Source organism: Lytechinus pictus, chromosome 7, assembly GCF_037042905.1.
Source record: "Lytechinus pictus isolate F3 Inbred chromosome 7, Lp3.0, whole genome shotgun sequence".
In the NCBI taxonomy this organism is placed as follows: Eukaryota; Metazoa; Echinodermata; class Echinoidea; order Temnopleuroida; family Toxopneustidae; genus Lytechinus; species Lytechinus pictus.
In genome coordinates, this window is record NC_087251.1 from 42,263,306 (window position 1) to 42,401,017 (window position 137,712).

General features: G+C 38.4%; 3 protein-coding genes and 1 long non-coding RNA gene across 6 annotated transcripts; 2 read left to right on the top strand and 2 right to left on the bottom strand.

Annotated features, from left to right (window-relative positions):
* Positions 1-3,259: 3,259 nt before the first annotated feature.
* On the bottom strand, positions 3,260-9,744 carry LOC129266899 (uncharacterized). Its single transcript, XM_064102725.1, has 3 exons — positions 5,882-9,744; positions 4,328-4,444; positions 3,260-3,647 (listed from the first exon to the last, which is right to left on the bottom strand). The coding sequence occupies exons 1-2, from the start codon at positions 6,241-6,243 to the stop codon at positions 4,441-4,443; spliced, it is 366 nt and encodes a 121-aa protein (XP_063958795.1). The 5' UTR covers positions 6,244-9,744; the 3' UTR covers positions 3,260-3,647; positions 4,328-4,440.
* A 26,977-nt stretch (positions 9,745-36,721) lies between these two features.
* LOC135154640 (uncharacterized) lies at positions 36,722-39,473 on the top strand. Its single transcript, XR_010294013.1, has 3 exons — positions 36,722-36,983; positions 37,932-38,051; positions 38,539-39,473. It is a non-coding gene; the product is annotated as an uncharacterized LOC135154640 (long non-coding RNA).
* Positions 39,474-44,914: 5,441 nt separating this feature from the next.
* On the top strand, positions 44,915-61,897 carry LOC129264394 (intraflagellar transport protein 43 homolog). 3 transcript variants are annotated; one of them, XM_054902267.2, is made up of 7 exons: positions 44,915-45,223; positions 53,011-53,133; positions 55,315-55,397; positions 56,207-56,242; positions 57,713-57,762; positions 58,437-58,585; positions 59,769-61,897. In XM_054902267.2, the coding sequence occupies exons 1-7, from the start codon at positions 45,188-45,190 to the stop codon at positions 59,949-59,951; spliced, it is 660 nt and encodes a 219-aa protein (XP_054758242.2). In that variant the 5' UTR covers positions 44,915-45,187; the 3' UTR covers positions 59,952-61,897. The 3 variants fall into 3 exon arrangements, with proteins under 3 accessions (XP_054758242.2, XP_054758243.2, XP_054758244.2); XM_054902268.2 differs by lacking the exon at positions 56,207-56,242 and having other exon boundaries at positions 44,929-45,223; XM_054902269.2 differs by lacking the exons at positions 44,915-45,223; positions 53,011-53,133 and adding an exon at positions 54,530-54,841.
* Positions 61,898-62,555: 658 nt separating this feature from the next.
* On the bottom strand, positions 62,556-113,971 carry LOC129264393 (F-box only protein 11-like). The gene is made up of 20 exons (XM_064102726.1): positions 113,588-113,971; positions 105,173-105,285; positions 95,735-95,816; positions 94,506-94,653; positions 90,667-90,796; positions 89,057-89,267; positions 88,197-88,303; positions 86,647-86,758; positions 80,645-80,751; positions 78,869-79,006; positions 77,336-77,553; positions 76,084-76,264; positions 75,687-75,809; positions 74,705-74,867; positions 73,519-73,662; positions 72,542-72,760; positions 71,627-71,735; positions 70,723-70,821; positions 67,978-70,221; positions 62,556-66,859 (listed from the first exon to the last, which is right to left on the bottom strand). Exons 1-19 carry the CDS (start codon positions 113,622-113,624, stop codon positions 70,092-70,094), a joined length of 2,571 nt encoding a protein of 856 aa, XP_063958796.1. The 5' UTR covers positions 113,625-113,971; the 3' UTR covers positions 62,556-66,859; positions 67,978-70,091.
* Positions 113,972-137,712: the final 23,741 nt, after the last annotated feature.

Consider the following 137,712-nt stretch of genomic DNA (forward strand, 5'->3'; position numbering starts at 1 on the left):
CTTATATTTCACCAGGAGTTGCTTAATGAGTGTAAAAAACCACCTACGGAATATCATATCTAAAAATAATTCCGTTCAAAAGTTACAGCAATTTGATTTAGGGAGGACTTACTTTTTTTTGTTGTGTATAGATATAGATAGGCCTAGGGGCCTAGATGGATGGATTGATAGATAGATAGATAGTTAGATAGATTTTTTATTTATTTAGGAGCCTCCCAAGAAGCAAAAATCAGGGGTTAATGACCGGGCCGGGGGAGGGGGGGGGGGGGGGGCAAGAACCCTAAATTTCCCGGTCATAATTAATGATAATAATTATGTGAACATGATTTTTTTATAATCTGCGAGAGTGCTAGCGCAAAGCTCTCTGCGGCAGGAGCGTGATGAGTAAAAAAAAGAGGGGCACAGCATATGGCGCGTGTGGCAAAATTTGTAGATGAAAGAGTCACGAGTGAGAGAGCAAACATTTCACCTTTTCATAATAATCTAACCTTGTGAAGATTAACATTTAATCTTACACTTTTTCCTTTCCTTTTCAGTCTTTTCTCCGTTTTCTGTTCTTGGTCGTAGAACCCTGGACCTATACTGCATATAAAACCATGCTAGTCAGTATGACCAAACTGAGTTTAGGAGTGTAGAATACCTCCAAAGTAAACCCTTCCTTACGCAAGTTATTGCTTGAAATTTTGCAAGCCCATATAGGCCTAGACATCATCCATAATTACGCCTTCACATTTTCTTCCCGTTCTTTATTTTTAATTATTGACATCCCAACCGTTATTTTGTCCCTTATTAATTTTCCCTTTAGTTTCCTAACTTCATTTCCCAATACAGCCCCCTTTCCCTTTTAGACTTTTACCATAATATATTACCAGTGGCGTAACAGGTATTGGTGGCCAGGGGGGGGGGGGGGGGGCAAGAGAAAAAAATCATTCCCGGTCATATCATGGTATGAACAGGTATAATGGTGTAAAAAGGCGAAAAAGGCCAGATATTGCGTATCGGGCAGAATTATTTATTTTTTGATAAAAAGTTGCAAGCGAGCGAAAATCATATATCCTACACTTTTCTTTTGCTTTTCTTTCCTCTTTTTTTTTGTTATTGGCCCTTGTAGACCTTTTGGGGGCCATGGCCCAACCCTTCCATAATCATATACGGTTGTGCTATGCGGTTGGGGTCGGGGGAGGAGCCCCTGGAACTTCTTGTTATCAAAGCCATTTTAAATCTCGCAGATTGCCGTTATTTTACTTAGCGGGTATATAGCTTTTACATAAAACACATTTATTTAACCCAGTCATTGGCGGCGGAAGCCAAAAATTTTAGGGGGGCCACAAAATTTTTTGACAAGCAAAAAAAAAAAAAGGTTATCAACCCTAAATTTTAGGGGGGGACGCAGGAAACTAAATTGATAACCAGAAAAAAAAAGAAAAGGTTATCAACAAAAAATTTGGGGGGGATCGTCCCCCCACCTCAAATTTAGGGGGGACACATCCCCCGTCCCCTCCGCTTCCGCTGCCTATGTGTGGAACCAATATCCCCCCTCCTGTATGCCAGTGATAGAACGTAAAGCTAGGAAGGGTACCTATACAGGGGGCGTAAAATACCAATTTGAAGGTTGAAGATGTAGAGCCCCTACTGCGAGGGGTCTGGGGCAGAGCCCCGGTAGCTTATATAATTGCATAAAATTTAGCAAGCATTATTATAACATCATGTTGTATGCAGTCCATCTTTCTTCCCGCTCTTTATTTTCAATCCTCAGCAGCCCGGTCGTGTAATAAGTTCTTTTTTTTTCCTTGTCCCTTTTTTTCGTTTTCCAATGTAGCTTTTGGCTAATTCCATTCTACATCAAGTTCATTTCCCGCTATTGTTGGCCATTTTGTCATCTTTTGATTTATTTCCCTTTCTTACTAATCATGCTATTGTATTACATAGGCCTATTTCGGAATGATTTGTTCTTTCTTAAATGTTCTTCTTTCGTTCATTTTCCCGCTTTCGTTTCTTTTTCCATTTTTATAAATATTTTTTTATTCGTTTTCTTTTCACTTTTCCCTTTCCCTTTCCTCTTTACTCCCCCTTTCTTTCTCACTCCCTTCCCCTATTCCTGTTTTTCAGTTATTTTCCCGTCCGTGATATCCGCAGTTTCCCCCTTGCCCCCACCCACGCCTGTTACGCCACTGCTCAATTACTTTCCCTTTCTTTTTGGCTCCCCCATCTCTCCATTTTGCCATGCTTTAATTCAGTTCCCCTGTCTCACTCATTTATTATTATTTCGGGATGAATAATTTTGTTCTTGATTGTCACAATTTTTCCCCCTATTTCCTCCCGTTCTCCCTAAGTTATTCTTTTCTTGATCTTTCTTTCATCCTTACCCCCTTGGAGTCCCTTTATTCCACGTACCCTCTTATACTTTACTTTTACTTACCTTTCGCTCTCTTAATTATTTTTCCTCGGTTCCCTTTTCCCGATTTTGTTTTAATTTTGCGAAATCTCGGGGGGGGGGGGGGGGGGGGCGCCTGTGTACGCCACTCGAAGGTGGGGCCGGCGTGGGGGAGGGCGGTGTGGGGAAGATGGGAACGTGAAGGACTTGTGTGTGGCATGTGCGGGTGTGTTTATTCTTCTTTTTCCCCCTCTTTTTCTGACATCAATTCAGTGAATTGTAAAAATGAATGGATCAATAATTAATGTATGTGTTTATGAATTACATATTTTACTGGTACCTTGATGTATGAAGTTATTATGATGTATTATTTATGAAGTTGGTCCAATTCACTAGCTGAAAGCAGCAATAGGAGAATAAAAAAAACACAAAATCTCTGGCCTTTATATATGCTTGGTTCCAACATGATTTCATATATTCTTTTGTATATTGTCTCTGGCAGGGCCCGTTTCATAAAACATTTGCCGCAGCGGCAACTCCCATTTTCTGCGGCAAATCTGTGTTTCTGCGGCAAATCTTAAAACAGCGTCAAGTTTCCGTTTCATAAAACTTTGCCGCAGATACTTTCTGCGGCAAATGACAATTTCAGCGGCAATATTTGACGCAGCTCAAGGAGCTGCGGCAAATGACAATTTCTGCGGCAATATTGCCGCAGAAACAGCTTTTTCATCAAAATACCAACAATTTTGAGGGCCTAAGAGCCATATTGGTCAATTTTTTGATGATTTTGATTTGATAAATTGCTTTTTGTCATTCTAAATAGAAAATACATGTATTTTTACTCATTGACAAATAAAAAGTAGATATTTATTGAATCATCATTCATTCTTTTTAAAGTCAAATTTATTTCAATAAATAGATACAGAGGGAACATACATTGCGTTCCTGCAAATTTACACTTTCAAAAAAGCTTTCCTTTATCCTGTAAAAGAATGAACAAATGATGTCTCATTTTGTAAAAGATGTTTCCTCATTGGCTTTTGAGTTTTAATTAAATTCATTTCATAAGTGCTGTTGTTGCTGCTGCTGTTGGTTTTTGCTGATGTGTTTGTTGAAACTCTTGCTGAAGTTGTGGTTGCTGTTAATGTTCCCGGAGTGGTTGTTGGACATCTTGATGTTGTTGAGGTTGCCGGTGTGGTTTTTGCACCTCCTGCAGAAATTGTTTATGCTGCTGTTGTTGTTGCTCCTGCTGCTGTTCATGTGATTGAAGTACCTGAAATAGAAATTAATTCATAATGCATATAAGCAAGATACCAAAGTTATTCCTAATTTCATTTTCATTGTTAACCCTTAATAGACTGGGGGGGGGGGGGGGTGGAGGCACCTTTCGATACTTTGCAAGATTTCTCAAAATGGACAAGATCCTCAGGCGCCCCCGGGATGATCTACCAGAATAGCCTCACCTAGTAAGGTTTATTAACAGGATTTTGTACTCCTTACATTCAGTTGATTTTGCATCAACTCAATTCATCAAATGAATGTAAAGGGTCTACCAGTAAAAAAAATTATGTGAGCTTCTTCGGGTAATCTACCTGAGTCCTATTACTCCTTTACTGACAAATTAATGATTAAAAATATGATGAAGTGAATAACTAGCATCTATGTCTTTGCAGTAATTTGACATGTTGCATCTTAGGTGGTAGTGGTGGGGGTCAATAATTATAGAAATGCAGAATATTCATGTACCACTTTGGCAAGAGAAAGCAAGTCACATTATCTACCAATGATTGATATTGGTTTGTTGTTTTTGCAGCTGTAAAAGAAATATCATATATCAATTTAACACTTGACGAAGAGCAAATCAAGAAGACAAAAATCATTCAAATTGTTATCATGTGACATACTTCCTATGCCAAAGTGAATCAGAATTATAATCAAGAGTGTTTAACTTACAGGTGATATCACATTTCTAGGCTCTTTGAATGGCTCTCCGAACCCTTCAGTCGTTGATTTTGGCATGGCTTTCTGATACTATCTTGTGTCTTTCTGGAAATGTGGACAAAGCCTCACCTGAAGGAATAAATTAAATTGAAATTTTCAAAAAATGTTTGGCACTTTTTTCTCTCACATGTATACATTGCATGTATATCAAAAGAAAATAAGAGGAAACGTCATTTGACTACTAAGTTTTTATCATGGGGGGGGGGGGGGGGTAAAGGGATCAAGATGGGTTAATATGATGAACAAAAATGCAAACATGCAACAATAGATAATATATAAGGAATATCTGGTTGAGAAACATCACTTCATATGCTATGCAATTGTTCCTCATAATTTATCTTGCACACACATGTACACGTAGTGAGGATGGGTGAGGGAGAGAGAGCGAGCGTTGTCATCGTACATGCAAAAAGTATTAAATCCATCACTGGTGTATAGATGAGGGGGCAATGCCTCCCCCCCCCCCAATGTTTCATGACCAAGAAAAAAAAAAGGGAATGGGAAAGGGTGAAATAGTCTATTATTTTCTGATTACGTCAAAATCTTTCTAAAAATTTGATTTCTGTATTTAAAAGTTCAACAATTTTGCTCACTCCCTTCGCTCTCTTGCATCTTTGGAGAACTTTTGTTCCATCCACCATATTTAGCCCTCTCAAAATATTTGGCTCATTACGCCACTGAAATCCATTGTAAGAATTTTATATTTTAATGTAAACCTAATCTAACCCTAATAAGACTGCCAGGGTATTTTGGAGGCAGGAAAGATGGGCGGAAGGGGGGTGGGGGCCCTCAAGATCTTGACCGTTAATTGCGCAATTGTGAAAAAATGCAACATGCCTGTCACAGATGAAAAAATTGTATATTTGATCGTTCTAAAATTATTTAAATTTATTTGTAATTAATAAATTTTACTTATTCATGCATGAAATTAGAATTTGGCTGGAAATCTATAAACAAAGCCCTTGAAGTGTTTTTTTTTTTGTTCAGACACATAAACGTTAAATGATATCAAATTCCATTTATCTGTTTTTTTTTTTTCTGAAGTATTTCTTTGTTGTTTTTTTTTACTTTTTTTTTATATTGTTGACAAAATTTTCTGATCATAAGCAACTTGAAAGTAATTGATTTTAATCAGTAAAAATAAAAATTACCGGTATGATACAATTATGAATTTTGGCTAGAAACAGAATTTGCATTGGATTTGTTCATGAAATCACATCTTAAAGTAATTCTGACATGTACTTACACAACGTTGCGTAATTACAGAACCGGGTACCCACGTGTCACAAATTTTGTCTGAAAACTCATGAATCTTTAAAAAAAAAGGCATATAATGACGCGGCACCATCTTTCACGTTGTGGATTTATCGCGAAAATTTTTGAGCCCCCCCCCCCCACCGCCTTTTTACGGTTAAATCAGATTGCACATCATGATGGGTTTTACTGATATTCATTCTGCAACCCATATTTCAAAGACTATCCATCATATCTGACATTGATTTTTACCTGTGGCTGCATGTTAGTCTCTGCTTTTCTACAACTGTGGCCAAATATTCTGCAACAAGTTCATTAGATGGGCCCTTGGCATTTTTCTTATTGTAGGAGACCGGCAAGCCCTGGCTTTGAAGTTCCTTGTCTATCCTTCTCCAGCTGAAATATCTGGTCAGTTGAGGACTTGGGGGCTTAGTGTCAGGAGTGGTCTTGGTAGTGGCGGTGGCAATGGTGATGGCAGTGGCAGAAGCAGACTTGGTGGTGGTGGCATTAGTAGCACTGATGGTGGTGGCAGCAGTGGTGGTGGTGACTGCAATTGCAGCATTGTTGATGGTGGTATACGCCTCATCACGACCAACATTTGCTCCTGCTGCCATCGATTATGTTTTAAGTAGAATAAACATTAAAACATTTGATTATTAAAGGTATAGTGTATGATTGGTTGATCTCAGACAAGGGCAATGAATCAATTTTGAAATTATTACATTCATTAAATACCTATATTATTGCTCTATTTTATCACGGAAAAGAAACTTGCATAACTTTTATATTCTCATGATATTGAGGGGTGAAACATATATTATAACAAATCTCGGTTAAACGATAAAAGTTTGAACTTTCTTATTGACGCCCTCTCGGGTTAAAAAATAAATTGATATTAGAACACCGTTCGAATCATGCATATTCATTACGACTCATGCATATTGATGAAATACGTCATGGCGCATGCGCAGTATCAAGAAATCCCCGTATCAACAAAGTGCAGTACTCTGTGTGTGTAGCTGAGTAGAAAGCAAACATCGAACGGTGCGTGCAAGCTCAATGAGCCGATGCTAGGCGGCTAGCGACATGCTTGCGCTCTGCATTAGTTTCAGATATAATCCACTATTTGCGATAGCACACACAGGATAAGAATACTATATTGAGCTATATCCATAAATGTATCGTACGCGTGAAAAAGGATTCAGACACGTTGATTATCTGACGTGAATGACGAAGCAAAGGATTGCCCAATACGGCTTACTTTCGGACTCTCATGTCATGAATCTGAAAGTATTCCAAGACTAAAAGAGATACGAGAATCCCAGAGATGGGCAAGGGCCGAGTTCCGAGTTTGATCTTTATTCATGTGGATTGTAGCTCTTTTATGCACCTTTCCCTTCATGTATAGCTTGGCGTGATACATATACGGGAACTACAGCGAGGCGCTATAGCGCAGCTCACTGTATGTATACTCTGTATACTGACTCCTTGGCCCTCCCCAAAGGAAAGGGGGAGGGAGGAGAGAGAAGAAAGAAAGAAGTGGATTGGTGAAAGAGAATCAGGAGAGCCATCATAAAGGGATATGGATACAACATACCCTAATTTGATATTTTGGTGTTTTTTTTATCTTTCCTGAATGTTTCAGTCAGTTTCAGATTATTTAGATCCACTCGCAAAGTACAGAGGAGAAATTGGAAAAAAAAGTTAGCCCAAAAATATTTAAAACTCTAAACAGACGGCCACCACCATTCTGTCTACAGCCAAGCATGAAGGGAAAGGGCGAAGAGAAAAACGATTACTTTCAGAGCAGGTTCTACGATATAAAACAGGGTTTGTTTAATACGGGGTTAAATATAGGCCTATAGTAAAACATAACGAAGATGCAATCATATATGCCTATAGTAAAACATAACGAATATGCAACCCCAATGCGGGGTTAAATATAGGCCTATAGTAAAACATAATGAAGATGCAACCCCAATGCGGGGTTAAATATAGGCCTGTAGTAAAACATAACGAAGATACAATCCCAATGCAACACTTGACTACTCTTCGTTTGTTTAGATTGAACTCGCGAGGTCAAAAGGTGAGCTGAGAAACCTGTTGATGCGAAGTACGTACGTGTAGTCTACATTGTGTAGACCGTGATAGCATGAATGTGACCAACGTACGCATCAAGTTGCTAATTTCTGTTATTTCTGTGCCGAGGTTTTTACCTGACTGCTAAGAAAGCACGAATGCCTGTGAGCAAGCAACCAGGGGACCAACGGCTCAAGGTCGAACAAGCAGAGTAAAGGCGTCATGAGTCAAAAAATGAGGGGGGGCAGACATGACGTCAGGGACAAGATTTCTGGGAAAACTCTTATTTTTGCATCCACACAAGAAAGCTTGCATCGAGATATGGAAAAATGAGAAGTTGAGTATTGCGCGGTGCACGTGCTTCAGAGTTGTGATTTCCAGGGCCGACCAGCATGTAGAGTCTTACAACAGAACTTTACAAGGCACGCCGTGGGGCAAAGTGCAACAACGTATGTGAAAGAAGACTAAGCAAACCTGGAGAAGCAGCAAGGTGCAACATGTACAAGGGAATTGTGCATGTACATTACGTCTGCTTTGAAATGTGTACATGGGTCGCCGAGTTTTTATGTAGTATGGGGAGGGGGTGGGGGTAGCCTATAATGATATAGTAGGGCGCTTTATACTTTATACAATCATGGACCTATTACGTCCATGCTATAATCAAACCATCAGCACGACCGGTGGATGGATGACTGAAAGAATTGATGGATAGGCATATATAAATGGATCATCCAATTGATGTATTTTCCCAAGAAATGGATGGTCAAAGAGAAATGGATACAAATGATGCAGCAATAGATAGGGGCACCCCATGGGAGATCAACTTGCTACCCCTTCATAGACAGTAAACAAGTAGAAAGAATTGATAAAAAGATGAAATTTTATAACAAATGAGAGGAAGAAAGGCCTCCGGGAAAGGCCTATACGCATACAGAGTGTGCACGAGCAGTTCAACCGTTGAAAAAATGTGAATGACTGCAACATGAGCAGGACAAAGACATTACTTGCATCCGGGACTTGCATCTTGATTGGCATAACATTTTAGACTTATTTATCAATGGAATTGTAACTCCCATTTCCCTGCTATAACTATAGGAAAAACGAATGATAACTGTTGTTTTATAGACGTGGAAATTTATGCTTCATATTAGGACCAAAGAGATTCTGGCGTACGTGTCAATATTTCAAAACTCATGCGGGAAAATAATATAATCATTTTTTATGATTGAAAAAAAAGTGCCAAGTTCACACTGTCACGATTTTTTTTTTTGGTGGCGGTGCTGAGGAAAATTTGACAAAGCAAAAGAAAAACATTAAAAAAGGTTCCAATACAAAATGTTGGTAATTTTCCTACATTTATCAAATTCGACACCTATACCAGAATCCCAGGGGGAGCTGCCTACATGGAAAATAATGCACGCCGCACCCCATTGTAAAATCTTGGGGGTGCTTTGCACCCCCGGTTCCAAGGGCCTTAATTATAATCGCGGAATAATTAATCGTATCAGATCAGTCGAGGCGATCGTATTGATCGTATAAATAGTTGGAATGGTTCAACTATGTGGTGATGTGGCTTTTTTTGCAGGATTTTTTTGCATTTATTGGAATAATATACAAAACAAATTTACAATGCTTGAGACATGATCATAATACAAGTGACAATCGTATATGTAGTGACTGGAGAAATACAATATATAAAAAAATATATATATAATGAGTAAAATGCATAGGCAAACTATATACAGTAAGCAAATATGTGCTTGAAGCATATAGCAGCCAAAATAAAAATGAAATTTCGAAACGAGACAAAAATAAAATTTTTATTTTGGGACAAGCCCCATCTGGCGAGGTTTAATGGGTATACGCTTTTTCTGATCATGGACCCTGATGTACTTAATTTATGATGATGTAATTAATGCACATGTGCTGCCGATGAAAATATAATATTTTGCCTTTATGGGTTTTTTACAACTCCAGGGGGATCAATGAGAATACAGTAATAGTTCTGAATACGCACTGAGAGAAGTGAAGGCCGGGGGGGGGGGGGGGCACTTCCATTGACGAGTGGATACCATGCGCGACCATGGGGTCTCGAAAAGCACCCAAACACGTATTTTCCATATTCTCAAACTGCACCCCTTAACAAGTATTGGCGTCTCAAACCGACCCTTAACAAGTATTGGAAACAAAACGATACTCTTGGCAAGTATTCCCGAAATGAACCCCTAAACAAGTACAGCGATATTTTATTGTTATGTCGGGTCCGTCGGTCGTTGGTTTTACCTTTACACATCATTATTTTGGTTTAGTACGGCCCCATGCACCTTCCACAACTCGCGCAAGTCGGACTTTAAACACGTAGTGTTGGGGCAAAAAGGACATCCTTTATAAAACATTTTAATTTTGTTTCATCATCCCCGAAAATATTACCCTAAACACGTAGCTTTCCTAGCAACATAGATACCCTTTTTTTAATATTTTTGTGTTTTTGGGGTCGCGCATGGTATCCACTCGTCAATGTAAGTGCCCCCCCCCCCCCCGGAGTGAAGGCAAAGCGGTCATGGAGCATGCAAGCAAACGAGTAATTATAATTCCTTGAATAGTCATACCATAATAAAGTTGGAGAGGATAATATTGAAATAAATAGAAAAATAACATTAAAAAATGCGAACATAAGGAATACACACAACCCCCAACCCAAGGCTAGGAATTGTGTAAACATCGAAAAATACAGAAAGATGTTAGGAACCTTGCTTGAACTATTGGCGTAAATAATAAACGTAAAATATATGAATTAAGGGGCCAGATATATGTGTCGGGCACAAATCATTTTTTATCGGTGATAGATTTTGACATAATATTCAGATATTAGTTCCCCTTCTCGCTTTCTTTTTGTATTGGCCGTGACAAATTTGGGAATCCATATAGCCCCAATCCTTCCCCATTATTTTGAACGCCACTGATTTCAACTGGATATCGTCAAAAAATATTGATTGATTGATTTTATTTCGCAAGTCACCATAATATATATACAGTAGCATTAAAAACAACAGGCTTACACAGGATGACCCACGGAAGCTCTAAAGCTATTTTCCAGTGGGGAAATAGGCTTTACCTTGTAAATAAATATTACCTTGGAAATAAGCTTTACCTTGTAAATAAATATTTACAAGGTAGTCAAACTGACAGCAGATGCAGCGTGTAAACACAGTATGAATTTCATTACATGATAATAATAAAATGATAATTACGTAATGTCATGGGTGGTGAAACAAGGATGGGACGTTTTGTAATTCGCTACGCAGGCTTTTGATAGTAAAGCTGATGAAATACAGGGTTGAAAGTAAAATAATGTGAAAGACTGAAATGAAACGATCTATTCAAAATATAAATTCCATGAAAGAGAAGCGATTCAAACAGAGTATGATATTGCGTTTACATTCCCTTTGATTCATATTATTTTGATTCCCTTTCAACAATCTACTTCTTTCTTTATTGCTTCTCTCTCCTCCATGCCCCCCTTCCCTTTCTTGGGGCGGCGGGGATGGGGGGGGGGTATCGGATATGAGAAAGCCTGCAGTTTAGGTGTTATGGCACACTCGGACAAGTTCAATTTAGTGGCCTAGTAGGTCCATTGGTAAATTGCCAAGTCGTCGACTGCCAAGTGCCAACTTGCACTCACCACATGGTCTGATTTAATTTAGTCCATATCCATTCCGTCCATCAATATTTCGTCGAACAACTATTTGGTCCAGTATCCAATTCATTTTCATTCATTTTGCACAATAGCACGTTGTCCAATTAGACCAAATGGTATATGGACTGAATGGCTATTGGACCAACTGGTTACTAGACGATAGTGGATGAACATAATTATGGTAGACTTTAATGATAGTAGGCGAGTTGGCAATTTGACGATTTGGCATCAGACGAAATGGAAGTAAACTGATCCATGGACTTATATAGTATCACACCGGTATAGATAAAGAGGTACAAAAGTGGAAACGATGCCCGACGGACATGCGCATATCCAGGATTTTGCACCACGAGGGGGTCACTATTTTTGCGCCCCTGTGAACTTTTCGGAAAATTGCACCCCGACCCGACCACTCAGGCAATCCCAAAGTGCCTAAATGCATTTTGAATTGTCTTATTCCACAACCACGTGAAAAAGGCAATCGAAGACCATTTTTTTTAATGTGTCCATAGTGTGTCCATGTAAAAAAAGATCAAAGTTGTATCCACTTCTTGAAAAGAATGAATGCGACCAGAAAGCATAGAATTTTTAAGCGTTTTGGGGTTTCAATTTAGTTCAACTTTTCATCAGAGTGGTAGACCATACTAAAATTATGTGCGGGAGCTGTAATTTCTTAACCGGGGCTAGATCCAGCTTTCGCCAATAGGGGAGGGGGATATTTTCATCTGTTTTCCGATCAAACATTCTACGCTTTTTGCAACCGTGAACATGATATGTATATGAATTATTTAAACAATTATTATTGATACGAGCGCGAAACGTGAGCTGAATTTTTTTTATATTCTGACCTAAAATTTGAGGGGAAAAAAATCTATGAGCACTTTTGGCAATCAAGAACAGGATGAGTATCTATCAACATTTTATGCGATCACGAAGTGCGAACTGACAATTTTTGAATTCCCAATCCAACACTGGACATCATAAGCACTTTTTATAACCATGAACAGGATGGGTATATAGCTAAATAATTAATGCGAGCGCTAAGCGCGAGTTCAAATTTTTTGATATTCTGACCTCGTAAATTTGTGCGAGTGCGAAGCGCGAGCTTAAAAAGTGATTGATATTTTGACCTAAAATGTGGACATTCTAAGCACTTTTGGTAATCATGAACAGGATTGTCATCTAACTAAACATTGATGCGTCCGCAAAGAGCGAGATGAAATTTTTTTCATATTCTTACCTAAAATTTGGACATTTGAGTAAGCATTTTCGGTTATCATGAAAAGGATGATCAGTAACAAAACATTTTATGCGATCACGAAGTGCGAACTGACAATTTTTGAATTCCCAATCCAACACTGGACATCATAAGCACTTTTTATAACCATGAACAGGATGGGTATATAGCTAAATAATTAATGCGAGCGCTAAGCGCGAGTTCAAATTTTTTTATATTCTGACCTCGTAAATTTGTGCGAGTGCGAAGCGCGAGCTTAAAAAGTGATTGATATTTTGACCTAAAATGTGGACATTCTAAGCACTTTTGGTAATCATGAACAGGATTGTCATCTAACTAAACATTGATGCGTCCGCAAAGAGCGAGATGAAATTTTTTTCATATTCTTACCTAAAATTTGGACATTTGAGTAAGCATTTTCGGTTATCATGAAAAGGATGATCAGTAACAAAACAGTTTATGCGAGCGCGAAGCGCGAGCTGAATAAAAATCTATATATTTTGATACAAAGTCAGACATTCTAAGCACTTATCTTACCATGAACAGGATCGCCACCTTACTAAACAATTAATGCGAAGAGTAGGATGAATTTGTTTTTATATTCTGATCTAAAATTAGGACTTTCTAGGCACTTTTGGTAATCATGAACATGATTGGTAATTGATGGGAGCAAACATGAGTTTGGCACCCCCTCCCCTCCCTAGGTAAATTGAACCTGAATTTGATGCACCGAGACAAATATCAAATTGGCGTGTGGTGAATATCCATTCGGCACCCCCTAGGTTGAACATCAATTCGGCGCCCCTATATGTCAAACAGCAACTCGACAACCGTATATAGAAAAAAATTATTCGGCGCCCCATCCCCAAGGTTAAACATCATTTCGGTGCCCTTCGGTGCCCCTATGTCGAACATCTATACGGCGCCCCGAGGTAAAACATTAATTCGCCCCCCCCCTAGGATGAAGATCAATTTGGCACATCCTAGGTCGAACATCAATTCGGCGCCCCTAAGCAAAACATAAATTCGGCACCCGCTATATACATACTCTAGGTTGAACATCAATTCGGCGCATCCACCCCCCCCCCCCATGTCAAACAGCAATTCGTCAACCCCTTTTCTTTCCTTCCCTTTTCTCCCTATTTTGGCGCCCCCGAATACGCACATGGTAGAGCTACGGATATAGAGAAATAAGGACAAAGATGTAATGAAAATATAAAAACTCTTGAAATACTTTACGTTTTCTAGGCAAACAAGAATCCAAACTCCAAAGCGTATAATAACGTCCGGCTGAATAGACCTCCATTTGCATCCTGTTTGATATGCTTTCCTGTAAGTTCCATTGTGGGCAAAATAAAGGGCAAAAGTAAGTCTGCTTTCTTTGAGAGGGTGTAAATGATGATATATTCAAATACCAGCGAGTGCCATAGGTGACGGAATCATAGGCGACGGAACGTATTTTCAATTTTTTTTTTTTTGGGGGGGGGGGGGACAAAGCGAAAAAAGGCACTTATATGCAAAAAATTGCATTTTTTATGCAAACTTATATTTTCACCATGAGATTATCATCTGTGTTAAGTAGTTGTGCGTTTTGTAGTAATTAAATTGAGCAAAACCTTTTTAAAGTCTTTTCTGATTGATAAAATATCTATTTAGGCTTTATTTTTCCGGGAGCGAGCGTAGCAAGCAAACAGTTTGAACATTTTCAAATCTGAAGTTGTGAAACTCGCCGCTTTTTGGTCAAATCGCGCAAATTATTGTTAAAAGAGCATTCTTGCGAGGTGTTAAGAGCGCAAATCGCGAGCTATAAATTCTAGACATTGCTTGTACTAACATGACTAATAAGACATGAAAATCAAACATTCCGAGCAATTTTGTTATGAAAAAGATGTGCATCTAATTGAAGAATGGACGCGAGCGCGATATTCCAACCAGAAAACTGGACATTCTAAGCACTTTTTTAACCCAAGAACTTAATTGTGTGTCTTAATAAATAATAATTGATGCGAAGCGCGGCGAGCCGAAAATTTGTAATATTTCAACCTGAAAACTGGATATTCTAAGCAGTTTGAAACCAAGAACATAATGTGTACCTTTGATGCGAGCGGAAAGCGCGAGCTGAAGATTTTTGACATTTAAACCTGAAAATTGAACATTATAAGCACAAGTTGTAACCAAAACAAAGTGAGTGCCTTCCTAAAAAATAAATGATGTGGGCGCGAAGCGCGAGCCAAAAATGTTGTGATTTCCAACCTAAAATGTATCGTTTGACTTCAAAAAGGGTATTTTATTTTGAAAAGGGACATTCATGTACATCATTTTGAAATAAGTGCACTCTCCATTTAAAAAAGGCATTTTTTCCTACTGGGATTTTTTTATGTAGGGGGTTAAGTGCCCCTGCCGCCCCCCGGTTCCGCCGCCCCTGCTGCTAATATAGCCTCGGGTTATAATTTTTATCTAAGTTCAAACTGGTATTAACAAAAATATGTTGGTATGACTGCATTTTATAACGATGGTTTTCTTTAAAATATATATTTTTTACCATTTCGATCCATCACATTTTTGCATTTTTTTGTCCGTCGATATGCCCAGCGCTGAGAGGTCATGCCAAAACGTGATTTTGCATGAAGTACATTCTCTGAACCATCATCGGAACTTCGGAATCACACAGAGATGGAAGACCCCTTCCCCCAAATAGTTCCGCCTAGCTGTATGTCCTCGAATATATATATATATATTTAATAAGACATCAGAAATGCGAAACACAAATTCACGAGTAATGCAGTTTTTGCAATAAAATTTGCAATTTTATTATATATATATCACCATGATAAGTACGTAATTTTATTATCCGAGCACATGCAGCAGACCGAGGAGGAGTGGGTGGAGGGAGAGGCACCTAGGAGACGTCATACTTGTTCTTGTTCAGTATACTACCATAACAAGTTGAAAAGAAAAATGCAAAGAGAAACTTGGAGGGGGATCGATGTTACATGGTTATAACATACAGACCTACGCACCGGTATCATAGGCGGATCCAGGAGGCCGACGTTACGCCCCCCCCCCCCCGATATTGGCGGCGCAAAGTAATATGAACGAAAGCAGAGGGGGGGGGGGATATAAGAGGAAGAATGAATAAAAAAAGGTGAGGGGAATTCAGACTTGGGGAGGGGTGGGAGCCAATCATGTCACTACACAAGTATAAAAACAATTTAGCCCGCGCTTTGTGTTCGCATTGCCTGTTCGATGGAACATATTTTCATCTATACCAATTCATTTATTGATTTATTCATTCAGTCATGGTTAAACAGGTTCACAAGTTCAGAGTTATTAGTATATAAAATCATAGTAACAAGTACAATGACAAGGTATAATTCATATCGAAATAGTATGAGACATAAAGAAATATTAACTGATCAATGTAATACAAAACACGGAAACATTGTTGAAGGGCTTATAGTAAAACGAACAAGGGAACTAAATAGGCCTTTACTTATTCAAATTTTTGAGCACCTTATCCGTCAGTGTGCATCTTAATTGTTTAATGATCATATTGCTCAGATCAATTTTCAGGACACAATACACAGTCCGAAAATAATACCTCACGCTCGCATTTTTTATAGGGTTTAGTACTGTTACGACTATAGATTCCAACAAAAACTAGCTTTGAGCTGCCGATCGATCGGGAAAAATGTGGATGAAAATATTGTTCACCCCGGCCCCGTTATTAGTGAAAGCTGGATCCGCCCCAGAATATATTGTTTAAAAAAAAAGGCATAGGCCACGCGGTATTTGTCATTTTTTTGTGATAAATACATTGAGGCAGTATATTGACAAATAATCACTGGAAGAGAAAGAGCATCTTATAGGCCTATATAACGCACAAAGCAAAATAATGAAGAATGGCGGCAAAGCTAGTTCAATACAAAATGATTTCCTTTTCCTTTAAAAAAAATGTTACAACACGTTATAATAATGAACAAATCAAAATACAGAACCTGAAGAAATTGATAACGATTCAGTGAATCGGAATCGAAACAAAAATGCGTATGTAAATATAATTATAAAATAGAAATAAAAAACGGGAAAAAAAATAAGAATAGCCCTTTCACAAGCAACCATAATTCTCCCTCCCTTCATACCCTGGACAAGTAAAGAAAAAAAAATACAGCTAGAGAAACGAAGCAAAGATGAAAAGCAAGGAAAGGGAAGGAAGCCGTCTCTCGGTACCTGGTACTCTGCCCAGATATCAAGATGTACGTAGGACCTATTCTCCGCGATTTGAAAAACAACGTGCATAACATCACAATTATTATGATGGTCATTTAAAAAAGTTCCTTGGTTGTTTCCAAGTTATTTAATTTGCCGTCGAGGGACTGCGCGAATGCACACGCTCCTACAGGATATGAATGAAAAAGTCGCAAACAGACTCCGCCGTTCAATCCGATACTGTACTGTATAGCCGGTATACAGATCGGCACGTGAGACAAGCGCAGAGGCGATGGATATGAATATTCATGAGCAGGTATTGATGTCATTTGGTCTCAAGGTGGCGCTCTTCATTTTTTATATCAATTTCAAAATCTGCATCAAAAGAAAGCTCACTTGGCAAAATTTCTCTTCTTTATATATTTTTTTGAGAATAAAAACAGTTCTTTTGGCCAATGCAATACATTTTATGGACTCAGAACTTGTTTATGAGTATTTTGAAAAGCGAAGAGTGAAATCTAAAAGAAAGTTTTGAAATAAACCAATGTCACAATTTACCTTTAACACATCAACTTCAGAACACTAGTATATTGATAATAAAACTTGTAGATATAGCAGTCAAAGCATAAAATGAACTTCCACAGAAGAGTACATGTACCTTCTTCTAATAGAATTTCAGACCACCTTGAGGATGTTATGCTCAAAGCAAGGTTTTTATTTGACAACATTGGTCAAAGAGGAACATGGATTTAAATCTCAGAATACAACTCGTATCATTGGTTGATCAATAGTACTGTACAATACCCCATTCAGATATACGTTGACCAATTATTTCTTGTTGAAACACATATGTCTTTGTTAAAAATCTTGTAGGGTATAGAGAGCATGCTGATTCTATAGCTATCAGTGTTGTGTACCGAGGACGGCCTCGGGACCAGAATTTGCGTCCTCGGCCTCGAAGCCTGATGTCTCGACCTCGGTCGCTCTGTCTTGATGTCTCGGCTCCGAGGCCTGACAAATGCAGTCATTTCCAGCACATAAATTGTGTCCATCATCAACGCAATGTGAATTTCTAATGCACACACTATTATTAGATCTAGATTCCACCCCACCCCCCCCCCCCTCTCTATAGATTATACCGGTAATATATATATATTTTGCCTGTTTTTTTAATTTATTCTATTTATTTATTTTCAATTTTTTACATTCATTTATTCATTTATTTATTTTTCTTGAGGGGGGGTCAATGGTCAATTGAATTCAACAAAAAAACATGCAAATTTTTTTAGCGGTCTCTGTCTCGGCTGACCCAGCCTAGGATACAACACTAATAGTTATGCATTTAGATATGATTCACACATAGAAGTGTTGTATTGTCTAAATTAAAAAAAAAATGGTCTATTGAGAGACACATTCCTAACGTCGATGCATAAACTGTAAGCTCAAAAAAGCAAAAGTAGCCCCGGTATCGATCTGTCATTTTGTTTTCAATTTTGAAAGCAGGAGAACGAAAGCGACATAACTTTCGCCTTTTTTGAGCTTACACTTTATGCATCGACGATAGTATTGTGTCTCGATAGATCTTCATCAATGTAATAGAGGCAAGTGCATAATTTTCCCCCTTTAATTTGGGGTGATATGGTGACCACAATTCTACCCCATTTGTCTGCCAACTAGCGCTAGCCCAGGAGCTGTCCGTGTAATACACGGGCAGCTCCTGGGCTGCAGCCCGTACAGCGGGCCGCAGTTGCCTGGGTTACTCGAAATCTATCACAAAATCAGATTTTGTATAGAGTCTAGATCTAGAAGTACTTAGATCCTCTAAAAAAGGCCCAAATTTTTGCTAACTGACTCACAGCTTTCAAAAAAAAAAAATTTTGCCTTTTTTTTATTACTGTCTGGCCACCAAACTGTTTATACTCGCAAGCCACCCACCCCCCTGAAAACTAAAAGAAAAACAATCCCTCACAGTTACAGAGTACAATATTTGTGACAGTCACCCCCCCCCAAAAAAAAAAAAAAAAAAAAAAAACATGCCAAAGCCGAGGCCAAACATGAGCGTGAATACCAATCAACACCCATCAATGCTCCTCGATTCTTGACTGTATTTTTGTCGCCCACAACAACCCAAGCCACAAAAAAATAAAGGCTCACTCTCACACAGCTGTTCACATATCGCACTGAATTAGGTAATTAGTGGGTTTTCGCCCAGCGTCGTACGACGTAGAACGTACGTGTGCAAAAATCGCCAACTTTCATGGAAACAGAGGCCCGAGCGTTCTTGAGCTCAAATCACGGACGGTTCTTCCGCAAATTAGCGGGCGTCCGCATTAGAACGTAGGATTTGTCAACAGCCGTCAACAGCCAATCAGATCGCTTGTAGAGCGAGCAAGCTGAGCCGATCGATGTAAACACATTCGCCCATCGCGTGCATGCACATGTTGTACTCTACTCTGACTACACTGATAGCTGAAAGCTTCAAAACATGGACTCGAATGCGAGTTTTTCGGTGAGTACCATTTCAATTATACTAAAATCAAGCTAAGTATAATTTCAAAATGTTACAGTAGAAGTTTAAACGAGTATGATTATTGAAATATGATTGAAAAGCCGTTGCATGGCTCGGCCGGTCGACGACGCGACTGCAAGACACATGGCACTGCCAGTTGTGTGCACATAGTAGGAACATATACAATGCACATGTTGGCGTGTCAACATTACATGCCAACCATGCCAGCCGGTCGATCCGGCCGCGTTCAGCGATTTGCGAAACTGCTTACAAGCGAGAGTTGAGCGCGACGGACGCACTAACAAAGAGATCGTTCTACGTCGTAGATAGCGTCGTACGACGCTGGGCGAAAACCCACTAATAAAGACTAAAGTCAGAAAGAAAGACAGATGCAACTCAAGTCGCAACGCCGCTCATTCGAGCTCCACCCCGGCCCCACACACATCAACACTACTGCCGTGTACTACGCCGAAGCTCCGTGATAGCGACCACTCGGCATCTCGATGATGCCTCCACGATATCCCCGGGCAAAATGCATTTTTACCTCGTAGAAAACGATGGAAATATGATATGTATTATCAATGTCATTCTTTTGGAAGTGATTTATTTACTACTTTATCAAATGATGTAATAATTGAATAAATACAATAATTAGAAAGTACTTACATCTCCGATTCAAATTTTACTTCAATTCTGTCACCATCAACATTTTATCGCAGACGACGTGTGTGAAGAAAAAAACCGGCTGTTAGCTGCAAATCAGGCTCGTTCACGAACTATTTTTCATTTATTTATTTTTATTTACGATAACAATTTGTTATTGCTTTTATGAAACGGATATTTGCAACTATACAAGATTTGTCATAGATATGGGAGATGTTACAGTTGCAAGCAAAGACCTTATAATATATTACTAGACCGAAAGCTGCGTGCGCGTTCAGCACAAAACAAATGAGATTAGGCTCCGCCTACCGCGATCATTTGAAGACAAAAATAAGCCCTCATTGACATTCATGAGCATGAAGATATTCATAATCCGGCCTTTTCATTGGCTAAGAGCGTCATTAATACGCGATTTCCCCGATTCCTTGTCATCGATACTAGTGGTATCGTGTTACAGAAATAATTATTCATTTGACCTCATTACGTCATCTAATTTATTCATTCTGAAACTTTTCTTTCCACACACAAAATGGACCTACGAACACTCCGGTGAGTACGTATAAATTGATATAACCACATGAATTCAGTGGACTATTTACACATTTCACACTGTATTTTGTGATCTTAGGTTATTTCTTTAACAAATTAGAGAGTTTGCTATCATTCTTCTGTTAAAGGAAAGCAGAATTTGGTCTTTGAAATTGAAGTTAGATTGTCATCGTCGCACAGTGCAGCCAGTATGTTGCTTGCAGTGTATTTTGTACGGGCTCCTAGCCGGCTGGGAATCGAGAGATAATCGGGCTGGTTTGGTTCACCTCCAACAAGGACCAACCCACGATTGATTAAAACAAGAAGAATGAGGCTTCTTTTTGTACACTGTAACGTTAGATCTAGAGGGAGATCTGCATCTGTCTTCAGTAGATCGAGACTCAGTCAGGAATAAACTGTGAAGCGGAGTGTGGATGAAGATACGCCTGTCATGCCTGTCATTGACATTGTGTCAGTCCTCACTTTCAGATCTAGGCCTAGGCCTATATGTATATCAAATTTATTGTGCATAACTTCAGGCTTCTGCATTTAGCCCCCGCCATTTTAACTCTTATTGTTATTCATAAATATATAGACTCGGTCTTAGAAATAACATGCTGCTCTGCATGTTTGTTTTATTATCAATAGATCTATGACCTAGATCTTCTTAATCATAGGCCCTACTTACTTTATCATGTTTATACTTAGATCTAGGCTACTTTACTTTTATTTATTCATCGATGCTATCATTTTATCAAGAGCTAGGCCTACCTAATTAAAATCTAGTCTAACTTATACTTTCCCAACCCTCGATACTTACCCCCAGGGCTTATGATCTAGGTCTGTAATTTAGGCCTAGATCTAGGTCTTGGCCTAAACGACTCCATTTACATTGTTGTTCGAGTGCTCAGTTCGAACAATCTTAAAAGTGGAAATGTACTGCACAAAAGACGAAATACATGCATCACATATATTCAGTCAAAAGTATATTGACTCACCGTAAGTTCTGTCCCACGATGAATCCAGTAGAACAACTGAACAGGTAGAAAACAGCAATATAACTCAGCAATAACAACAGTATAACTTCTCAATAGGTTGGTTCCAGTACATCTCTCAGCAGTATCCAAAGATGGCGATGCCGTCCGCATCCTCCATCACGGGGTGTCGAATCCCTGCTTCTGATTGGTCACCTCTGGTGAAGTTGCACGCGGCACTACATCTTGGCTTGCCATGAGGTCTCCAGCAGCAGACGACGATGGTAGCAGACGACAAGGATCAGTAGCTGAAAACGCCAAATCGGCCTGGCCGTTTTCACTACACTGCTCCCTTCCCAATTTTTTGAGGATCGATACGGGGATCTCTGAAGAAGCACTCAAACTCTGGATGAGCAAGACCGTTGGAACCCGAAAGAAAGTCCCTCGGCCATGGCTACACCCATGAGGAATGCCAACAACCCCTATCTGAACCTAGCCAAAACACAGCAATCAGTAGTTCTGTTAACCACCTTCGGAAACTGCTCACTCGGCACCCCCGCTTGGACATTGGGTCCTCACTAGAGCTTCCGCAGAGCACAGAGTATCCATGACTCAACGGGATAAGAGCAAGGCTCCATTATCTAGACCGGAGTCATAGGCGAACCAAACCTAGTATTCACTTCCCATAAACTTCCCAGGGGCTGCAAATTATGCCATGCCAGCCCACTGGGTAAACCACTAACCCAGTGCTTGGATACAAATCCTACGCACTCTAACTCTTCGACAACATCCTGAACTATCTAGAGCAAGAATCTAAGTTATGCAAAACGCACTACATCAGACGGCAACAAGTCGCGAACATCCACCTGTATAAAATATACAACAGGGACGGCGCTCGTGTTCCAGATATTCTCGAAGAATTATCCCAGAAGAGGAGAATTCTCCATCTTCATGGCAAGTAATTACTGGCAAGTGGAACCGTAAGTTCCAGGCTTACACACTTCATTCTAGCATGATCGGACACAATCCGAGACTAGTCACCAAAAGAAACTCTTTCCATAGAGAAGCCCAGCCTACAACAAGCTCAGAGCAATGCTATTGACAATCCAGTACTGCACCACCAAAGCAGGGTTATCAGCATGTGGCAACTGCAATGCTCGGAGATCATTATGGAAAATTCTGAGTATCCATCTCGCCCTGGAAAGAACATCCTTTGTAAACCCATCTCGAACATGTTCATGGTACGGCTGCACAATCCAGCTGCCGACCATACCTCAAGAAGTATTCTCCTTAACTGTCGTGGCGTTGGCAAAGAAGAATTCTTCTTGCCAGCCACTGCCACAGTAAGAGAAGACGGAAGCGAAACATGAAATATAACACCCGGTGCCTCAGGGTATATACTTAAATCACTTCACGATCATCCACTTCTGACACAGTATGGAGCGTCGTTTTGGTGCTGATGACCCTTTGGAAATAGCACACAGAAGGATGCATCTCATCTTATAAGTACACCATCAGGGAAGAGTAGAAGCTTCATGCAGCTACTTAACATCACACCTGAAGTCAGGTAAAACGTTCCCTTACACTACTTCTTGTGATGTCAGCCAATCATCGGCGAGTAAAGCTACTATGAATAGACGGCTGCTACTCTGGCAGATCATACAGCCTCCGGGCGTTTGCATTCGCCACAGTGACCACCTCCGCAAAGGTCTCCCCCCTTCTCATGGCTATCTCCTGAGCGAGCTCACCTAAATACATCGGTGTATTCGCCACAAGGGATCGCTCCGGTTTAAAATAAGGAGCGTCCGTTTCCAGAAGCAACCTTTCGATAGGGGTGTCCCTCAGCGCCTCATCCTGGGGGCCAGTGAATTCTCTCACCTTCCCAGTGAAGCCGAAGTGCGCTTGGGGAAATGCTTCGGACCATGTTCTCCGCTCCTCTTTAACAAGTGTGCAGCAATGGAGGTGAATCCTCTGTTGGCGGGAACAATGTTCAACCAGCAATCGTCGGACATCTCGACTGATAGCAGTAGCACATGGATCCCCGGATGACCCACATAGATGTAGGATTAACACCTTATTCCCTATGGGCATTCCCAGAATCTGGACCAACATGTTGATCTGCTGCTCCCAAGTCGTGTCCGGGATAGAGAAGTCCAGGCCCAGCTCAGAGACACCACAAATCCGCTGGCTGGCCAATAGCGATCGCAGTCTACTCATCGTCTTCATAGTCACATTAGTGGCCTTCTTTGGATGAATACCAACTGCCACCTTCCAACGGGGGTCCTCTGGATACCAGATTCTTCCCCACCGTTGGGGGTCACAATAGTTAAGTATCCCTCCGGTCACACGCACCGGTTTCAATGGTAACCGCCCGGGACAAGCTCGAAGAGCAGAAACCCCTCGCATTCCCAGGTATTGCTCCATTCTGTCCAGGTGTAAGTGACTATCAATGACGATTGGAAGTCTATCCCCCTCATACTCCACCGGTGCTAGGCTAATTCGCCCCGCACGGCTAATGCCTGTCTCGACAGATTCGGATGACCTTGGTCTAACCACAGGAGAAGGTGACGCAACAGGAGACTCGTCTCTCTGCCATTCACCAACCTGGCCCCGCGGTGTAGCCGATGTAGCAATTGCCCCCTCAGCTCCCAACGGAACCTCTGATACCCCTGGGGTTATTAACTCGGCAGCCTCAACCTGACTCACTGAAGGAGCCTGGGAGTCCTCGAGTTCCTCAACAGAGATTATCCGAACTACTTCCACCCTCTGGAAAGACTCGACAACTTCAGTTTGTGTATTAGGCTTGGGCGAGACAGCTCCAAACCTTGGGAAACCTTCGGCCAAACTCAACCTAGGTTTCCGCTCCGGGGATGGTTGGGCAATTGTGGGCACTGCCATTCTTTGAGGGAGGAAGTTGCCCAGCCCTCGTAACACAGCAGGCGGCCTCACCACCCCAGAAGTACCTGGTTGAAACGGAATACCAGCTCTAATGAACCCCTGTTCAAATGCAGAACGATGGAAGCCTAATGACGGGTTAACTAATAACTCCCTCCAATGTTCTTCTGGTGTTGGGTCTGACAAACCTTGTGCAGACACATCGCCCAATTTAGATCCAGCGGAAGGGAAGTTCATTCGGGAGTTGATAAGCAACTCCTCAGAACATTCACCTGGCTTTAGATCTGGAACAGGTGACTCACTCTGCACCTCCATGGGAATCTCTGACAACTCCTCAGAGAATGCCTCTACCAACGGAGGAATAGAGCTGGTCTCATCTGCAGCATCCGCTTCTTCCGACTTACTCATGGCAGCGTTCGCCTTGTCGGGCCGACTGGCTGTCGCGGAAATCTCATGTGTAACTGGTCTACCAGCTGCCGCGGGAATCTCTCGCGTATCTGGTCTACCGGCAGCCGCGGGAATCTCACGCGTCTCTTGCCTACCAGCTGCCGCAGGAACTTCGCGTGTATCTGGCCTACCAGCTGCCGCAGGAACTTCGCGCCGGTCCAGACGAATAGCTGCTTCAGGAACTTCACTTGTGCTTAAGCTTCCCAGCCTCTGTATACGGTCGTGGTCCTCGCGTCCCAGCCTTCCAACAAGAAAACCCAGGACTCTCCAATGAAGGAGTGCTACCCAGGAACTCAAGGGACGTAGGCCTATTGGGACCGAGCATACCCAGCCCCGATTCCTCGCAAAGGCGACCATCTCGGCCTGCCCTCGCTGCGCGAGTATCCCCACAGGGTCCGGACGTTCTAGGTCGACAAACCGACACAGAGCATCCAATGACCTCGTACCGATTAAACAAAGGGAGATCTCCCTCAGCACTTCCTCTCGCAACCCACTAAGCTCCGGGCGAGGATAGACGCTGCCCTTATGCTCCTGGAAGCACTCCGGCATATGAGAATAAACATGCCATTTCAGCTTCCCAGCGATCGCCCCACAACCTGGTATTAAACAGGGCTTCTTATAATAGCGGCCCCTCTTTTCCGGTATTTCATGGGTTGGGGCCTCTGAAGGCATGGAGGAAAACCCAGCGTGGGTCTTTCTTCCACCTGCAGGGGGCCCACCGCGGTTACGACTGCGGGAGCGGTTCCGCTTCCGGGACTCATCCCTACCCTGATGCGAACCTTGTGTGGTTGGGTGGACATTCCGGTCCGCCCCAACTGAAGACTGCCTGGGAGCCGGTCCGGGAGGCGGCCCGGCAAATTCGCCCCGCCTTTCCTCTCGAGGACGGCTCACTCTGGCAGCTGAAGCTAGATGCGGACGATCGCCCGGCCTGGCTTCGGATGTTCCGCTCCGAGTGGAGGCAGTGGGAGTTGGGCCATCACTTTCGCTCTGCCTCGCTCCTGCCGTGCCACTCTGAGTAGACGCATTTGGAGTTGGGCGAGCATCCTCGCTCTGCCTCCCTCCTGATCTTTCTGTCTGAGTGGGCGAACTAGGAGCCGGTTGGGCACCTTCGCCCTCCCTGGCTGCTGGCTCACCTCTCTGAGTAGATGCTCCGTAGGTGGAGCGAGCACTTCCGCTCTGCCCGGCACCTGAGCCACTACTCCGTGTAGAAGCTGGGGTCGAGCGAACATCATCGCTCCGCTCAGTTTCTCGCTGATTATTTCTGCTCTGCGGCTGGCCAGAGGTTGGGCGATTGGCATTAGCCTGCCCGCCTTGTGGCTTGTTACCAGGCGCGGGCCTCTTCTTACGTCTCCCACCACGGGGACGCCTCCCACGCCCAGATTGCCCAGAGCTAGAAGCACCAGTCGGCTGACGGAAAGTCCCGCTGGATGCCCTTCCAGCCGGCGGGTTGGCTGGGTGAACTCCACCTTGCCTTCCTGCCGCTGCATTAGCGGAACCTGCCGACTGGCCGCTTGCCGACGCGTTGGGTGATGCCGGCGGGCGAGGCACTCCACTCCGCCTGCCTGCCGCAACGTCCGCGTATGAGGCCGACTGGCGAAATCCCCCGCCCTGACTGCCTCGCTGGCCGCGGTTCTGATAGGGCCTGGGAGCCGGAATCTCCTCACCCGGGGTCCAGAACTCCTCGTCCCTATCCGGAGGGATGGACCACGCGTCCATTCCATTTTCAGGTACGTTGCGGTGCCCCTCAATGTTGGGGACATTTAACAATACCCATTCGCGGTCTTTGAAAGTGGTTCGTAACAACCAATACTGGAGGCAGGTTATCCACCTCCAGTCCCTACGCCTGAATGCAAAGCCATGTTGCTTTACGGCCAAGCATTCAAACGCCATTGGTGACATTTTTGTCGCCGAACGGCACACAAATGAAGGGTGGAGCAAAATGCCCGCATCTGTGGCCCCCCACACCCTTCTCCTCACTTGCTCCTCGTAATCTTCTCCCTCCTCCTCCGCACGTCTAGGTCGTCTTGGCCATCGGGGCATCTTCGGATCTGAAATACAAACAGAGGGGAAAACACCATTAGAATTTGGAAATAACTTCCCTCTGTCTTATCTCCCAGACCCCATAAATAATATACCAAGACCCACATGTCCATTAGAGGTTCTTGAGAAAAGGAGTGGATTTCCCTAGGTCCTAGATGCGCATCCCGGACAATGGTATTCTTCATCCAACCCCAGCATCTCGCCTTCCTCTTCGGACATTCCCACGCACTGACCGTGGAACCATTCTTCGCATTTATCACACTGGATCATAAATTTTCCTCCCCAGGGCTTCCTGCAAAGGCAATACACCTCCTCGTGCCTGTGCTTCTTCCCTTTCTTATTCGGAGGAATAGTCCGATCTCTGCATGGTTTCATGCGGTCATGGTTCACCGTCATCCTAACATTCTTATACTCGACCCGGTACAGGAATGGAGACAGTCTCTCCACAATCAATGCAGGACCTTTCCAGGGAGGGCAAAGTTTCTTGCACTTCCCTTTGGATTGAGCCGTGTCCAACAAGTATACTCGTTCACCTACCTCATACTTCCTCTGGAACACTTTCATGTCATAGTCCTTTTTCTGTCTTTTTTGGGTCTCTTTTAGATGAGACCTGGCCAGCGAGTGTACATCGGCTAATGTCTTACGCAGATTCGCACAGTACTCCTCGCTTTCTACTGGTTGTGCTGCTTGCGGCATCGGGAACAGTAAGTCCACCGGTTGGGTCACTTCCCTTCCAAGCATTAGCCGGTTGGGAGTAAATCCGGTGCTTCTATTCACTGTTGATCGTATGGCCCCTGCGATTTGAGGAACAAACTCGTCCCAACTTCGCTGGTTCTTGCCTACGAAACAACGCACTGCATCCATCAGCGTCCGGTTAAATCGCTCCACCTGACCATTGGCCGAAGGACGATAAGCCGTTGTTCTCGCCTTATGTATTTGCAACATCTTACACATGCTTGTAAACAAACGACTCTCGAAATTACGGCCTTGGTCGGTGAAGACCTGCAGGGGACACCCGAAACGGCTGAAGAAATGGTCCACCGCTGCTCGGGCTGTCACTTCTGCGGTCTGTGAAGGCAAAGGTATGCACTCCACCCATTTCGTGAATTGATCAACCATTACCAGGATATTCTCGTTCCCATTCGCCGTTTTTGGCAGGGGACCCAAGAAATCCAAGTGCACCCTTTCCATGGGGTAGCCAGCATGATAGCTGATCATAGGGTTCCTCCCGTGTCTGGCAGACTTCTTGCATTGGTTACAGGTTGGACATTTGCGGATAAAGTCACTCACATCCTTCCCCATACCATACCAGAAGAACCGCCTCTTCATCTTGGAGATCACCCTTACATTGCCAGCATGCCCTGCCAAGGGCAAATCATGGTTAAGTCTAACCAATTCTTCCCTCATAGAGTGAGGAATGAGAAGTAAATCCCCTTCGCCCTTGTTCTGGTAAATTACCCCATTTTCCAGGTGAAATGTATCCTTGTTGATCCACAGGTTCTTCTGCTCGGGACTCCATAACATCATAGTTCCCTCGCTAGGTTCTTCACCTGTGGCCAACCATTCCCGTAATGGAAGAAATTCTGGATCTTTGTCTTGTTCTTCTTTCAATCTCACGGCTGGGGGTGTTTCTGGCTCCTCGACCACCTGGGAGATATTCAGTTCCTCGGTGATCGGTCTGGAGCTCTCAACTACCTCGTCCGACCGTAAATCCGATCTCACGGCCGGGGGTGTTTCTGGCTCTTCGACCGCCTGGGAGATATTCTGTTCCTCGGCGATCAGCCTTGAGCTCTCAACTACCTCTTCCGACCGTAGATCAGGGTCCGATTTCACCACCATGTGGGTTGTCCAAAACCCTGACTCAAGGTTTTGGCCAATGGTGTTTTTCCGTTCTCCTGTGACTGATGCCAAGGGAACTACGTCATCCACCTCTTCTACAAAAGGAGCCCAGTTCCGGTGAGCCTTCTCACAGTAGGGGCACCCACCACAAGGAAGATCTTCTAACTTGAATCCTAGCCGGAATTCTTCGCAGAAGAGCTCAGTGTCAGGAACTCGAGACAATGCGTCCGCATTCCCATGCTGTTTCCCCGGGCGGTGTATCACCTTCATCTGATACTGACTTAGTTCTTCCAACCATCGGGCTATTTGCCCTTGAGGATGTTTGAAGTTCATCAGCCAGATGAGACTACTGTGATCTGTGCGCACCAAAAACGAGTTACCTAAAAGGTAGTGGCGGTACTGCCGTGTGAACTTCACCACTGCTAGGAGTTCTCTCCTTGTCACACAGTACCTTCTCTGTTCGGGAGACAGTGATATGCTTCCGTAGGCCACTACTCTCTCTTGTCCATCCTGAACCTGGAGTAACTCCGCGCCGATAGCCTCATTCGAAGCATCGGTGTCCAGGATGAATGGATCCTGCAAGTTGGGCATGGTCAACACTGGGGCTGAGGTAAGCAGCTCCTTTATAGAGTCAAACGCCTCCTGTTGTTCAGGTCCCCAGCAGAACATGTTTTTCCCAGTGATCTTGTACAGAGGAACAGCCGCCGCTGCATAATTCTTGATGAAGGTCCTGTGATAGTTCACTAACCCCAAGAATCTCTCCACTTGTTTCGTGTTGCGCGGCGCTGGCCAATTCCTCACTGCTTCAATCTGATCTGGTTTCAGAGAGATCTTGTTTTCTCCTACATTCCGGCCCAGGAACTCTACCTCGCGCCGGAACAATTCACACTTCTTTGGTTTCAGCTTCAACTTGAAGCTTCTAAACCTTTCTAAGACCTCCCTCAAGTTATTCATGTGATCCTCAAAAGACTTTCCCAGAACTACTACATCATCGAGGAATGCTAGGACTATGTCCCAATTCAAACCTCTTAAGATTAAGTCCATGGCTCGTGAGAAAGTCGCGGGAGCGTTGCACAATCCAAAACCCATCCTCACAAATTCGTACAATCCGTACTTTGTGGTGAAAGCAGTCTTCTTGCGATCCTCTTCCGCTATTTGGACTTGCCAATACGCAGAGTTCGCATCCAGCTTGGAAAACCAACGCGTCCCGGAAAGGGTATCCAGACACTCCTCGATATTCGGGAGGGGATATACATCTTTCTGAGTGATCTGATTGAGTCCTCGGTAATCTACACACCAGCGGACTCCCCCATCTCTCTTCCGTACCAGTACAGGTGCAGACGCCCACTCCGATTGTGAAGGCTGAATAACCCCAGCCTCCTTCATTCGTTTCAGCACTGCCTTTTCTTCTTCTGCGAAACGCATCGGCGTTCTTCGCATCTTGTGCTTTACTGGGGCTGATGTACCTGTCTCTATCTTGTGCTCAATAGCTGTAAATTCTCCTAAGTCGAAGTCGTGACGGGCAAACGCGTCTCCGAACTCCCCCAGGATACGCCTAAGTTCAGCTTCCTGTTCAGAGTTCAAGAGTTCCGAAGATCGGTCATACAAATCCTGTAAATGTTCTGGCACCTCTTCCGCCACGTCCTCTGTTAAGCAGTTGACTTTAGGTTCCAGCTCTTGAGGCGCCGAATGTGACCTGGTTTCCTCATCTCTTTCTGGAAGAGAAGATGGCACCTGAGCCACAGCCACTGCCTCGAAGACCCGGCCTATTATCTTGTTGCCCTCCAGATGGACTACTCTGTCGGTTGGGTTCAAAACATACAGTTGAATGAGCGTACCTCCGTCATGTAGCGACCTAGGTGCTAGAGCGGGTAATACGGATGATGGCTCAAAAACACAAGCGTTCATCCTCTGGTCTATTACCCCGGTGACACGCTTCAGTGTGTTGGGTGGGATGGTGGTCCGGTGTGAGGTGCTAACTCTGGCTACTCGTCCACCATTCCGACCAACTCCGAACTTCATGGGTATCCGTTCATCCCCCATAAGCAGCTCCTTACTACTTATAAGGATATCGATTGAATGCTGCTCAAGAAAATCTAGCCCCAACAGCATGTCATCCGCTATCGATGCTGTGTAAATGTTACCGGGAAAACACTTTCTTCCAATTCCTACCTCCACTGGGCCGATCACTGCTCCTTGCAAGCGTGTATCTCGGCCAGCGGTGCTCAAAACAACTTCCTTCACCAGGGGCGGGGCAGGGTCAAGTAGTTTCATCACTCGATCCGAGATAATGGTCACTTCTGCAGCAGAATCTACCACTGCGTCAAGTGTAACGCCATTCACCTTTACCTCTACTCTCAGCATCGAGGACGAACGAAGTTGACAGACCACTACCTCCTGCGGAGATTCCAACTCCGGTTCTTCCCATTGGGTAGGGAGGACGTTGCTCTCTTCTTCACCAGCTGATAATTCTACCTCTGAGGAATGCGGATCCTCGTCTTCCAGTTCCAGTTGGTTTACATATTCCGCTAACACCTTCATAAACTCTGGAAGACCGGCTACACCTTCCTCAGGTTTGTCTGTAGTTGGGTGACCTATTGTTGCTCGAGCCAGGGTGTGGCCTCCCTCTCCTCCTCTGACTCGCTCGAGTTTGACGCCTCCTCTTCCCTGAGGACCGAAGCGGAAGCCACGGGGCTTTTATCAGGACAATCTTTCCTAAAATGTCCCGGCTTACCACACTTGAAACAGCCCTCAGTCCTGGGTGCAGGGGATGGCGATCTCCCTCGTCTTCCTATTTGTGACATTCTTCTATTAAGATTATCCATGGAGGACTGCAGTTTCTCGAATTTCTCATCCCAATCGGAAACCCTCTCCTCCAAAGCCCGCGTGCGATTATCCAACGCTGACACCAACTTGGTCAAGCTTTCACCCTCTGAAGATATCTTACTCGAAGTGCCAGGCACTGAGCTGTTCTTCTCCAGCCGGGGTTTATTAGCTGGCGGGGGGGCACCAATCTGTTGGATCACTGCCTCTTCAGATGACCAAGCATCTTGTGGCCAATGGACTATCTTGACCTCTGGTCTCCTCTGCCTGCCATACACAACCTTTTTCGAATGTATATACCAAGTCACATGATCCACAGCCTTCTCAACTGAGTCCGGCCGTAAGTTCAGGGCGTGCAAACCAGCTTCCCGTTCAGAACACCCCTGACAAAACTTCAATACCCCTTGTCTCTGTACTTGAGACTCCGGAACCCCTGGGAAAGTTTTAACAGCCAGGCTGACCACACGGTCAGCCCACTCCATGATTCCTTCCTCAGCCAGCTGGTGCGCCCGCATGAACTCCATTTGAGCTACCTCTAGAGGATCATCCGCGCCAAACCGGCGCTCCATCCTCCTCACCAGATCTTCAAAAGACATGTCTCTGTCACGCGACATCAGTAATGAGAAATAGTCACTTCCAATACCTTTCATGCACCACCACATCTGATATTTCCTTTGAATGGAGGACCAGCCCTGCTCATCCGCATAGGCCATGAACTTGAGGTAAAACCCTCTCCAGCTCCCTCGACCATCATAGTTAATGGTCTTGGGGAGCGAACCCATGTGGCTCAATGACTGTGAACCCATTTGCCTGGAGCGGCCAGTAGTCTTGTGTGTAGAGATATTCCCCGAAGACTGGCTAGTGGTGGGGCTCTGGGGTAGCTGATGTGTTGCGGCCTGGTGCGGCTGGAACGCCCTTGACTGTGGTGGTGCCGGCTGGCAAGCTGTTGTTTGGACTTGCATCTGATTAGTCTGTGCATGTCGAGATGATGGGACTTGTGATACCGGCGTTGTTGTCATCTGATAGGATCCAACCGCTGCCGGTTGCACTGGCGGTGCCGCCTGCGGCTGCGGCAGTGGAGCCGCTGGTAGCTGTGGCGGCGCCTGTGGCGGTACCTGTGACGTTGCGGGCGCCTGCGCGCACCTCAGCGGTACACGCGTATACCATACAGTAGGCATGCGCGGCACTGGGGCCGCTGTTACTCTTGGCGGAGGGCCAGCCGATAACTGCGGCGGTGGACCCACTGGGTCTACAAGAGGTTGGGTCGTCGCACTTTGTGGTGATTCTGTCGCTAACAGCTGGGCCGGTGGAACCAATGGGGCTCGTGGTGTTGCCGGCACTGTGGGTGGGCCAGATAGCCGCCTGACTGAAACATCATACTCCGACAAGTTGGGACCTGGTCTGGTCTGATGTAAGATCTGATGGGGTTCTTGGCCCCCAGTGCCTGGTTGTGAAGTTGGAGCTTGCACCCTTTCCAGCTGGGCTGGGCGTAAGACCTGCTGTGAGGGATTAACTTGCAACCCCTCCTGTAAAACTCTACCACCAAAGCCTGGGTGGGACTCTGACTGCCACCACCTCTCGGATACTCCTGGAGGGGGCGGATACCTCTGCCACCGATAAAATGCTGGGCTAACCTCCTGCACCGGGCTGGGTGCATGGGAAGACTGAAACAACTCTCCATCCGCTCCTATAGGTTCACCCATGATACCTCTATCATGATCCAGCAACCCTTGTGCAAGCCCAGTAGACTGTTGTGATGCCGTACTAAAGGGCGTGAAGTCAAGCTGATCCAAAACCTCTTCCGGCAATGAAACCAATGACGAGAAATAATCCCTTGTGATACCACCTTTACGTTCCAACAGCAAGCCTGCCACAGCATGACTTACTCCTGGAATGCCCACGAGTTCGTCATATGAACACTCGTTCACCGGAAGTGGGCCTTCAATAACCTCAAAAGGGCTTACTATATCTGACAACATGATGTATCAATTAAAAATAACAACTTTCCAAAACACAAAATTACCTTAAAACCCAATTGGGTAACACCCCACTCCCCGTCAAACAAAAAGGCGAACCACCGGGGTGAGAAAAAACCCTAAAGACAGAAATCAGCACCTGCAAAGAAAAATATACCAACGCTTAGTCGGCCTAAACTAACAAGTACCAACTCTTCGGTGGTCTAAGAAAAAAACGAAGTCCAAACACAGCAGAATTAATCTCTAAATGTAGTAGAAAAAATAATCCAGGAAAGGTGTCCCTTTAAGTTCAGAAAACACAAGAATTAATTTCTAGATGTAGAAAAAATAATTCGAGAAAGGTGTCCCTTTAACTTCAAAAGACCCACGAATTAATATCTAGATGTAGAAAAAATAATTCGAAAAAGGTGTCCCTTTAACTTCAGAAAACCCCCGAATTAATATCTAAATGTAGAAAAAATAATTCAGGAAAGGTGTCCCGTTAAGTTTAGAAAACACAAGAATTAATTTCTAAATGCAGAAAAATAATTCTAAAACGGTGTCCCTTTAACTTCAAAAGACCCACGAATTAATATCTAGATGTAGAAAAAATAATTCGAGAAAGGTGTCCCTTTAACTTCAAAAGACCCACGAATTAATATCTAGATGTAGAAAAAATAATTCGAAAAAGATGTCCCTTTAACTTCAAACACCAAAGTCAAATGCTAGATTCTGAAGAAGAATTCAAGATCACGTAAAGGACCCTAGCCCGGTAAGCTAGGAAAGTGTGCATCAAACGTCCAAGTCAAGAAGGTAACAGAACCTTGTAGCTCTAATTGTAGTCCAAATGTAAACACACCAGAAAAATAAATACTAACACCTATCGTTAGTCTAAAAAAATATAACAACAACAGGGGGACTAAGACGGGAGACTTATCCCTTTAATCCAAAATTAATCCTTATAACAGTCACAAATAATCCGGAAATAACTAGACTAAACGGGGAGACTTATCCCTTTAATCTAAAAATATTTTTGTAAAGAGCCAAAAAATATTTTTATACCGCTAAACTAAACAGGGAGACTTATCCCTTTAATCCAGAAATATTTTTGTAAAGAGCCAAAAAATATTGTATACAGCTAGACCAAACAGGGAGACTTATCCCTTTATTCTAGAAATATGGTTGCAGAAAGCTGAAAAATATTTTATTACAGCTAAACTAAAGAGGGAGACTTATCCCTTTAATCTCAAAATATTTTTGTAAAGAGCCAAAAAATATTTTATACAGCTAAACTGAACAGGGAGACTTATCCCTTTAATCTAGAAAATATTTTTGTAAAGAGCCAATAAATATTTTATAACAGCTATACTAAAGAGGGAGACTTATCCCTTTAATCTCAAAATAGTTTTGTAAAAAGCTGAAAAATATTTTATCACAGCTAAACTAAAGAGGGAGACTTATCCCTTTAATCCACAGATATTTTTGTAAAAAATAATGTGAGTCAGGAACTATGTCCCTTTAATCCAACTCAGCGTATCACGCAAATATCTAGAAATAAGATAGACGAATAGGTCTCAGCGGAAAGTCTACCCCTGTTCTTACAAACAAGATATAAAATAAAATATAAAAGAAATCAAAAACTAGCCTAGAATATGTAGCACAGCCCAACTAGGAACTGCAACTACTCCGTCACTCTGACAGATCGATGCAGGCGCCAGACACACTCTCACTGCTAGATCTATGAAAACGCTATCGGTATGACGACAGGCACACTCTCACTGTTCGGGTCGGTCAAAACGAAACGATAGTGCTATACGCCGCAGGTCACAACGAAACGATATTGCTAGACGCCTTAAACGATACCCACACTCTACACGGCAGATCGTAAGCTCCGTGCCCAATGTGACCGCTGCGATACCAAAACGATATCCAAAGCCAACGGAAAATCCCCAAAACGCACGTGGAGAAATATTCACCTCGAGATGGTTGCGAGGGAGCGCGATAGATAATTGAACAACTTGAGCAAGTTCAATCACCACTCGAAAAGTTTGCAAATCACTAAAACGTGAATCTAAATAACACACAACACAAGCTCAGCACCCTGCAAAATATCACAAGCTCAGCCCCGGAAAGTTAACAGTCCCACTGTCACCCTCTCCCCCGCCAACGCAAGCAAATTTCACCCCGTACTGACGCATGTGCGATAGACACAATAAATCACTGCTGACCGCCACCGAGCAAGCAGCGGGCAGCTATAGGCCTAGCAGTCACCACGACTCCGCAAACGCGATTCGCACTGCTGACTACGCCAATGTTGTTCGAGTGCTCAGTTCGAACAATCTTAAAAGTGGAAATGTACTGCACAAAAGACGAAATACATGCATCACATATATTCAGTCAAAAGTATATTGACTCACCGTAAGTTCTGTCCCACGATGAATCCAGTAGAACAACTGAACAGGTAGAAAACAGCAATATAACTCAGCAATAACAACAGTATAACTTCTCAATAGGTTGGTTCCAGTACATCTCTCAGCAGTATCCAAAGATGGCGATGCCGTCCGCATCCTCCATCACGGGGTGTCGAATCCCTGCTTCTGATTGGTCACCTCTGGTGAAGTTGCACGCGGCACTACATCTTGGCTTGCCATGAGGTCTCCAGCAGCAGACGACGATGGTAGCAGACGACAAGGATCAGTAGCTGAAAACGCCAAATCGGCCTGGCCGTTTTCACTACAACATGTACGAGTATGACTGTCAGTGGACCAAGGAGTCGGACTAGATCTAGATCTACTCTCGGTCAATAATGGCAATGAAGTCTTAGCCAGGAATAAAAGTCATAGTCAGACATCAAAAATTTCTAAACCGATTTTAGGGTTTAGAACCGAAGCTTTACTTTCTAGGTCTAGATAGATCGAGAGTCCATCTTTAGTCTAGATCTAGACCTAATTTAGATACATGAATGCTGTCGCACAGCATTGAGTCTCGTTGGACTAGATCTATACTTTCTTACAAATAGATCTAGACCTAGTGCATGAGATTATGAAATTATGTTAAAATCTAATGAAATAAGATTCGGAAATAAAAAGATCCAGATTTTTTTTTTTTTTGGGGGGGGGGGGGGCAGACATGTGAAAAAATTTAGAGAAACCTAGAATTCAGAAAGCGAGGGCCAGAAGCGACCAATATTACCTAGGGCCGTTTTGTGCATTTTCTAAAGTAAAATTGAAGGATGTCATGCAATTCTCTTTTTGATGAAGGTTTTCACATTTCTGATTTCAGCTCTTACCCAAACCCCTCCCCCTATACATACGGCCATGAAAAAGATCACTTCTTATTATTGTTCTCTCTCTTTCACAAACAGGTTGAGTTTGAAGAACAAGAAAAACAGTAGAGGTCTATATATGGTTCAAGATGATGATCATAAGTGCATGCATCATTTTGCAGATTCTCATCCAGGTATAAAACTTAAACTAACCCATACAAAATTACAGATACATTGCATGCATTGAATGTTAACCATGTTTACATTAAATAAAAATAATCTGAGCTACAAAGAGGTAGGATCTGTAATGAATATACACTTCTTAAATATACAGGCTCTCGAGTCTAAAATAGAACCAATGCCAAAAGTTATGTACCTTGGACAAATTTATAAAATAAGGTCATGTCCTTGATCTACTAGTAATTAAATGGCCTTTTTATTTCCTATTTGTTTATAAACAAAGTGTAGGGATTGATTTTGTACTTATATTTCTTTCCACTCTTATCCAGGAATCATCCCCTTTTTCTAATAGAACATCCCTCATTTATATTCACCCTTTTCATCCTAACTTCCTATTCTTCATGTATAGCTCTCTCTTACACATTAACTGCTGTACACTCCGTACACAAGGTTCTTTGGTATCAATTCACTCCACCATCCTTCATACAGCTTTCTTCACTCCTCTCTCTCTCTCTCACTCTCCTTCCTTGGTTATAATGTTAAGTTGATGCACTCAAGCTTAGATAATAATTTGCATATAGTTTGAATGGTCAATATATATCCTTTGTTTGTATATTTGAATATTCAGTTATACTTTGTTAATTGATTTACATTTATATGAATATTGATGTGCCTTAATTAATTTGCATGGAATGTTACAAAGAATGCAACAAGGCTTTGAGTCATTAAAATCTGGGAGTTGGCCAGTAAGTTATCAACCTGACAACATGTCTGCTGGGCTGCCTCTGTGTTAAGAGTACTAGAAATGAGATATTGTCAGAACCCCGTACTACACAAAGCAATATTTATTTTTCATATTTTACAAAATTCATTTTATGCATTCTTTAGTGTGATATTCATATTTCATATTTGTAGATTTACGATTTTTTTTAAATCTTGTTATTTTACATTTTGTCCAATAGGATGATGCAGTTTTACAATTTCCATGGAGGTGATTGATGATGATAAACAATTGGTGAAGTAGGCCTAATAGAACAGTGATAGGACCACAAAGAGAAATACAACCTACAGCAGTTATATGAGTGAGTTAATAAGTGATTATTTTTAATAATGGGGGGTTTTCACAATATTTTTAGGCAACAAATAGACCTGCCTTTGAAAAAAACATTTCAATTCTGTTTTTAGGTTATAGATAGGTGTCGTTTTTATTCGCAGATCAAAATATTCTGTGCAACAAAACATCATCTTTAATTCTGACTATTATATATAATTTATATATGTTAATTCATATATTCATATTTATGGGAAATCTCTGACATTTTTTTTATATAGTACATGTAGTTATAATGGAGAGTGGTATGCAAACTGCATAGAACAGGTTTAAGTGATATGCTTTGTAGAAGTACAAGTTTATAATTAGTAGAAGTAAGATTTCCTATGTTATGTGATGAAGAAATTTATATACCGGTATGTATAGTCTTACTTTTCTTAAAACATTTATGTTTTACAAATCATGACAATTTTAATTTAAATTCATTGATTTTCTTTCTCTATTTTTTCAATCTGCAGGACTGGTGTAACAGATGTTTTCATTCAAGAAACCCAACAAATTGAAGAGTGACTTAGCTTAGGAAGCACTTGATAAAGATGGAAAAGGTTTTTTTTTTTCAAGTCCAATTTTTTTTTTTTAAATTATCATCACAACCCCAAATTCATGAAGTATGAAATTTCCTGTCGATTTTCATTAAAACTGGTTGCAAAAGGAAAAGCTATAAACATACAAATAGGAGCGGCGAAGTGAAGTTGAAAGTGGGGGGGGGGGCACAGGGAAAATGCTGTATTATGTGAAATTTTAAAGAAGTTGCGAGAGAGCAAAATTTTGACATTTTAAAAAAGAAAATCCAATTTTGTGATAGATTTCGACAAAATATTCAGAATGATATATTTCACCCTTTTTTTTTGGGGGGGGGGCAAGAGTCCTTCAGGCCCCCCCCCCCCTCCATCTGTAGTGTACGAAACTGCTTATCTACCCCCACTCACATGAATTATTAAACTTAATGCACAAAGGATTTCCTTATTGTTTTCTTGTTTCAAAGGGCACTCGTCATTCTTTAGGAGCACTTTTCTTGGATAAATGGGGGCAGTTATTCGAGAAAGGGCACTTACAAGAAGGCGAGGGGGTACTTTTTAACACTTAAAACGGGCCCTCAGATGAAAGGGCACAGAACACGTTCGGGGGGCATTTTTTGGTAAAAATTTGCATACAAGGAAGAGCACTTGGTAACACCTAAAACAGGTTCTCGTCCGGTGAAAGGTATACACGTTCGTGAGGGGGCATTTTTCTTACATAAAATTAAAGGCACTTTTCAGTGCTTCAAAAAGTAGGGGGAACTGTGCCCCCCAGGATCGCTGCCCCTGCATACAAAAAACATTTTCGTTCGATTCAAAGTATTAACATACGCTTAAGAAAAAAAGTAAGGCTAAATCCTCTGATAATGTGATATTTTTTTTGGCTATTAATAAAATTCACAACTAACCATAAAATGCCTTCATGTCTTTCATTTGTATAGTATTTGTACAGAGCTAAAATGAAAGGGATTTGGAATTGGCAAAATTCAAATGAGATGGAGATCGAGAGAGAGAAAGAGTGATGAGAAGGGGGTTGAAAAGAGATGAGAAAGAAATGGAGGGGCACATATGAAGAGATAATTTAGAGGGGGGGGGGTAAGAGAGCACGAATGGTGGGAAGTAGGAACAAAGGGGTGGAAGAGAAATAAGACGAGATTTATGGAAACCAGGAGACAGATAACAAGTGGGAAAAGAAGAAGGAAATATATGTAGGAGAAAGGCGGCACCAAAATAACGTGAGTGGGAAAATTATTAAATGGAAAAACAGAGCGAGAAATGCTGGAGAATAGAGGGGACAGGAAACGTATTAAACATGATAAACTGGGGCCCGTTTCATCATGAGTTACAAGTATGGTAATTATGATTGGTTATATATAGCCGTTACCATCATAGTTAACTACGATGGTAACTGCTATAACCAATCATAATCTAGGTTACCACGGTAATCACAATAACAGCGATGTTTAAATAGCTGTAATTCATTATGAAACGGACGCCAGATGAAGAAAACAGGCACGGGGATCAATGAGGGCCGGGGCCGGCCCCTTACGTATTATACCTTGAACAAAAGATTTTTTTTTTGCTTCTCGAAATTTGTAACAAGAAATGTACTCTATTAGTGGTGACAAGTTATTTTTTTCAGTAACCATACTCAACCAGTGAAAATTACCATCAAATTGTAATAACCATGTTCTGCCCCCACCCGCCCCCCCCCCCTAGAAAAAGAAAAGAAAACAAGACTTTGGGGTCAGTGCAACAGCCCCCTTTGATCCGTTCGGCGGCCTCTGCCGGCTATTTAGAGTCTAGATTCAATTCAATTATTTTATTTTCCACTTTCAATTTCATATGTACAATTATGATACAATTGACAAAGTAACATATAATCACAATTGAATTACATACAAAAATTGACAACATTATAAAATTACAATAGACAATTATCAAATCGAAATATAAATGATTGAAAGGGAGGGAGGGCCAACTGAAAAGCAGAGCTTGTATAATGTAGGCCCCCCTAATATTGATTAATTAATATTGATTCTTTACATTTGTTAAAAACTAAGATTGCTGTATATCTTAACATGCGACAATTTGGGGATGGCAAAAGCACTTGAGACCTCTTTAACTAATCACGACTTGAAGACTACTCTTTTCATCTTCCCTTTATAGGCCTATAAGACACAATACAAACAATGCTTTGTTTTTAAGTGATATCGATTGTGATATCGATACTTTATTGAGCGCAATGTATCGTCTCAGATTTGCGCTTGCTTGATTCGCTGAATCCTTCGCGTCACGAGCGCGTAACAAAATGAATACATTAATGAATTTGCCAAGTTGACCTTTGTCATTGCGCTGATGTGCGTATTGTCTATTACACGTACAAAACCACAGTCGACGAGGGAGCATCGTACGAAATTAATATTAATGAGGGCTTATTTTAGCTTCTAATGGATTAAACAAAATGGCGGTAGCTTCGGGGGCTTGGTTGCAAGTCAAAAGTTTTATGAAACGGGCCCCTGCTCTGTTTTCCTCCATATATGCGCTTGTCACGTATGTTCACGGCCTCAACTCAGTGGAGCGCGCCATTGAAAGGCCTTTTCGCCTAGCAATATTGTTAGCGACGTTTGTTAGCATCACTTTGCTCACTCTCCAAAATGTCTGCGACATTAAAATTCTAAAAACAATGGATTTGTTCAATTTTAGTGAGGCTATGAATGTTTATCATTTACATTGACTATCAGTGTACCAACATATACCGAATTTACAAGCAAGTGTGGGTAAGACTTTGAATTATCAGTCATTTCGATGCAATCCCAAAATTGATGAAAATATAACAGAAATTTGATATAGCAATGCAAAATCCTTATTTTCATATCCCCTTAATTTTTAATCATTTGCAAAAGCATCTTAGTACGTTTCCTAGAATTTTTCACAACTGATAACGGTGGTGGCTTATTGATTCTAGTTTTTTTAAAGAAATGGCAGGCATTTGAAATCAGGTAAATTGTTGTTATATTTTTAAAAGAAAATCGTTAGATTCGAACAACTTACTAATAGTTCTCCGAAAGAAGGGTTATATTCAATTATATGTGTGTAAATGATACATGACGACAAATTTTACGAGTATATCATTGCATGTTGGATAACCTTTTCCACGATGAGTTTCGTAATTGAGAGAAAAATCAAGTTCATTCCTAGCACGCGAGCCGCAGAATGATAAATTTTAGCGTGCGCACACGGGCTGATCGCCGTGTCTGCGGGGACGGATATCTAGTCCCATACTGGTGTAAGGTGGTATTTTCCACGTACCTTTTCCCCTTGTAATGACCACTTCGCACTTTAATACTTAATTTTGACACTTAATCTGTGAAATTAATGGTTTAACGACTTTGGAAAATGTTCGGAATATACCTAACACATAAATGATTTCATTTTCTAGAATTATTATTTCTTTCCTGAATTACCAAAAGGCAAATTTAGGTCAAGATTGCATATACTCACATTGACTGTTTAGCATATAGCGCATATCTATTACAATTTCTATTATGTGTGTCTATATTAGATAAATTGTCCTGATGTAAATATATGTTATAGAATCATATTGGATACAAAAATCATGACGGGTGTCATGGTCTGAGTTTTCTTTGTGTATAACAAACAAAATACTGCATGATTCCAATTTTATTTGAACATGTCATCGTATGCAACGGCAATTTCAATCAGTTTATAATTTTCTTTTGCTTAGTCAGCGTTTATTTTTCAGTGTGCAGAATTGGTTCGCAAGCGGTTTTTACACCAAAGAGCTTGCCAAAGAGCTCATTCCTGGCACTTCGACTAAAGATGGATATGATTATTTTGTTTCTCATGGTTATCCATTTTTAAAAACAATATTTATTTACTGCAGCCAACGAGTTCCTGACACAATTTATTTTTTGACTAAAAACTACATTATGAATGTCCCCCGAGCGGTCTTAAAATAAAAAAGAAATACCCTTTTTCGCAAATGAATCATAGTTGTAGCTGTAAAATTACTTTGTCTTAATTCCTTTCCTCTTAATTTAATATTTTAGTATTTCATTTACATAACCTAAATGAAGGAGGATTCGGAACGATTATTGTTTGATGATTATGGGTGTGAAAGGACCCCTCCCCAAAAATAATAATGAGTAAGAATAAATAAATAAATGAATAAATAAATTAAATTAAATTAAATTAAAATAAAAGTCAGTAATCTTTAACAGGAGTTCGAAAGCTTATTTTCAGTGGGGTCCTCAACACGTATAGAATTGTAATTATAAAAGGTAAAATCTGTTTACACTATAAATATGAATATGAAATATACTATTAAAAATAAATAAGATCTTGAGATGGTATGTACAAGAAATATATAAAAAAGAGAACGAAGAAGAAAGTTGAAGGTATAATGTTGTCTCAAGCGGATCGGGAGAAGGGGGTGCTCCTTTCCCTCTCTTTTCCAATACACCGGGTGAGTTATGTATATCTCATCAATATTGATTTTATAACAAACTACTTAAAATCCCCATTTCATGACAGATTATAAAAAAATTCGGCTTACGATTTGTGCTCGCATTGATTGTTGAAAATATATTAAATCGTGCATCATAATTACAAAAGTGCTTTAAATGTCTATTTTTCAAGCCATAATATTAACAGATTACGCGCTCTCATTAGGCTTATTAGACTAATAAATAAGATATTAATTTAGTAATCACTATGTCCTTGTTTTCAGAATGGAATATCGACAAGTTCTATTTCATGCTTAGGAAGAGAAATAGGAAGACAGTCATCATTTTCATTTGATGACATAATGTTCTTAGGATGTCCCGGTCCTATAAACTCAAAGGAATAATATTGAAACATATCGGCTTTTTTAAAACTGTGATCCAAATCCACCTCACAATTGTCCTACAAAGTGCTTGAAATACAGAGATTAAATTGTCCCTTTTTCAGATCGGAATATCAAATACTTTAAGCTCGCGCTTTTTGCGCTCGCTTTATTGATTTTCATGATGTAAAAGGTATTTAGAATGCCCAGATTCTAGGTCGCGCATGTTTATTCAGATACGCAGCTTGTTCACTATTTAAATCATCCAAATATCAAACATTTTGTGCTCGCATTATAAGATTTCCAATTATCATTTTCATGATTTACACAAAATGATCAGAGTGTCCCATTTTTGGGTGTAAATCTCGATTTTTTTTCCGCACGCGCTTCGCGCTCGCATCAATTGTTTATTCATTTACTTATTATTATCACGATTACAAAAAGTGCTTAGAATTTCCGTACTTCGTCTAGAAATGTCAAAATTTTCAGCCCACGCCTTTCGCTCGCATTATTTGATTGTTGAAAAATGTAAGGTAGTTGCGGTGGATACACATCTGTCTTAGGATCACAAACATTGCCCAGAATATTTAGATTTTAGGACAAAATACTTTGCACTCGCACTAATCAAATAAGGCTTATGAGATTATTATATATTTATGTTGATTTATAAGAATAAAGCTTAGACTATTATAATAAAAGACTACCCCTTCAAAGATACAAACGAAAATCAACTTCGAGTGGCCGATCGGGAAAATGTGGCTAAAAAAATTCGGCTCCCCCCCCATATTGGCAAAGGCTGGATCCGCCCCTGTCTACTGATAGCTCTTGAAGGGGGGGGGGGATGAGTTACCCTTGAATATTATTGTTGAATATTCAGCTCAATATATTGCTTTGACCCCCATCCCTTCACACACGTTTTGTATATCCCCGTCTACTAACAGCTCTGGGGGGACCATTTTTTTTTTAACTCAACATAATTATTGCTCTCACACCCCCCCCCCCCGATCAGATGAATTACGCCACTTGACGTGCGTGATTTCAATTGCAATATAGCCCCAAGATCCACTGACTATTTATTTAGCTTACACATTAAAAAAAACTGGAGAGTTGTCAAACTCAACACAAATATACAATAAAATAACAACAAAATAACATACTATAGAAAAAAAGTATTAAAAAAATTGAGAACTTAGTACAATAAAGATAATAAAATGTTGAAATTTTTTACCCCCGTCTCCCACACTCGATCTATTACGTATTAGACAATGATATGAAATTATGCTGATCTGCCTTTATTTGCGCACGACATTCTTAACTAAAGTCATGATATGACCATTGATATAATGGATTATAAATTTTCATAGTTTGATCACACCATATCCACTTTAAATCCCTGGAAATTCCAGCAACAATACATGTTGTCATGGTACGACACACATTTTCTTTATTGAAAAGTATCACGACACCAACGTTGAAACTGTGCAAAGGTCTTTAATGGCGAACTCCACTGGGTTGATACCATATATCTCTATGGTTGATACATAGCCTATGGGTGATGAACATACGTGTTGTATGCAATTGATGTTGTCTAGTTATTACAGAAGACACCATTGGTCAAAAACTCTATCTGTATGAAGTTTAGGCCAATCAGAAGAATTGATCCAAACCTTACAGATTTTCTCACATTTTTTGTATGGAGCTCGCCTTGACGAGATCTGAGCGGCAGATCTAGCCTTAGTTATGGATGAAAATCTGGATTTTACGTCTCAAAAAAGAGTGAGTTGTCAACTTTGTAATAGATTTAGGTTTATGATAACTACTTTTAGGTACAAGCAATGAATTGTTCAGTGCTGTCTCTGCTCAGAGTCGTTTCGTGATGGCTAAGCCTAACTTAACCCACACTTGGGCTGGCTACACCGACTAACCAGAAACCAGGGAGCTCCGCCGCCTGCGATGCCGGCGTCATTGAACCCTGTTCTCGATACGTATTCGCGGGTGCGGCGGAGCTCAAGTCAAGAGAAGCTGGGTGATTTATGATGGTGATTTCAAGTCCGGTGTAGAATCTGTAGGCCTAGTTCCCATTGTAAGTGGAGCCAACACAGTCCAGCGGAACAACCAAAATACATAGTCATAGAGTAAAAAAGGCAGCTTTTTTGCCTCTGGCTGACTAGACAGCTGGCAGTGCATAGACCAAAAGCTTCGGTCTCTGTTATGTTGGTTGTTCAGCTGAACTCCGTTGGCTTCACTCACCAAATACAGAGACCGAAGTTCTAGCGCGATCTGTACAGGGGACTCAATGGCCATATGTTTATGTAGGCCCCCTACTTAAGATCGGATAAAACGGGGAAGTGAATTTGCGCGACAGCCGAGGTAAGTCACTGTTTTTGTTCCTTTTAACTTGATTTTTCTCCGTTTTTTGGCAATTGATGCCAAGAGGGAATATTAATTTGCATTTTGGTCGCGTGAATTTTCAAAATTTTTACTCATTAAAGACAAAAATTGAAGAGCCCCGACGGGGGGATTTTGCATTGCAAGTCCCCTAATGGTGGCTGCACGCTAGCGAGCCGTCTGTGTATGAGGAGAAATTTAAAAAAAAAAAAAATGTTAAAAAACTCCTCGAAACAGACGGCTGCCAGCTGTCTAGCAGTGCAGTGCCAGTGGCAGCCATCTGTTTCATATTCAAGTTTCAACACTGACTGTCTAAAAAACAGTTAGGCCTAGAGGAATTTAAAAAAAATGTAACATCTTAATTTTTCTTTTAAATTCTCCTCGTACACAGACGGCTCACGTTCGTGCAGCCGCCATTAGGGGGTTAACAATGCAAAATCTCCCCGACGGGGCTCATCGATTTTTGTCTTTATTTCATCAGTAGATCGGGCGCACGGCCAATATGGGAGACTCTTCAATATGGGAGATAATCTCCCATATTACTATTAGAGACTTGCTTTGCAAAAGAACATAAGAAACAACACCAACAAAAGCGTAATAATTTCCACCCCAAATTTTGCCTCACTGAGGTCAGAAGCCCATTCGTTTTGTGTGTGGATGACAACAAAAATCCTTATCAAAACAAAAGTAGACAGTGAAAAGGGGTAATTTTTCATGAGGAATCTGTTTATCACATTTTTATTTGCCGCCAAGGTAGTTGTTGTTGTTGTTGTTCGTTTTGGGCCTGTTTCACGCCCTAGTAGGCCTAGTCCTTTTGAAGCAAATGTAAACAAAGGAAATTGGTCTCCCAAACTGGAGACTGTCTCTGAAATTGGATACCCAAATTCTTTACAAAAGTCTCTGATATTGGAAATAATCTTTCTCATGGGAGACAGTCTCCGATATTGGCCGTGCGCCTCTCCTGTTCATAAAAATATATAAAAGAACTGGACCAAAATAAAGTCCAAAGATTATTAATAATAATATTCCTTTTTGGCCTGAAATTAGGAAGACTAGAATCTATGTGAAATGAAAATTTTAGCTTGATTAATTCTTGGCAAATTTGATATCAACTGAAAGGTCTAGTCTATAGGAAAGACAAGTGCAGTAGTTTTTGAATTGTTAAAATCTGATGGTTATTACAGTATTTTAAAAATCGCAAAACATTGCTTTTTTGGTAAATGAAATTGCATTGTACAGTAGATCTAGATCTCTGGGACAGATCTACAAAAGGAAGATGGACATACCAACTCCAGCCCACAGTTGCCAGGAAGAATGCACACAGCTCTCTTCCAAGATCCACAGAAGTGACGTTGATGAGGATGCTCACAGGACATACCAAACTCAATGACAATATGCACAGAATTTTCCCTCACAACCACCCTTCACCTAACTGCAGTTGCAACAGAGACAGGGAAACTATAGAGCAGCCATTCTCAATTACTTTTTTTGGAAGCGCCACATTTCTTGTCGAGAATCTGTAATGCTCCACTATCCATTACGCAATCCAGCAATGTATCAGCGGAGGGGGTCCAGAGGCCCCTGGTGGGGGTCGAAGGGGCAGAGCCCCCAGAAGTTTTGGAATATGAGGCCTTTTAAATTGCCCAAATGGGCTCTAATTAATATCAACGGACGAAATACAAATGCCAACAAACTACACAATATTAATATTAAAAGAAAAATGACCAGTGACTTTTTCACAACATACCAATGATACCACTAGTTCAGACTGTTCTGCACCAGATCTATTGGCTGAAGCAAGTGGCATAATGAGTAAAAAAAAATGAGGGGGCTAGATATGGCAGCTGAAGCAAAACTATTGAACTTTTCAATATAAAAATCTATATTTTGACATATTAAGATAATATTTACAATATTCCACTCTTTCCCTTTCCTTTTCTTTCCTTTTCTCCTTTTTTCTTGGCCGTGAAACATTTGGCCCCCCAATTCCCACCCCCATCTGTACGCCAGTGGCTGAAGTTACATTCCCCGATTTGCAAGGGCTGGAAATTAGGCGTTGCACTGCACTATAGCGCTCCAAACTGCCCCCCCCCCCCTCTAGATCACGTGCAGTATCATTCGTGTGCATGTAGGTAATCACGGCAGGCAATACATCTGAGCATACATGTATTTCACTTTTACAACTTCGGATTTTAATAATAATAATAATAATACATAGGATTTATATAGCGTTTTTTCCATTTTGATTTGCTCAAGGCGCTTTAGGAGAGCAAAACATCGGCTCCGGAAACAAAGTTTCTGCTTGTTATGTCTCAAATTCATAATCTTTTATGATCAGGATGTTCTTTGAATATCACGTTATTTGATGTTTAACTCTTAACCAAAACGTATACTCTGGAAATGCAAAATTTCTCGCCGTTGAAATAGAAATCCTACAAACGGGGTTTTCAGATCACTTGTGTGGCATATAAACTTTGTACAGCATAGAATGAATAAAAAGGAGAACACCATCGATCCTCCATAATAGGCCGGGTTATCGAGTGCTAAATTTGAAGAAAAAAAATGAGGATATAAATTAGCAATTAAGTGTCAAGTAAAGAGTTTTTGTTTTTTCTTTGTATCAAAATGATCACCAAATCCTTATTTCCAGGTTACTGGTAGATACATTTTTTCTCCCCAATGTTTCTTTATTTTTACTATTTTTAATACCAGCTCCCAAGCGCCACTCCGCAAGGCTCGGTGCGCCACAAGTGGCGCGCGCGCCACCATTTGAGAATCCCTGCTATAGAGCATGTCCTTCTACTAGTGCTGCAAGTCAGGCGCCATGTTCGGGTTCGGTTCGGTTCGGCAAGGTTCGGCAGAAATTTGCCGAACATTGGTTCGGTTCGGGGTTCGGTAATGATAGACTGATAAAGCTATAGTTCATTCAGGTACGTAGCGTACCGGTAGCAATTTGTACTTGATTGACTGCATGTGCTCGCGTGTACCTCTGTCACATCAAACCATTTTATCTCTATCTTGTTGACATGAAACTATGAAAGTTATAGCGCTCAACGAATCAACTGTTATCTCGAATTTGATTATCTGATGACAGATTTATTGGGTAACTCACAGTTCTAAAATGGCGACTCTTCCTAGTCGTCCATACCTGGACCACACTTTGGATACTTGCCAAATTAACTACGCTCGCACTCGTACCAGCTTAGTCTAGTTCTAGACGATATTAAACGAATTTGTTTTCACCGATATATACGTTCTATTCCGTGCGTACGCCCAGCCGAGTGTGCGCGCAAAACCGAATATTTTTCTCGGAGTACAGGTTCTCGGTTTTGCGCGCACACTCGGCGGGGCGTACGCACGGAATAGAACGTATATATCGGTGAAAACAAATTCGTTTAATATCGTCTAGAACTAGACTAGTACCAGCTAGGCCATGCCAGCGCATGCAGTCCCCTTGTAGCGGGAATCTGAGCTCATGAATATTCATATATACAGTCCGTCCAAACGTGATTGGCAATTGCATCACATACGAGGCGGCCAGCGCCAGTGCACTGAACTGTAGGCATAGTCGGGCCAGGGGCGTGTCGAAGAAAGCGTGCTTATGTAATGCGCCTTTCGCTAATTGGCTCGATGGGTGAACTAAACCACCAATCGCATGTCGCTGATTGTCGCATCGGTACATACAGCCACGTGCTTTGTCTGCTCGCGAAACTCAGCTCACTGATTGAAGAGCAATTCCCGAGATTTCTATGATTTCATTGGTCAGATTTCATTCGACCATAAACATACAGACCAAGTGGGATGCAAAGTTTTACGACTGTAATGGGATAGGGGGAGTAGAGTGATCATCGAATTGTTTATGGTTAATTTGAGAAGTTGATAAGAAAGGGAAAAAAAGTAAAGAATGGGGGTCATTTTCCCCCAAGAGATGAATGTTTCCGCATGGCTTTATCTTCATTTAACTTGTCAACGAGGGGGAAGGGGATCTTGCTATATTCTATACCGTAATCATTCATGAGTGTTTGATTTTTATTTTCATCTGATTGTTTAATAATAAAAAAGATAACTTCACCTCATCTCATTTCTATATTATTTGTTTTGCGTCTCTCCTTTCCATCTCTAACAGTCACTCACTTTATTTCCCACTTTCACTGGATCTCTCGTTTTCAAAACTCTTTACTTCTCTCTAAAATCATGAAAACTAGACAGTAGCGAGCCGACACCTCAATAATAATGTAAATCACCTCAATCAGATCTTTATTCTCCGCCGCAACAATAAACGAGTTACGATCTTAATCACATCGTATCGTAATTCGTAATATTAATGGTACTTCATCTTTCACTTTCAGTTTATTGAGCTCGTTCATTCAAAATACTTTGAAGATTTTCAAACAAGAATCTTGTTCGCCACCTAAAAACAACAATATTTTAGATAATTAGATTTAACCAATGAACACTCAAACAGTTTTGGTTTTCTTTACCATGCTTCGGCGATTCGGCCACAGAGCGAGAGATGATGAAAGCCAGTAAAATGATTATAGCGCAAGCTCGCGCAACATCGTTCATCGGATCTCCTTTCTTAATCAGGGCCGTAAAAACCACAATGTCAACATGAAAATGAAAACAAAATCTAGTAACCGCAAAATAAGCGCATACTTCCAACATACAATTGCAAAGAAGATTAAATAGAGAATGCGCAAATATAATGATTAGAAAGGGTGTAAACTTATAAATTTATTAGCTGAAAGCCGTTTTTTTTTTTTTTTTGCCGAACTTCCGAACCAAGTCTTAGTGTTCGGTTCGGTTCTGTTCGGTTCGGAAGTGCCATGTTCGGCGAACTACCGTTCGGTTCGGCGGTTCGGCTACAGCACTACCTTCTACTCTGTCCACTCTATGATTCCAGTAGACTGAAGATGATACAGACCATAGAGATAGGATACAGCAAAACTAACGCTCCATACCATCTCAGAGAGATCTCAGTGGTCACCCTGTTAGGTTCCAACCCTGCAATGACCAAGCAAATGCAATCTATTATTAGAGCATCGGTGGTAGCATTTGTCTCATCCACCAGCGCTAACATCTAGCTACCTAACTAGCCAACAAAACAATTACCTAGCAGTTTTTCTACCTTTGAGTTCTCAACACCAAGTGTCTACCAAGGAGACTACTAGGACGTGAAATAGGCCCAAAACGAACAACAACAACAACAAATAGATCTCTATATCAATAGGACATATAAAAATGTGACTGTAGAATTGGTGAGTGGAGCCAACAGAGTTCAGCAGAAAAACCAATAACAGAGAACAAAGCGTTTAGGTCTAATCCAGATCACATTATTGACATCTGTCTGAACTACGTGTTGTTCTTGTAGAAACATGGCGGGCGATAATTTGTTAATGCACTTATACATGAGAACACAGGAGGCCCTATGGAAAACTTTGCTTAGAGAGGGCCAATTCAGTTCTTTAGATACAATTTTTAATTTGGACCGTGTCATCCATGCGCGATTTGATACCAAGTATACTGCCCTTTTATGTAATCTGTTCAGCATGTCATAATCAGGGTAGGAATTAATTTTTTTTTTTTAGGGGCTACTTTTTTTTTATATTGGGGCTACCACTGAATATCTTGGGGCTATTTTCTAATTCATGGGGCTACTTTTTTAATCGCATATCAGCAATTACCTTTTGACATTCCGAGACTCAATGTGATGCCTAAATAAGCTCAGAACATTTTTAACTGTAATTACTGTAGGCTACAGGCCTTACAATAAACAACAGTGATCCCACCAGAGCAGTGGCGTACCTAGGATTTTTCACAGGGGGGGCAAATTCGTCCGCCCAAAAATGTGACAAGCCCCCCCCAAAAAAGTCTTCAACCACAAATATAGGATTTCGTACCCATAAGCAAAAAAAAAAAAAAAAGTGCATGGGTTGTGACTCGTCAGGGGGGCAGACTGCCCCCCGCCCCCCCCCCCCCCCCCCCCCCGTAGGTACGCTAGTGCACCAGAGTTGCCTTCAGCTTCACACACTTCAGATTCGAGCCAATCGAGGCCCCAAGACTTTATTGTCGATTGTCTCTGTACAGTACTGTTTCTCTTTTGGCTTATCCTTCTCAACAGTATCTCGATTTGGAGAGGCTTCTGGCGCTGGCTCTGGCCGTTTGGCAGAGCCAGGTTGAACTCGAATTAGAAACTTATCAATCTCGCACTCCGACTCGACGATGTCGATAATCAGCGCTGTCACAATCACCAGCTGATAGCATACAATTCTGTGCATGCCTAAGTACACATAATATACTGTACGATGCACGTGGTCTCGTTACCAGCTGTGCAGTCTAATCGTGCACACGTACATGTACATAAGCCATGCGGCAAGTGCGTCAACAATTCTAAAAACCCCGTGCTAAAGACTATGCGTACTCCGCATCCCATATTGCATTGCGCGTTTATTTACAATCGCGAAGCTTCCGGTGTTACGAAAGGTTCGGATATTGCATCGACCGTTCAACTTAAAGCTGGCAAGGGCGATATAAAAGATGCGCTTGCTCCGCCGCCGGAGAACGTAATTATGTGAACTATTTTTTACATTGTCGATGGTATTTTATTGGGGCGATTCTGAAATAAATAGTCGCCCCAAAGCATTGGGTTTTGAGAATTTTTAGGGGCGTCGCCCCCGTGTAATTCCGACCCTGGTCATAATTTCCTTCTGATCTGCCATACCAAACATGATGAATAGAGGTGATTCAAGTTTCACAACAAAGAAGCAATAAAGGGGTATAATAGTCAATTGCTATACTTTTGTAAGGTTTCAATATGAGAATAATGTTTTAATATCGTTTACATTGAAGCTTTGCCAGAGCTTAACCTTATTATAAACAAACTTAGGGTTGCTATTGAAAAAAAAATAAATTGCGAACTATGGATCATGGACATTCATGAAGTAGATCGGTTGACGGAGGTGTCAGGAGTCACAGTTCAGTATAACATGTAATCAGAATCCCACATGATGGCACATCTACTATTTATGTTCATTTATTCAGAAGCAAGAAGGACTTTTCCAAAAAAAAAAATACAATTCACTGATTTTAAGGCTTGATATTAACTTTAGATTAAATAAGGTAAGACAAATATGTTGAAAGAAATGATTAATGTGCGTCTTTTGTAACTTTCACAGAGTGCCAAGCAGGGCCGCAGAGCACGCAAAGCAGCCCAAGAAGCAGCTCAATCTAATGGTGACATTGGAGGGGATGAATCGGCAGAAGATTTGGTAGGACATCCCCCTCCTCCACAGAATCAGGTAAACAGATTGGTCCTTACTCCCCCCACACCCATTTTAGGGGTTACTCCACTTTATTAATACACCAGTGTAACGAGAAAGTATGTTAAAGAGGTAGTCTTTGCTGGTTAGATGCAGCGCAGACATGACAAAATTAAAAAATGTTCGGATTATCTTATTATCAGAAGTAAAAATGAAATGTATCTGGAATTTGAGGGTTGAGTAATTCATTTTGTAGGTTATTCTTTTCTCCACACCAATGTGGATTTCCTTGCAACCTGAATTTCCTTGATTACCACAAGTGGTTTGTTCTATAAGCTTTACACACATTTTTTTTTTTTTTGGGGGGGGGGGGCTGAAATGTTCACAGAGAGCACAGGAAACATTTAACTATGCATGATGTGTGCATTTCTTTGTGTGCGTGCATGTGTGTTTCTGTATGTGTGGGTAATGTACAAACTTACACATCAATTCTCACTGACAGACTTTTATTGGATGTTGAGATTTAAGATCAATCTTGTTTTCATCTTACATCCTTCTGCTTTCTCACAAATGGATTTACGTACACATCAGGTAGCTGTATCACATACATGTAATTGCATAAAGCTGTTTGTAATATTTTAAGTATGCATGACATTGTTAACGACGAATATACCAAGCTAAAAAATGAATATCTATCCTAATTGCTGAGCCAATAAAGAACATCTGGGGAGTATTTCATGAAACAAATAGCGATTTTCACTGATTAAAAGCTAACAAAATCCTTGCATCTGATTGGCTGAGAGCAAAATTTGTAAGTGTAAATCACTATTTTGTTTTGTGAAACCCTCCCCATGTGTTGATAGACATATTTTGAATTACAAATAGTCTTGAAACAGCAAAAATTTGAGGGTTTAATGCATTCTATTAATTAGTAATAAAATATGTTTACTCTGTACATATTAATTTTTTTGTAAAACATCCCCTCTTTCCTTTCTTGTTCCTTCTACTACCTACAGTTAACAACATTTTTGCCTTATAGGCTCACAGTAATCACAGTTATTTGAGTACATGGAAGCATTCTGATTTTCACTGATACCTGTTATAAGCTACTGAAATCATTGAATCTGATTGGCTCAGAACAAACATGTCGGTGAAAATCACTGACTACAGTATTTGCTAATTTTGCTTTGTGAAACACTCCCCATAATTGTGTTCATGAAGCTTCACAAATGATCATGCAACCATTTTCACTTGATATTAAACAGCAAGGGGTCTCATGGCAGCAGAAGAATTTAACTCTAAAGCTATCTCATTAATCCTTTGAAGCAAGAACTTCTTTATGATATCCAGGAGCCATTGTATTTGCATGTCTTCTTTACATGTCTTATCTCATCAGTTTGATAAAGGGTAGGCGTGTGTGCTTGTGTGTGTGTGTGTATTGAGGTAGTGATACCAGGGTAATGTACATGTATGTAGATTTCCCTGGTTACACAATGCCAATCCTGTACTTGAAGTTCTCTATACTACAGTCTGGTAAAATGTAGGTACAATGTTCAATCCAGCTTCATTTTTGCTGTTGCCGTGGTTTGAGGAAGCTGTTTCTGTTCAAGAATGCTCATTTCGTGGTTGTGAAATGGAATGATTTCAGCATGTGGCCAGATTTTGAGACAGGTGGTGTTTCTGTTACAGGATGACATCAATCGACTTTTTCTTTCAGAAAGAATTTGCTAAACTCACCAGGAAAAATGTAAGATAACATTAATGAGGTTATTAACCTAATTGAGAAGATGTATGTACACTGTATGTGTACCCAAAGTAGAGACAAGCTTTTGTGTTAATCTAATGTAACAATGGATAAATGCTTGTAATTGTGATAAAATGCAATCTACTTTGCAACTGGTAGCTTACATGTACAGTATATATATTTTTTGCTTGAGTTCAGTTTATACAATTGGTATTGACATTTATATTCAGATGAATGTAAATGAGTTTGCTTTTTTATTTCAGCAGTCAAGTGATTTGCTGATACCGTGAAAATATTAAGGTTTTATACTTAGGTGACAGACCCTCCTTGAGCTGCTATAAATCAGTTTGAAAAAAATTCATGAATATTCATATATATATATATTGAATAAATTGTAGATTGTTTTGTATTTCCATTTTCTTCCCTCTTCCCCTATACCCTGATTTCCCCCCATGCCCCTCCCATCCCCATTACAGGTTACATCTGAAGATGGTCCAGCACGTCCTCCTAGAAGACAGATGGGATGGGGTGACGACACCGCCAAACCTGTAAGAAGCCGGTAAGTCACGCATGTTTTAACCCCCATCTTACTTGCAGTCGAACTTCCTTGCATGTATTATATTGGGTTGAATGTGAGATGGAAAAGGAAATGTACATGGATGTCTAATTCAGATATGTAATTGATGATTCCATTTTGTCTCCCCTTGCTCAAATGTAATGAAAAGATGTTTATTTTACTTTGCTTGCATGAGCCGAGTATGATATATCCTAGAGTTTATCCTGAAATTCAATCAGTTATGCAAGCCTTTGAAATGGCTGTTGACATTTAAGATTAATAAAGAATCCAATACAGAGCAATGCTGTGCACAGATTGTATGTGTTCAGGTCTGTGCATGTTCCCCTCGAAGATTATCTTCTTTTTCCCTGGTCATATTGACCAAAGCACACATTTTTAGGTGAATAATACTATCTTATTAACAGGATCTATTTGACCATTTGATTGTTTAATATCAAGCATGTCATCCGTTGTCTCGTGTCAGTTTGTCATATTTGTATACCAATTAAATATAAGACATGTAACTATATTTAGTTTGATTTATCAATTAGAGATAATGTATTTTTAATTACTTGGAGATATTTTAAAAATGCTGACACCCATGTTTAATTTTAACCATTCTGACATTTTGTGTTTGTACAGTGTATCCTAGTAAATGTGAATCCCTTTAAAGTTTACAAAGATAGTCTAGTGTAAATGATGTTTATTAAACCTAAGGAAACATGTTTGTGATATGCTCATTTTAGTATTAGTAAGCATGAATTTATTCTTTATCAAATGCTTGAATTTCACACACAAAAAAAAAAAATCAGTGGAAACGTTGATGAATTGGAAGCATTTTCAGCAAAGTAAGTTCATTCTTTAGACACGAGGACTACTGCTTCTGTTTTCCAAAATGCAATTTGTTGTGTGTGCTATAATTCTAAAAGTTATTTTTCCTATTCACTGGTTTTTAACATTTTGCTGATTTGCTGTTATTCTTTGTTTTCCTATTTCTTCCCTTCTCTGCTCTTATTTTTCAACGCATGAATTTAAATTCACACACTAATGGTTTTTACACTCATTAGTGCTTCCTTATGCACTCGTTTGTCCTACTTCACTGACTCAAATTTATGTTTCCATGGAAACGTGATATGAAAGACGTAAATATGTTTGAGAGCTTCAAGGATCTATGAGCTAGTCTCATAGATTTGACCTTTTTAAAATTGTTCAAACGATATTGACAATTTAAGAATTAGGTACAAATTGTACTCCATGTTTGCAACTATTTTGATGTGATGCAATATATTTGTTGTCTATCTTGTATCTTGCTACACATGATAGAATAGTGCTGTGTCGTGTGATAACTTTAATTTTTTCTGCAACTGGTGCGTTATGCATTGATTCACATTTGTTTTTTCTCATTTCTATCAACAAAAGTATTTTTTGTTTAACTGTGCAGGACAAAACTTTACATAAATCTTGTTGAATGAAAAGAAAAAAATTAGGTATCACATGAAATGTTCAGAAGATTGAGGTTGGCCTACTTTCTTTTCAACACTCTTGTAAAACATAACCTCATTCTTTTTTAGTGACGATATTAATATAAAATCCATTTTCTTATTTGACTTGAATACCAAATGACAAATACAAACGAATACCCTCTTTTTTAGGTGGGGGTATAAAGGGTGCTAAAAACAGTTGAAATTAATTGTTTGAAGAAAAAAATTGAGCACATCACTGAGTGAAACTATTCTATGTAATCCTGATATCCTCTTATGCATGTTTTTTTTCTTTTGAATTCTACTCATTTCCTATACACTTGTATGAGAAATAGCTTTCATGACTAACTTGATTCCCTAAATGATAGAAAGCCGTCTCCCTTTTTCCTATTTTTTTTCTTATTTTCTGGTTGCAAATGAGATATGGTCTTACTGAAGGAATAAGAGGATTGCATGTATTTTCTCTTTGTTATTCATCAGAAATTAGAAAGTCCCGAATGATTTGCAATTTTCATTACTTGCATTTTGAAGAGACATACTGTAGGCCTTCAAGAATATCATAGATGTTAAAACCTTTATTTTTTTCAAAATTAAGAAACCATTTTAGGACACCTGAGAAAAAACTGTACACATATTTTAGAATGATGACATCTATGACAATAGGGGCCACCTCATATTATCTGAAACGTTCTCCTCCAATGTAATTTACAGTAGACAACTATTTGTAGGTGAAAGAAGGTTGCCTATTACATCATAAATCTAAAAATAAGAGTTTTTCGCCTGGCTGTCCTCAAAATATGAAAATAAAATGTACATTGTGTATTGATTGTTTTGCAGTGATAGAGTAGAGCAAGAATCAAAGTCCAGGGCACAGGACTCAGACGATGGTGAGTATTGAAAATATCATCTTTTTTGGCTGAATAGTGATGTATAATGTATTAGAGTTGAGCTACATGTAGAACTTAACTCCCATATTTGGATTTTTCCTGTGTAAGCACTAAATCGGGTATCATTTGTGATGATAAAACAAACATAAATGGATAATGATGATCTATGATAACAATAATTAAATGGAGACAAACAGTAAAATACGAATATTGTGGATATGCAGAAAATGAATTACTTAAAACCTCTGTAATATTACTGAAAAAAGTGCAGTTGATAATTCTTCAACAAGGTAATTAATTCCATGTAAGAATTTTAGTATTTCCAGTTCCAGACGCTGAAAATTTATTCTTGAGAGTGGCATGGCCGATTAATCGCACGCTTTCCCTCAGCAAGAAATTTATCCTAGCACTCGATCAAGGTGTCTGAAATGAATGGGTACCTGGCAGGATTAAACTCCTCCATGCTCAGAGCGCTGGAAGCGGCAGCTCAAGCTTAAGCTGGGGTAATGATAGTTGCTTTTTGTATCCTCAGGAAAAGGCGCTACATAGGGTTAGGGTTTTATTAATGTTATATGATGTTTAACTGGTGTGATTATGGGGGTAAATATCAAATATAAATTAGACTCCTAGAAGATGATGAGAATCAATTATTTTATGCTGCGGTCAATTTTCAGACATGCCGGTCATCCCAGATCTTGATGACGTCCAGGAGGAGGATATGGCCACTCAGATAGCGGCCCCACCAAGTGTACCGGTCAACAGGGTTATCACCTATAGAGAGCTAGATAATGACCTCCTAAAACATTCACAGCTACTCACACTGGTTAGTAAGATATATATAAATATTGAGGATCAAATTAATTAGATATTGATGCACCTCAAGGGGGAAGATGCCTTGGAGGCTTGAAACATGGAGTTTTTGATGAGTGTGGTCAATACATGCAAATAATTCAGTGTATGGGTCACAGCTGCTCCTAATAATTTAGGCTTCAAAGGATTCAGTAAAAAAAAATGCCTGCCATAAACACCGAGTCCAATGGGATAACCTGCCATTGATGTGTGGAGTATAGTGGCTTCATTTTTTTTTGTGATTGATTTTTTGGATTCATATGAATAATTCCCTGGATTGATTTAATGTTTACTGCTTATGTCAATTTGTGTCCAATAATAATAGAGCACACTCTTTTTTATCTGAAATTTAGAGGTTATCTTTAATATGACCTTGACCCTCTCAATGACAAATCCATTGGGTATACAAGTCAAAATATCATTTTAACTTACAGTTTGACTTGAATGACTACGTGCAAGAAAGCCTGAATGTTGGTTCTTGTGATCTTGATGCTCTGATATTGACTTGAACTTCCAGGGCAATCTGCCATAAATTTGAGCTTTAAACTTCAAACTTCCCAACCCATCGATCCATCGCTCCTGTCCTGTATGACTACTGTGCAGATAGTGAAGCTGTACTGCTAGATAAGGCATTCCACCCACAACAAAACTTGATCCACCTGTTTAAGTTAGGTAGAGTGCGGTGGAGCCTGACAAGAGTGTATTCAATCTGAAATTCCCTGTGCATATAACAATAGGGGGTGTAGCATTGAGGGGAAGTTTAAATTCTTAACATACATAAACAACACTTAAAAAAGGCATTCTTCTTAATGAGATACTGAGCTAAGGTAACAAAAGGAGGATTAGCACTTCATAGATATTTTGATGAAGGGACTATCTAATCGTCCTGCAACCAGTCATGCACATCTTATTCATAAATTTGAAATTAGGAACATACCACATTCTGGTTGGTGGAGGTTAAATTTATAAGGTGATTTTTTTTCTTCGAATTTACCCCCAAGTTTAAAGAATCCAGTAATATATTTATAAAAAAATTGTAATCAATTAATATCTTCAGATTTCTGATGTGATTGTTCTGTTTTTATGGATGTGAATAGATGCAATTTTGTAAATTCATAGTAACATGGATATTTCTACTTTTTTTGTGTGATTGCCAGGACAATGAGATAGACCTGAAGCTGCTGAGTAAATCATTATCAGCTGAAAGTGAAGTGATGGAAGAAGATAAACCCTGGGATTGGGATCATCTCTTTACGGAGGTATCATCTGAACTGCAAACAGAGTGGGACCAGGCGCTCGCCTCACAGAAATCAGATACAAGTATTGTCAGCAAGTCATAATCACTAACACAGCTCTCTGAATAGGGCTAGCTCCCCTCCCCCCTCAAACTGAGATTATCAAACATATTGGCCTACGCTTTCAACTTGGCTGATACATTTCATAATCATTTTTGGTATGCGCAGAACTGCAAACAGAATGGGACCTGGCACTCGCCTAACAGAAAACAGATACAAGTGTTGTCAGCATGTCATAATCACACCTTGAAAGAAATGGAGCTAGTACAGATGTTTTTTTTTAATGAAAAGAAATGCTTTAATGTATGATAAAAGGGCAGTACATATGCATCCCCTGAGATGCCGAAGCTGGGAATCGATCCTCGGGATTTCCAGGTGCCTTAGACCACAGCAACTTCATCTGACGGTTGCAGCTATTTAATGTTCTACCTACACCAACTGCCCCCCCCCCCCTCTCTCAAATTCATATCAAAGATACAAGCCCCTTACTATCAACTTGGCTTATACATTTCATAGTTATTTTGGGGGTCATTCTCCTGTCCTTGCTTTCAGGATAGTGGTTTGACTCAACCAATTAGAGAATGATGTTCAGGAGCCTGTGGCATAAAACTGAAGGATTGATCATATAGTTGGTCTGTTTGCTTGAGTGTACATAATGTTCATGGAAATCAAGCATACAAATCAGCCCTAGAATCGATCGATTAGCTTTGGATTGCAGGTCCCTGAGGCAACTACTGTGGTAATTAGGGCTCAGCAGCCAATCAAAATCAAGTTTTCCATGGTAGTTGCCATAACGGCACAGTTACTATGATTGCAAGTCTTTATGAAACGGGACCGAGAATTATTCTTTCTGCCAAACTTTACATTTCATTGCTACAACTTTTATCATATCGATTTAACATGCAGTAAGTTTTTCCCTTTTCATGGTGTTTTTTTTTTTTTCATGGGGTGCAAGTTCGATTCAAATTTTTTTTGTGTGTCTTCGTAATTTTTTCAGGAACAATCATAAAATTGCAGTTGATATAAGATTGAGGCTATTATAAATCATATTTTGAGATCTATGCAGGAAATATCATTGCACTTGCTTCACCCCAGTCAGACAATTTACCCATATTTCGGATTGCTATTGTAATTGAAATCGCCTTGTTCATTGATGATCGATAAACTTTCACTCGTGCTGAGTTTCGTCTCGTTTACTTTTTGAAAGATTCAAAGAAACAGATTATCATTAATCTGGAAGAAAACTTTGAACATTCCTCTTTATTTGAAGATGACATTATGTTCATTCTTGATTCCACTATCGTGCGATCCTTCATGAATGCCACGATTGACCTTTTGTAACTGATAGCAAAAATTGTTGAACTGTTCAACAATTTTTTTTAAATGATATGATCTTATACTATCTGATAGGATTCACTACAATTACTCCATGATTAAGATCAATGTTTAAATTGTGGCACAAATCGTGACAGTAGAAACTAGGTATTGGCAAAATGTTGAGGGATATCCATAATTTAACAGAACTGGGGTGTTGAAGATATTTATACGATAGTCATGACTTGCACAACTGGTCGCTGGTCATCCCAGTGCATTTTTGGCAAACTATGATGATGGTTACAAGATCCAGACCCACTTCTTTTTAAGACCACATATTATTTTTTTTTTGGTGAACTTGGACTAAAAGAAATCATACATCTAGAAATTTGCTAACTTTTTTCTTTTTTTATGTGGTAGTTTGTTTTATTGTTTGACAATTGAACCCCTAAAACCAATTATTTATAAAATATAAAGAAACAACTATGAATTGAATTTTCTATTTGTGATCTTAGAATGAAGAGAGAAGAAACGGACTTAATTTGTAAGTCCGTTTGATGTAAATATTGTATGTTCTATTTCAAGCTTTGTATATATAGATCTGTATATGTATTCAGATTTTCCATATTTAATGTACAATTGTGTGAAATAAGAGAAATATATTGAGTAACCCACAACATTTAAGTACTTTGTGTTTTCCTTTTCTCTAGTTGCAATTTTCTGAGTGACAAAACATGATTTTTCTTCCATTTAGACATTTCTACCACTGATTATATAGACAGTTCCCTTTCTCTTTCTATTTCTCTCCCTTTATTGTGTTTCTCACTGGCATTCAATGAGATTTTGGGTTGTGATTACATGATTGTACATATAAAAAGATTAATTACTCTTGTTTTTCAATTTACTTATAAAGTTATTCATTTATCTTTTGCAGAGGAAAATAATCAATCCTTAAAAATTAAAGGAATCGTACAGATCTATTGCATAATCTGGAAAAAAAGAAAAATCGAATTTTAGTGTATACGAATGCATGTAATCACAACTCTGCTCACACAGTACAGCATATTTTTGAAGCCTGCTAATTTGAGAATTTCTGAAGCAAGATATTCATCTTGCAAACAGTGAACATGCAGAAAACTTCATTGTTTCCTAACTTATTGGCTTTCGATAGTTGAGAATCCTCTTTTTTTACAGATCGATTTCACATAATAACACAATGACTTTTTTTTTTATATCACTCTTCGCCGCATTTTTTTCTCCCTTGCCTTCACCCCTTCTCTCTCTTTCCATTCAAACCATGCTGTACAAGCAACATAAACAACACAAAACCAATAGTTTGAAAGGCATGAGGCAACCAGATTTATTTGGTGCTTCTCTACACAATGAGTTCAACGACACCTGGTCGCCCACATTTTTGAATATTTTTTATGTTTTTTGTCATCAAATGATGTGTATAATACAATGGGAGTGAATCTGATCTTTTTTTCAGGTAGTATTACTATCACAATCTACAAATTAAAATAAAAAAAGAAAGATACTGAAATAACATGAAAAAAAAAAAAAAAAAATGAATGAATGGCCCATAAATAGTAACTATATTGCATATTGATCATAAACTTAGCCCAAGAAATAGAGCCTTCTACAACACCATTTACAAATTTCTTTGTACAACAGAGGGGGAAAAAGAGTACACATTTGGTATCTAAGAGCATTTCAGTTGTAAATGCAAATTAAATTCAAGAAGATATAAATCGCACATCTCTCAAATGTTAATTTTCATGAAGGAGTGAGGAATATGCAAGGTTCTTTACACCTTTCCTGCTAATTGCAAGTGCATGTCCATCATTGTATTGTTAAAAGCCGTAAAAAATGAATACTACATATCATGAAAAAACAAACTATCAACAAAAGACAACACAAGGAAGCAGATCCAAACTTATCTTTAAAAAAAATGTAAAAATATGAATTAAAACGGGTTTTCTTCCACAATGGGTCATGTTCATCAGGGTGTAATTAACAAAAGAAAATTAAAATCATTCTTCCAAAGAGAAACAAAAATATTATTGCTGGAATTATTTTGGAAAAAAATCACACCAGACAGAAGAAGGGGTTTAGTGAAGTAAAGTGATTAATTAATATCTGTGTCATTTCTTACAGTATTTATCGTAAGATCTTTCCCTGTACCATAATAGGATGTTGCCATCAAATCTTAAGTTCATGTCATCATTTCATAGAGAGTAAATTCATGAAAACTTCAATTCCTTATTGCATGTAAACATGCATAGGGGTACCAATAGGCAAAATGAAATGAAATAAGAAAACTATAATGTCTCCCAGATAATTGTGCCCACTGCATGCGCCCGGCACAGTGGGCAAAATTGTAATACATGTAATTAAGAAGTTATTATAGGACAAATCCACCCCAAAAATTGATTTGAATAAAAGGAGAAAATCCAACAAGCATAACACTGAAAATGTCATCAAAATTAGATGTAAAATAAGAAAGTTGTGACAAGTTTCACTAAATTTTGCAAAACGGTTCTATGCACATCCTGGTCGGCATGCAAATGAGGGGACTGATGACGTCACCCACTCACCGTTTCTTTTGTATTTCATTATATGAAATATTTGAATTATCTTCTCATTGTAGTGTTAAAACAAATAATTATTCCTTCCTAAACATGTGGAATTACCATTGTAGTTCAGTCATGTTGGTCGTTGTAGTCGAATCTGTAAAAATTGAAATATTGTCTAATTTAAACAGTAATACCAAAAATAGTGAGGGACCTCATCGACTGTTGCATATCACTGAATTGTGCTTACAACTGTTTTGTGAAAAATAAGCAAAACTTCGAAATGTAATGAATTTCCTATATTAGCGTTGTGCTCGTTTGATTGATCGCGATTCAGATCAAATCAACAGTTTTCTGGGGTGGACTTCACCCTTCGGAAGTAATTACATTCATCTGGACTTCAAGAAAATTTTCAGCACGGACAATATCCTCGGCAGACAATTAGAGTGAAAACCTAGGTTTTGATCGGCCGAGGTGCACTGGGCCCAGAGACATAAAGCTCAGGGATCAATCATGGGGCCGATTTCTATGATTGCTTGCATTGATTACTGCATTTGATCAATCGCAAAAATCAATCACTGTGCCTTATGCTTATCGGTGCAGGCCGATTCCTGAACCTATAGCCTGGTTATATGATGAGTTGTTTGGTTCAGCTCATGAGAATAAAATAATTTACTATTAGAATCATATTTACTCGGAGAACAGAGACAGTGTTTAAGCTAATTACAGTACAAGACCATTGTGGTGACTGCAGGCAGTGCATTGTAATGTCATCAAGGAGTGTATGCTTATTATTAGCTGTCGTGTCAGTGTAAATCATATACAAAATATTTCATTTTTTATTTAAAAAAAAAATACAAAAAAAGACCATCTCAAATAACAATTCCAACACCAACACTAAAACCAACCAACCAATCTACTGACAATATTCAACTATAAAAAAAAAATACATTTCATGAATGTTAACAAAAGATTTCAATTCATGTCAAGATAAACTGTCAACAAGGCTTTTTTTTACACCGTTTTCACAATACATAAAAAAAAATGGGTTCGAAATAGTTGTAACAATAAAAAAGAACACAGAATAACAGACTCAATAATCTCTTGACGGTGAACATAACAAATAAAATGAACTGTACAAATTACTCATTCTCTTCTCTCCCCCATGGAATGCCACTATGTGCTGCCACCTTCTAAAATTAGCACCATAACAAATAGTTTCCACTATTCAAATAATAATAAATAACGATGGTAACAACAGAAGAAAAACAGCTACAAATCACAATCCTATCATTTTCACACTCTTCATGACTAATATATTAATAGAATATACGATGTGATCCGCTATCCTACCTGAAAAATGCCATGGGATTTGGCTGGGAAGCAGGCCCTAATCATCAAAATGCTTTATTTTCACCGTAAGTACAGGCATTAATAAATTTGACAGCTTCGGCAAAATTGGTCTTCATTATTCATTCATGATTATTTTTACTTCAATTATAAAGCAATATTAGTGTATTCAATCTTATTCTTCTCCTGACACACTTTTAAATGTTAATGAGAATTCTCAACTATATTTGTATAACTCTTTGTTTTCGGTTGCTCAAATGATTCGAGAAAAGAAAAATAAAGTTGTCATACATTTTCCACTTACAATAACAGCCAAGGAAACTCCAGTTCATTTGCGTTATTCCTTAAACTTGTCAAAAATAAATCACGAGTAATAAAACAACAGCCACGGAAACCCCAGTTCATTTGCTTTATTCCTTAAACTTGTAACAAATAAATCATGAGTAATGAAAATGAAGGTCATAAAAATTGTAGGGACATGAAAGAAAAGGATTGAGCTATACTCTAAAATACATGAAATACTAATAACCTGAGCTGGGGATCTGACAAAAATTGGCATTGGTCAGAGAATAATTTATCGAGTGTCTGGTCTGTGTAAAACAAGACACTAGGAATACTTGATAACTCCAATTTTTCCATAGAGTTGTATTAATTGCAATAAGCTAAACAAGAATATACAAATTACACTTAGCAAAAATATTTAGAAATCATTAAATCAGTCAGCTCAAGCAATGAGGCAAACCTTAACTAAAAACACCATCAGCTTTTGAGTTGAATAAGGGGAATTCTGCAGATCGTTTAGCTTAAACAAACAAAAAAACTCAATAATATAGTTTTGCAGCAATATTTCTTGAAGGACAGCAATGGGAATTCAATCTGATTATCATACAATGTATCAATATCTTAATAATGATAATAACAAGCATTTATGACCCACCACCTATGCCTATTCAAAGGCGCACTATATGTTACCCCGGCTTTTGAATTAGCATACAGCACTACAAGTATTCAGAAATGTGTATCAGTCTTATTCAAGTTTTGAACCCGTATGAAATAAGGTCAATCAGGGCCCCGTCTTACAAAGAGTTGCAATTGATCCAATCAATCACAACTATGGAAAGCCAGGAATGTCAACATCTGAAAATGCATGTTTTTTCAAAATATTTTCTAATTATGATGTATTCAAACATCCATGGTTTTCTTGAAAATTCAGTGTGCTTCTTTTTTGTTTACAAAGGACATTTTTTAAATTTCTTGTAGAAAATATTATGACAATACTGGATTTCCATAGAATTACGATTGATCGGATCAATCGTAACTCTTTGTAAGACGGATCTCTAGTCCTGATATCATTATCATCATGAGATGAAAATCTATCCTCTGACTGGAATGTCGCCCTTTTTTCATGTAAAAGAATCGTGTTCATTTACTAATGTTTTACTAATGATTCACTGATAATGGTGATCAATAAATTTGGGAAAGTGTTACAGCCAGGGGAGTCAAGATGAACATTTGCTGTGATTTTCATCGACAGATTTGCAATCGGCCAATCACATGCCAGGATTTCAATGGCTTATAACCAGTGTCAGGAGAGATCACTGATAAAAATAACACAAAACACCCCGCCCATTTGAATGTGTTACTATTAAAACAAAGAGGCAGCTAAACTTTGTCTTCTCAATGTTATATTGACCTGACATTACTTTAACCATGGACCTATCAGGGGCGGATCCAGCTTTTTATAAAGGGGGGGGTTGGGGTGGTATGCGAGGGAGCGTAGCGACCGAGTCCAAGCGAGCGGAGCGAGCGAGGGGGGAGGGTGTGGGAGGGGGGTGTCCCCCCTCCCACAGTAGGGAAAATTTTTGAAAATCTGTGTGTGAAAATGGCGTTTTCTTGCATCTAAAAAAGATAAGATTTTAAAAAATGGTCCCCGGATTTTTTTTTTGGGGGGGTTGCAACCCCCCCAACCCCCCCTCTAGATCCGCTTCTGCCTATTACGAATGGACATTCAACGAATCCCCTCCTTTGACCCAAAGACCGTCGCCGCTAATCCTTTTATAAACAGAGCGCTGGCAGCTGACACCCATCAAGCCGGTCGTAAAACACGCTCTCACTGATGGACAGCGGAAATCAATTGTACGCTGCTCCTACCCATTGCGATGTTGTTCGTTCACTTTATCAAAAGCAACGCGCAGCAGCGAACGTTAGCGCTATGAAAATGATAGCAGAAACAAGAAAACAGGCGTGCATAAACATATTTTTTACGTACATCGCTAACAACCGGAAATGAAATGCATTGACATCACCTTGCAGATCCGTATATCTACGGCAAAAAAAGCAGTTGAAATTTGACGAAAAAATCTGCGGAAAAACATTAAAATTTCATCTTTTTCGGACAGTACTGATGTCGATAGTAGCGCTTACCTTCGGTCAGAAGTTGATTTTCATTTGGGCATAAAATTCCACAGGATTGATGAAATTTAACAGGATTTTTTTTGATGGACAGACGACAATCGCACATTATAGACAGCCTAAAATAATGTACTGAAAAACCGGATATGAATTGCGCATTGCATTCTAGGTAATGTAGGGACTTTCCCTATTGGCAATCGGGGCTACAACATGACCGTCTTCGGTCGAAAGAGGGCCAGTGATCGATCGGTGACGATCATCGGCCGAAAGGAGCTTGTGTAAACAATCGCCCCGGGCGGTCGTCGTAAAAACCGCGTAAAGAGAAAGTTAAAGGTTAGACAGCAATTTTGACAGCTGGAAACAGGTGGTGGTCATAAAATGCTCTCGTTGAATGTCCATTCGTAATAGGTCCATGCTTTAACCTCCCACCCAAAGCAATCTAATTTTTTTTCAAAACTTTTTGGAAGACTCTTAAGTTGACTGAATGAATTTGGAGTCACGTGAAAGAGCAGGTTAGGCTGTATGATGCACTGAAACACTACTTTTCTTCCTTTAGAATAACTGAATCTGTAGTCTGTAGAAAACAAACACATTCATTTGCAGATAGAAGAATAAGACCAACATCAGATCTGATAGTAAGCCTAATAGTGTATGCTTTGCTGACTGTAACCATCGATATATAAAAACTGAATAGGGCTAGTTGTATGCTGTTGCACACATGACCTTGAAGCTACTAGAAAATTACTCCACGACACAACAGTATATGGGGCCACACAAACATGCATGCTTTGCTGACTGTGACAGGCCAGAGAAAGATGCATCATATTCAATATATCCAGTCTCATGCCACTGGAAAAAAGTATCCTTGAAATACCAAATGTACTCCGCTTTCATGTGAATAACTCTTCACACGGGGGAACAAGGTCCAAGAATTCGTAATTAACGTATTCCCCTAAAAAGCGTATACTGAAGTATCTCAAGAAAATCAGCATAATGGTAGATAATGAGGGCCTTTCTGCATTTTTTTTTTAAATCAAGTTTTACAGGGTGTTGGTCAATTACCAACCCTTTTCTGTGGTTTCATGATTGTGATTTTGGCAGTTCTAAACTCTGCAGCATAAATATGGATAAATATATATTAATAGAAATATAGAATCTTGACTTTGAAATAGCATTTTATCCTTTGTCATCGTATTCCGTTCGCTTTAACAAGAGAATACACATTTGGACGATGATACTCCTCCAATGGCGCTTAAATACATACTTGCAAATAAAGCAACAAAAAGGAAATGTTTAAAAGCCTTGCTTCGAACACGATATTAGTAGTCCAACCCCATGACAAAACTGTTAATGTTCTATTATAGTCTAAATGTCTAAATGGCAAATGAATGCATCATGCAAATATATGTAAAGATTCATTTAACAAATATTTCTACATTGAGAAAATGAAGAAATAACATAATCTGCAGGATAATTACTTCTGCTTTACTCCATCCATAAATCGACTCGGAGTAAGTATTTCACATCAAAATGAGACAATTGTGTATAAGAGATTAAACTCCTTTTAACAAGCACGAACTATACTCAACATAAACCATGGGTGCACACTTTCTATTCACTACTCAATGACACTTGACAAATTCAGACAAAACATCGTAGGCACCTCTGTGTCTTTTCTTTTTAAGCCATTCTTTTCTTTGATCACATTTAACCACCTAATAAACATTAACATGAGTTGCATGAAATCTACTAGTGTAACTGTACCACATACTTGGTGCAGTCGATTTTGGGTCCCTTGACTAAGACCCAAAGAATACATCTAATAATTAACCTGTCGTGGATAATAAGGTCATGTGAGGAAACCTTATCTGCATCATTCATTCTCAGGTCAGAGGTCACATCCAGATTGCATACTGTGAATGGATCCATATGTCTCTGGGCACTTTATCAAAAGAGGCCCTCTCCCCTCAACGTAACCTTCCTGTCATCATAACAAATTGTCCATGTGCTCATTTGAACATAACTGGCTTATGTAAAATAATACACAGAATTATGGTAACCAAAGGTCGATTGAGCTCCTTCAGATCGTGCTGATCAAGTGACTGACAGATAATCTTCACGATGGCCGTTTGACAGATCACAATGCATCCATATCCACATGGCAGTTTCATCCGCCCTTCAGGCAAGTTTTAATGATGAATTTTCAAACTCTACTCTCAAATAAGGTACCTCTCCTTCCCGGCTATTTGCTTCGCTCAGACGAGGAAATCTTCTCCAACTACATTGCATCGATCCAAGTGATCCGGTGCGGGCAACAACACCGATGCCTGGCTACATTCCGCTATGCACTCCGCGTTTTCCCTCCACGGTCAATTTACAAACAAAACTTTGGCATGGAACAAACACAGGAAACCAACGTCCAGTTAATCAACGTTTATCCTGGAAGAGTTCAGGGTTTCCAAGCACATCTCTCCTCCGAAACGAGTTCTCAGTTTGGTCTTGATTAAGTCATTTGTTCAGTTGTGCATAGGTCTTGTCAGTTGACCATGAGTGTGTGTGATTCGATGGGTGCCGCTGAGTCGTATAGGGTATCCGTGTCCTTGGTTGGTTCTCCCGCTAGTTGGCATTGCAATGACAATGTTCCAGCTCCGCAATCACAGAAAAACCTGATGGTAAACAAACACCATATCAAGATTTGGTAAGTAATGCAGTTTCAAAGTCTTGGTCAGGGCTGTAATTGTTCCATTAAGTGATGCTTTGGGATCTTGAATAGGAGACATCTATGACGATTTATTTGTATCAGTTGTTAGTAAGATGGTTTGAGAACTCATTAATGCAAGGGAATACACAATTACGGAAATCGTTCTGATTGCACCATCTAAACTCCTTTTATCGATCTTGAAAATTCTTGAAATATATATATATTTTCAAAAAGTAGTATTCTAACCTTTACAAGGAGATGCATTATTATCATTAATATGGACACTCCATGAAGGCTTGCCCCTTTATTCTCCAAAAAACAATGAAACCCATTTTCCCCCATATTTGTTTCAAATGTATGTTTAGGCACTTGTACTGTTAAAACAAATGGAACTTCAATGCAATGGCACTCTGTTTTCGTAACCTAGAACCGAGTTCATTGTAGCTTTGAAGAGCTGTGTTCTTACCTATCATGCGTGACAAATTCCACGTCATGACCAGCATGACACCTCCTAATACAGTTCACACAAATGGCATTCCTGTCTGTCGTGTTACACGTCTTACACCTGCAACAACAAACGTATATATATATAAACCTTGGTCATTAAAAGCTTTCCGAAGCTAACACACGCATCCATACAAGGCATTTGGGCCTCATAAGTGTTGCATGAAGCCAATCTGCAATTGATTGCAAATATCAATTACATATTTGAGATCGATAGATCAATCTTAACTGGAGCAAATCAAGGTTTATTTTCTGTTGTAAGAAGCAGACTAGCAATCATTTGTGATATTAAAAAAAAAAATGAATTGCCGTCAATTGCCGTCATTTTATTGCGATGCCCCCTTTTGACCAGCAAGGCTGGTAAAATATAATACTAGAAGCAAGGATTTACGGTACAGTTGTAAAGATATGGCAAACATATGTAAATCATTATAGCACTGGGATGAAAAAAAAAAGGTAATGAATAATTGATTTACATAACAAAATCATCTAAGAAATCATTTCAATTTTCAAATTTGTTGTTCATGTATTTAATCATGACTTTCTCTCTCTCGATTGGATGAATGAGAACGAGTTAACAAAAAGCATCAAAGTATACAATTACATATGGGCGCAATGGGTATTTTCCCTTTACACTTTCTTTCTCTCTCCCCCTCTCTCATTGTCTGTTGCCTTTTAGGCAAGATCAAATAAAATCAGAAGCGACTAAAAACTATAAAACGACAGAACACATCATAGCCAAGATGTGAAGAGAGTACAAAGTCATCAAGGAATATATTATTTTATAATCATAATCATTTTAATTGAAAGTTGTATCTTAAAATGAAATAATGAGATGGGATAAAGTATGAACATGGTAAATTTACCTGTAGAAGTCATGCATGGGATAGCTCGTATAGCTGGAGATTTTATATAGGCACCTTCCACACTTGACAGCTTTCTCAATGGCATTCTTATTACCGTGCACCTTGTTATCTGAGAAGGAAATCAAGAGAAAATTAATAGAAGAGAGATCATGCAATAATGATCATATCCGCTCAACACAACGGACCTGTTTACTAAATGATGGATATTTCATTTTTAGGGACCTAATGACCAGGTGGGTGTTTCAAAAGCTGTTCGTAAAGTTACGCATGACTTTACGCATGACTGGAACATTTTCTTAGATCATAAATCAATTGCATAGGGATATCACTGGCACAAGAAATGATCACCAGTCGTGCGTAAAGTCAGTCGTATCTTACGAATAGCTTTATGAAACACCCACCAGAACCAGCTGCACAGAAACATTGCTAGCACTAACAGAGACCCTGTTACAATTGTTGATGATGCAGTGATGCCTAATGTCACAACAACACGTTATCTACACCTTGAATCAATGTTTGGTATCACAATCCGAGAGATGTGACTGGGTCTATTGTTAGTGCTCTGTTAGCACCAACAATGTTTCTGTGCGGCTGTTACAGGCATTCCATCAACCTGTTTGAATGAATGAACTGCAATACTTGGAGAATCAATGTATATATATATATTACTTGTTGCTATGTCTGGCAAGTTCCTAGCAAGCTAATCAGGTTGCCGGGGACAACAAAATGTAATTCTTTTCTTTTTTAACACCAAATTTCGCCAAAATTTTCAGTGCTGTGCTTGCTGATTTCATCGATTTATTCAGATCAAATGAAAATCATCGAGTTCTGTGGACTTTGCTTTTGATAAATACTAGTACGCTTCGACAGGTGAGCCTATTCGCCTTGCATGACTGAGTAGGATTAATATTTCACCTTTCATTTCTGGATTGACACCTGTAGCAAGACAGATCCCGGCAAACTTATTGTTGAAGACAAGGTTTCCCTCAAGGTAGGCATTAGCATTGTTGGTAATCTCGATCCCCGCTGCCATGCCATCGAAGATCTTATTCCGCTTTAGTCTGGGATGACTCTGGGAGCTGATCAGGACACCTGCTTGCGTGTTGCGGAAGATCTCATTCTCTTCGAGGATGCCTACGTCGATTCAAACAAAATTCATTGCCAATTTATATTCATTAACATTCAATGAAAATTTAAAAATAATCTTATAATATTCAATTAAATGACATGATTTTCCCTTTAAGTTAGAGTGTAATAAACAAGTTTAAACAAAATGTTGAAAATGGGATTAAGTAGATCCTGTTACTTTTTAATAAAATGAATTTTATAAATGCTACATATTGTTACAAATTTTAGGCATTTCGTTTTTTTTTCTACCTGAAGGTAACCCTTAGGTTATAAAGCTTATTTTTGTATATTATGCCCATTTCATGTTTTCTTTTTAATAAAAAAATCTTATTTTCTAATATCATCTTGAAGTGATTCTGCCTGCTTTGTATACCTACCTGACAGATCATGAATCTGCTTCTAAAATAATACTACTTCGATATATGAAATGCATAAAAGTATCATACACACCAAATTATATGAGCCTAGGTTAAGTTAAACTGAAGTTATCGCATTTACAAAGAAAAGTTAATGGACGGACAGACGGACACCGAGCATGTGACCATAATACGTCCCATAGGACGGGCTTATAAAAAGTTTATGTAATTGAAAACACATACTGTATGTCCAGTACATTGGACAGTACCTACAATACATGGTAAATTCAAGATGGCGGCCAACGTGACTATAGTTCACATCTGCCGTTTCCCCTATGGTGGCCACTTTACACAGTTTTGACTGTACTTTGTGTGAACGTTCCCTCTTACGTCTACAATGTTTCTTACCTCGACCACCATTGAATATACAGATACCACCATCCCGACCGTCGTGTATCTTGTTGTAACGAAGATGAGGGTTGCTATCCGTCTTGATCCACACACCAGCCATTGCATTGTCAAAGATCTCATTACGCTCTAATACACCAAGACCTAGTATGGACAAACACATTCATACTCAACATCAATCAATGTAAATATGTTTTCATCATCAATACGAATCATGTACAACGGATAAATGTTGGAGCGTTGTGACCCAGTGGATTAGTCTTCTGGCTTTGAAACAGAGGGTCGTGGGTTCGATTCCCAGCCATGGCGTAATTTCCTCCACCAAGAAATTTATCCACATTGTGCTGCACTCAACCCAGGTGAGGTGAATGGTTACCCGGCAGGATGAATTCCTTTAATGCATGAGCGCTGAAAGGCAGCTCAAGCTGAAGCCGGGGCAATAATAATAACATCGCGCCTCGGAATAGAATATTTTGACATAGATGGCGCTATATAAATGCCTATTATTATTATTATCATGTACAACGGATAAATACACAGGGGTTGAAAATGAGAGGATGGTATCCAGTTCGTTATTTCACAAACTGATTTCTTTCTTTCTTTCAACTGAACTGATGAATTAATCACGTAAAAAATGAGTATTATCCCAATCAACAGTCACTTTGCATTCAATCATGAAGATATGTCATAGACTTCCTTCTTGGTTCAGGGAAGAATCGTTATTTGAGGTCATTGATAGATGGATGTCTTGTGATGATTCTGATAAGAGGATTTTTTTTTTTCAAAATAATTTTACGGAACTTCACAATGATGATAAGACCTCGTCTTATACAGAGCTCAAATAGATTGACATCGATTACGACTGTAATGTTGTAATTGATTTTGAATAGTTTACTTTTTACTATATACTCTACATAAAGGGCAAGAATGGAAATTTGGGTTAATGTTGTGAATGACTTAACTCAATCATAATTCAACCTTTTGTGAGAGTCTTGAATTATTACTATCTTCAGAATAAATTACTTGATTACCATTGACTTCAAAAGAATATCTAGTCTAATAAACATACTATTGCCTATGTGATTAAGATGTTTTTCTTAATTATTTTGTCAGGGGAAAAATTAAACATTTAAGTAATTATGTTTGCAGAGACCAAATCAAACTATGTTATATCTTTTATCTTTACCTCCATTGTAGACGAGGATACCACCATTCTGTCCTCCCCAGATCTTATTCCTCTTGATGATGGGATTACTACCGGTCCTGATCTGAACACCAGAGTACATGTGATTGAAGATATCATTGTCTTCCAGTGTACCGTGGCCGTTGTCATAGAAGTATACACCGACCTACAACAGATGGAGGGAGGGAGAGAGAGAGTGAGGCATGTTAGTCTTCCAATGCAACAACTGAAAATACAAGATGATTTTGAGAATACACAGGTCGATTCTCAATACCAAAGGCCAAAAGTCCCCGGAAAGAAAACTAATTTAACAGTGCTATATTATGACTTCACATAGAGAGAGGGAGAGAGAGAAAGATTAATGGATTCTCAATAGTTTCTCTGTGAGGGCTCACATGCTCGTTGGCAAAAGAAATTTGTTTCACTTTTGTGAGACCTGGCCCATGGATAACATTTGTTCTTTTACTCTCTTATTCTTTCCTTTTTTTTAAAACAATTTTATTCAATTATTCAAATTGTTAAAGATTTTTGTAAATTGATCAATTTCTCTCCGTTTTTTTTTAATCGTCTATGGCATCATAAATAATAGTAATAAAAAAATTAAAGAGAGAGAGGGTACGTGGAGAAGGTAGTGTAACATATTCAGTGATTAGCTTATTGTAATACTGTATTTTCTCAAGATCTGGAAAACTGAGATAATATAGAATAACATAGTTAACAAATTGAGCTACCATCAACTATACATGGGGATGTGAATGACAGCTGAAACTGTGAAAGCTCCTATACTTCTGTACAGACAAAGTAAACAAAAAGTTGGGAAAAAAGCTGAAATCAGCTGAATACACACCCCTAATTTACTGTTATACTGCATTTATACAGATTACAAGAAGAAAGAGCAATACAAATACCAAACTACAGAAGTAAATCTAGATATTTCAGAAAGAAAGGATTGAAATACTTCTAAGGTTAAGGAAGTTCTACTGACCTGTTTACCACTATGAATTCTGTTTCTCCTAAGCTCCGGACAGCTACCTGTTGTAACCCATACGCCAGCCAATGTGTTGCTGTAAACCTCGTTCTCTATGATCAACCCTTTACCTTTCTCATGCTATAAAGAAATTGAAGAAAACAAAATTAAATGATAAAAAATAATCAACATTCAATCATCAGATATTGCACAAGCCTTATTTCTTTTGGTTCATATTTCCAGTCATTCATTTAGGAGTGAAAAGTTCAGAATAAATCTATACAGCATTTTTCATGAAACTAGTAGTGTTTTCCTCTGATGATCGTAATAAGCTACTGCAAATCCAAGGATGTCCGGAAGATTTGTGCCAATACAGAACTACCATCATCACTATTAAAATCTCTGATGTACATACCACATAGATGCCGCCATGTTGACCGTCATGAATACGATTGTTCCTAATGATGGGATTGCTGTTAGTGCGAATCTGGATTCCCGCCAGCGCGTTACTGTGAATGTCGTTGTGCTCGATCAGGCCACGCCCCTCTCCAAATATGTACACACCTCCCTGGTGACCATTGAATATTTCATTGCCCCTAAAATAAAACATAGCAGTTTTTTGTTTCATTTTTATGTATTTTCAACGATCGGAATACAATGTGCAAAAAATTAATCATAATTCAAGGTAAACAATAAAAAATGATTAAAAAAATAGAAATTTTAAACATTATCCAATTTTAATCACATTTTTATTTCGGGGGGGGGGGGGATAGTTACTCTCAAATGAATGAAACATCACAGCCAGTAAACACACATTACATAAACATGTAATTGCCTCTAAACTGCATGGTAATAAAACAGATAGTGGCCTATATATTTAAGATTATCGAAAGTAGATGCAGTAAAGACTAATTCCACAAAAAAGTCTTTAAAACCAAGATTAACTGTCACTATATATTTAAGATTATCGAAAGTAGATGCAGTAAAGACTAATTCCACAAAAAAGTCTTTAAAACCAAGATTAACTGTCACTATATCATCATGGATCTAGATCTTGTACAGTTACACAAACTGAACTTTGTGAAATCACGAGACATAAGCAGCAAAACGATCACACTCTAGACAGCAAACACAGATAAGCACACGTGGGACAGTGTATTATTATTGCTTGGGACCATTTGAATAACCTATTCCCACGGTTCAATGTACCTTTCATGAATGGACTATTAGATCTTTACTAAAATGTTTGTTAGCTGTAATGAACAAAAAAAATTTGGATTGGTCAATACTTATTTACCTTGTTTTCAGGTTTGATATGAAAGAGCTACTTGATCTATCTTTACATGGAGATCGAGGGTTGCTTACGCACACAAGTGTCATTTGATTATGATGTACAATGTTCTACTGTCATTTCCTATCTTTATTTAATTATTTTCATTTTATTCAAATATATTGAGATAGGAAAACAATATCAGGACAGTGTTTCACATCGTGGTTCTTTATTTGTAAAAAAGTAGAAATATGAAGGAAAATTGGGGCCATCAAGCACATTTTTTTGGTGGTCAAATATGAATTTAAAATATTAGTGTGCAGGTTTCACTAGGGTCGGTTTGGTTACGCCAAACAAAGTTCAAAGTTAATTCTTTCAGGATAAGCAATGATCTTACCGTATCGTTGGATCGCTGTTGGACGTCACCCAGACTCCAGCAAAGGTATTGGAATGGATTTTATTCTCTATGAACTCTCCTCTACCGTTTTCATGTACGTAGATGCCACCGGTCTGACCGTGGTGGATCTCACAATGAACGACGGTTGGGTTGGCTCCGGCCTTCACCTCGAAGCCCGCGATACGATTGTGATGGATGTCACACCGGTCAAAGTAACCCTGAAAATAACAATCGCATATAACTTATTTTTATAAAAACAGGTTAAGGATCAGAGCCGTTTACTAAACAGTTCGGGAGTGTGCTTTTTATTTTGCACAAAATTATGCACCAATAGGCACTAGATTTCAACACGAGAGCAGCAAAAACATTGCATATGTTTCTAACATATACAAACCCAGTGCTCTGCCCACTATAGTGCCCAGAGCACAAGATAATGCAGAGTTTTAGAAGAAAAGACTATATGAGGTAAGGTTTACGTGACTGCACATATAAAGGCACACACATTTCATCTTCATAGTAGTGATGTCATAAAGTAGGCCATGCAATACTTCAAAATCATGCAATATCCCAATATATTTATTAATATTGTTAACCCATTTTATAAAACGTATAATGCAGAAGTTTAATGGCTACGCAGGCATCTTGGGTGCTTACAATGGTGCTAGAGGCACTCAGCAAGTCGTGGGCTTCTTGCATCGTCCATAATATTCCTCTACATTTTTTGTATCATATCAATATCACACTCTTTAGTGATTTGAAATGTCAAGATAAATGTTTGCAAACTGACAACTAATACAAGTGAATTAAAGGGGAATCCAACATGAGTAAAAAGTTGTTTTAGAGGAAAAAAGAAATATCAGACAAGTTGACAGGTGAAAGTTTGAATAATATCGGACCAACAAAGAGAAAGTTATGAATTTTTTAAAAGTTATAAACACTGGCAATCACTGGACACTTCAAATTGGCTGCATTTTTTATGTCATAGTGATGTAAGGCAAGGACTACTCTTCCACTTACTCCAATACGTAAAATGGCTTACATGTCATTTTTTCAAAAAGTTTTACTTCAAATTATGTTTTTCTTTCATGAGGACATAAAACAATATACTACCTGGTTTATATTTTGATTACTGCCCCAGGGGAATAGGTACTAAGGAGAAATCCACAAAATCCTGATAATTAAGTACATGGCCTATGGGATAGAGGTCCTTGCCCTTGTCATCATTTACTTACCCACTTGCCAATTTGAAATTCATAAAGTCTTAGGGATCACAATTTTAAAGCAGCCATATCTTTCTTATTGCTTGTCTGATTTCTTTCAAACTTTCACCATTCTATTTATATTATTTTTCTCTTTTCCAACACAACATTTAATGACCAAGGCTGGATTCCCCCTTTAAGTCCATATTAAGCCATTTTTTATTTAGGAATCTTGAGAGATAGAGATAGTCAAAACTAATGTTTTATTTCATATGATCTTCATGAAATCTCAAAATGATTTTGGATAGACATCTAGCATCATGATCCTCCTTACCATGCCATTATCAAATGTAAAGACACCCACATCTCTGCCGTGGTGAATGTGACTACGCCTGATGATAGGGTTTGCATAGTTCTTCACCCAGATCCCTGCCAATGCATTACCACTGATCTCGTTGTCAAGGTAAAGACCCTGAAACATAAACAATGGAGAAAACATGATGATAGTGATGGTGGTGGTGGTGGTGGTGGCGGTAATGATGAAGATGTTTATAATAATGATGAAGGCAATTATGATGATGAGAATGATGATGGTGGTAATGGTGGTGATGATGATTATAATGATGATTATGATGATTATAATGATGATGGTGATGATGATAATGATGAGGATTATAATGATGATGATGGTGATGATGATGATTATAATAATGATGAAGGCAATGATGATGATGAGAATGATGATGATGGTAATGATGGTGTTGGTGGTGATGATGATGATGATTATAATGATGATGATTATGATGATGATGATGATGATAATGATGATAATGATGATGAGAATGATGGTGGTGGTAATGGTGGTGATAATGATGATGATGGTGATGATGATGATTAAAATGATAATGATGATGATAAAGATGATAATGATAAGGATGATAATAATGATGTTGATGGCGATGAAGATGATAATGATGATCACAATAAAGATTACTCAGCAGTAAAATCATAATACATTCAGAGTAAAATTGTAGCTGGGGTATCAAAACCTTCCATCTAAAAAAAGCTTGATTTTAGAGTTCTAACAGATTGAGAAGCAACCTTCTTTTGCCTAAAACGAATTCTCTCCAGATTTTTCTGACCCGATATCATTAATTTTTTTTTTGAGATATGAGGTTTTAACATTCCTGCAACAAAATACTAGCAATACACCATTATCATTTATGTCCAACAAAATTATTTCAATCAGTTTCTCATAAAGGGCATTTTTTCAAATTGAATTTTCAATTTCAGGTCTGGTCTTGCAACATAAAGCTTGGAGATCAATAGTGGGGCTGGTATCAGCGAATGATTGCATTGATTATCATGTATGATCAATCGTAAAAGCCAGCCTCGCGATCGATCTCTAAGCTTCATGTTACTGGGTCCTAGTATGAGATCTATGAACAGGATAATTTACAGATGGACCTTCAAGCCCCCCCCCCCCCCCTTCTACTGCATGGCATTCAACATGAGTCATGTAAATATGACAAAAGATACAAATGACAAGCCTGCATTGCGATGAATCTCTTAATAGGCCTTTAAGGTCTTTGAGAGCAGCTGCATCAAATATAGCATACATAGGGTTGCCATTTTATACAGTTTATCGCTGATAATTCCTCTGTTTATTTATAAAAACACTTAATTGAATTGATTATTGTCACAGTAACTACCATCACCATGAAGAATGTTAAATGATGAAGCATAAGCTAAGATACGTTGTAAATTTAACTTCACTGCAGCTAAACACTTGGGCCCGTATTCTGATAGCAGGTTTAAAGTTGTGGTTTAAGTATGGCAAGCCAAAAGTATCAAAATTTTTATTAAGTTGTATGTTTCTTATGTTTGCTGTGCTCTTTCCTGATTCATCGATGGTGAAGACAATCATTTATATATACTTCCTAGACAATTATGAATGATTTGAGAGCCAAATGAGCTGAAGTATGATATCTCTACTGTTAGTGATGTATGTAACAATTGGCTATCCATACTTAAACCACAACTTTAAACCTGAGTTTAAGTTAAATCAGAATACGGGCCTTGAAATCTATAAACACTGAAGTATTTTCACCTCTGCATGGTCATTGATGAAGAGTCCGACGTTTTCACAATCGCTGATGACGCAGTTCTTGATGGTAGGTAATGCTCTCCTTCCGCTCACACTTACTGCAGCACCCACTGTATGCAGAACAAATAGGAACAATACTTGACAATGGGTTGTCATGTAAATATGATTGCAATGTGGGACAACCACTTTTTCCTAAGATTGACACAATAGAACTGGCATTGTATGAGAGTTGAAAAATTGAAAAAAAAATAGAAAAATTATCGATCGATGAATCCCAAGCATAATGAAGAATAAAGAGAAATCAGTAGAGGAAGAGAGGGAGATGGGGAGGGGAAGATGGGGGTAGGGGAGGAAGAGAGGGAGATGGGGGTAGGGGAGGAAAAGAGGGGGGGGAGATGGGGGTAGGGGAAGAAAAGAGGGGGAGATGGGGGTAGGGGAGGAAGAGCCTACAAGGCAAGGAGTGACAGAAGGGCAAGGTGGAACTGTCAAGAGAGCACCCGAGACTAATCGCTAGTGACAAAACCGAGGTACAGCAGGTGAGAGAGGGCTCAAGTCTTTGTAATTAATCCCATAGCAGCTCAGTTGAGTGACTTGACAAATTTTGGAAGAATTACAGCACAAATGGATGAAGAGAAATGACGCAGAGAACCACCACAACATATCGCTTATTTAAGGGTTGGGAAGATGTTGCCAGTCACACCAACAAAATTGACTCCAAACTGACTGATGATCTGTCATTGGTAATAAAGTAATAGCTTTTGTCGGTCTGGGGTTGTTTTTCCGATGTGACTAGAATTAATCAATCTTCCTATAGATTTTAGTAGAAAGTATGTTGAGGTAATTTATAAGGCATAACGGGGAATTTGAGGTAGAATAGAATGGAAAATACAATGTTTCATCATCATTATAAATTTTAGAAACCTAGCTTAGAAAATGTATGTCATCTAAATCAAATAGGCTACATGTACATCTGACCCACAATCGACCTACATTACATCAGGACTTTTGAGAGTAATACAAAGAGATTACAAGATAAACTAGACCAATGAAGCTTAGACACTTTCCAGCTATATCAACACGAATTCAAAGCATGGTGTGAGCTGTTGTTTTACATGTACATTTAATAATAGCTCATCACATCTCAATGTCACAGAGGATTTGTAAATTGCATTGCCAGGTAACAAAGAAAATGGCAAGGCAAAGTTTAAATCTGCTGTGATTTAATATATTTTAATACTTTGCATATGAACAATACAAATTTCTCTATTATCATTACCAAAATCAATCAGTCAGGTCATTCATCTTTAATAATAATAATAATATAGGATATTTATATTGCGCACATATCCACCTTGTTAGGTGCTCAAGCACTCCTATATTACCCGGCTAAGCTAGGCGTTCACAGCGCACACAGCTTCTTGAGGAATTACTTCCTACCGGTACCCATTTACCTCACCTGGGTTAGGTGCAGCACATTGTGGATCAGTTTCTTGCTGAAGGAAATTACGCCATGGCTGGGATTCAAACCCGCGACCCTCTGTTTCAAAGTCCGGAGACTAATCCACTGGGCCACAACGCTCCACATGTAATAATGTAATGTAATAACATGTGTAATAACATGTACGTATATCACATTCTATATAATACTGCTTTTCAATAACTATCTCTACGGCAATCTATAACTAAAAAACAAATTACTCTGCTTTCACAGGTCAGTCTTAACCACCAACCATTCAGTAATTTGTCCACAATTTGAGAATTCAACAAATGTACATTTGTGCATATATAATTTATCTATTATCATTATAAAATGGTGATATGATATGGAATGGATCATAATCAAATAGCTGAAATATATCATGTGACCATTTGTTTATTTTTTATTTTTAGCTAACAGGCGAAATTGCTGTGATTGGTATTAATAGTTCGAGGAGAATGAAACCTTTGGAATGAGATAGCTTGTGTGAAAACAGAAAAATCAAAGAAACAGATCAACTAAAGTTTGAGAAAAATCGGACAAATAATGAGAAAGTTATGAGCATTTGAATATTGCAATCACTAATGCCATGGAGATCCTCCCATTGGCAATGCGACAAATATGTGTGATGTCACTTGTGAACAACTCTCCTCATTACTTAAGTATATATTTAACTTAAATTGCCTCTTTTGTCACATCTATCAGTAGATCATGTGTTCTTTCTATAGGAAGGCATGTAATACAGATTTTTATAGAATACATCATGGATAAAGAGCTTGTATCACCGTGAGAAAAAGCAAAATGAGACATTTTGGGGGTATTTTATAGTCCATCAAAGGGAAAGTTGTTCACATGTGACATCACACATCCTTGTCGCATTGCCAATGGGAGGATCTCCATGGCATTAGTGATTGCAATATTCAAATGCTCATAACTTTCTCATTATTTGCCAGATTTTTCTCAAACTTTCTTTGTTCTTATTCTTTGATTTTTCTGTTTCGACAGAAGCCTACGTGTTCCAAAGGTTTCATTCCCCTTTAATCGTTGTATTGTTTGGTCATGGTTTTTGATGAGTATGTTTTATCAAATAACAAGGGTCCCCCTCACTATCATGTGATACGTTTTGCTCGGGTGTTAGAATAATAGTCACACACACTTGTTACCGTTGGAACAGTCCGAATGCCCTTGGCTACACCTCAGGCATATTAGAAATGCTAAGATACCTTGTGCATTTAATTCTTACTAATGCCCTAGATGATGTGCATTATTGTATACTAATTCATTTTCATTGCATCTGGGTCCCATCTTACACAGAGTTATGATTGATCCGATCAACCTCAATTTGATCGAAATCCATCAATGACATAATATCCTCTACAGGAAATTTCAACAATGTACTTTGTAAACGAAGAGAAGAACAGTGAATTTTCAGAAAACAATGAATGCATGAATATACATCATGGTTAGAATATATTTTGAACAAACATACATAACAGATGTTGCATTGCTGGCTATCCATAGTTGTGATTGATCGGATCAATCGCAACTCTTTGTAAGACGGCCCCTGGGGGGCGTTTCATGAAAGGACTTGTCGGACGTTTTATCCGACAAGTCCCATTTCATCCGACAGTTACCATAGTAACAGTACCTCTCAGCCAATCAACAATAGAGAAAGATGTCAGATCTGACAACTTGTCGGATGAAAATGTTGATGAAACACTCCCCTGATCTATTATTTTATCATTTATTCTTTCCTACATGTTCATTCAATTATCAATCCAATAAACATCAGAAATATTTGCATACATGTAGTTTACCTCAATGTATTTCATAAATACATCAGCATTAAATACCCCAAAACATGCTTTGAATTGTTAAAGAGCTTTTGTATGGAAGCCATTTTTTTCATGAGTTTAGAATCTGATATGCTTCCTATAATCACTGCTGATAGTATCACTTCCTGTAAATAAATAGAAACTGAGCATATAGGACAGGAAAGGCATGATCAAATGATCTTCACTCATTTCTATCACAACAGAATAACAAATACTCATAAATGATAATGAATACATATATTTATGCAGAAAACTCTTAAATAATGCATAAATATTTATTTAGATATAATTATGCATAGGTGCACGTTGGAGGGCTATACAAAGTCATGAATATTTCAAAAACTTGTTCAAAACAATTCTCAAAAAGCTTAAGATTTAGTTGTCAATATAAACCCATCATTAACTTTAACAAAAAAAAGTATACAATAGGATTGATGACACTTGCAGCATTACAGGTGAAAGCTTACCAAAAAAAAGAGGTAAACTTTTCAGATTGTGTACCTGAATAAAATGTCAAACTATCTGTAAAAGCAGTTGAACTACTACAATAAAAACAATATTACAAGTTGGTAAGTACATGTAGATGAATATAGATACATGTATGCTGCAGATAACATTGCATTTCCCTATTAAAGGTAAATGCTAGCTTTGGTAACGATATCAAAATGAGTTCGTACAGAATCCAATGAAATGACCACCAAAGTGTCTGTTTGTATAAATAAAACGCATGTGCCAAAGGATTCTGGAAGAAATTGTGTAATTGCTGAGAAATCAACAAATAAGCACAGGATTCGGGTAGAGCGTCGGGCCCGACGCTCAAAGCAATAATTATACACGGTCCCACGTGCGCTTATCTGTGTTGGGGGAGTTCAGTCTGAACATTTTTCAGCGTAGATTTCAAGATTTCACAAAGTTCAGTTTATGTAACTGTACCAGATCTAGATCCTCGATGATATACTGACAATTAAGCCTGGTTTTACAGACCTTCTCATGAAATCATTGTTTACTGCAACTACTGGAATTTCTCTTTAAAGGGAAATAATTCCACAAATCTGGAACAGCATGTGTAGTATCAGATTCTGATGTGATTTTGTTCATTTGGGCATACTCCGGAAACAAGGAGTATGTAAAGATCAAACAGGAATGTACCAGTGTATTGAGAAGCAGATGTAGTAAACAAGACAAGATGGAAAAGAAAGAAAGACAGGAGGGGCAAGAAGGACACTTAGATCATTAACTCAACAACTCCTTCAAGTACCCAGACTAAGAACTAAGACGCATGGCGAAAGGTCCTTCTCCTACAGTGCCCCAACCCTTTGGAATTCCCTCCCCAGTACTCTCCGATCACAAAATAATCTTGGACTTTTCAAATCCCAACTTAAAACATTTCTCTTTAATGAAGCATTCAAATAGACTTTTCCCAATACTTATGCCACATGTAACTGATTAATGTTGATGTTGTTTAAGTGTTATTCTAAGTAATTCCTTATGTTGTATAATTTTATTTCTGTAAAGTGCATTGAGAGTCCTTTCAGGTCTGAAATGCGCTATATACAGACTGCATTATTATTATTATTACAAATGGGTTGCAGTTGTTGACTTGTAAACAAAAAGCTACTTCTGTTTCAAACAGTGTCAAAAATCTATAGCTTCTAATTTGTAGCTCTTTTCCATTACACCACATCACTATAGAATGATTGTACATAGAGCTGCCAACATGATCAAGAACATTTCAGTATTTTAAAAGCTGAAAATCAGTATTTTGGTGAGGAAGTCAGTATTTTCAAAGAAATGCCATAGAACACATAAAACTGAAACTTTATATATCATTATTTCGCATGAACCCATCAGGAGTGTGGAGTGAGTTGATTTTCAACTATGAAGGTCACACTATTACAGAAGAGGAGTAAATCATTTTTCATTAATAAATAACTGAAAATCAATACGACTTTGCAGCCCTGTGTATATCCACTGTTTATAAGCAGAATGTTTTACTGGGACCATTGTATTTCTTCCCATTTGGAGGAAATACATTACACCTGTGAGAGTCGGCTACTATTCATTGAGCCATGTCTTCACTTTGTACGGTAGCAGCAAGAAATGAATGGTTTCTCCGAGTGTCAAATGGCTAGTTTGAGGGCAGGAGGAAATGGTTGATTTCCTGCTCTAGGTCCATGTACAATCATCAATGTTTCTTGATAGATAGATACCGTGACGGTTACTTCTCGCCTTCACCTAAGTGTGTCACGCAAACCACCCACATAAAAAAATTGTTATTTTACTCAAGTTGCATACAAGATTATTTCCTGTAAGACAAGATTGTTTAACACGGTTTCTTCTGAATTAAATCTATTAAGAAATTAATCCTCTCGACGAGTAATCTAATTTACAAGTATATGATCAAGCAAGGACGGAGTATTCTTTCAAGTGCTTTTGTGGTTCATAATGACCTCTCCTGTTTTTAGAACTTTACAACAGGTTCTTTTCCTGATCTCCAACCCCCATTAACTCTGCAAACTTGAAAAATATATCATATTATAAATGATTAAATTCCAAATAAATTAAGGAAAAGTATATGGATTATATCGTCGGTAGGTATTAGTACGAGTTAGCATACTTTGCATGAATGGGTCAACAATGGAAATCTAGACACATCCAATAAACTGATTCAGATAAAAAATGAATGACCTTACCTTGCGATCTACTCCTTATATTACAGCTATCGATGGTTGGCGAGCAGTTGGCATCAACCTCTACACAGGAGTGCTTGTGATGTGGTTGATTGGAGTTGCTTTCGGGATTAAACTACAAAGAGAATGACCCATCCAAGAATATACAGATTATACAGATTTCAAGAAAAGGCAATACCAATTCATGTCTTGTTTCATCATGTTCACTCACTCTTGCACGATGTACATTGTCTATTTGGTTGGTTGTACGCCAGCAAATACGAGACTGATAACATTTTGAACAATGCACACTGAGGCCCGTATACTGAAGTCAGGTTTAACTTAGACCATGGTCTAACTCTGTGCTAAAATTATGGGAAGCCAAAGGTGTCAAAATTTTTAATAAGTTGTATGTTTCTTATGTTTACTGTGCTCTTTCCTGATTCATCGATGGTGAAGACGATCTAGTTATACTTCCTGGACAATCATGAATGACTTGAGAGCCAAATGAGCTGAAATATACTATCTCTACCAATAGTGATTTATGTAACAATTGGCTATCCATACTTAAACCACAACTTTAAACCTGAGTTTAAGTTAAACCCGACTTCAGAATACAGGCCATAACGTCCACTTAAACTACCTCTAAAACTGCACTCTACCCTTTGGTGGACCTATGAAGTCAATCATCTACAACATAATGAAAGTCTGATCAAATAAAGAACATTGAGAGGCTGTCACTGAGGATGACTTACTCCACCTAGATCGTGGTTATTGATCATTGTTTGATTATTGATTATTTAACAATTATTCATAATCAATTACATGAAGCAAACTTGGGCAACCAGCATTTGCATATCATCATAATCTCCAAAATCAAACTCATCCTTACTGTTATCTTTTTTTATGGAGGCATCGTAGAGAGTAGATTGATTAAACAGAAAAAAGTAAAATGCAGAAGTGTTGTGTACATGTACATCTGCATAAAAGGATTAACCATATTTCGACCATAATCCAGATGCATTACATAACCTTTCTCATTTTCATTTTCTTACACAATTAAAGAACTAATCAAAAGATGGATATTGATACGAATAGGCAAGCATAGAAGCAGGGTGCTACATAAGCACTTGCCCGATTGCCCGGGGCAAGTAAAAGTTAGAGTTGGGCAAGTGTTTTGAAGCAAAAGACCAAAACTACTTGCCCGAATTGGGCAAGCAAAATTCTCACGTAAAATGACAAAAATTAGGGTCGATATGATATTGACCCTAATTTTGGTCATGGCAGGCAAGAAAAAATCACTTTGGAAAAAGAAATGCAATAACAAGGTAGATCAGTTCATGTCAAAAGAGAGAAAAAGGTCAATGGTTTATAAAACCGCAATAGACCTACATGTATTTTCTTTTGAAGAGGTAAAACTTTATTTCAGGATTTTTTTCGGGCAAGTGAAACAGATTTTTGGGCAAGTATATTACAACCATTTAAAAATTTACTTGCCCAACTGGGCAAGTGCTTCTAAAAAGTTATGTAGCACCCTGCATAGAAGAATAACATGAAGAATGCATGTTACTTACCCTAATACTAATATAACCAAGATATGCATCTTCACATCCTTCAATGAACCTAAACGTAGACTCTTTACTGTTCTCTACAATCACACTGTCTGGAATGTGACCAGGAGCTGGAAAAAAAAATAAAACAGATGAATATCAAGTTTACCATGGCGATCAGAAACGTCTTTAATAAAAGGGAATGGGGAGCTTAGAAAGGGTGACAGAAGTGAAGGATCTGAGCATGCTCTGTCCAGTGGGAATTTCAGACTGAGCATGTGCAGAATGATTTTTTAAAAAGGAAATCTTACGTACCCAATGCCTTCCATTGTGAGCTTTAAAAAAAATCCTTTTCGTATCATTTCAAAGAACAGGACTCCGTCTTACAAAGAGTCACGATTGATTCCATCAATCTCGAGTATATGGAAATCCATAAACATCACAATTTTTTCTTCAAGAAAACTATGAATGTATGAAAATACATCATATCTAGAAAATATTTTCAACAAACATACATTTTAGGTGTTGACGTTGCTTGATTGGGTTGTGGTTGATTGAATCTATCATAAGTCTTTGTATGATGGGGCCCAGGGGTCAACAGTAATGGTAGAACAGTTTCACAAAAATTTGCTGATTAGCATTTTGTTAAATATTTCGTTGTGTTGCCAATTAAGAGTGTGAAATGATTGGCTAAAATCATAATATATTCTTCAGAAAAATTTCTACACACTGCATTGGGGTTGGTATCAATTCTCAGCATATTTTTCTCTCTATAATCCCCAAGTAACTGTTAACATTAAAGGGTAATCAGGAACTGTACAAGTGTAAAAGGAGACACTTTACTGCTATGGGTTAACCCATCATCAATTATGGTCAATACATACCAGCTCCTAATATGCAGACAGGTGTGTCTATGTACAGCCACTCTCCGGTATAAACACCCTCGTGAACCAATATCAGGGTGTATTCGTTACCCTCCACCGATGACAGCGCCTCGTCTATCGTGTCGTAGTACTGGATATCACGGCCTTTGAATAGTTCAGGAGAATCATGCATGTAGGCGGCATAGCCTGGCTTGACGTGGACAGCTGAGTACTGAGAATCGGGTATAGAAAACATGGGATAAATGGCTACTCACTCCTTTATCAATCCGTATAATGACATTGGCATTATAATCATTATTCACAAAATAATGTAAATGGTGTTAAGAGAAACATCCAAATGAATCGTAGTATTTAATATAAAATATGAAATACTACGATACTAACAAAAATCAAACAATATATGTTAACTAAGGATATATTATATAAATATACCAGGCTTTGAGTAAGTATAGCGGGAATTATTCATCTGAGGTTGGACTGGCATTACTATTTTTTCCCAAGGGGCGAAGCCCTGAGGGAAAAAATAGTGATTATGCCAGTATAACCGAGGATGAATAATTCCCTCTATACTTTCGAAATAAAGGCCTGGTATATTTGTTTTATATCCTACTTTAATAAGTTATAGAAATAGATCTTTATAATCTAGTTCTTATACTCTTAGTTCATCCTTTTTTCAATCTGAATCAAACCAGCTGCGCTGACTGACCTGCTTTTCCTGAAGCGCATTTTCTTCGGTGGGCGTTTCATTTTCGACATCATCGCAAAATAGTGAGAATATGTTTGATCACATGATGCTATTTAAACCAATCAGCATACAGGATTTAATTTATGTAGGATATAAATGTGACTACGGCATACCTACCATTGGAATAAACAAAATTTCCACAAGAAGGTTTTAGCATGTGTTTAAACTGATAGCAGGAATACATGTATGACTCGTCTTCTCCATGTCAAATGCTATTAATTACATTCATGTTTGCCTCGGCAATTGGTCAAACTCCATCAATCAGATATCTTACTACATAATCATCAGCAGTAACAAGAAAACCGATAAAGCTACTTTCATTTAATTAATAAATTTGCCAAATTACAGCAAATGAGCATGAAAACGATCAACTGAATAATAATAAAAACCTTGCTTCATAAAATTATATCTTATTCCACATTCTTTGAAAATACTTGCCCCAAACACAAGTAGTAATATTATTTGAGAAACATTATACTATCTCGCAGTTTCACTTCACTTCACATGTACAAATAAAAATGCAACTTACATTGCGTGTCACCATTTACAACTGATCGTCATTCAGTAACTGTTATCTTATAGACCTTATGCACGACATCATGATCTCATAGCGCCCTCCCTCAGAGGATATACGAATATGTGTAAACGGAGTTGTCAGAGATACACCAGGTAATGGTTTCAGCCTCTAAGATGGCGGTATGATGAAGTCAGTGGATCAAGGTCTATTACTCAACATCATACAACATGCAAAAATCCCTTTCAGTTAAAGGGCAATTTTTCAAAACACCCATTTTCTATGGCAACCTCAAAAAAACAGAAGCGAATGAAGACCAATGGAGTGTTAGCAAAATACGTATATACATACCAAAGTTTTAAAACTCTCTTTCCATATGTTTGGCACATCTAGCTTGTCTGGCTGGACAAATTTGAATTTGGTTGGCCCTGGTCGCAGAAGGGGAAGAGATAGCTCATATACAGACTGGTACAACCGTTTCCTACAATGAAAAAAAGAAACAAATTCACATGAACCGAATGGCTTCTTAATTCTCTCAGTTCCTGTGACTTTAAATATCAAGGGGCCTCCGGGGGGGGGGGGGGGGGCGGCGCTTGGAGGGGGTGTTTTACAAAGAGATAGGTATGACTTAAGAGTCGCACTTAAATATCCAGTTTCATGTGGTGGTATATAAGGAATCACCGCATTGGTGAAATCAAGCTGAGAAGACTCACACTACTGCGTATTAATCAACACGATTACGTGTTACATATCATTTGCGCGTCGGCGTTTGAGCATGACTCTGTGAAACACCCCCCGGGAGTCTTGGCTGCAGAAAACTAGAGTCCCAGTTTCCTGCGATAGTGAAAGCAAAAGAAAAATTCACGGAATCCAGGAAGAATGCAGAATTCACAGAATTTCATGGAAAACGCTCATTTTCAGGCAAACAAATAATGACGAGAAATACAGTGAAAATCATGAAAATCAAAGCAAAATCAATTAAAAATATACACAATCTATGAGTGAAAAATCTGCTCATCATACCTGTTTGGAACGTTTTGTTTGTATTTGTTTGTCATGCTGTATATCCATTGGAACTTCATTTTTCTTTTTTTATTATTTACTATAGTTTTGTACAAGTCATGAAAGAACACAGACTGTCATGTTAAGAACAATGAAATGCATTAAACTGGCATTTTAGAAAACGGGGAAACAGGGGTCTCTAGTGTAACAATGGTTTAAGGGGCTCAAATGTTATTTTATTATGAAGATGGTAATTATGGAGATGGCAAAGGTCTACAAGAACTTTGGAGTGTTTCATGAAGCATCCTGCCAGTGATTTTCACTGACTAATTTGCTCTCAGCCAATCAGATGCAAGGATTTCAGTAGCTTATAACATCCGTCAGTGAAAATCACAGAGCAATTGTTTTGTGAAATGCTCTCATGATGGTGTGATGGTCACGATAGTGATACATGAAATGGAAAAAGTACTTTTGAATTTTTATCAAGGGCATCTTTATGGTATTAAAGACTTTTTCTCACTCAAAAAGTGAAATGCTTTTAGCATCATTGCCTCTTAATAGTATTCTGAACTAAGGTTTGATTTAATCTCTAGTTTAAAATTGTGGTTTATCTGTTAAATGTCAAATGTGACACAAATCTCCAACAGTACACGTTTAATTCGTCAACTCATTTGACACACAAAGTATTAATAACTGTTGGGAAACAATAACTTAATTGTTTTTCTTCACTATTAAAGATTGAGGAAAGATGAAAGTAAACATTAAAAATAACAAACTGACATTTTTTGGCTTCCCATAATTTTAGCAGAGAGTTAGTCCTTGGTCTAAAAAAAATGAAAGCAGACTTCAGAATACGGGCCTAGGTATTCGAATGCAAATTGTTAAAAACTCCTCAAACTGGGCAGGATCCTAAAAAAAAAGTAGGTCACACAAACCTTGCTCTACCTTACTGTAAAATATTCAATCATGCCTTCCATTCATACTGTACAACATGAGTTCATAGTAGCCTGCAGCATTTCAGAGTTCTAAAGCCGCAGCTATGGGAATTCTCGCTCACTTTTCACATCATTCTTCATTTGATGGTATCAATCAAATGAAGACATGCCATTCTTATCAAGATTTGGCCAAGGGCCTTTTCACACATGAATCTTGAACCATTATTGTAATGATTGCAATTCGTCTTTCACACAGAAAATTTGTACCGTAATTTGAGTGAAACTGGAATTCACCTCTGGAGTAATACTTGAATACGTGATTGTGATTAGCATTCGTGATTCTAGTTTGTTTTCACACATGCTAAATATTTGTCATTAGCCTATTTTTCACTGGAAACAGCATTCAAATTATTTTTTTTTTACCGTGTGAAAGGGCGGATAGTCTCCTCACCTTAAGGTAGTATAATCAATATCACTGTAACCAGGTTAAAGGAGAATTAGAAAAACATGGTTATAAGGTGTTTGCTGGGGAAGTTGGCCCCTATTCACACCTGAAATTTAAAGCTATTGTTAGAGCACTTATTGTCAAACATATAACACACGATCAAGTTACAGGTGTGCATGGGGAAGTAAATGGAACCATTTATTAAAAAGGTATAGATGGTGTGCATATTGCCCACCTCGCTCTAAGATGATAATGACCCATTCCTGTTTCTAATAGGTAATACGGCATAATAATCGAGTCTACCCAAGACTACTTACAGTGATGTACCAACAATTATTAAAGCTGCTCTCTATTCATTTACGGTCTTAATATTCCACAACTAGGCTAGATTAGCTAATATTGTACCCCAAAATAAGTTCAGTTCAAGGCTGAACCAGATGTATTTCCCTACAAAGACATTCATGTGGCCCATCTGTGGACCATCTATGTGGAACATCTGTCTTTGTTTCATCCTATAGCTTTCACTTGAATAAAATTGAATATATCACTAAAGATGCCATAATTATTCCAAACAGTAGCTGTGTCGAGCTGGATATCAAACATTGAATGTAACAATGACACCAATGAATTGAACTGATTTCTACAATGATTTTTTTTTTCTTTATATGTAGCATTACAGGGATGCAAGACAGTTTTACCCATTGGGCCTGAAGAAGAAAGAAGAAGAAAAAAAAAAGCCAAAACAAGCTAAAGCCTAGTACAGTTTGGCCCTTTTGAGGGGAAAACTGCTTTTTCTAAAGCCTTAACATAGGGAGACTCATCAAAACTACATACCCCCCATGCATATCCTTTTCAGTAGCAGCCAACACTGAAATAGATTGGCATGGGGGGGAGGGGGGTAATGTGGCACAATGTGAGTCTCCCTCTGTCTGTCTGGCTTTGGGTAATGTTGCTTCCCTCTCACAAGGGCCAAACTGGGCTAGCTAAAGCCCAATATGTGTTTTACAAAGTTGATCCTGAAAAAAACAAACATGAAAGGTGAAGCAGTCAGGGCCTAAAGTAAGTCAAAAACTTGAAGACTGACAGTTCGGAGTATCACCACTTAGAGACATAGTAGTAATAAAGGACAAAGCTATGATTAGTGATATCTGGTAGGTCATTAAAATTTGTTTTCAATTAACATCTTAAAGGTCAAGTCCACCCCAGGTAAATGCTGATTTGAATAGATAGAGAAAAATAAAACTAGAATAGTGCTGAAAATTTCATCAAAATCGGATGTAAAATAAGAAAGTTATGACATTTTAAAGTTTCGCTTATTTTTTCACAAAACAGTGATACGCAGAACTAGGTGAGTCAGTCGATGATGTCCATCACTCACTAGTTCTTTTGTTTTTCATTGTTTGAATTATATAATATTTCATAATTTATAGATTTGACAATAAGGACCAACTTGACTGAACCATATAGTATTAAACAATGCTAATTCCACATGTTCAGGGAGGAATTAATCGTTGTATCACTTGCCAATGAGGAGAAAATTAGAATAGTTCAAATTTCATATGATAAAATACAAAAGAAATAGTGAGTGGATGATGTCATAGTCTCCTCATTTGCATACCAGCCAGGATGTGCATATAACTGTTATGTGAAACTAAGCGAAGCTTTAAAATGTCATAACTTTCTTATGTTACATCAGATTTTGATGAAATTTCAGTGTTATGCTTGTTGGATTTTTCTCTTTTTATTCAAATCAACTTTTTGTTGGGGTGGACTTGTCCTTTAAGCAGTATAGAGGGTGGGCTACGTACCATAGAGTGAGATCGCTGGCAAGGGTGTTGAACCTCTTACATACACATGCCACATTGCATAGATCCTTCTCTAGGAGGTAGGAAAGGATTTTGATGAGGATCTCATCTGGCATCAACGACTCCAGGAAATTGTCATCTCCTGTCGTCCCTACAAAAAGGTAAACAAAGACAAAGAAGGGCTGCTCACTCTTCTGTTCATTACTATCTTTCTATTGAGATATATCGAACACTCTGTTAAACCAGAAACTTGACATGAAACCTTCACAGAAATGATATTCAATGTCTATGGTCTGACAATGGAAAATCCATTACTGTATTTTGTTAGTTTTTTAAATTTCACGAAATAGTGGAAAATTCATACAAAAATGATAAGACTGGAAAAATCAACTTTAAAAATCAATTATATATTATTTGAACATCATGTTTGGTTTCTAGTTCTTACAAAACAGTAGCAATTCAGACAAAAAAATCATGAGACTAGAATAAGATATCTATACCAAGGCTCCACGCTAACTTTTTTCTTGGTGGCCCGAATGGTCCACCAAAATTATCAATTTCACATTCTTGGTGGTCCGCAAGGCAAATTTGGTGGCCCTAAAACAATAGGAAACATTACAATTTATCAAAACTTTGGTAGCCCAACTGGACAACCAAGTGTGGGCTTTTGTAGAATTTTGGTGGCCCTACTCTCATTTTTGGTTGCCCCGGGCCACTGCTAATGTCAAGCCCTGTTTATACCCTTCCCTATCTACAGCTGTTTGGTTGGGCAAAGAGGTGGTCCAAGACTGACTAGGGTTCCTATTACATTGAGGCTCGTTATAATAACAAATGCACAATTTCTATAGGAAATCTACTTTCAGCCAATCAGATTAGCAGATTTCAGTAGCTTTTGAATGTTATTGCAAATTGGTTAATATTATATTATGAAATTGGTCCCAGGGTGGACGTAAACTTCAGATTAGAAAGGGCACACAGCTTCAGCTGGACCTCATCCGAAGGTCACGCTCACATGGCTACATGCAGCAGTTGGAACAGGTTTATAGGATGTAACAAATATTCATGACCAGTTACGTCATGATAAGACCAAATCTTGGTTAACATGGACAACTTGGATTGGGTAGATTTGGTCAGCCAAAATTTTGAGTTAAACGGGAAACAGGGAGGAGAAAGACAAGAAGAAGAACAAAGAAAGGATTTCAAGACAACAAATGGTAGGTTAAATACTGTACCTCCTGATGCTTGAGTGTCTGTATGACTGGAAAGCCTTGATCTCTTGGCTCTCGTCATGGGAGATGACCCAGGTGATGAACTCTGTAAAGACACAGACAATAGGATGAGATTAAAGATACCATACAAATGTCATACTTGATACCCAAAATGCTGTGTTCATGTGACGTTTCATTCAAATCACATTCAGAGTCAGTCAATCAATGCTTTGTTGATCAAATACAAATGCAAGCGTGAAACATGAAATGTGGAAAAAAGGTGTGCTTAGGAGTAGGTACTAGAAGGGTGATTCCCCAGGCAAGAACCATGGATGTCAATAGTTGATCTTAGGAGAGATCTAAATTGTGATTCTACCATAGGCAGTCTTCGGTCACACAATCAAGGTCAAATGTCAGTTAGGGTTAATGAACATAGTACATTATCAAATGAATGGCGGATTTTGTACATAATTATTCTAGTCATTTTCAAAGTCAGCATTGCTGCTATATAATCATGTCATGCAGGCGGGACTGCCAGAGGCACTCCACTATTAAAAGCTATGCCCAAGTGTTTAATAATGCATGCATGCATCTTAACAGGATAATATCTGGGCCGCCTGAAATTCCGTTTTGCCACCCGAACCTCCATAGTCAAGTGGCCCGGCTGGCCACCTAAAAAAAAAAGTTAAAGGTTTCAAATTCCCGACCACAATTCCTAGTCTATGATTAAAGACCCTTGCTGATTAATTCACTTCATGGAATTTGAGAAAGAAGAATAGCACAAGACCTGTCTAGTGCTATGTCAATGTGTTTGACCAACGTTTTGATAATCCTAATCATACATGTAGTAAACAAACCCAATTCACCTCTTTCTGGCTACTATTCAGAGTCGGTCCTGCAGTCAGTTTGTGTCTGTACATGTATGTACCTTCCATGCATTTACATGGGAAGATGTGGTTATTGGTACATACATGTACATGTAAATGGATGCAGCGAATGGTTGGCATTGTGTGGAGAGCAGAAGTAAATCAGACTTTCCCAGAATGCACAAATTGGCAACTGTTTGACTGAATACTAGCCTTGGCCTTATTTCATCTGTTTATCACACCTGTCTCATCTCAATGGGCACATTCACACTAATATAAAGTGCATGATCTGTCATGTTATAATACTAATGGTGACTGATGATGCAGATAGTAAAGTATATAAACTGGAGAAAAGGTAGATATTCATGTTTATTCCACTTTCAATATCAGAAGGGAATGTTCCAACTGGATTTTGTCGAACACCCTTGTTCGTATCACACGAAGACCCCGTTCTCAACACAATTCTTAAAACTAGTTTACTGGAAACCGATTCAGAAAACCAGTTTGGAAGATCCCTTTGCTAGCGTTCCCACTCGATACCTGAAAGTGGTTTTCAAAAGCACTTCACGGTCGCTTCGCGGAAAGCGATCTTGTTGCTATGGGAACGCTCTCAGTGAGGTGACATGTTTCGTGCGAAATTCAAAACCGCAGCATCTACACACAGTGTGTGGAGTAGCACTTTCAAAATGTGCAAAGATCGCTTCCCGAAGAACAATTGTGTCCTCACTTACGCTAAAACCAGTTTAACAAGGCAAAGTGATCTTCAAAACTACATCGTGCGAGGTGGTTTTCTGAACCGGTTTGGAAGATCGCTTCCAAGACCGCTTTGACCGTTCTCATTACATGTTAAACTACATGTAGTTTCCAGTAAACTAGTTTTAGGACGGTAGTGAGAACGGTGTCTCTGTTGATTATCAAAACTGACACTCCCCTTGTATGAATACTGAGAACTAAAGATATGTACATGTAGCATTTAAAGTCATAACAATACAACCTGTACATTCCAACTCTACATGTAGGCCTACATGTACATGTATGATGTACATGTATTTTGGCCTGGCAAGCAAATCAATCAACCAAGAATAATGTTTCTCCCCCCCCCCCTAATCAATATCATCTTGACTTCACTGAAATAGGCATACATGTAGATGCATACTGACCAGATTTTATATTTTTAAGCATAGGCCCTACTTATTCAGCAAGTAACAAAATAAGTAGGCCTACCCATTTACCCAGGGGGTGGGGGGGCATCCCCTTTTTCAGACCTAATTTTCAGTTCCCTAGATACTCCAAATGACAAAAGTTCCGTTCACAAGCCGCACGCCCCGCTCTCGAGACCAACGTTACGAAACATCTCAGTTCCCAAGCCCTGTCTAAATTGTACAGTGCGAGCATCGCAAAGCTTGCAGCTGCATGCACGGCTTCATATTTCTTCTACATACATATACCACAAAATACAAATACTTATGCAGTCCATGTAATTTCATCAGTCCCAGGCACATTTGAATCAATATTTGATACGCAAGTTTGACTGGAGTCACTGGATTCCAACTTTTGGCTAAATAATATGGGTAACTGAAAAAGGAATTGGGATGAAATATTTGTACATATTAGCATATAGATGCAGGCTCAGAGTAATTTCAGAATACCTCACATAGGCCAATATGTAAGACAAACATATAGGCCTATACAGAGTACATGTGTTGCTATCAGCTGCATATACATCATTCTTCTTGTCAATTAAATTCATTTTCTGAAACAGACGGGTTGAGAAGTCGACCAAACCTCTCTGGGAACAAGCATTGTCTGATGCATTCACACTGACCAAAATTACGTTGTCATTGCACTAGTTAATCAATGTAAAGTACATGTCGATCTTCTGCGGTATGAATGCACCCGAGAGCCTTCAACGACTATGACTGATACTTCCCTCCCGTGCGCCATTCGATAGTAATCACAGACTTTCCTGTGTGTGCTTCCCAGCAAGTCAACCAATACAAGCAAAAGATGCCCCCCCCCCCCCACCTCTCCCCCTTCACAATTCTGACATCTTGTGGGGGAGGGGGATACAATCAGGTCTCCGTATTTTGATACTTGAAGGACAATTTCTATCAAAGGGCACATTTATATAGGCATAAATGTACAGCAAAATGGGGAAAAGAAGGGTAAAAAGGGGCACACAAAATATCCAAGGCCTATGCCTGGCTTGGGCATTGAGGTAAGTCAATAAGGCAATCCTGGCCATGGCCTTTGATAGCCTACATGTAAGACTAATTATTTAAGCCCTGGCAAACATGTGCAGTTTTTTTCTTCTTGAAAAATTTTATTTCAACTTTTAGGTCTACTACATGTATTTCCTGAAATAAATCAATGATTACACATACACATGTACATGTAGGGCCAGGAGAAAAAAACCAAACAAATTCAATAATTTTATCAGATCTATGAGAAAATTTAATTTTCACAATTTCACACAATAAAACTGGTCTGAAGTACAGCCTTATATATTCATTTACATGTACATGTGAGCAATAGTATATTACATAGGCCTACAGATTTAGTTGATAAAACGATTATATTTCTTACACACAAATAACAAATAAAGCCTTCATGATTACACATATGAATGTACATGTAGGGCCAGGAGATAATAACAAAACTCCAGGGGATACATTTTGAGCTCACTAACTAAAATTTGTATTATGATATACATTAGATGCTATGAGAATTTCCAGGGCCTTTTTCAGTTTTCTAGGGCTCTTTTGGGGTATTTCAGGGATTAGCCCCCCCCCCCTGTAATATTTTCCATCCGTTGGGCCTACACGAGAAATGAACTTTATAAATATAAACTCATTAGACTGCATAGTGTATTAGAGTACATGTGTGTAGATAAAGATCTACACACATGTACTCTAAAACATAATTACAAATTACTTGCACTTTCACAACCACCCCCCCCCAAAAAAAAGAAGAATTATCAGGACTGACAATGAGATTGTTTCTAAGATTTGCTGCTTTCTTTGTTCAGACCTTCATACAGAATGAAACTAAAGAGAAACTACATGATGAGCATGATCGGTTCATCACGGACGGACATTTGATAGATTTTGAAAACTTTAAAGGCTTGTAACAAATTAGGAATAAGATGAACATGGTTCCTTTGTGTTTTATAGTGAAGGGTAGGACAAAGTATGCTGAATGATGAAAAAAGTTTGTTGCCATGGTTACCTACAAACATAGGTAGCCACTAAATGTGCCATATCACGGACGGACATGATAGAAATGTGGTTTTCTGAATTTTTGAACATTTTTATGGTTTCTATCTAAATAGCTTAACTTTGACCAATAATTGTTAATGCAACCTATACTCAGGTATGTTAGCTTCTATGTTCAGCATATTGAATTCTTAACCAATATCAAACTTCTGAGAGAATTGCAAATATTTTCCATCTCGGACGGACATCTCGGACGGACATCACGGACGGACACAATTAAAATACATTGGAAGTACCTTGTAAGAAGTTCTTATTACTTGTTTGGGGGAACAAATGCTATTGAATTGATGATTTGTACATTTTTATATATGATTAAAAAATATTAGTTGCACAATCAAGTTGCTACAACTTGATTTAAGTTGTAGCAACATGGTTTCTATGCTAGACACACAAAATAAGGCATATGATTGCTTTTAAACACAGTTCTTTTCAAAATCAAATATCCTAATGCACATTGTCTTCTTTTCAATTTAGAGAATAGTTGGTAGCAAATCAACATCCAGTGGATCAATGATCATGTTGATACTTTTTATGATATATCATGATGATACATGTTCATACATTTTTAGGCATTCATTTTCAAAGAGCACATATTTTTTTTATGTCCATTAAGTAAATCCATAAGATTCACAGGTTGCTGATCATTATGCTTGTTTGGTGGATCAAGTACAACCACAACACTTGTCCAGGCTCTCTTCAAATTCATCTTTTGTCCATATTAAAGTGGAGACACCCCTTCACATCAACAGTCCTCATGTATTTAGGCCCTGACCGAATCCAAAATTGAAATCAAATACCAATTAAACTTCTAAACACTGCAGTGCAAGCTTTATATGAATTGTATGCATTTTCAGATTACCAGATCAGCAATTTGCTCAAAATTAGCTCAAAAATGGACTTTAAAAAAAGGAATTCTTGTACTTTTCACAAGCCTCAAGGACATGATGCCATGTTCTGTTATACTCCTTTCATAAACACAATTATGCGGCTAATAGCAGCATAATTTGGTCGTAAAATCGTAGGAGGACCAGAGTTATCCGCACTATTTTGATGCTGCTATTATCCGCATAATAGCGGCATCGGGACAAGATTTTGACTTTATGAACGCATTCCAAAGTAATGCGGATAATTGCCATGGTGCGGTCACAAGGTCACCCTTTCCAACACAGCCGCATCGGAGGGGGTGTGTGTGATTGCCATGACGATAATCCGCCTTTTTTCAGGACGGGCCTCGTACAAATAATGCGGATAATTTTTGGAGTTTGTGAACGCAATTTTTATTGAATTATCCGCATTACTCTTAGGCGGCTAATTGGAGGATGGGTTTATGAAAAGGTTTTTAGAAGCATTGTGAATCCATAGGTTTGTACATGGAAAAAATACTTTCTTCTTTTCCATCACTTTCTGCAAGCTTCAATTGATGAAATATGTAGCTTTTGACTTATTCTTGCTCTATTTCATTTCCTGCTTTTTGGCATACATGTAGCTTCCAACTCTATCTGCATTCCAATTATGTTTTAAAAAAAATTTCCTTACAACAATTAAGCCCCAATAACAGCCAAAGAAGGATTTCACAAAAATTGTAAAGAGTTGTAGGTTTCCATCCTTTTGAGTTCTGAATAATTCTCAGTACCATTTTTCACTGCAAATTGGAACTAAAATTAAATTCATAATCTGCTCAGTATTTGCTCATTGTCTGTCCGTGATGAATTTAATGTCCGTCTGCGATTATTTGATTGATTTATAATATGGATAAAATGTATGGATTTTAGCTATATAAATTATGAAATGATGTACAGTGTCTAGTGAGATGCTTCTACACACTTTTATTTTTGTTTCTATTCTGATAAAGAATAAAAAGCTGAATCCATACATATTATCCATATCATAAACTCAATAAAAATGATCACGGACGGACATTAATTTCATCACGGACGGAAATTTCAAAATGGAATGTTAACATCTACCAGAAAAATTTACCTCCCATATTTTTCTACTAATTTATGTTTGATGATAGATTAATGTTCAGAGTACAAGGAAATCCAAACCAAATTGGAATTACTTTGAAAACAATAAAACTAGAGTGAATTGAATTTGAGTGAATTTACATTGTCCGTCCGTGATGAAATTAATGTCCGTCTGTGATCATTTTTTATTGAGATTATGATATGGATAAAATGTATGGATTTCAGCTATGTTCAAATAAAATGATGTACAGTGTTTAGTGAGATACCTCTACACCTTTTTATTTTTTATTTCTATTCTGATAAAAAATAAAAAAACTTTTTATATTTTTTTTCATCACGGACGGAAATTTCAAAATGGAAATGTTCACACCTACCAAAAAAAAGTACTTCCCAATATTTTTTTCCTACTAATTTATGTTTGATAATAGATTAATGTTCAGAGTGCAAGAACATCCTAACCAAATTAGAATAACTTTAAAAACAATAAAACTAGAGAGAATTTAATTTAAGTAAAAATGTCCGTCCGTGATGAGAGGTAATAGCACCCCCACGAATAAAATGGACTATTCCAGTACTTTCGGATTTATCAATCTTCATGAAACTGAGTTCTTTGAAACCTGAGATATCAAAGACTATCTTAAAAGCAATTTTGATAGAAATATCTATAAAAAAAAATTTCACCTCAATGCTAACCCTTAACCGATCATGCTCTGTACTTGACCTAGAGGTTCTTGCCTCTAAATAAGAAGAGAGTATGCAAGTTTTGGCTTGATGAAGTATCGAGATAAGGAGTTTACACACACTGATTCACAGTGATTCAGCTTCTGGAATTCTTTCCTCTCCCATCACACCGTTTCCTCAAATGGTTGAGATCCTTCGCATCATTCTCAACATGCTGCCAAAATCATTTATTCTACAAGAGCAATTGGATCACACAATCTTGATGTGTGTTTACTTTTTATCAGAACAACAATTCAAACTGTTAACCTTGCAGAAACACCTCTTCCTCTACTGTTTTTTTGTGTGTGGCTATCATGTTAACTCTTAAATATTATAAACAATAAGACCCACCTTCATATATGTAATTTGCTTGGTTCCTTTGCTCCCTTGCTTGCAATGGGGGAAATTAATATGGGTTGTTGGTGAATTAGACCCTGAAATGCCCCTGAAGTATCCCATAAAAGTTTGAAAATGACCCCCATAAATAGAAGGAAAAATAACTCCAATCCAAGTCCAACCTCAATTCAGAAAATTTGATTTCCCCCAAGAATGTATAATTTGCATACGTGACGTATTACGCGTAGCAAATTACATGTACATGTGGCAAATTACATGTACAGGTACATGGGAACATGGATTGAGAAAACTATCTGGCATATATTCTGGATACATAAATTTAAGAGAACATACAGCAGGCCCATGAGAATCCCTTAGGCCCGAATTCACAAAGATTGTTTTGAAATCCCACGGTTGAGTCCATGGTTTATGCAGATTTCCTGTATGAATCAGGCTTATTTTACCACGTATATTAAAAAATGTCCAATGCTGATGAGCGCTTTTGTCAGAGTGTGCCAAATTGACGCCTGTTGCCGTGGTTATCTACGCTCTTTCATTCATGAGTCCACTCTTCAAACAGTGGACTCATGAATAAATTAGCGTATCTAACCATGGTAACAGGCGTCAATTTGGCACACTCTGACAAAAGCGCTCATCAGCATTGGACATTTTTTTTACATGCGCCTGATACGCGCTAAATTAAGCGTAATTTATACAGGAAATCTGCATAAACCATGGATTCAACCGTGGGTTTTCAAAACCACCTTTGTGAATTCGGGCCTTAATGTTCGCAATGTTAAAAGAGATGATCTGTCATGGCTGCTCAGCATGATTACATTATAATTTTAAGCGACATATCTTACATTCATCATGATCCAATGGTTTGTCTCCCTCTATCACTGCCCAGCAGGTATACCCTTTCACTTGCATTGCAATGTCATTTCATACATGCTATGCATGCTGTCAAGTGCAATCAACTGATCCGTAGCTTTCATTTAGGATGCTAATCTATCCTCAACCCATGAGTTGAAGATTTGAAGGTGCTTTGTGCATGAAACATGGTACTGCGTCTATCACGTACAATGCAAATCATGCAACCATGATAAGTTTGAATTCTATGTCTGTCAAAAGCATCATTATATGTTACATCTCAATTGTTCTTGTAAATATACTACATGTGTGTGGATTTAGACTATTACAAGTATCCAGTGAAATTTTTTGTTAAAGAATCTACATGTACATGTACATTTACTTGACGTAACGTACATCATATCATATTTGGTGGTGCAATGAATTTGGTGCTGATACCTAGTATCAATACCTGGGGAGCGTTTCATGAAAGGACTTGTCGGAAGATTTATCCGACAAGTCCTGTTTTATGATCCGACCATTACCGTAGTTACATTGCTTCTCAGCCAATCAAAATCAAGGAAGGTGTCGGACGATAATGCTGATGAAACACTCCCCAGGGGTTAATACATGTAACTGGGGCCATGTCTTAAAGATTTACAACTAAATACTATGCTATTATGGCAACTACCATGGTAACAGGGCTCAGCAGCCAATCACAATCAAGGGTTTCATGGAAGTTACAATAATGGTAAATTTACAAATATGTCTTTAGGAAATGGGCCCCTGGTGTTCCTCAAAGCAGCGCTGAACTAGTGGGGAGAAACAAGAATCACAAATCAAAACATGGCTTCTTGTGCAGAGCTTTTGATCACAGTAATGCCCTCTTTTTAAAGCCCACCCAACATACATCGCAGGATCAGTGAATATGATGCAAGAAGTATAGGTCAACCCTGAAGTGTATCCCATACATGTCATAAATAAGAAGAAGTCCTGTGGTAAAATCATATTTGAGATCCCTGTTCCGTTCATTAGATTCCTAGCATCCATGGTTCTCCAGAATCAGCTTTAAAAAAATACAGGTCATGTCTGCTTTTGAAAGAAGTATATTTTTTTTCAACCGACGAAAGATTGACTGAACGCAACCGTGATTTGAACTAAACGTCTTTACAAAAAATAATTCTAGGATACAAATGTGTCAGTTGAATGCAGCCCAAATAGAGCATCATTAAACAGGCACAAAATAATTCTGAAAACTGCATCAACTATCAGATGTAAAATATGAAAGATGCCGTAAAGTACTGATATCTTCAGGGATATGCTTGTCTCGTATTTCTCCTTTTTTTTTATATTTGACGTTCTAATTTGACGGACTAAGTTCAATTAGTAAAAGAAGGGTAGGCTGACATAGGGGACATGTAACAATGATGGGGTTTACATGTAGCTTACCAAGTCCCATCTGCCAGAGCACAGAGTTGATGCCTTTCGCCTCAGGCTGTAGGGCTGCTGTGATTGGTCGTGGTGTGGGCAAGATGTGCGGATTTTGGAGTTGCTGCCTAATTCTGTGGACAAGGTAAAAGAGACATGCATATTAGTTCAGACATGTGTATTAAATTCACCTTGTATTTGATATATTCGACAAGATGATAATAATAACTTTCATTGACGCAGGGTAGCCACTTCAGCTGTTAGCTTCCTTCCAGCAATCCATTATTAACATTACCCTTCTCCATTATTTACATCAAGCGCCTGACAAGAAGGCAGATACCAATTCGCATAGGATCTTGAAAACAGCATCTTGAGATGGTCTTGTGAGCAAGTTTAGAAGATCATTTCATCATGAGAAGGCGCCCTCGCCCACTTGAACATTCAGTCAAGTTAAATAAACCGATTGTCATGAAAAAGGTTTGGTGGAAACTGGTTCAAAAGACCGACAATGAACAGGGTCTTCCTTCAGTTAGAAAGAACAAAAGTCACTCACATATCACAGCAAAAGTGAATTTTTGTTGTGATAATGTTCTGTGTGTATTCCAATTATTCAGAGTGTTGTCATAATAAAAGGTGACTCTGTGGTGTTAAAGTTTTGCATTGCCAGGAATATGCTACAGCTAGGGAATGACGGTACAAAGTAAAAATCACGGTGTAAGAAAACAGATTTAAGAGAATGTAATTTTATAGTGCATGGACTGAAAGCTGTAATACGGTGTAAATGTTAATAGTCGTACGTAAGGAAACTGCGCAGTGGCGGAAACAGATGGGGGCAAACTCGCTTTCATTGGGACAGCCGGGTATCTTGTGAACGTGTTTTTCTTTGAATCAGACACAAGAGCTTGGGAATGAGATGTGTCAGGAGAGAGTAAGTACGAAGATGAGTGCATCTTATTCCTAGAGCAGCAGAATATTGAAACGTATGAGGCCAGTGATCAGAAACAGGGGTCATCAAAATGCACATCCCATAATGAATACATGCACTTGATTGCTCCCACCATGGACCTAGTAGGTCCATGCTCCCACTTAAAATCTACTACACTGTATGTTACATCATAGTTTTTTTTTCTTTCAAATTGTTTATATTGCATAATAGTAAGACATGCTTTTGGCAAGGTCAGTCATATTGACCTCGTCAGAGGACAGAGTGATAAAAAACACCCAGCCTTGGCAATGCATGGAGCTAATGCATGAAAAATCTCAATACTGCCAGACCTCTGTTGGATGTACTTGTCCAGGTAGGATATGGCCACTAAGATCGTGCCTTGTGTTCCCTGCTGCAGTTTACACTCATTACAGTGCATGTACATGGTATACAGGCCTATATCATCCACAAGGTCAATGAACTGTACTTGCAAAATTATCTTTGGAAAGTGGAACACTATTCTACATATCTTTCAAAATGAACTCAACAGTCATTGAAAATCAAACGAAATTAACTACATTTACTTCCAGTCCGGAAAATACATATTTTTAAGGGGGATGGGTAATTTCAACATGTCACAACACTCAATGCCCCAAAAATCCCCCAAATAGCAATGCTTTGGGGTGACCACCTTTTCTGGGGTTGCCCAAAGATCGGGCATAAACTATATTCAAGATTCATGAACATTCAGTACATCAATATTCTACATGTAAAAATTGTACATGAACATGTATGGTACAATTACAAAAAATCTGCATAATTAAGAAGCTCTTCAAATGAAAGAAATAGCTCCCAAAATACAGCTATTGCCCAAATGTGAGAAATCCTAACTAAATATTTTATTTCTTGTCGTGTTTACTGTTTTTTTATATAAATATTTGCCGTATATATGAAGGTCTGTATATATTTGTATGAGTACAATGTGTACCTTATAATTAAAATTCTCATAACTGTCATAGTATTAGTGCTATAATTCAATTCAATTCCTTATCACACTGTATTAGCCATCAATCCTCCTACATGGGGGGAGGTACAGACTACAGTCTCCCTCTAGACATAATAACAATCTTCTTGGGAGCATGACAGGAGATTCCTGACAAATGAAAAAAAAAAAATCCACTGAGCAATACCCCCCCTGCCCCCCCCCCCCGGCATCCTTAACCTTCTCGTCTGTGTAAAATTTGATGACCTCTCCTTGTAAGATGACTCTTAGGTGTTTGCTAATTTACACCTCTTTTTCATTTTTTAGAAGATTTTTAGAAACCTGTATTGATGTATAATATCTTCCTAAGTAGTTTGCTTTCTCCTATCGAGTATTCACCAAAGTTGACAGCCCTGTATAATTATGTACCAACATACATGTCATGTATCTCAAAATAGTCTCTCTACTTTTTTCAAGATTTGCTTTGCATGTCAACACCGTACGTGTACTTTATGGTAATAATGTTATCAGAGAAATACACGTGAAGTGTAAGCCATCTTTTCCAATGTACATGTATCATGAATGATCACCCCCCTGGAACCATGAAAAAGAATTAGTGAATTCTCTTATCTGTGAAGATATTCAAAATACTTTGAGCTACTATGTATTTGTTTAAATAATATTCCATAGTTTATCTCAAAATACTTCTAATAGTAAGCCCCCACATTACCAACAAACGCAAGGACAATCTGGTTATGTGTTTATGGCGATTGCCATGGTTACGACTGTTGTCATTACAGCTGCCAATAAGGAAGTACCAATAATCACTACCAACGTGTTTACACAAAAAATACAGTGATAATTACATGTTCATGTCTATTATACATGGACAAGCACGAAGTGTGAATTGTCTATTTGTTGTTGATGGCACGCCTTTTAATCTTAATTGTATTAAATTAAATGTATGTGGACATGTATGTTATAAGAAGTAAATAGATAACATCCTGCTGTTTGAGTTATCTTGGAAAGTCATTTTTTTGTTTTAAAGTATTCTTTTATTTCTTTTTCCGGTGAATACAAATATAAACTGGCTTCATAAATTTCATAAATGATACATCATAATAACTTCATAAATAATACATCAAGGTACCAGTAAATAAGTAATTCCTAAGCATATACATAAATTTATAAATTAATCCATTCATTTTCCAATTCACTGAAAGAAATTAAAGGAAAAGTCCACCCCAACAAAAAGTTGATTCGAATAAAAAGAGAAAATCCAACAAGCATAACACTGAAAATTTCATCAAAATTGGATGTAAAATAAGAAAGTTATGACATTTTAAAGTTTCTCTTGATTTCACGAAACAGTTATATTCACGTCCTTGTCGGTATGCAAATGAGGAGACTGATGACATCACTCACTCACTATTTCTTTTGTATTTTATTATATGAAATATTCAAATTTTCTCCCTGTTGTCGTGTGAAATAAAGATTAATTCCTCCCTGAACATGTGCAATTAGCATAGTTTAATTCTATATGGTTCAATCGAGTTGGTCTTTATTGTCAAATCTGTAAAAAATGAAATATTGTATTATTCAAACAATAAAAAACAAAAGAAATAGTGAGGGACATCATCGACTGTCTCATTTGCATGTCACTGAGTTGTGCATATCACTGTTTTGTAAGAAATTAAGTGAAAATTTAAAATGTCATAAGTTTCTTATTTTACATCCGATTTTGATGAAATTTTCAGCATAATGCTTGTTTTATTTTCTTTATTTATTCAAATCAATATTTTTCTGGGGTGGACTTGTCCTTTAAGAAGTACAATACAGAAAAAAAGTATGGTGTCCTACATATAATTGTAATGGCAATGCCTGCTACCCCCCCCCCCCCACACATGCCCTCCAGATTTGAATGACATACATTGTAGGCTACATATTCACCAAAATTATCAAAATATCTTGGCCTATACATATACTTTCATGTGCTATTATGCTTTGCGAGTTTTCAAAGAATCTGTGATTAAAGGTACTGAAGTGGGGAAGGGGAGATAGAGGAATCAACTATAAAGATATTCTAGATTAAAAATGGACATGAAAAGGAAGGATAAACACAACCTGATGCAAGTAACAAAGAACCAAATAATTTGGGCACACAGTCGACCGAATAGACTGGTACAATGTGTGAATATGGTGTGGAGTGGAGCAACACGCAAACTGTGCAAATGCAGAGTGCGTACGTACACGAAGGGCCGGCATACATGCATGCTAGCGCGGGCAACTTGGGATTCACCGCTCTACAGTACATACATGTACATGCCTGCTCATAGGCAGTAGTGTATTATGCATGATGCTCCCTTTCTCTCTCAGTATGCGGCTGCTGCGTGAAATATTCATGCAGGGGAGATGGATAAAAAGGAGCAAACGCTTGGACACCACCAATTAATAACATTAGTGGGTAGTCTGGCAAGCTCACCAAACCCAACACGCTTTTGTTCAACAAAGACGTTGCTGCACACCGAGCAGGTTTCATGGAAGAAATCATGAGAAAATAAAGGATGATGTACATGACTTCAAGTGCCTGCAGATAGAGCGACAAGCCACCCCCTTGATATACATGTTATGATATAGGCTATATACATGTATCATTTTCAACGCTAAGAAGTCACAGGAGACAACACACACCAAGAGGAATACATGTATTCCCGTTACTTGCGTTAAAACAATAAATGTAGGTCATTTACCGGTAATTATTTTGAAGTATAAAAAAAAAACATGTAAAAACACAAACAGCATTGATTAACTTCAAACGAGAAAAAAGGCCTAGATAGATGTGTTTAATAGCTAAATGTAAGTCAACCACACACATGTACAATGGTGCCTACAAGACAAGTATGGTAAAATTGATATTTTTACTGGTAATATTGATATCAAGACTTCAAAACAAGTGAAAGAAATGTTTACTTCTAAATCAATTATACTTGGCTCTGAATTGAATTAATTATCAACTTACATGTATTACATCTAGGCCTAATAACTAGTACAGATTGAAATTAAAGATATGCCAGTATTTTCCCACCACAAGTCTACACTTATTTTTTTCTTTCACACAAATACTGTAGCCTATTAATTCGAAAAATTTACCCAATACTGTACTTTTTTAAATATGGAAAAAAAATCTCAAGGATTTTAAATATATTTGCTTTTGCAAAATAAAACCAAGTTTTAAACATACTAATAGTGCTTTAATATACATCGATGTTTATCAACAAGTATTAGTGATCGGGAAGGGTATTATTTATAAGAGGTATGTACATTTAGCCTAGGTAGGACATGGCAAAGCACTATAGGCCTATAAATGATAACAGTATGTAGATTTAATAGCCACACACAGGCAGGTGTAGGTGGGACTAGACACAAAGAAAGCTCAGCAAGTGTAACTAACTGAATAGCACTTATGTAGATTGGCTTCCTAATCAACATTCACACATGAGTTTCACTGCTTCACTCCAATCAGGACAAAGGATGCTATTACCGTGAATCAATGACAAAGGCATGTAGCCTACATATTGTCGGTGTTCGTCCAAACCGTCATATCAGTCAATTTTGGTTTTAAAAAATGATTTTGAGATTTTTGCAGGTAATACAAATCCTAAAGTATAAGTAAATTTCTAGGCAGCAATTTATTTTAGTTTCTGAGATTTTCTCTGAAATGTGTTTCGCACTGTTGTATCACGATACAACGGTTTGGATGACTGCCGCAATATATTTGTACAGTGTAGCTTCACTCATCATATCCTTCTTTTTTTCAGCTTGCCCAGAAGTACCTTTCAAGATGAACTGTTATTTGTTGCTTATGAATATCCACAAATCAACCTGTATATTAAATCATAATTTGTATAATAATATCAATGTGTGGTCATTTCAAGATGACCTTTGATTTGAATATAGGCCTATAATTTTACATGGAGGCCAAAGTGTAAACATGCAACACTGTAAGAAAATGTACATTTTGTACAATATCGCAATTATAGAACAGCATGTCTCCAGATGCTTCCATTTTATTGGAATTCCTTATGAGAGAAGTCTATTGTTGATTTGGGTGGAAGTATTCACTTTTCAAAAGAGAAATGATTGCTATTCATTAGGCTCCTCTGCCTGATCTTAATGCAAAGGTCATTTGACACAAGGGCCAGCTACAAACTACCGCACAGCAACGTTGTTAGCGATGCTCTAACAGAGGCTGTTACAATTGGTATGTGGCAGCGATGCCTAATGTTACAACAATGCATTACGACACATTGAAATAAATGTTTTGACTGCACAATCTGAAAGATGTGACTGGGCTTAGGCCCCCATCACACTTATTCCGAATCAAGCAGAATTGGCCGGAATGAAAGGACTATTGTTCGACCACCAGTTGGTCATTTAAATATACTTCGAACACCATTCGAAAATACCCCTCGAATGTTTTGAACATGACCAAAACCTTCGGGACGGCCAAAAGAAATGACAAAAATATTTCGAAAGCACTCAGAATGCAGTCAGAATATTTAGAAAGCGCCTAGAATGTCCAAGAATGTAGCACGAATTATCAATCTGACTCCATTGCGGTTCATTTTGACTAGTGTATGATGATTCACCTGGTCAATTTACTGAATTTCAACTCCAGTTTGGTGAATTCATAAGTTCCTCCCAAAAATTTCCAGATTTTGGAATATTTTTTTCGTTCTAGCTTCTGCTTCATTCCTGCTGATTCCGAATAAGTGTGCTGGGGGCTTTACTGAAGCACTGGTCTATACTAGGCGTATTTAGACACCCTTGAATCACCAGAGTACCCGTTTAATTACGAGAACCTTTTAAAGCCTTAAAATACCCAATAATTATTTTCCGCATTCACAACGTCCTCAAGAATATCCTTTTTAAGTTCTCGAAGTTACATGTACAAGCATGCCCAATATGGTCCAATAAGCAGGCAAGGCGCGAGATTCAAAATCGCTAGCTCAGCGGCCACCCACGGCGACCGCACCCAACTACACGCTGGGCCAGGGAAGTTCTCATATACCTGCGACCTTGGAAAATAGGAGGAGCTTCTGACATTTGTATCTTATTTTCAATTGACCAGTAGCAAATGTAAATTTCAAATTAAAATTCATACGGCCCTGCACAACATAGGAATAAATTTGTACATTTGAAAAAAAAAATCTTTATTTTCATTCACACTTGGTGTATAAATTTAGAGAATTTATACTGGAGCATGTCAATTACATATGACGTGACAACAGTAAAATATACTTGGCAATGAGGTGCATCAATGCCATGAATGCCTTTCATCACAGCTTTTACAAGTCTATGGACACACAAACATTGACATGTTATAGATTACGATTGGCAACGCTCCCCACCCTTTCTAATATCCTCCATTCTGATGAATTTCAGAGATTAAATCATTCTGAAAATATGACAGATATCGATTCTAAAATCCACTTCTTTTTAATTGCTGAATTGACTCCTCCCACCAATTTGTCTCACTACACTAATAGTAATACATGTAAAAAAATGAGAAAATGAAAATCCATAATTTATTGTTCGAAATAGACATGAAATGAAATAGTCCGAAAATTTGCTTTGCCCAATTGATCGTGGGCCCGGCAGCCGCTGTGCAGCGCCAGATCGACGAGGCTCTATCCCTTTAATCGTTGAACGCCAAACAGGGTAGCAGCAACTCCCATCTTTAGATGTAGATGTATATTAGAATATTTCCAAGTGATAGTAAGTTCTGATGCTGTGTAATGTACATGCACTGAAGTACATCTGCAGAAGTGCATCCTTTTTTATGATTATACCACATTGTGTTTACGTTTGTGCTGTGGTTGTTGGGAACTTATTGAATAAATTTTGTTGGGATTTTGAAATCTATCAACATTGGACTTTTTTCAAAATATATTTCACCTTTGATTACAGATGGAAAATCTATCAACATTGGACTTTTTTCAAAATATATTTCACCTTTGATTACAGATGGAAAACGATAGGAAAATAAACAAAAACAAAATACAAGCATAGCTAGAGCTACACGTATGTATACCAACCAAGTAGGCCTACATGTACATTTACATGTACATGTAGCATCTTCATGTAACCCAACATACATACATGTACATGTACATACCAAGCAACTATCAGGTTTTGTTTACAAATGAATAATTTATGCTTTGAATACATGTATGTACATATTACATGTATAATCAGGGTTTATCCATAATGGACTTACACGCATATTTGACGTACATTAGCGTACACACATATGCAACATGACAGCGTTTTAAAACATGAAAATAATGAAACCATATTCTGGCATACATTAGGGCTTTTGCATGCCATCATTGATACTAAAGCAGAGGTACTAGACAAATTCCCTGTGCACTGGGCCCCCATATATCTGTCACAAATACTCAATGCCGCAAGATCAAAGTTGACTAATACTCTCTCTCTCTCTCTCTGTACATGTCACTATACTCACCCCGAGCAGTTTTCTCTGAAGTAGATGATTTTCCCATTGCATTCCTTCGATGAGTTGATCAAACAAAAACCAAACCTGAGATTGTCAAAAATGTACATGTGTACCCAGTGGCATTATATATGTGCAAGAGGTACGCTGTCATGAGAAGTAATGCATGAAATAGAGAGAAAAATCCAACTCAAAATGGATGAAAGCCAAGCTCGCCGCCGCCGCCGAGTGAGGGAGAGAGAGAGGCAGTCAGCGTGAATACAGGGTTCCTGAACAAGTGCCAGACAGGGTCATATGAGGAGAGTTCCATTTTTTACTTAGAACTCTGTCTCTCTGCCCCTTTCATGTACACCATCGCACCATTCTACATATATATGTATGCAGTAAACCTGTTTTGATTTCAATGAGAGAGGACCAATGGGAACTGAGTGTTTGGAAAGCCTTGAACCTTGTCTGTACTTGGGGAATATCAAGACTTGGAATGATATGTATGGGCAAAAGTAAGCCAAAATACTGAGAATTATATAGGATTTCTAGGAAGGCCTACATGTATACAAATTTCACACGTCAAGTATACTGTATAATGTATGTGGACAATGTTTGCGTAGGAGCAAAACATTACACTGAACAGTCCAGAAAATAAACGCAGGCTACTTTTCACAATCTGCTCCCAAAATCTGGAACATTGGATAAGCTTTAACATTGCAGTGAATGAGGATTTTCTGGGGCTCTCTTGATCATTACGAGGACGAAATCGCCCAAGCCCCCTCGAAACTTTTCCCCTGATACAGTCACACATCAGCAGCAGAGCTCGTTCACGATCAATTATTTATTTCAATAAGTGGCATACCCTTGAATATTTATTCCCTTTTCATACATCTTCAGAAAGTACTTAACCTTGTAATACTCAGAGAATTCGTACGTTGTAATTCAATTTTAAATAAATGCATCTCTTCAACTTTCCAAAGTTAGTAAGGTGTTGACATCTCTTTTTTTTTATTAGTTACAAATATGCCTGATCCAACAGACTAGCGGCAGAAAGACCTTTCATAGCAGAACAACTTGCTTCATTCCATCTTCATGGTCAATATCACGGAAAGTATGTAGGGTCACATAGGGTCACAGGTACAGGGTAAACAAAACACAACCCTGGCTCTTTTCACCAGGCTTTTTACAGCCTCTTCATTCAAATCAAATTGGAATAACAGTAAGGTTCAATTTATTCATGTCCTATATTACTTACTCCTCTCTCTCTCTCTCTCTCTCTTCATAGTCAGATATCCCTCCTCACATGCCTCTCCTGCTTTCTCCTCCTTTCTTGATCCTTTTCTTTATCCGGTCTCCTTCCTTTCTCCTTCGCTTATTTTCATTCTACTTTTCATAATTGTCTATCCCTTATTGTTCAAAATGTAGCTTAAATTTTTTTTCCCCCCCCTGAACTGTCTTCATTTTCTCTGATCTCGAGTTTCAAACTTTGCCACGTTATCCCTGTTCAAGATAAGCCAATTAAGCACAGTAATTACCCTTCTCCCTACAGTATTTCTATCTCATTCATTTTTAGAATCATTTTATAAAGCAATGAAATACCCACCTTTATTCCAATAACTTCACCTGCAGGCCCTTCCATTAAATGTGAATGCCCCTTCATTACAATCAGGCCAATTTTTTTTTTTCAATTTTGCAGTGCTTCTTTCACCAACTACCGTAAGGGCACTAGTATTCAACCCGTTTGGAGAGTTTCTTCAAATATACAGAAATATGGAATTTACCTGAATTTCAGACCTGTCTTATTCCAAGAGCAAATGCTGGTTATTCTTTTCCCGTTATTTTTTTCTTCAACCGTCAACTGCGTGCGCAGGCGATCGAATTTTACGGCGACGGTTTTGGTACTAGTATTCAATCCGTCGATACTAGTATTCAACCTAGTGATGAAAGATGGCCCTGTCTTTCAATCTGCCCTTGTCCCATCCGACTATGGACTAGACCATTTGAGATGAGATCAAACAGGGAATTAATCAAAGCCAGAGACTTCCATAGATCTAGATCTAATTTAGCAATCTAAACCCTTTTGAAATTTGCTTTCAATCCTCACTAGGTTGAATACTAGTGCCATTCAGTGCAAAAGGCCATCGCCGCATAATTCGATCCTCCGCGCATACAGTCGACAGATTGATAAAGAAAATACCGACGATAGATTACCCTGGAAATAACAAAGGTATGAAATTAAGGTAAATTCCCTATTTCTAAATATTTTGGGGAATATGTCAAAATCTTTGAATTATGCCGGGTTGAATACTAGTGCCCATACGGTACTGCCTAAATATGCAACAAAAAAAGATAAACTTTACATGTAGCATTGCAGTGAATGGGGGATTTCCTGGGAATCTTTCAAGCACTTTGGGGGCAAAACCTCCCTGGACCCTATTTTATTTTTTCCCTAGGTGGTTTCAGACTGCCTCGAAGTTCGTCAGTTCCAGGTATTCTCTGATCGGGAAATTTACCCCGATCAGAAAATACCAGGTATTTTGGTAATGTGAAAGCAAACTACGCGTAATTTCCCCGAAAGAAAATACCCGCTAAATAGTAGGTACTTGGCGAAATTACGAGAACTTTCGCGGGGATTTTTCCAAGGTCGCAGGTATTTTGGCGATGTGAAAGCAAATTACGGGAACTTTTAGCCCAGCGTGTCGTTGGGTGCGGCGCCGTGGGTGGCTGCTGGGCTAGTAGTTTTGAATCTCGCGCCTTGCCTGCTTATTAGACCATACTGCGCATGCTCCTAACTTCAGGAATTTATCCCGAAGTGTATGTTTCGGGGCGGTCTGAATGCAGGAATAATTAACGGGTATTTTTTAGCCTAAAAATGTTCTCGTAATTTAACGGGGATTCTTGTGATCGAGGCGGTTTGAAACCACCTCCTGATTACATTAAAATATCCATATTTTATCTTTCCTTCTGTCTTCTTCTGCATATATCTAAAGAGTTTTTTCAAAGCAAGCCATGGTGTTTTCATACTGTGCAAATCTTTTTTTAAATATCATTATCATTAAATCTGGCTTTCTAGATTGTATTTTCATATTCACCATTTTCTAATGATTTTACTTTATTCTTCAGTCGAAGGCTGAAATTATACCAATACAAACAATTCCATTCAACGATACATGCCTAAAACTACAAATGGGTAAAAAGTATAACCACTGTAAATGTAGGCACAATACTGCACACAGACATATGTTGTATATCCTGACATTTTAGACAATATACATGTACTACATGTACATATATAGAAGGAGTGTCTTATAAAATGTCTGCTGAAATATACCTGTTCTTTATCCTGACGACATGTTTTGCACAAGGAGTACATTGAAGGCACAATCTGTTCATACATAGGTTGACCCTGGAGGGAAGGAATTTAGGCAAGGATCTGCATGTCATGATGAGTCAAGGGGTGAACTTTACAACCCTCTTAGTTTAATGACTAGAATTTGCATTTTACTGGCTCATGCCATCTTGCAAAAAAAAATGTCTGAATATAATCTAAACGATAGCTGTATCTTTAAAGGGAAGCTACTCTTGTGGAAAAGATTGAATCAATAATTGAGGTTTTCAAATTCTAGTATATCTATATGGAAAATGTTAAGACTATTATAGGAGAAGGGTTCGATTCAAATAATTATTTCTAAGATGCCCTTATATTCAAGCTATGGCTTAAAGGGGCTGAAGTATTTGGGCCAAACATTTGTGTGTCCTATTGCTATTGAGTATTTTTAGTGACAATTTTAAAGAACAAACGCTCAACGGCAATACCCTAAAATTCATCCAAGACTTTATTCAATTTTTTTTTTCAAAAAGGAGCTTAAAAGCATAGGTCTACATCAGAGATTCTGATGAATCCAAAAGATATACATGCCTGCAGAAATGACAATCCCACGTAAATTTACAAGATTAGATTGTCATCTTGTCCCAGACTCCCATACAGGCCAACGTGTATATCGAAATCAAATTCAAGAAATAGATCTCTCAGAGTCAAGAAAGAAGGGAATATTTATAATTTACGTGGTAGTTAATGACTAAAATCAAACTAACATTGGCATTTGATACCAAATATATTCTTTAAGTTAAGGCAGACCTCGGCCTATTTTAGAATACTGTACTAGAATATATGATAATGTACATACATTACACACATGCACTTGTATTCAGGAGATCATGAAGTGGAGAAAAATCCACCAAATGTATGTCAGTATGACTTCCTTCTTACAGAAATACATTCTTCACACGGACATGTTACAGAATACATAAGGCTATAACTCTCGGATCCTCTATCAGCCTTGATCCTGTATTATCTTGACAGTTTGTTGCCTAGCTATACATTTCCCATTAGCCCCACAGAGGCTGTACCACAAATTACAGAGGATATTATACTCGGGCGCCAATATGGCCAGTTTCCTGCCAACGCACACAGAATCACTGCAAAATGTGGATCCCTGCCGAAAAAAGAGACATTTCAAACATACTTCACAGGGTATACTGCTTGAAGAATACTGTAAAGGGACTTTAAAATGTTGAAAGGCTTTTAAAAATTGCACTGAAGTAATGTACATGTATTTGCTTCTGTATGTATATCAAATTAACTATATGTATTATGCCTCTCTTGGAAAAGATTTTATAAGTAGTAGTACTACCAAATAGTAATAGCAGCAGCAGCAGCAGTAGTAGAAGTTATAGTAGTAGTAGTAGTAGTAGTAGTAGCAGTAGTAGTAGTAGTAGTAGTAGTAGTAGTAGAAGTAGTTGTAGTAGTAGTCATAGTAGTATAGCAGTAGAAGCAGCAGAAGTAGTAGTAGTAGTAGTAGTAGTAGTAGTAGTAGTAGTAGTAGTAGTAGTAGTAGTAGTAGTAGTATAAGTACATGTAGTAGTAGTAGTAGTAGTAGTAGTAGTAGTAGTAGTAGTAGTAGTAGTAGTAGTAGTAGTAGTAGTAGTAGTAGTAGTAGTAGTAGTAGTAGTAGGAGTAGTAGGAGTAGCAGTAGTAGAAGTAGTAGTAATAGGAGTAGTAGTAGTAGTAGTAGTAGTAGTAGTAGTAGTAGTAGTAGTAGTAGTAGTAGTAGTAGTAGTAGTAGTAGTAGAAGTAGTAGTAGTAAGTAGTAGTAGTAGTGGTGGTGGTGGTGGTGGTGGTGGTGGTGGTGGTGGTGGTGGTGGTAAACTGCCGATTCGTCCATTGCCAACTTGTCCACTCATCACATGGTCTACCTTTAGTCATTCTAATGCCATTCCGTCCAACAGTTCTTCTCACAACCATTTGGTAGAATAATCACTTTGTCTTATCACCACTTCATCTATGGCCATTTCGTCTAATACCCATTTTCTTTACATTTATTTCGCCCAGTTAACACTTATCCAATCCAATTAGACCAAATGGTTTATGGACTAAATATCTAATGGACCAACTGGTTAATATATGAAATGGTGAGTGGATGAAATGGCACTTAGACCATGTGGATAGTGGACAAATTGATGAGAGACCAAATGAGAGTAGACGAGTTGGTAATTAGACGAATTGGCATTAGACCAATTGGAAATAAACCCATGTACATGTAGTAGTAGGAGGAAGGGATAGTAGTAGGGACAGTGATTTTCCGCGATCGCGGAAAACGGACGGAATTCACGGAAAGGGCCTTTTGAAACGGAAAGTGGCATTTCAAACGGAAAATCACAGAAAACATATTTTTCCTCAAAATACACAGAACAGCGACAGAAATTACTCCAAAATCTCTACAAAATATGAATATTAAATGGCCACAAAACCCCAGAAAACACGATCTCACTTCGCTACAATCATAACAATTCACACATCGTGACTGCACTCGACTTCATCACTCGACCGTACCCCTCGCCCGTCCCCGTATCCGGCCGAGCGCCGGGCAGGGTTGGGCTTTTAAAAAACATTCACATGCACACATCATTTGAACAACAAGGTCGTGTGTTGCTGCCCTCTACGTTTGAAGATGTAACAGCGCACAATATCGAGATCTTGAAATCCAAAATGGCGGATAGGCGAAAATCGTTGACTGCTGAAAACGATGTCCAAAAAAAAACCCCCAAAATTATCGATGAAATTTCATTTAAGTGTGAAATAATGCTAATAATGTGAAAGGTGAGGATGTATTCATGTTAAATGTGTTTGTCAAAACATTTTGTGTAGCTGCATAGATCCGATTAAAGCGGATTCATTTGCGTTGTTGGTACAGTGGCAGATACAAATTTTGACCAGGGCGAGTGTTGTGATATTGCTATTCAATGGGTAAACGGAATTGTCACTTTTTAATGTACACAAAGTCTATGGGGAAACAGAATTTCCGTTTTCTGACATGCTGAAACGGAATTTACGATTTTCTAAAACGGAAAAGGCAATTTTTTGAAACGGAAAATCACTGTCCCTACAGTAGTCATAGTACACTGTAGTAATATAGTAATACTAGTATAGGCCTAGTAGCAGTAGTAGTTGTAGCACTAGCAGTATGTAGCAGCATTGGGGGGGGGGGCACTTCCATTGACCATGGCGTTTCGAAAAGCACCCTAAACAAATATTTTCCATATTCTGAAAAAGTACCCCTTAACAAGTATTGGCATGTGAAACCCTATGCTTAACAAGTATTGGAAACAAAACGGTACCGTTGACAACTATTCCATGAATTGACCCCCTAAACAAGTACAGCGATATTTTTATTATGTCACAGTGACAGACGTGATCATGGAAGTCGGCTTTACCTTTACTTACATTGGTTTTAGTACAGCCCGTTCTCCCACACCTCGCTCATATCGGACCCTAAACACGTAATGTTGGGGCAAAAAGTACATCCTTTATAAAGCATTTGTCTTTTTATAACATCGAATATTTGACCGTAAACACAGAGCTTTCCTAGCGAAATATACTTTTTTTCAGTATTTTAATGTTTTTTACACTCTTATTACTTTACGTACGTAATGTGCCCAATCTTGAAAAAGAGATCCTTTTTACACGTTTCTTTGGTCGCGACTGGTATCCACTCGTCAATGGAAGTGACCCCCCTGGGCAGCAGCAGCAGCAGGAGTAGTAGATATGCAATCAGGCTGATCTAATCTAATCAAGATGGAAAGTGCTCTAAACAAGTCTCATGTATTATTATCATCATTATTATTATCATTACTACTATTATTATTACTATTACTATTATTATTATTATTATCTATTTAAGGAGAATCACATATCTATTCTTTTCATTTTTTCAGTCATTAACATACAAGGCACTGACAGCATCTTTCTGTTTACCTACATACATGTAGAAACATATAAGGTCTTCATGTTTACTACTTTACTGTAGGCCTACATATAGAACATTAATACTGCATTACACTTACAGAGACAACATTTGTGTGAGAGAGAGAGAGAAAGGTCATTGTATCAGAATTGTATTCTAACAAGAACAGAACCCCGAGGCCCAAACAGACCTGGATGGCTACATGTATTGACATGATGAAGGCAAAGATCATAGACCTACTCGGAGCAAATAATCTGCATGCATGCAAAGAGCAATACCGGTATGCCTATGCTGTCTGGGTCCTATGAACATGTACCACATGCACAACAGGGTGCATAGGAAATCGCTGAACATTGCAAACAAAAAACTAGCCAAAGAAATTCAGCTCCAACTTCTTTATTGCTTCAACATCAGCACCTCCGATGATATAACAAGAGGCATTTAAATACAGAGTATGAGAATTACAATTCAGTTCTGATTATAATACAAGTATGCTATTCTGCTTAAACTAAAGTTCGAGAGCAGATTTCCATCTGGAGTCACATGTATGAAAACGGATAATGAAAAAGATTCAATATACTGTACATGTAAGCGCTAAAATTCTATCGCTAGATCTATCTGAAGATCTGAGCACTATGCTGCATGTACATGTAACATTAGTACATGTAAAAGTCCTGGATATTGTATTGTCTACACAAACAATAGCGCCATACAAGTCAACTGTATAGACTACGTACATGCACATGCAAATGCAATTAATACACTTTAAAAAAAAAGAACATACAGGTGGAATCACCGGGACAACAAAGCCCCCACATCTCACATTTTAAAGGAAATCAGCTTCTTTCTTAAAAGGTCAAGTCCACCCCAGAAAATTGTTGATTTGAATCGATAGAGAAAAATCAAACAAACATAACGCTGCAAATTTTATCGAAATCGGATGTAAAAAAAGAAAGTTATGACATTTTTAAGTTTCACTTATTTTTCACAAAACAGTTAAATGCACAACTCAGTGATATGCAAATGAGAGAGTCAATGATGTCCATCACTCACTATTTCTTTTGTTTTTTATTGTTTGAATAATACAATATTTCAATCTTTACAGATTTGACAAGAAGGACCAACTTAACTTAACCATAAACTGTTAAAATAATGGTAATTCCACATGTTCAGGGAGAAAAGCAACTTTGTTTCACTTGACAAGGAGGAGAAAATTAAAATGTTTCATATGTCATATAATAAAATACAAAAGAAATAGTGAGTGGGTGACGTCATCAGTCTGCCAATTTGCATACCGACCAGGATGTGCATATAACTGTTTTGTGAAATTAAGCGAAACTTTAAAATGTCATAACTTTCTTATTTTACATCCGATTTTGATGAAATTTTCAGTGTTTTGCTTGTTAGATTTTTCTCCTTTTTTCAAATCAACTTTTTGTTGGGGTGGACTTGTCCTTTAAATGTCTGGATAAAGTTTTGATAAATCTAAAGGTTATTGAAGGCCATGTCTTTGTCTACCCCAACAAGTTGATCAAAAATAGCACCGATTTTTTAAAATTGGAAACACATGCAGGGCTCGCACAGTATAAAATAAGTGACCTTTAGTGGCCAGCAAAATATCAGGGTGGACAATTTTTTTTTATAATTGACTGACCGTATTATACCCAAGAATGGCAGTGGCATCATCAACTGACCGTATTTTACCCAAGAAAAACGATGGCGTGCTGTACACACAATAACGCATATTGAATTGACAAGATAATGCAAAACAAAATATTGACATTGTCCAACTCTTCAAATGTTATATTGGATTGCTTGAGCCTAAGTTTTTTTTCAATCACTTTACTGCTACAGTACATGTACATGCATGACAATTTTTTTTTTCATTACATGTATGCTGCATTTAGACAGGCTCCCATTGAGGACAATGTGCACTCAACAATCTAATCTTGAGTCTTTCTCTGTCCTTAAACAAAGACTTCCAAGTTTAGTAAGGCAGCTGTTGATTAGTCAAGCTTGCTCATTGTAATGGAGATACATGTATGCACAACAAAGCAAGTCAACATGTACACACTGACAAAAGCAGAGTCAATTGAGTCAGTACCCGGTTTGACTCTGCAAGAACTGGTGCACTGAAGACAAATTGTTTTAAAAAACCTACATGTAAATTGGTTTAGATCTCAGAAATTTTACTTAATAGTACTACACATGACATTAAATTTCAAACTTTAAATAAATCCATTACGGTAGCTACTTAGGTTGCGATATTTGAGGTTAAAACATTCACCCGGAGATGGCACTAAAGCTAAGCTTACTGCCCAGTTTGACCAAGGAATCATAGATCACATTAAAGTATAGAGCAGTTCAATAGCTGGCATAGAAGCTTATGAGCTCCATTGTGCTCAAGAAATTTTTACCAAAACTGCAGAATACAAATAACAATGCTGTTTTTAAGCATTTCTTCTTTGAGTTTTTAAAGAAATTCATTTTCATGAATTATCTTGGACAAGATTGGTGATGAACAAGACATTTAAAATTCAACATCTTTGGATTTGAATTTCTTGGGAGAATGTCTGATTTAGCCGCACGAATGACAGTAAATCGTGTTTCACCTTGTCACCTACATGTACATTCGGCCTCCATATCAATCAATTGAAGTTGCATGTGAATTTCTGCGTGTTCATTTCCTACACCCACACTAATAGTGCAAGGACACATGTAAATGTCAATGAAAGGAATGTATTCACAGCACCCCTCTGCCCACTCATCACAGGACAATGCCAGTAATACTAGATCCAACTGAGGGGAACCCACATACATGTAGGCCTATATGTAAATGTACAAAAAAAGCATACTATGTAGATCTTCTTCAAACTTGCTCAAGCCTAAAGATACACCAAAGTGGGTGTCCTGATCCCCATTCGGCAAACATGGTAATACCATTCTGGGAGAGTCACCAGAAACATGACAATACCCCTCCACTCCTACACAATAACATCAATGGCAACAGGGACAGAGCTCTAAACCTTTATGGGCACATGCTGGCAGTAGAGCTCAGGAAGAGAGAGAGAGGCTGTGGAAGAAAAGTTCACCAAAGGGACGTCCCCTTGAACATCAAGTTTGTGCTTCCTGTCACAAAATCTGAGCTAATTACATTTTTTTCCATATACATGTACATCATGTATGCCAGGAGAAATATTGCTAGTCTAAATACCCTGACATTTAAAATATTCTCTGAAATCAAAGGCATGAACTGTTTCAGACATGATGAACATGTACACGTAGGCCTACACAACAAAGTGAGTGCTAAATGCACACACAGTAAAACATAATAATGTTCATTACAGTTTTGATCAGACCCCACAAATGAGTTTTTTGCCTTTTACATGTATAGCTGGTCAGAAGCAACTCATGCAAAGAAGTATAATTCTACACTAAAGAAAAAAAAATCGTCCTCATAATCCTCACTGAGAAAAAAAAATTAAAGGAGAGATGAAATAGTCTAATTCTGATAATATTAATCATCTGGCCAAATATATTTAATAAATTCAAGTAAAACTGATGAGAGATCACACTGACTGCAGAGATTGAACAAAGCACTGCAGTATTGCATGTCGTGCATTTTAGTAAAAAGTTACCATCGCATCATACATTGCACTCATCTGTTAAAGAAATTCCAGAAATACATGTACACAGAAATTCAGGTTATTGTGAAAAAAGAAATTAAGATGATATTCAAGGCAGATAATAATTTATAGTTTAAATTCAATCAGTTTCAATCATTCCAGTCTGCTTTTGCATCCAACAATGGAAATGAACTACTGTGTATGTACATGTATCTGTAGGCCTACTCCATGTTTGTAGGTCCTTTGATTTTTAGTTGAACTTGAAAGCTAATTTGAAGGGTAGGGGAAGGCGGGGTAAGTTGAGCATAGGGGCAAGTTGAGCCACCACCCCCAGGCCAATAATGAATGAGTCAGACATTGTGGTGGTGTCATGTATTGATAACCCATTACATAACCCTTAACCCCACCATATTGTTTTCAACTTTGAAACTAAAAGTACTTTTTAGAGGGAAAATTTTCAGCCAAAAAAGTAAAAAAGGGTGTGAAATAGATCAGTGCTTTTTACCCACACACGTCTTTGAATATAATAAAGAAATAAGAACATTATTGTTAGTCCAGGTATGGATTCTCATTCTTGTCATAGTCTTTTACATTATAGATGCATAAGAAATGTGTGGATGTGAAAATATCGCATTAAGTTCGGACTGGGGTGTTTTGAGCCAGCCAACATGGGGCAAGTTGAGCCATGGTAATTCTTATGGTAATGTATAATAATAATTAAAAAAAACCTTTAAAAGCCATTGATATGCAGCCAGAAAGGAGCAAGTTCATATGACAGTTCTTTTACTTTCAGAGGATGTTATTATTTACAGAGAATTAGCAAGTGAAAAGACTTTAAATGAAAAATTGACATGCGGGTTGTTCCCGCATACATTTTGTACATAGTTTTTGTGGCTCAACTTACGCCAGAATGTGGCACAACTTACCCCACAGATGGGGCAAGTTGAACCATTTGACATTGTTTTTTCAAAGGTCACAGTGACTTTCAGTGTGGGGATAGAAAGTTATATATAGGTGAAAAATATTTCCCCAAGAATCAAATTAAAAGGCAAGGTACTTATTTCTACAATATTATTAATCATATCAATTCTAACATGCAAAATGCAAAAAGTGTCACAACTTACCCCGCCTTCCCCTATACATGTAACTGTGGGTATTGCATATGGAATGACATTGTGTAGGGGATTTTAAGTATTCAAGAGTCCAGACATGGCAACGTTTGTCTTTTGCCATTTGATCCTGAACTTGCATAATATTGCTTAATTTGACCAATACAACAAGCCTTACATTATCTCAGAATGGTAAATTGGTAAATAGTGCTCATCAGCACAGAGCATCAAGCTTGATCAACTATGTTATACATACATTTATGACATTTGACCTTGATCATGTGACCTAAGACTTGTCAATGATACATGTACATGTACTTGATTACCCCTATCCATAAACTTTGAAAGTTATGACAGCAATTTAATAATTACCTCCAACATGGCCAAAGTTCATTGACCTTAATTACCTTTGACCTTGGTCATGTGACCTGAAAGTAGCACAGGACGTTCAGTGATACTTGACTACTCTTATTTCCAAGTTTTATGAACTAGACCAATATAATTTCAGAGTTATGGTAATTCAAAAAATACCCCCAAAATTGCCAAAGTTCATTGACCTTAAATTACCTTTGACCTTGGTCATGTGACCAGAAACTTGCACAGGATGTTCAGTGATACTTGATTACTCTCATGTCTAAGTTTCATGAATCAGATCCATAAACTTTTAAAGTTATGATGGTAATTCAACAAATACCCCTAACTTGACCAAAGTTCATTGACCTTAAAGAACCTTTGACCTTGGTCATGTGACCTGAAACTCGCACGGGATGTTCAGTGATACTTGATTACTCTGATGTCTAGTTTTTATGAATCAGATCCATAAACTTTCAAAGTATGATAATAATTCAACAAATATGATTGTAATTCAACAAATACCCCCAACTTGGCCAAAGTTCATTGACCTTAGACCTTGGTCATGTGACCTGAAACTCAACAGGCTGTTTAGTAATATTTAATTACAAATGTACCCTTATGGCCAAGTTTCATGAACTAGGTCCATATACATTCAAAGTTATGACATTTCAAAAACTTCACTTTAAGATTTCGATATTAACTCCAACATGGTCTAGGTTCATCGACCCTAAATGACCTTTGACCTTCATCATGTGACCTGAAACTCAGGCAGGAAGTTCAGTAATATTTAATTAACCTTATGTCCAAGTGTAATGAACTAGGTCCATATACTTATTAAGTTATGCTGTCATTTCAAAAACTTGACCTTCGGTTAAGATTTGATGTCGACGCCGCCGTCACCATCGGAAAAGAGGCGCATATAGACTAACTCTGCTATGCAGGTAAGACAAAAACAGTGATTTAAAGCCCATAGCTATATCTTCGCATGTTCTAAATTCTCCACTTAAAAAAAAATCAGTGGCTGCGGCGATACTTGCAATTGCGATGTTTTCGAATTCGCAGTGAATTTATAATGTGCGAAGGTATAAGTATACATGTAGGCTTGAATTCACTGATTTTGATACTGATAGAAGTATGGACATGTCATGGAGTGAAACAGTTGCCAAATACTAAAGTACATCTTACAGATTCCTGATAAGTTCATATTTTTGCACCACTTATTTGACTAGACCCCATAAAAATCCCACATTTATGAATCAGTATGTCAATACCTATAGATTGACCCTGATGGTTCATGTAGTGTAGCATAGTGTAGCCGTAGTGAAGTGTAGTGGAGCAGACATGAACCGTCTCCATGATCACCCAAGGAAACTTTGACCCAATATCAACATCTAATATATCGTTGGCGGTCATCCAAATCGACGTATCCACATACAACGGTTCAAACCCATTTTAGAGAAAATCAACTTCAAAGTTAACCATAATTTTCACACTTATTTCTCCAGCCTTCCAAAATATTCATTGCTAGAAAAATACATGGTTGGAAAGACCAAGACATTTTGCTTGACAATGGTATCCTTATTTTTACACAAAACCAAGGATCGGAGAAAATATCGCTAAAGAGCTCCATGCTTGTTATTTTGGTTTGAGCGGTTTAGATTTCCACTGTACAAAAACGCCATAGGGGATACAACAACTCTGACCGCGATTCAATGCGCGCGGTCAGTCAAAACGTCATATCGCTTTTCACGTGCAAAGTCAATGCAGTGCAGATGGCCGATACGACAGTTTGGCTGACCATGCGCATTGAAATCGCAGGGTTTGAATGAATGCCGACGATATGTTTCATGACCTCTTATTACATCTACATTTACAGCAAAAATCAAGAAAAGATCCAATTTGGCTTGAATTTCCAGCACTGCAAATTTTCAGTCTTTTTGTTTTCATTACATTTTTATATCAACTGAAGGTAGCAGTAGGACTGTGTGGCTAGATGCACATGCATTCAAAATCGCCTGTTTGCATGAGATTTGATTGCTACATGCATCTTCACCCCATGTCGTGACGTCATAATAAAATGACAAAGCCCGACTCTGAGTTTGAACTTTGTCTTTGGATAGCGTCAAAATTGAAGCCAAAACAGATATATTCCTGACCATGCCCATGCAGCTTAGACTCAGTTGATCAATAATTAAGAAATTTTCATATTGATTAACGAGCCGGCCAACCTGGACATTAACTGAGCTAGTAAAAATATGCAAAAAAAAATTGAATTAAAAATGGGCAAAAAATGGATTTGGGCTGGCTATAGACTGATAAATAGGTCTATTTCTGTCAGGGATATATGCTCCACTGAGACTTAGTCTGGCTCGGCGGCATCCCCTCCATCATAGACCGATGACGGCCATTGGGCTGGTATTGGTGGAGCAAACAACTGCCGCTTAACTACAGCGTCTATGGAGAAAGGGTGCGCTTTTGCACCCTCCTCGATTACTCCTAAATTTTGCTTTTTGACAGGGCAAAAGGGAAGAAATAATAAAGATAAATTTATATTAAAGGAGAATGAAACTCTTGGAGCAAGTTAGCTTTTGTGAAAGCAGAAAAATCAAAAAATAAGATCAACAAAAGTTTGAGTAAAATAGGACTAGCAATAAAAGAGTTATGAGCATTTGAATGTCGAGATCACTAATGCTATGGAGATCCTCCCATTGGCAATGCGACCAAGATCTGTGATGTCACACACGTACAACTCTCCCATTTGGACACTGAAAATATACCCCAAAACATTTCTTTTTGCTCATTCTAATCATATGACAAACGATTCATCAATGATATAATGTTGTGAAACTTCTGTACTTGTCATCTCATAAAGAGAACACCTCACCTTGTGATAGACTCTATAAAAGTGAGAATATAAGTGAAATAAGTACTAAAGTAATGAGGGAGTTGTACGTGTGTGATATCACAGATCTTGGTCGCATTGCCGATGGGAGGATCTACATGGCACTAGTGATCTCAATATTCAAATGCTTATAACTTTCTTATTATTCATTCAATCTTCCTCAAACTTTCAACAATGTGTTCCTTTGATTTTTCTCTTTGATATGGATTCAGCTGGTTTCAAGGGTTTCATTCTCCTTTAAATACATTCAGCCTACCACCTTTCCGAAAAATATGCCGGAAAATAGCGAATTTTGATGATAAACAGATCAGGATCAGCCAGGTTCTTCTTTGATCGCTCGATCGCCATCAGCGCAGCTACAGCTGAGCGTGTGAATGTGCCAGCCGATCCGCTGGCGCGTCTGTTCGCTCAGCTGTACCTGACGGAGATCAAAGATGAACCTGGCTGATCCCGATCAGTTTGTCATCAAAATTCACTTTTTTCCAGCATATCTTTCAGAAAGATGATTGTATTTGATATAATTATCTTTATTGATATTATATCCCACAGACTAGACCAGTTGAAGCGGGATTTAGCATTGAGGTGAGATTCATGATATTTATCAGCCAATGCATGTATCTTTTATCTAGCACTGCTCATGATGTTGCCGCCCTCTACACGTGTCTTGTAGCTAGGCTAACAAAGACGGCAAGATGGCGACAATAATATCTGTGAGTAACTTCTATGATTTTTCTCAACTTTGATATGAATTTTCTTGGAAATGTACTTTCCATTGGAGGGGGGAATTAAGTTGTAGCCCATTTACATGACTTAGGGCAAGAAATCTTAAAGAGAAGTTGGGTTTTTGAGGATGTTTAATCGTGGGAATAATGACAGTGTGTGTACATGAATGGTTGTTTTTATGTTAAGTTTAAGTTATATTAATGACAAATGTTTTCTTTCTGTAAGCCCCTATGTTTCTTTGTTTTGATGATGATCCTTCAATGTCAGGATTTTTATATCAATAAACTTTTTTCATTGGGGTGCAGTTGCAGTCCTAGACCAAAAAAGCTTCGGTCTCTGTTATATTGGTTGTTCCACTGAACTCTGTTGGCTCCACTCACAAATTACAGAGACCGAAGTTTTAACTCGATCTGTATAGGGACTTAATGACCATATGTTTATGTATTAAATTTGGATAAACCAGGGAAGTGTGAGTTGCGCGACAGACAAGGTAATCACTGTTTTTTCTCTTTTTTCAAGTTTATATTTTCCCCGTTTTGGTGCATATCAAGCCAAAACAGAATAATAATCTTTATTTTGGTCCAGTTCTTTTCACTTATTTTTATGGAATAAGGACAAAAATCGTTGGGCCCCATCAGGGGGATTTTGCATTGTTAACCCCCTAATGGCGGCTGCACAATCGCAAGCCATCTTATATTTTAAAATATGTTTAAAAAAATAAAAACTCCTCGAAACAGACAGCTGCCAGCTGCAGCCATCGCAGTCCCTGGCTTCGAGCTTCGTGGAGATTAAGCACGATAGTGGAATGACTTTAATCTCTAGGAGCGCAGCCTACTGGCTTGGGCAGAGTGAGTCTGGCAGAGACACAGCCCCCCCCCCCCCATTTTTTGGCATTGCCGGTGCAAATAGAAATACAATTTCATTTTCAATTGAATTTACCGCCCCAAACCCTCTTGTTCATGCTGTTCGTCCGTTACATACGACCAAGAAATACTAGTTTTGATACACAATCCCAAAGAGGATGCATGATTTGTGTCAAACATTTCTTACATTAGAATTTCGCTGCTTGTTACTGTTAATGTAGATCCTAAATTTTATTTTTAATTATTGTTTGAGGATCGAGAATTAGGAACGCACACAGATTGATTAGTTAGGAATGAATGGGCACCAAACAGACAAAGAGCCTTACCATTCGACAAAGAACTGCTTGGTTTCTTCTCAATCAATCGTGCTGATCTTCTCACTGTAGTTCCAGATGATCTTTTCTCAGGCGTCGACATCGTCAGAAAGAAGAAAAAAAGCAAATTTCTCACGTAATTTTGACGAAAATCTCCTCCTTACCAGGCATCATTCGGAAGGTCACCCTGTTAAGCCTAGCCTGCGCTGCGCCAGCGTACCGGTTCCTTATACACTCTCTCTACGTTACACACGCGTATCCGTACCCGCACAGCTTTAATACGGTACCGTACCGTACATAAACAATAGACAATTCAAGCTGCTCATGCACTGCAAATCTATCTGCGCAGCTTGAAAATGCGTTGTACACACAAATTCTGCATAATAATTCCTTTTTATACAACGATAGTTGGCAGCATACACATTCTCCTTCTGCTTCAAGTTGAAAACCCTCATTCATGGAGAATTGGGGTTATTCGGAAAATACCAAGGTTTATTTTCTTCTTTTCTTATAGTGCCCCTTGCTCTTGGAGGCATTTGTAGACCTATTAATAGTTACATGGGGGCTAGGGGACTTCGGCTCTTTTTCAATTAACATGTACAAAATTATCATCATTATGCGACCCCTGAAAAGTTTTTCTTGTTGTGACATTGTAGATTGGGAGTTTGAATTCTGTACTCTAGCTGTATTGCCATCACATTTTCCGTTAAATCCCTGCATCAAAACTCCTGATTGTTGCGGACTGGTTTTTTAGTAAGTCATGGACATTATTTATGATAGGTCCATGTCAGTGGCTTACCTAGGATTTCCCAAACGGGGGAAAAATTCGTCCGCCAAAAAATTTGCCAAGCAAAAAAAAAAAAAAAAAAAAAAAGGTCTTCAACCGCAAGTAAGACATTTCGCACCAAAAAAAAAAATTGACAAGCAAAAAAAAAAAAAAAAAAATCTTTAAGTTCAGGAGGGGGCCACTTGTGGCTCGTCAGGGATCAGTTTTGACTCGTCATGCAGGGGGGGGGCATGGATACGTCCTTTGCATGAGTTGTGACTCGTCAGGGGGGGGGGCAGTCTGCCCCCCCCCCCCTTAGGTACGCTATATAGTGGTCCATGGTAATATTTTCCAGCATTATTCATAAAAAAATAAGCGTCCCCCTAAATTTCAGGAGGAGAGGACAGTCCCTCCTAAAAATAAAAAAAGAGAGAAAGAAAGACAAAAGGAAAGGAAGGAAGAAAGAAAGGAAGGAGGAAAGGAAGGAAGGAAGGAAGGAAGGGAGGAAGAAAGCAAGAAATAAATAAAAAAGAAAGACAAAAAAGAAAGGCGAAGAAAAGAAGAAACTTGTTATCTTTTTCCTTTTCCTTTCTTCAAGAAAGGAAAAGGAAAAGGATAAAGATTTTTTCCAATAACGTAAAAAAAAGCTTATCACATTCCACATGTTCATTCAAACGTGAATGTTTAATTCAACGCATTTGAATCATTGAAGCATGTTAATTGGTCATGAACATAACGAAAAAAAGTTGAGAAAAGATCAACTAAAACCAACTATATATACGGTTACAGATCCTTCTCCGTTATTGCCCCGAAGCTCTGGAACAATCTCCCCATTAATGTACGTGAGGCATCATCGTTAGAATAATATTGTTTAAGTCCCTCCTTAAAACCCACCTCTTTTAATAAGTTTCACTTGCCTATTTTTCGCTTCTTTTGTGTTCTGTATGAAATTATCCCCCTTAGTTAATTTGCATTATCATATTGTGTTCAGATATTTTAAGTCGGATTGTAAGCTTATTTATTAGGATTATTTAAATTTACATACATGATTATCGACCCGTTATATTTAAGTTGTGTATTCACCGATTATCTCTTTATTTGTACGTATAATTAATTTTTCGTAATGGTGTTTTCACTTTCAGTTCCTTTGTTGTTCTTTTTCTGAGATATCTTGTATTTTCCCCCCTTCTTTCTTATAGCGCTTTGAAACTTTTGTATAAAGCGCTTTATAAATTTTGTATATTATTATTATTATTTCAGTTACTAAATGAAACAATACTTGCCTATGATATTTGAAATTCATATTTTTGCTTTCATTAAATGTTCATTGATCCGTGAAACGATGAATAATGTTGAAGATAATCTTCCCAAAAATAACTGTCATCATATTCGATCATTAATTTTTATCGATAGAAATGTGTGAAAATCAAATTATATATAGCAGAATTTAACTTGTGTTTATTCAACCGTGAAATTTAGCCAATAAACTTGTATCGTCTTTAATAAAGTACCTTTTACAAGCCTTCTGACTATTTTTCATGATGAGAATGTGGAATTCGTTCCAATAAAGTGGAATCAAAATCATAATACTTGGCTTGTGACTTTTGAAAAGTGACAATTTTGCCTTCTGGCGGTGCTCACTGAAGCATGACATAAAACACGTTCATAACATTTACTCAGAGGGTAGCTTATAAAATTACCTACACGCTTATGTAAAAATATATTAAAAACTCGCTTTGGTTCGGAAATTATAGATGTTTGTTTAAGGGGGGACTTACTTTTTTTGTTGTGTATAGAACAATAAAAATTGCAGTTTTTACTATGGAATATACACATATTTTGAACTTACTCCCAATGCGATTTTGTTTAGAAAAAAATTGACAAATCTCTCCATGATAATAAGTACCCATTTCTATAAACATCTTGGCGGTGACTCAACACCCATGCTTCCCAGGGCGAACGGGATTTATTTACTAACTTCATAATACAATGCGGTAAGAATAACAATTAACGTTGCTTATATATATAGCGCATAATTATAATGATTATAATCATGTCTCTATCGCTTTAGAAAGAAGAATAGACAGATGGAGAAGAAAGAAAAGAAAGAAAAGCCTGTTCACAGAGGAGCAAATATATAATCAATTAATAGGTACATGTATATCTTATTTTACAAAGAGGAATGTCTTCAAGTGTTACCATTTCGAGTCAGTATATCACTTATATTTTTCATCTCTCTCCTCGATCGCATCGATTGTTAGTTAAATGACCATCCTGTGTATCGTTTCAAAAAGTGCTTAGAATCCGAGCTTTTGGGTCAAAATATAATATTTTATGCTCGCATCAATAAATTGTTAAAATATACCCATCCTGTTCATGGCCCCAAAATTGCTTAGAATGTCAAAATGTTAGGTTATAATACAAAAAATTTCTGCTCGCGCTTTGCGCTCGCATCAATAATTTTAGATATATAACGATCCTGCTCGTGGTCACAAAAGTGCTTATAAATTCTAAATTTTAGGCCAGGATGTCAAAAATTTTCAGCGAGCGCGAAGCGCGAGCTGCAATTGTTTGGATAGATAGGCCTACCCATCCCGTTTATGGTAAAAAAAAGTGTTTTAATAGAATGTCCAGTTTTGTGTTGTAATAACAAAAAAAAAATCAGGTCGCGTTACGTGTTCGCATAAATTTTTAGTTAAAATATACCCATCCTGCTTTGACTGAAAGTGCTTAGAATGTCAAAATTTTGGGTCAGACTATAATTTTTTTAGCTCGCGCTTTGCGTTCGCATAAAATGTTTGTTTAGATACCAATCCTGTTCATCATTCATGTTCATGGGAGGCGCCATTTTCCGAAAAGTATACATGAAGGGCGCCAAAATCTGGGGGGCGTTTCATGAAAGGACTTGTCGGACGTATTATCCGACAAGTCCCATTTCATCCGACAGTTACCATAGTAACAGTACCTCTCAGCCAATCAACATCAGAGAAAGATGTCAGATCTGACAACTTGTCGGATGAAAATGTTGATGAAACACTCCCCAGGTCCACGGGGTGCTGCTCGTGCCTTATTAGATATCTCACCTTGTTTGTAAGGAAAACCAAGAAGTAGGGAGTGTTTCATCAACATTTTCATCCGACAAGTTGTCAGATCTGACATCTTTCTCTGATGTTGATTGGCTGAGTGGTACTGTTACTATGGTAACTGTCGGATAAAGTGGGACTTGTCGGATAAAACGTCCGACAAGTCCTTTCATGAAACGCCCTCCAGACTTTAGTGTGGACTATACCCCGTAAATATAAACAAAATAAGCTTTTAGCAGCCGACTGGGAAAATGGAGGTGAAAATATTTTTTCCGCCCCCACCCCCTAAATTCTTATGCTTCCGCCGCCATGTTTGACACAGGCCTACTGACCTGAAAAAGAGGTAATTTCAAAGAGCTGTTCTGAATTAGAGAAGAGTAAGCCTACACATAGGACCCTAGCTATCTCGCTGTATACAGTGCGTCCCACAAAAAACGAAACCGAGATTTATCGATGATTTATCATAACTTAATCACAAATACAATAGACAAATGACCTACCATCTTAAAGCTTAGAATCTCTTCTTTCATCTGGTATTACTTAGATAATTCCTCATTCACGCATGAGTGAGCAAAAACAATTTGAAGAAAGAATACAAAAAACTCATTTGGCGGGCCGTATCTGGGTTTTAAAAAGAAAACCACATGACTAAAAAGTTCAATATCTGCTCTTTAATTTGATACCTCAATTACAGAAAATGGTCAAGAAATAACAAAGTTCTGGTTATTTGAAATAAGGCTTGAATTTCAATAATTTCATAAAATGAAGAGGTTTTACAGGCTAGCGTTCAAACTCTCTCGACATTCCGTTTTGTTGACGATCAGCCATGCAAAGTCTTTTGTTACCGTGCGATAGCTTCTGTGGGAAGCCAGTGAAAACACGTTTATTTAATGAAATTATGGAAATACAAGCATTGTTTCGAGGGATCATAACTTTTTTAATTCTTGACCATTTTCTGTGATTAAGGTATCAAATAAAAGAGCAGATATTGAACTTTTCAGTCATGTGATTTTCTCTTTGAAATTCAGATACCCCCCGCCAAATGAGTTTTTGGTATCCTTTCTTCAAATTGTTTTTGCTCACTCATGCGTGAATGAGGAATTATCTAAGTAATATCAGATGAAAGAAGAGATTCTAAGCTTTACATTGGTAGGTCATTTGTATATTTTATTCATGATTAAGTTATGATAAATCATCGCTAAATCTCGGTTTCGTTTTTTCTGGGACGCACTGTATAGTCAAACATTTTTTCATATTCGGCAACTTTTCATTATCATGAACAGGATAGGGCCTACAAATCTCGCTGAATAAAAACCAATGAAACCCAAGTCGCGGGCATGACTTAATTGGAACGAGATATTTTAAGTCCTCTGTTCTTGAGAATGCAGATTAGGTAAAGTGAGGGCCGCCGAAGCGCGAGCGATTTTAATTTAGGTTCAAATAATGACATGAAAGTTATTTTCCAATTATTCCCCTCCCTTTGAATTTGAATTTATTAACAAACTTCATTCACTTTTCGCAATTCTTTTCAGCCTGCGCTTAGCGCTCGCAACGTTCGTTTATTACGATATTACCGGGCGATATTACATACCTCGAAAAAAAAAATCGCGCTTGTATTATAGTATGTAGACCTGCTTTGTTAAAAACATGTTTAGCTCGCATGATTTTTTTTTAGTTAAGTTCTCATCCTGTTCGTGGTTCAATAAGCTTCGCGCTTGCATTTATGATTGCATGAAATGTGTATAATGTGCATAATATTATTATGATTTTTTTTTCAAGTTGTCAAAACTTTGGGGGGAGCAAATCGATATGGTTGCCCCCCCCCATATAATTATTCATGGGGTCGTTCATCCCCCTGCCCCCGGATCGACATCTCTGTCACCATCATTACGATAATTAACATCATCATCAGGGATGGGGGGGGGGGGGGGGTTAGATATCTCATCTCATCAAGAAGCCGCCTCTTGCGTCTCTAGTCAACTCTAATATTGACTGCTATAGCTGTGATTAAAAAAAATTGTATTTGAAAGAAATTTTGAGCGCCCTCAAAATGGGAAAAGACTGAAGAATTTGAAATAATTCCTCTTACTGCGAGAAGCGCGGAAGCTTAAAACGTTTTATGAAAATAGAGAACAGAAATGATACAATTATGCCTACCTTGTTCACATCAGATTTTATTGTAAAAAAGTTTATCCACATTAAATTTCGTTAACTCGATCAAGTAGCCAAACAGAGTAGTAGACGGGTATATACAGGAAAGAAATATGCCCTATTCCTTCCCGCGAATGGCGTTGTTCGAAGGTCTGACTTTTAGAAATTTCTCCGAAACTTTAACCTGTTTTAATTTCTTAGAGTATATATAACTCGATTAAGAAGAAAAACGAGCTCAGAAGTGAAAGGGATGATGCAAGCTAGAAGAAAGACTTTTTCTTCCTCATATACTCGCGAAGCACGGAAACCTTTGTGATTTATTCTAGGTTTTTTATTATTTTGACCCCAAAAAAAGGGGATAAAACAACAACAAAGCTATCCCTTTTCTCCTTTCGTTTTTCTTTTTCTCCCTTTCCCCTTCTTTTTTTTCAAGTTCTTTTTGGGAGTGATTTTTTTTTTTTTTTTTTGGGGGGGGGGGGGGCCACAGCCCCCACCGCCCCCTGGCTACGTACGCGCCTGCATCGTCACCAATTCACCATCATTATGCCCCTTTAGCAGCCCATGCATATCATCATCACCATTCGCTGCCACTCGCGGGTCAGGGAGTTTTTAATGGGGTGCGTTTCGCCTTCCCCCCAAAATGGGGGGAAAAAAGGAAGAAAAAGAAATAGATCACTAAAAAGAAAGGTCGTTTGGTCTCCATAAGAATTGAATGACAAAAAAATCAATCAATCAATTAGGTTTGTAAGACTCCTGTCAATATAGAAAAAGATTAAGACTATTTCATTATGCGACTCTTGAATATAAACAAATGCAGTAGCAAGATTACATAATGATATTGGCCTATATATGCAAACAACGGATTCACGATCACCCCGTTATGTGCCCATCTACCTTTCCAAAAAAAAATAAGTGTGTGTAGTCCCGTGTGTAGTTGAGTTTTATTCGTGATGA

What these genes read in the sequence shown, in the direction of transcription:
- LOC129264393 (XM_064102726.1), bottom strand. Translation starts at nt 113,624, where the DNA reads ATGGGAAAATCATCTACTTCAGAGAAAACTGCTCGGG. An exon ending in AACAGCGATCCAACGATACG is followed by an intron (nt 76,265 to 77,335) that starts GTAAGATCATTG and finishes GTTTTATTTTAG; the next exon opens with GGGCAATGAAATATTCAATG. An exon ending in TGTCAATCCAGAAATGAAAG is followed by an intron (nt 71,736 to 72,541) that starts GTGAAATATTAA and finishes TTTCCTTCTCAG; the next exon opens with ATAACAAGGTGCACGGTAAT.
- LOC129266899 (XM_064102725.1), bottom strand. Translation starts at nt 6,243, where the DNA reads ATGGCAGCAGGAGCAAATGTTGGTCGTGATGAGGCGTATACCACCATC.
- LOC129264394 (XM_054902267.2), top strand. Translation starts at nt 45,188, where the DNA reads ATGGATGAAAATCTGGATTTTACGTCTCAAAAAAGA. An exon ending in TTGGAAGCATTTTCAGCAAA is followed by an intron (nt 56,243 to 57,712) that starts GTAAGTTCATTC and finishes ATTGTTTTGCAG; the next exon opens with TGATAGAGTAGAGCAAGAAT. An exon ending in ATTCACAGCTACTCACACTG is followed by an intron (nt 58,586 to 59,768) that starts GTTAGTAAGATA and finishes TGTGATTGCCAG; the next exon opens with GACAATGAGATAGACCTGAA.